We start from the raw sequence: 144179 nt of genomic DNA, 5'->3' as shown, positions 1-144179 counted from the left end.
AAGTATCTAAAAGTTTATCAGAATATTCTCTTGAGATGTGAGAGGCCCATTAAAAAGAGAAGCATACAGAAACTAGAAAAATGTAGAGAGGCACAAAATAAGTTTCTGGAAACAGGTCAGCAGGTGATAGACTAGATGATCTATTATGATTCATGGGACTTTCCTATTACTAATTTCTTCTCTTCAATTACTTAAGTCTATGACACGAAATTAGATTATCCAAAGGAGAATTTTTTTGCAAAACTTCCTTTAAGATATAAGGCAATTTTCAGACAATAAGTCTGTGTCTCATTTATTCAGGAAGGTGTGACACTAGAAACAAATAAGCAAAAGCTTCAGCAACTGGAAGCAGTGGAGATTAATGAGAAACAAAACAAAGCTTTCTGAAAATGCAAAAAGCATAAATTCTTACTTTCCTTTTTTGAACAAGAATAATGAATATAGGAAGAGGCAAAAACTAAGATTAGGTCACGGATGAGCTTTTAAACTGGGTAATACCTGTCGTTTTAAAAATCTCCTCTGTTGAGAAAACTCGCGATATCAGATGGAAATGCAAACCATGTCTCCCTTGTTAACTGCAATCAAGCATTTCAGAGCAATTCAATTAAACAAGGATTCCAGGTTCTACAGCATTTTAGAAATACACTAGGTTATCTGGTGTATGACAGTGATGAGCCAATGCCAAATTACAAAAAAAGTAACTCATGTTTGCCAAGATTCAGAAGGTAACAGAAAATAAATAGTATTATTACCAATCATTTACCAGTTTTGAGACATAATTCCCATTACAAAGATAATAATTTTTAAATGTGAGAATAAATATACAATTACAAAATTATTGCTTACAAAACAAAGCAGCAATCCAGTAGGTCCAAACAGGAATGTTATCTCTCCACTGAATGTAACATTTGTGCTTAAATATAGATTTCTGGCATGTAATCTCTATTTAATATTTACATCTCCTTATCCCAGGTTTTGCTAAAGGACTCACCACAAAAAGGACTCACCAGGAAAGCTGCAAGCTTTTTCAGTTAGCAGTAGCTAACGCCTCCTAACACGTTTTCACGCTTCTTAAATTCAGGACGTTGAAAAAAAAAACAGAAACTGAACTCAGCACTAACCTGGACGCCTCGCACACAGTAGTATTCACCTCATATATATCACAATGATAACCTTTTTAAGGTTTCTTGGTATCTGTGTGCAAAAGAAATAATTATTATCATTAATACAGATTTTAGGATTTTCATTTTCAAAACATTTATTTTTAAATATTTGTTTTCTAGCTGATAAGGACTGACAATGAATGGGAATTGCCACTGCTTTAAATTAATTTTAAATTAATCAACATGAAAAAGTTTAGCACTGGATGTTGCCTGGAGAAACTAAATAGCTAAGTACTGCATAGTCCAAGGGATTTAAACTTTAATGTAGGAATACTTCAGGTCAAAGATACATTGTTTAAATGTTCCTATTAGTTTCAGAGATCCTGGGAATAAAATTTAGTTTAGGGATTTTGAATGGAATTTGAAATTTGGTAAAGCTGTTACTGAACTTGGTAGAGGAGATACAAAGATTAATTCATGTTAGTAATATGAATATTATACAACCAATGACTAGGCATTTTTACACAAAAACATACAGACTTCATTGCAAATCTCACAGAGGTCAATGTTTTGGCTTTGAGCTTTAGGATAGGATAAGTTATATAGAAGATAATTAAAAAAAACTGTAGTCATTGGTTATCACGGTCAATGTGCAATTCCTTCTTGGCAGAAAGGTGGGTCTATCTTCATTTTCATAAAATTGATCAGCTTGACAGCACTGTTTGATCTCTCAGATGAATATGTTTTCATGAATTCCAGAATTTCAGAGAGATGTATTACTTACAAATGATACAATGCATGTATTAGTTGATTGGATATTTTAATTGTTCCTGGTCACTGCTGCAATTCATCCTGTATTTTCTTTCCAAGGCATCCACAGTGTGCAGCATGGCAGAAGACTGTAGCATAGTAGGAGAGCACAGATACTCTAAGTCCAATCGGTTGCAGCAAAGAACTGCATTACAGTCCCATGCTATACATTTCAAAGGACAAAATTAATCTTTTCCCGTCACATGTTTGTGAGTCTCCATCAGAGCTCTTCCAAGGGTTGGGCCATCTGGTAAAATCTGACAAACTTTATATGGGACTGTGTCACACTGGAGTCCTCTATTCTAAGAGTTATTTCTTCCTACAGTCAGTTCGGGTAGAGTCAAATACATACTCAAAACATATTTGTTTACTCTGCTTCTGATCTCAGAGACCACGAACAAAAAGCACACTGGTGAGACAAATCTTGTCAATGAACTAGTTGATAGACACAGATGAAGGCTGCCACTGTCAGTGTCAGCTATTCTGAGTTTCCATAACTCACCAAATATATATATTTATATGAAATATATAAATACATACTTACACATACACATTTACTAACAAATATACCATCAACTCAAATATCTGGAGAAGTAAGAGGTCAGAGGTACCCAGGAAACCCCAGACAATGGAAAGTCATGGTTCAAGGGCATAACAACAGGTTCTTAAGAAGGGTAATGAGTAACACCTTACTGTTTCCTCCTAGACATATCTAACTGTTAATAAGCTGAAATGAACTCAACTTAATCACATATAGACCCTGGGGTACTTCCACAGAGTGGTCCCTATGGAAATGCAGTTCAGAGCTCTCTGTGCTGGTTTTGTATGGAGCCTGTTATGCCTGACAGAACATGTTAGTGCACATGCCTCCCAGTAAAAAAACAGCTGGACCACTGCTGGAGCTGTGCGGTCTTGGATGTGGTATAGCATTGCTCCCAGGGTACTGCTCTTCAGACAGGGAACTGCCTTTGCAACCAGGCCATTGACCATAACTTAGATTAATTGACTACGGATAGCTGAAAGCTGACTGTACTTACTCTGGATCATAATATCTGGCCCTAGATTCTGCACATGAAGGTAAATATGAATACTTACGATGAAGGTAAACATGGATACTAAGGACCATAAAAACCTTTATGGATTTATGAAGATTTCTACTTCCCTTTCTGCTTGGGAAGGTTCTATTTATTTTTATGGTGCTGGGGAAAGGTACTGAATTATGAGAGAAATATTTAATCCATCAGTAGGATCAGACTTCCTCTTTTTCCTCAAGTATATTTTGGGCTTATTTATTCCTGCTCTATTCAATTAGCATTAGATGTAACAAGTTACCCAGTAGCTAGAAAACTAGTAATGTATTTTACATTTCTGTCTGAACTTTTAAATCCCAGGGGCTTTGCTCAAATATTTCTACCATGTGCTGAATCTTCCCATGTACTGCCATATGCTGTATATGATATCCCTGAAAAATGTTTAAAAGATGCATAATGTTTTACAGATCTCTTAAAATCCTCCCTATCTAGAACACATAGTTTTTATACTCCCCAAAGAGACCGGCTAATGGAAGTTGTTCATCTGTAAATATGGATTATATCATCCATGTAAAGAAAAAGGGCCAGGGAGTGACCTGCTTCATGAAGCACAGTCACCTATGAACATTCACTAAATTTCATTCTCTCTGGACAGTTATTTTTGAAAGCACTCATTAAGGGGAGGCAGAATTTGCTTATTACTTAGGTTTTAAAAGAGCTTCAGAAAGGAAATGAATTCATTAAATATGGTGTGTAATTCACCTGCTAGGCTTGCTTTAATTTAGTACAGCATACACCTGTGCTCTTGTGTAGTGGTTTATTGGTTGAGAAGCAATGGAAAAATGGTTATACAGTTTGAGAAAGATCTGCATTTGCCTCACAACTTAGATACACTTTGAGTTTTGACGGGCTTAGCTTGCCAGTCATTGTGTATTGTGACTCCCTGTATTGTATCATCTTAACACACCAGAACCTGCTGCAGGCCGTTTCCATCAAGGATTTTACATAAAACATTCAGGATGTGCAATAATGTAACAGTATCCTAATTTTTTATGCATTTCAGAAAATTTTATGCTAAAATATACATCCAATGTTCATACTATTTCCCCCCATCCCTTCGCTGCAGGCACAAGTTTTCTGTTTTTCAAACAATATCTGATTTAGTTCTTCTTGTTCCAGCTGTAATGGTCACATTGGTTCCTTTGTCAAGGAAGCTGTTTATATTTTTAACAAGAGCAGAAGTTTTGCCAGGTTGATAAACATGAGATCAGAGCATCATGCTCTATGGATCAGATCAATCTCCCAACAACATGTATAACTTAAAATGTAATTTCAGATTCACAAAGGTAAACATATTTGATAGTGCTCACAAATGACATTAAAGTTCATATTCTCCAAAGCTACTTACACAAAGAAAGCTGGATATATAAACAGTAGTTCTAAGAGGTGATAATCAAGTCCATGTATGATACTATAGATTTGTATGTATTGTAACTAAAATTGTTTTAGATAAATTTAATTTTATCTAATAATAAAAGTCTTTAGAACAAGATGCCTCCATACTAAATCTGTTTTAAATTAGGGCAGACTTACTGGCACTTTACTATCCTGGGCTGTGCTGGGTGCCCTCCAGACAGAGCTGAGACACCTTCATTAAATACCATGATATTTAAAGCTACTAGTGGAAAAAGAATAGATTGCTGACAGTGCAACATTCTGCTCTCCAAGAAGAAAGTTTCTATTTTGGGTGAATTTACCTAACATCAGTAAGTATCTGGTACTGATTTTGCAAACTGGTGCAACAACTGAAAAAGAAGAGCCCATGAGAGTTACACCTTTGACTGGTCTGGCATAGCCTCCCTAAAATCCTGTTGTGTCTCCAGGGTAGTACCTGTAACACAAGCTTCTTGCATTTTTTCAAGGAATGGGGAAGGAATAACTTTCAGGCTCCTTTGACTACTCCTCACAACTCACATCTAACCTTTTCCTTCAAGCGAGCAGATTTCCCCTGCCACCAGCAAATGCAGCTGCTCCTTACACAGGTTGACACAGTCATGAGGAACATGCAGATACCAGGCAATGCAGAAAGGATGGGGCAAATCATTCACCACAAAACTGTACACAGAAAATATTCTTTTTGTATGTTAGAAAATATCACAAGAAACAACTTACCTAAGCTGCGGCAGGAAGTTCTCAAAGGTCAAAATGAACTTTAATTTGGTTCCTTGTTTATGATGATACAACCCTTAATAAAATGATTGCTTTTTGGGGGGGGGGGCAGGAGGGAAATCTTGCAAATTCCATCTGCAAGACAGATTTAGTAGGGCAAAACTGAGATCATCTGGTAACTATAAAGCTGACACTTCCAAGCTTTAGGGGGTGTATTACTTTGCAACTTTAGTTCCCCTCTGTTGTCCCCTGCCCTTCCCCCCTTCCAGAAGTAGAGCAGAAGATACTTACAGAGTTCTTATTTTCATGGTATACCCACCAATAAATAAACAAATACTATTACTTATAAAGCAGTCACAGCTAGATATAAAGTCATTTAATTCCTTTTTTTAATATAGCTAAAGTCAGCTTTCATTTTCTTACAGATGACAGAAGAATATATTTATAGACTATAAATCCCATCTGGGGAAGGAGCCATCAAAATACTAGAGTTCTCCTCGTTCTCCTATAAGATCTAATTGCTGCCTCAACCCTGTGCCACCCCTCTTCCCCACGGGACTCAAACATCATTCTATATTATGGGACTCAGGGCAAAACAGGATTGCTACACATGAATTAATTTAGGAATGATTAACAGTTTGTGTGATCAAGCAAAAATCTTTTCTGTTTGCTGGGGAAAACGGTATGTGGAAGATAGTAAAAAGACCTTTTTGAGGAGTCCTGTTAGGCTTTCAAAATAATGAAATTTGTAACACACTAAGCAACTGAGGAATCTTCTTTGGAAGCAGCACATAATGAAATATACCCACCAGAGTATTTTATAATTTTTTTTTCAGCTGTATTTCCCTCCAAATTTGAGGTTCTACATTCCTCTACAGAGACCATTTCTCCCAATACTTTCTTTTTCATGGGTTAGTGATATAAAAGGTTTCGCAAAGGAAAAAACAAAAGATACATAAATATATCTGTGGAAGCTTCCCTTATCCCCTCATACCTGGCTATCTCCATTTCTGAAGTTTACGCCAGGTACTTTTCCCTTCTAATAACTGCGACTCTGAAGCACAGGAACTTGTGCTTAACTAAATCTGTTCACAGCACTTGAATTTGTTCTTATTTTAAACAGAAAGGCAGCACGAACAGAAAACGTGAAAGTGAAAACTGGCCATCATCTGAATTTGTCTGTTCTCAGTGTTCAGCTCCCCTTTTGGTTTACTCTAAGCATCACACATTGTAAACAAGTCATGTCTATCTGTCAGGTTTTCAGTAATATCTGCTCCCATAGACCTATTCCCCTTTGGTTGTCCTTTTTTTTCCTCCCCGCCAAAAGCAGGAACTATATGATTACATTATAATTAACTTCAAGTAGTATTTTGCAATTACCCAGGGTCTTATTGGAAATATTTTGTTCTACTACGTTAATTATCTTCGCTTCCAGACCCTGATGTTCTTCACTGCTCTTTCAACATTTCCAATAAAAGCTACACTGTGGTCATGAATCATTGCCTTAAGTACTTTAGCACCAGTAATCTGAGGTCATCTCTGGTAGTCTGAAGCAGAGCTGCCCTCATGTTTTTTATTATAATGACCTAATGCATTTATAATTAGAGGGCTACATTCTCACCAGTGTAAGGGTTTCTTTATTCTATCTAGACATATGATCTTTAATTCTATTGATAATGGAAAGTGGTCTGACTTGACTTGTGGTTTCCAATTACTCTTTAATACTCTAGCTTTTTGCTCACAGGTAAGAAAGTGTTTTACAGGGAAATGAATCGCATCTTGCCGAACAGTGAGAAGATTCCTTTAAAAGGAGTCCCCATGCCCCTGGGTTTAGGTTCTTATGTAAATGCTAGGATTTTTTACTTACAGTTTAGTTGTAAGAGTAAAAAAAATGAAAACATTTTTCCCCACAAGGAAAATGTAATCTGTGGAAGAAAGACCTGGTAATAGAGTCAGGGCATTCCTGAAGTATTCAGTGTCAGCCTAGGTCTTCCTCTGTTGAAATAAGTTGAACAACATTCATCGGCTTCAGTAAGTAGCTGTGTTCAATTTAAATGCCAGTTTATTTTTGCCCTAGCAGTTTATTTGGTTATTTATGAAGTAAAATAATCTAATTCAGCTTATTTACAGGATACATATTTGGAATATTCGCTGTAATTTCCACCACTGGGACACTGAGGTTTGTTTATGATTTTTAAGTATTATAGTAGGGAGGGGGAAAAAAGAGAAAGAAATTTGATTGCTTAATGGAGACAGCCCATTAGGTTTGGATGCAATAGCTACCACAATCCTGGTAGTATACTCTTTATGGCAATTAGTTATCAATTGCCATCTTTACAAACAATAACTTCACTTTTAATTATCGTTTTAGGGGTTTTCCTATTCATTCCAGCCTCTACTGTTTGCTTCCACCTAACTTACCACCATTACCATCTTTCACTTCATTTCTAACAAAAACTATATCAATTATATTCATAGCTGCTCTCTAAATATGAGTGCAAAAACCCAGTGGGGGTGAATAAGAATTTTAATTGTTGGGTGTTAAACACTTTTTTCCCCAAAAGCAGTTAATTTTGGCCACTAGGCAAAATAGACAACCTTATTCTGGACAGCTATCTACTCCCAAACTCTAATTCAATAAACCAGGGCAAGTATTTTAAAGAGAATTAGCAACTTTGTACAACTTAATTCTACCGTAAAGAAAAAAAAAAACAATAGCAGAAAAATTATTTATCTCTGCATTATAAAATTAAGTTTGTTTCAAACCAAATGTGCTTGTGTCACACTGTGCATCATTCTGGAGTTGCAACAGGTATTTTCGTTATCCTATGATTGTATGGACCAGTGCGCTCTCTTCTTCTTCTGGTAAGGTGGCAAAATTGCATATAATTATTTTTGAGTTTCATGAGAGACAAAGTTATGTATATAGCATGTCACAGAAAAAACGTATAGAACTCACAGCTGGTTTCAGGGAATTAATTGCCAGTATTATATCACAAACAAGCCAGCTAGGAAATCTTGGGATATATGGAATACATCAAATACTTCATCAGAGAATTCACAGAGGTTCTTATCCAACATAGCTTTCTCGAGCATTGCACCAAACACCTACCTGTGGTATTTAGAATACTCTCAAAATAATCTCAGGGGCCATAGAGCAACTTCCGAGCAACAGCAACTTTAGCACAACACACAAACCACGGGTGGTCTTACCGACACACAAACAAGATTTCCGCAGAGAGCAAAATGCATTGGAAAGGAAAACAAAATCAACGACTATCCTCATTCTTTTCCCCTTCCAAAATGCCACATCAGTCAAACAAGCAGAAAATCAGAACTCATTGCTCTCTTCATTAGAAAGAGGTTTCAGGGCATAACGTGAAATTAAGTGAATGATGACGCTATGCCAAAGAACAGCAAGTACCAAAGAGTTGTGACATACTTGGTCAAATGAATAGTTAATGCTAGGGATAAAAGATATGATAATTTTTCTTGACATACTGTAAAATGGAATGGGCTGAAGATTTGGAAAGCTAATACAGTAGATTTATTCACTTTCACTCTCCTTCTTCAATATTTGGATGTTTCAACCCAAGAAAAGCTGCCAAGGAAATTTCAAGGGGTGCACGTAATATTCTTTCAAAGGAAAGAGTAAGGGTAGAGACATCTAGTATATTTATTGAAGCAACAAATAAACTGTAAACAAAACAAACTGTGCCTGTATTAAGAGATTCCAGAAAACTTTTGGAGTCCTTATGGTTGTAAGCAGAGGTTATCTTTGATGGCTATAACTCAGCATATGTACTTGTTAAATAATAATTTCAAAAGAGCATGGAAGACACTTCCTAGTATTCAAGACTCCCATTGAAGTCCCAGTTATATGACTAACCATCAAGATATTTTACCGTGACTGATACTTTATTAACCATATCGACCAAGACAGTGAATGTTAAAGATAACTGAATCTGATATTATTGTTGCCTTAAATGTATTCAGATATCATTTCATCTAGTCAGTGAGAACAGTTGAAAACACCTTCTGTGGAAGTCAGAGCGGTGTAATCTATGATGCATTTTGCATATTCTGTATCAAGAATGCAGTTCAGATCTATAATATGGGTTTATCACGTGCTAAAACCTAAGCAGATAGCAATTTCCATCATGCTGAATGCATTTATGATCCCTTTAGTAATCTGGAAAAAAAAGCCAACAATCATTTCAACATTCATATGTCAAAGGTACATAAAATAGAAAATGTATGATGGAATATAGTGAGTGATCAGACATGTGTGACGGTGTGCTCCTTTCCCCCCAACTGATGTGCTCTCTCCCCCTCAACCTGACCTCCATGTAAACAGCATGTATGTAGGGGCTAGTTGAGCGTGCACCAACTAAGGTCCGTCTAGTATGCAAATATGACTGTGAGTCAGTCATCTCCCCCCCATAAACAGGGGGCAGCCCAGAGCCCCTTGAGCTCTCCTGCACGGCAGCGGGCTGCACCGCAGAACCTCCCCTTGAGCAGGGACACCTCTCAAGGTTACTCCTCGAGGTCGAGAGATTCCTTACCCGCGACAGATCCTCGGTAAGTGATTAATAGCATGCTGAACTTTTGCAAACTCTGCGGAACTTTGCTGAGTTATATCTCTGATTAATTGCACACATAATCCCTTAGACATAAACCATTGACCAAGTCTGAGACTAGGACTGGATCCAGCCACACCTAGGCTCCTCTCTGAAGGAGTTTAGAAAGCAAGGAGGTCCTTTCTGAACCTCGTGACTCAACAGGAGGGTCTCCGTTGCACACGCATCTGACCCTGTCTTTCATGCAGTAAATAACTGAGTGAACCTTGCCAATTGAACCTCATTAAATCATTCTTATTTACGATTGAACTTTGTTAAGTCGCTGTCTTACTGCGGTAAACGTAGTGCTGCTTCCCTCTTACAAGTGAAGTGCATCACTCCTTTCGCGACAACTTGAGCAAAGAAATAACTGACGTGGTCAAGTACCTGTGTCTAATGTATATAACTGTTAAACCTAAAAATGGAAACCTAAAGTTAGACCCATGCCAAATACTTTTATCCTAGAGAGCAGAGATCCCCTGATTGCCATGCACATGCTTTTAACCACTTAAGACTTGCCATAAGACATCATCAGTGATCAGCAGGATTAACACTATATTGCCTAAAAATGAATGAATGACAAAGTACAATCAGATAACACTGACAATGGATTGCCTCTCCACAGAAACAATTATTCTTGAAATACACATTGGAGAAAGACCAGTTAAAAGAGGAACTTGGTTATGTTAAGGATAAATATAACTCAAAAGGCTTTTTAGTGTGAGTGACAATGAACTCTGAAAAACAAAGAGAAAGCTACCTTAGAAACTACCATATAATAAACGTAATAATCAATACAGTTTAATTTTCCAAGATTAGATATTAAATAATCCAGTAACAAAATACATAATCATTAAGACTACAGGAGTTCAATAATACTTTTATGCACTGCCCATATTATTACTAGTATTTTAGTGCATTATTAAACCATTTCTAAAGTTAGTTTTTTTTAAAAGTGTCTTCTTTATACTCAGAAACACTAATGTCTATGGCTGACCAAATGAATAGGCTGAAAACCTGTGTTTAGCAAATGCCATTCCTTCATGCATGCCACAGCGGGGCAACTCTCCTCTCTACCATGTCTCATGCATGGTCCTAAACAGAGCACTAATTTATACAGATCCAGCAAGGGGAATAACTGAAGCATCAATTGACTAAGGATTCAGTTATGGCCTGTAGAAGTTATTAGACCAGACTGCAGCAAGAGCAGTTTTAATTAATTTTATTTCTTGTCTCTTGTAGAGTGAGAAAAATCATTTCCCCTGACACAGGTGTCTGACTAGTATGGACTGAGACAAATACAGTTGTTCAAGTTAATTAGTCCCGTTGCGTTTGACGCAAGTACACACTATCCTCACCCAAACTCATCAACAGGTTGGCTACTTGCCTTCTCGATGCTGAACCTGCTGTTTCCTGCCTTGGAGGATTCTTCTCCCCCGCCTTGGAGAATGCTACCCAAAATGCTACCCCCCCAAAAAAAAATATTCGAGGATGAGTTTTCCAGGCAGTTTTCTCTGCAACAGCATGGATGGAGACAAACTACAGGGTATATCTTTTCTAGGAATGCAAATTTTTAATAAAGCTTTTTTTAATTTTCATAAATATTATTATTCAGTCTGCTATGGGTTGGTTCATCTGTAAAATGAATTAATCCACTGAACTGATACAAAATTAAAACTCTGTATATAAAACTGATTCCAGTTTCTCAAGTTCTGACTAGCCTTCCTTGTGACAAGTTTTCTGCCACTGACATATATGAAATTTGCTTAATACAATCCACACATTTTTTAAAGCATTTTTTTCCATATTAATACTCTCTTTCCATCCCCAAGCAAATATTATCAATTATTCATGGAAAACAAAGCCTAGTGAGATCTTTTTTCCACGTTTCGGATGTGAGAGAAGCATATGGCAGCTCCTTCTGTACCACCTGAAGAAAAAGGGTCAAATTAAAAATTTAGGCTTTGGGAAATATAGTCCTGGCTGTACATTTTCAATACATTTCTAATACATTTATACTGTCTATATACTGCAAATGTGATTTTACTTATCAACTACCTATGAATCACTTTACCCTTGCATTGTTGCCTCACTGCTTTTACACTGTATTTATGAAAATATTTGTGAATGCCCATTATTACTGATTTTTTTCTTGCATTCCTTCTGCTTTCCCAAGATGTTTCATGATCACTAGCACCATTCTAACAAGATGACTGGTAGAACAGTCCTAATCTATATACACTGCCATTTTAGACTCTGAGTTCATAGGGATTTTTGATAAGTGTTTAAATATTTGACACTGAGGTTTCTTTAATGTACCACTTCTTCACTAACAAAACCTACTCCACCACTCCTTCCAAAATTTTTTTTATCTTCTACTACAGTGTTTCACCTATTTTTTTTTTCTAAATTGCTATTATGCCAATATCCTCGCATAAAGACCATTTTCATTCCGGTTTACTCATCTTATTTTTTTTTGGACTTTCAGAATTTGTATTAGAAACACATTCAGTTGGAATAAATGAAGGAGAAAGACAATACAGTATAAACCAGGATTATTGCTGGTTAAAGTAACTATGCACGAATACAACACATGGAATATTTTCTCTTCTATATATGCAATTCTCACTGGGAGAACTACCAGGTCCTGAACTTGAGACCCCAGATCCACCAGCTACCTTCACAAAAAGGGCATCATTTTTCCCTTACGCTTCCACCTCCACAGAGCCCGGCTGGCAGCACAGGTCTCAGACTCTGCAGCCTCCTAGGAAACATAGCAGAAGTTCATGAAAACCCAAACACTTCCCCAAAAGCCAACCACATCTCTATTCCTTAGGAGACAAGCTCCATTTTCATAAAAGTCCAAGTCATCAAAGATACCAAACTGAATTCATGCAATGTATCAAGGAGACAATTCAGTGGGAGTTCAACACCTGAAAACTACAAGAGATTATGGACTAAAGTTACAAGGCCTTAGTCTCTCCACTGCTCAAAGCAGAATTTAAGGCTAATAAATCATAGCTGCAAAGCTTTTCTGCTGTGTTTTTTCTGAGACATAATACTCAGCAGCCCTGGCTGGGGTATGTAGAGTACAGTCCCCACACAGGTCTTGTAGTGATGGTACACAAAGAATATGTGAAATATTGCCAGCGGGCTAATTCAAAAGCAATATAATACCCCAATCAAAAAACAGCGAGTTCTTTTCCTATTGTTATGATGCCATATCTATGAAAATTGTAGTTAAATCCTTCCAATTACCAGAAGACTAAAAATTTCATGAAGGGAAAGACAGTAAATAATCTTCCTTCCCAGTATTTGTATCTGCAGACAATGCTCTTTCTTGTTGCTATTAGCTCGTGGTATGGTTACTTACTGCAGGTAGAATGAAAGGTTGTAGCAGGTATCAAAGTGAGAAAACTTACTCTCCTACTTTTCTATTCTTTCCTTTGATCTTCCTAATACTGAAGGTAATGATCTTCCCTTGTCAGTACCTAAATGGAGTGCAAGTCACATAAACATAAAGCAAAATATATTTTTCTTCTCGCAGCTGATAATTGATAGCATGTGACATATTTGATAATTTGTCACAGTAGTTTCAAAACCCTTTAAGCAGCTGTAATTTCAAAGAAGAAAAAGAGCATTGTTCTCCTCCCCTCCCACACGTGTACACAACTAGGTATAAAATGTGGTAAGAAAAGGTCCATGCCCTTAATGGACAATGCTGTTAATGGGGTGATTCCTCTCTGTAAACCTCTCTGAACAACTGACATACACAAAATATTACCATTAAAACTGTGTCACAGGAGTGTATTGAAGCAGAGGGAAAATTTGGACCTGGCATTATACTGGTTAAGAAAGGTTGCTAAATGATTTTATAAATTAATAGGAGGAGAGGAAAGGTAGATATAGTTGATAAAGCTGTTAGTTACTGCCACTATATGCCTAAAACTAGCTTTCAAAATATCTAGATATTTTTCTGATTTTCTGATTAAGTATTTCATTTGTTGGTCAAAGTAGGGATAAAAGCAGTGAGCTGACAATCAGAAATGTTTGCTTCCTTCCTTTGCACAATATTTTTTTTAAAGCTTTGGTACCTTCACAAATTCAGAAACACAATGAGAATCCTCAGTACAAAGACTATTTTATTTTAATGGGTTATTTTAGTTACAATGAATGTAATCTGAAATGCTCCTTAAGAGAATAAGAAAGGAGAAAAGCATTCAAAATGAAAATCTTCTGAAATGGTCATAAAAGGTTTTTCAGAGGGAAAGAATACAAGTTTGAACTACACTCAAAATGTCGATTCTATTTTTATGCAGAATTTCATACATCATTTCTGTGTGGCACTGAAATATTTTTTTCTCTCTCTTCTTCTTTTTTGAAGAGTAGTTTGTAGCAAACTCGTACATTCAAACATCCAGGAGGACTAGATTCTGCCATTGAGCTCATACTAATTGGCAGCGTGATCCCTCAATCGTCCTGCATACTGGTCCTACTGGGCAAGCTGTCAGTAGCTTTTGACGCACTCTTGAAAATTTCATAAGGAAAGAACTGGGCAGTCAAGTGTTTCTTTGATCTGATTGTATGCTATCACTGCCCACAATGTTTTTTCTACTGCTTAATCACTGGTAGTTTTTAATGTAGCTAATACACATGAGCTTTCTCCTTTGCCACAGCAGTACAGACAATCCAGGAACAAGGTGAAGCAAATATGCTGTAACAGAGTTTTAATTTACTTCTGAAAAGGTTTTTAGTGTTTCCATGCTGCTTAGTCAAGAAGAAATTATTTTGCTGATTGTTTAAAATACAACTCCTGTATCTTCATCAGAGCATTAAACAATATTCAGAGTTGGGAGCAGATGGTGGAGTGTCAAGAATTCCAGCTCAGTGCTTCAGGAAAGGACTATGCTTGGGACATTGTAAAAGGAAAAAAAAAACCAAATGTTGTTTATGGTTACTCTGGGAGTCAGAGAGAGGAAACAAGGGAGCAGTCTTGACTATAACAGATCGGAATATAGATGCAGTGCACTTCCTCTGGAGAGCTGATGAAAGCACTTGGCTGATTCTTGCTTTGTGGGGATTGCCAACAATCTTCCTAAGATCCAATGCTTTTAAACAGTGGCAAATCAGTAATTCATACATTTTTGTTAACTAGCACTGCAAGTTCCAAAGACACATATGTGTGATGATTTTCATCATCTCCTCCAGCTCACATTAACAGAACATCCCACAGCTTTGCAAGGCATCAAGCGAGCTGCAGGGTTAATCTCACAAAGGCTGGGCCACCGGGAGCCAGTTGCACAAACGCTCTGGAAAGGACTGAACCAGAAGCCAGATGTAGCCGGAAACATTTTGACTCAAACTGCTGGTTGATGTGGCCCCTGAAGAGGTGGGATTCAAGAGCATCTGGCAGGAGGCGTGTCAGCAATGGGGGCACACTGCCACTGCAGGAGCAGGCACGCAGGCAGGGCAGCGACAGCACCACTCCTGGGGTAAAAAGCATGCTGTCACACATAAATAGCAACATTTTATTTTTATCGCTCTGGTAAAAATTATGAACAGATGAAACAACCATTTTGGCTTCTATTTCAAACAGACCCAAGCTGACAACCTTTAGTATTATTTCAGTCCGTGTAATTTAAAAGACAGTTATGAAGCCTGCAGGCAGCCCCATAATGGCACAGTTGGGTATTACTACAGGCTTTCTAAAAGGTAATAAATATCAAGAATAAGCTACATACATTCTTTTAAGGTTCAGTATCTGGGTCCAATTACTCCTCCCCACCCCCTCAAGAATGTTCTTCAAGAAGATCAGCAAAGGGTTTGTTTTGCCTTTTCTCTCCATTTATAAACAAAAATGATGATGAGGTAATTCCTTTCCCCAAGTTGCTTTGACAAGTGAGACTTTTATAACTGGGTATATGCAGAGGAGGGGGGCATTACAGGCAGTTGATTAATTATATTGGTAACTGGAGTCAAGTAATTAAGTGGGCATTAGAATCTCATTACTCTCCTTAATTAAGCTGGGAAAATTGAAATACCATACAATGCATAATGTGAAATAGATTGTAATAAAACTGCTAGGACTTGTTTTTCAGGTATTAATATGTAGTTTTGCAGAATAAATGGTGAACTTCTCTTTCCTGATTATTAAAATGTTATATGCTTTCTTAAAGACTGACAGACAGGATGTTTGTTTTATCCAACACAAAACTTAATTATGTGGAAAGGTCAATATTTTCCTAACAAAGAAAATTAAAATATAAATTGCCATGCATAAAAATAAGGATAACAAAATATTTATATTTACACAAACTAGTTTGCTTGGGGGTATTAGGGAAAGAAGGCTTTTAAAGGCTTCAAGAATGAATATTCAGAAATAACTAAGATCAGTATAAGAATACATCTATTTTGATTATGATCACCAAAGTCCAAAACAATATAAAAGAAGTTACTAATTGAAATACTATGAGTAGCTAAAGAAAGTCCACATGTTGCTTATAATTGTGTCTTGAAAAACAGATCTGTAAAGAGAATGCCTCAGATTTATATCATGTTTATAAAGATACATATATCTGCCACTTTTTTTTTCCCCTAATTGAAGTTCTTAGTCATTAATGTATTTTGGCTGTTCACTCCTTTTTATACAGCCACGGAGAAAGTGAGAACATCTGACAGAAATTAAAGCTGCCCAAATTCTAATTTGGAAGTAAAGGATCGAAAAACACTGCCTTCAGCTTGATGAGAATCTCACCCATTCAGTCAATTTTAGACACACTCTAATAGATTCCTTATTTTAAACTATTTATTTTCCTCGAGCTTTTAGAACCTTGAGAACTACTTCTTAATCGGAAGTTATTTCTGTTGGGTTCCACAGATGATATCATATGAATCCACCTACAACACTTGTAATAGCTTGTGCTTTAGATGAAATCTGAGCAAAAGTTTTCCTCATAATATTTTACAGTCATCCTCATAATCCATGATAACTGCTTCCTCTGATAGGGAAATGTAGTGGCTTGCAGATACATGTCTCAATACTAGTCAGAACAGCTTGCCTCATTTTCAGTGCGTGATTGAAAGAAACAAAGCTCTGTTAGTAAAAGAGCCTTATTTTCTCTGTAGTCTTAAGGATCATTGCATTCTCCTGTTAGATTATACTGAGAAATTTCAAAATATGAATAACGGTGTCTAAGGATTTCCAATAACTGAACAATGAGAAAATTACATATTTAAACAGCTCTGCTGATTATTATGTTGGTATTCTATTCAGTTGGTTAGTGTCCTATACATAAGAGGGCCGTATATACTCTGTTGATATCAAGATTTTTTTAATAGTTCAACTCACTCCATCCTACAATAGATCATTCAGATGGTTAAGACAAATCTCTCTCCAGAGAGATTTTCTCTCTCTCTGCCTTTCTCTTGTGCGACTATACAGAGTGCCTACAACAGTAGCTTAAATTACAGCCTACTTTGGATCTTAATGAGATTAGACTGAAGTCTTGGGCTTGACAATGTTAAGCAAAGTGAATTCCACCCTTGTGAACAAGGAACACAGGTGATATCTACTGTTGAAAGACCAAATCCAAGGAAGCAGCAATTCTGAAAAGATTTATAGATCACAGTGGACAAGCGACTCAACTCAGTACTGTGCTCTAGCAAAGTTGACTAAAGCATTCTCCAGCTACACAAACAGAGCAGGTTTCACATCTGTATATCACCTTGATAAGACAAATACTGGAAAACTGTCAATTCTGGTGTCCATGCTTTTAATAGAATGTTGAAGAATTGGAAAGGGTGTAAAAAGAGTTACAAAAATGATTTGTGGGCTGGGAAAATGCCCTATTGTGAAAATCTTTAAAGGCTTGATATATTAAGCTTATGAAAGAGAAGACTGAGAGATAACTTGGTAATAAATTTTGTCTTCAAGGACAGAAAATCTCTGATGCTTAATGGTATCTTCTCCACAAGAACTAATGGCTAGATATCAGAACCAGATACATTCATATCAGAAAAAAAATTATATCCTTTTTAGAAGCAAGGATCATTAACCCCTGGAAGAGTCTAGCAAAAGAAGCAATGGGTTGTTTTTTTCTAGACTTGCATTCTCCAGCTACAGTGGGCATTATTCTGTTGTTAGCGTTTTAGTTTCCTAGTACATTTAATAAAAAAGAACCATTCTCATAGTCCTTAATTCTTGTCACTTTTCCCCTGAGGTTTTTCTTTCCCTTTGTGACTTTTTCACACTTCTGCTTTATATCAATTATTATCCACTTCCTTCTTACTTCTTTTTATTCCTTTTATATTCTTAGTTGTTCCCTCTACTTCAGAACAGGTGTTTGGTCAAATTCATCCTCTTTTTGATTGCACCATTGAAGTCCCCACTGTATTTTCCCCCCCTTTCCCCATACTTATATTGACAAGTAAGTCCTTTCCCCAATTGCTGGATCCAGGAAGATCATTCAGACTTGCTTCTTTCATAGCTCTCATCCAAGATTCCTTGGAAACATGAGAGGTTTCACCCTATTTCCATACATTTACACATATACATTTTCACATGATCAGCAGTGAAGACTTATCAGATGACCTTAGAATTTCATCAACTGGCAGTAGAGAATGTGACCTGGTACAGGAAGGGCCCCTATGAAAGACTTCTAACTTTTCTTAGGCTAGCTGAAGTCATATGGGGGACCAATGTGTTTACAAGATGTTTGTCACAACAAAGTCTCATTCTCCCTCCATTAGACTCTAGCAATGATCCAATCTCCTGTTCTGTGCCCACCATTCCCTTTCTCCCCAGACCACGAAGCAGTTCTCACAAGCTCCGCTGCTACTGAGGTGGGGCCTGCTTTCTCTTCCCTAAGGTCTCCTATTGCCTAGCTCTTTCATCTGAATAAGCTGTTCCCCTATCACCTTCTTTGACTTATGTACGTTTACCCTAGCAAAGCCTGCCCACACAAGATGTTTTTGCCTCAACTCCCTGGAAATTTTCATTCATCTGACTTTCCCAAAACACAATACCTTCCTTCCATCCTTTCTCTCTCTTTATAAACCCTACTGCCCTCTCCAGATTTTCCTCACCTCATCCATGTCCCCACTTTCCAAAGAGGCCTCCTAGTTTCTTCTAGTAATTTGATGCACCTAAGTCTGAGAAAGGCGGCTGATAAAAAAACTTGGTAAAAACATATGTTCCAATACTAGATTTGGCAAATCGATGAGTTTTCATCAACAGGGGTTTCATCACCTTCCTCTGGGCTTTGAGAAACCGCAAGTGTCCTGGGCAATGATTTTAGTCCTGCACTGAATTATGGTTCATATCAGCAGCATATCACTGGACCTGATAAGGAGTGACAGTTACCTGAGATGTATTCAGGGAGAGCACAGATCCCAGCATCTGGTCCTCTCCCTTTTCCAGCAGTGCTTCAGATTTCTGTGACCATCCCCACGATCCTGATGACCGTTTAGAGGAAATAACTGGAAATGTTTTGGTCATGGCTGCAGCAGGTCTCTGAGCATCACGAACCATTCCTGTGAAAGAAGGAGACAGGGAAAGGCATGATCTATATTCAGAGTCATCTATATACTTTTATGATTCAGACCCTGAGTTTCTGTACAGCATGAGGATGCGAAAGAATGGGTTATTTACAGCAGATACGATACACCATTGTCATGTTTCTTTAACAGATACTGGTGGTACACAATGGTTGTAGTCAGTATGTGCTGTCTCCAGTGGCTTCAAAGTAATTGTTAATGCAGATCTACCCAAGAGCTCTCCTCCATGATCTCAATTTGCCAGCCTTTCACATAGACCTGGAAGGTCTTGAAAACATTGAGTTACAGTTTAAAATTCTGATCACCCCTTGTAGGTATACTTTTAATTAACTAATTAGTTATCTAATTAATTCATTTTATATATCATTCCCAACCTATTTGCTAAGCATCTTTATTTTCCATATTACCATTACTATATGTATTATTTTACTCCAATTTGCTGACAATTTCAACAAATACTACTGATGGAATTTCTGTATGGGTTTTCTCCAGTTTCTACTGTAATAGGAAGCATCATTATTTATTACCAAACAATGCCCCTGAGTTTAATTACCGTAGTGTGTCTACCTGTCTTCAATTATCTTGTTTTCTAATCTTTCCTTGAAACATTGTAAAATAACACAGTACTCACACATCTAATGGGTACAATCCATCAGAATACACATAATGGAAAATTAAATAAAGTGTACTCCTCAAACTCCTCTTTTTAAAGCCTGGTTACTTTCACAGCCTAACAAATTCCACAAAGAGAAATAAAAGTTGTGTTTCCTTTGAAACACCTCCTGGAAGGAGCCACTGCTGAATGCTAAATCTATTAGTAGAGGGCTAGATCTATGTTTACAGAAACTGCCTCATAACGTTTAGGAAAAATTAAGGAAATGGAGTTTTGCCTGGATATTAGTAAGTAAAGTAGAGAGAAGACCAGAAAAAAGTAAAGTGTGTTCTTTCTAGGCAATATCATGAAACAGTATTTTTACTGCATTGATATGAAGAAACCACTTTTCTTAGTGCTTACACATACAATAATTTTCAAACATTTGAACCAGTATCAGTAGTTTTTTGTTTCCTGTACAAATACAAGCTCTGGAAGAGATAAAGTTCAACTCTAAATTCAAGGCCAGAGCATGAAGTGCAGGGCTAAGCACACATTTCACTCCAATAAAAGCAGAAAAGGGAACACCTCTTTTCTCTAGTTTGATTGCTCCAGGCAGTGCTCCTCAAAGACTATCCTCACCCTCTTGCCATCTGCTCTACCTACCACTCCTAAGCCTTATATTAAACAAATGCCAGGACTGGATCCTCAGTTGATATAAACTGATTTATTAACTTCAGTGATTTTTATGGTACAAGAACCTGGCCCTACAGGTTGAATCATTCATAATGAAGACTAACCAATCTTTCCAAAAGAAGAAGGAAAAGCTGCAATGATATTGAACTTAAAAATATTCAACAAATCTGTACAGCTTTCACTTCGTATCTGTTCCAGACAGTATTTTTAATCCTCATCTTCCTCTAGATAACTACTGTAGGTATAGGACAATGGTGTAAAAGTTTAATACTAAGCTCTCTGGCATGAGACAGACTTTTCAGGGGACACTGTATGAGTAAGGGCTGTAGGGTTTGTCCCAAAATGTGAGATCTTTAGCATATTTATTATAAACAGGCTATCCTGATCAATACTCATCACTTTTTTTCATCTCTCTTCAAAGGGAAACAGATGCTTAACATTTGTTATTTCTTCCCCATGTATCTTCATAAGCATACCATCTGCGCAGTTCTCAGCCTTTATTGTTCATCTCTATAACACAGCTTTGGATGCTCGGAGCTCACTCCCTCCCCCTTACCTGCTCATCACCAAACAAATGCAGTAGGACACATCAAGTCAGGTTTCCGCACCTCTTTACAAATAAAGCATGGACTCTGCCTGATTCCTATCAGATTTCTCTGCATGCCACTGCAACAAGACCTGACTGAATGTGTCAGCTTTCCCCAATTCTCGCGGACAAAAATATAGCCATGAAACATTAATCACTGTGTTTCTCCTCCTAACCTTTTCGGGGTCTTTGCCAACATATGGGCTGCCATCTGCCGGCACAAGCGTGGATGTACACTTCAGAACAAAGTCCAGCTCTGAACAAAGCGGGCGGGAGAGCAAGAGCATCACATCACTCCAGCCTTATCAGCCACTGACTGCAGAAATGACCAGCAGCTGAGAGGCTGAATTTATAAGGAAATGAAAAAAAAAAAAGGAAAATGAAGTGGAAATTAAAATAAAAAAATACAATATCTCTCAGATTATATTGGAAGTATATCTTTAAATAGAATAATTCTGCTTTTCATCTTTTTTTCTATTCCCTTCTACTAACTGGGTAAATGTCTGCAAGCTTTGAATTTCACCCATCCTATTTTTACTTTATGGGTTTTCCTGTTCCAAAACTTTTATTTATGTCCCTCTTCACTCCTTTGAATATTTTCCTTCATATGTTTTCATTTTTAACCTTTAATTTTTCTCCAGGTTAGTGTCTTCTCCTCCCTCCACCCTTGTTTAACTTTATCCTGAGCTCATTCTGTCTTACTCCCTCTTCCCTGTTTGTTTGATGTCTGGCTTGTGTCTTAATGCCCTTATTGATCACTTGCTTCATCTTTTCCCCAGGACTGAAGAGACTTAGGGGTGTTGACCCTCACCTAATACTTTGTTGTCACTCTCCTTCACGTATTCCACAAATGTTGCTCACTGCTCCTCTCTGCTTTCAAGTTAAGGTCATCCCTTAATTTCACACCCTGTATCAGCCACACAGAAAATCCAGTTCTGATAAGGCTGACTCTCTTCGCCTCCCAGAACCTAATAAATGATTAGGAGAAGTGTTGGCAGCACCATCTTCACGAATGAGATAAGGACTTTTTGTGAACACTGACTTCTGTGTAGAAAATGAGGAGAAAACCCACCAAATCTATGACTGCACAGAGTTTTGGTAAATTGAAATTTCTGCCATAAATCTTCTGTCACTGCTCTTGTCTAGGCATTTTTTCATTCCTTAATGCAACCTTTACCTGCAGTAGAATATTATTAGAGTCAAGAAATCCAGCATTTACACTGCCACCATCATGACAGCTAAAATGTATTGTTTTTTCCTATGTCAACAGACATATCTATAAATGCTAATTTTGCTGATTTTCTGAAAAATACATCAATGTAGAACAAAATTTAACTGTCACCAGCTTACATTTTCTCATTCTTTCTCATTTTTTTCAGGTTAGCTGCTTGAGATCCAATGTAAACATCAAAACTGAGAAGAAAAAGCTAATCCTCATTTCTAGAATATTAAAATAATTAAAAAAGGGGTTAAGACAGAAAGTGAGACTTTATGGAATCATCATAAAAACAAAGTAAAAATCATATTCTCTGAACATGACATGTTTTGCTTTCAAATTTTTTCATATACCAAGTGACATTTTACCAACGTCTCCATTTGAAACTACTGGATGCTGATGAGTCAAACAACTGGTTTTGGCTCACAGAGCTCATCCATTGTGACGGATTATTCATATACTGTCATTTAGATTATGAAGTATGAAATATCTCCATGTGGCATGTACTAAGAATAATATAGCTTAGATGACATAGATTCGTCTTGCTCATTTGATAGAATTCTAAAAAGGTTGAATTTATGTCGTTTGTACTGAATTTCTTATGAACGCTCCCTTCTGTAGAATAATCTACAGTATCATCTGACATTTCAAACTCCTCTGACTGAAATACTTCAGATCCCTCCTTTCTCCTTAAAAATGAGATACATGATGAAAAACCTGGACAATAAAAGCCTTGAATTTTGCTCTTCTGTGGGGTCCTGGCTTTAGGGAAGCTTCTGGCTCTGTAGCTTTCTCTGTCCGCACCAGCTAGGGGACTCCTGCGGACAACCACATCTATCGTCTTTTTCCACTCATCGTGACTTCCCAAACACAGGTAACTCCCGCCTGGCTATCCCACTGCTTTAGGGATTGGGGTCCTGTGTGTTGCAGATCCCAGGTTGGCCTAAAAAAATAAACACGTGCCATTTAAGCAGTCAAAGCAACTAGCTCGAATAACCTACAGAAAAGCAAGAGTTCTAGAGTGGAAATCTTAACAGCGAAAATATCCTAGACCTGTGCCAAGGTCTTCCTAAAGGCAGAAAATGATGGGGAAACTGTTGAGAGGTTGATGACTGCCAAAAATGTTAGAATAATTTCAAAATTGCTTTATCTATTAGAGAAAAGTACTCCCTTATGTTACAAGAAATCCTCCAAGTCAAGCTCAAAGTTGAATCATGTAGCAATATTGTAGATGCAGTACAAGAGCTGCTAAAGAGAACACCCACATGGTAGCCAAGCAAGAGTCCTCCACCCTGACTAAGATGTTCAGAATTAAACATAAGCCAGGAAGCAAACAAAAATAATACAGAAACAAAAAGAAAGAAAGGGTGGTAAGATGCTGAAAAAAAAATCTATCTGTAGAAACTGTAATTTAAATCCACACTGTTTTTAAACCCCAAATACTCGTGCACAGTGGTTTCCCTTGAATGGAAATATCCATGAACGTTTTTAATTTCACCATTCCAGATAAGTTATTGAGTTAGGAGCAAAAATTTATTCAGTTCAAATTTTACCGGGATAGTTTGAAATATAAACAAACCACTACATAACTCTCCATTTTAATAAACAGCAGTGTATAGTTTGAGTTGTCTGAAGCGCTGTAGAAACAAGAACAATGTAATAAAATAAGCAGAAAAAAAGCAATGATGCAGTTTTACACAACAATACTCTAAAATCACTGTGCTTCTGTAAGCTGGAACACTTTCTTAATCACTTAAATAGGAATGTACCTATTTTTAGACATCTATATTTGATTTTTTTTGGTGAGACCATTTTCAAACTATCTATTTCAACAGACATATGCCCGAACAAAGACTTCATCAAGTGGTCTGTATAGAGTGTGTGTGTGTGTGTGTGTGTGTGTATATGTGTATATATATATGTGTGTGTGGGTATATATGTATATATACACACACACACACACATTTACGACAATGTTGCCATAGTGTGGTTGCAAACTGTTGGTCCCCCACTGGGTCAGCTGAAGAGTCCTAATGGAATGTACTCCGATGCCTTCTTTGGCTGCCCACTCTATTTTATTGTCAAAAGAAACCAGGGAAATGGGTAGAAGGTGCACATCTGGATCTCACCTTTCCAGCAGGAGAGCAGAGTACCCACCTGACAACCAGGACTGTGGGATCCACCACAACTTGCAGTGTAGATGCACCCAGGTAAAGCCATCATACCAAAATAAAATGTTAACTAAAGTGGAATTTCTTTCTTCAGAAAAAAACCCACCAGCATTAATTAGCGCAGCTAACAGAGGCAGCGAACAGACGCAGCAGTTTGCGCAGCAGTGGTTGGGCTCTGACTAGAACTTGAGGATCTTGTTGGAAGTTGTGGGCTTTCTGAGGACCCCCGAGGACCTAGAAGGTGATCGCTGTGAACAGGAAAGGGGAAGCTAGGCAAGGACAACTGCAGGAGGCCTTGACTTCTCCTGGGAAAAGCTCGTGGGAAAAGCTCCAGCTAGGAGTAGCTGCTGCTAACAAGCTCTCTGGGTTGCCCCTGACCAGAGGGAGTTGGGGCCTTTGATCCTGGTGGCCCTTGATTGGGCGGTCAAGCACCCTGTGAGTCAGTGCTAGGGAGAGGCCTATATAAGAGCCAGGCCTAGAGCGCAGCTAACAGAGGCAGCGAACAGACGCAGCAGTTTGCGCAGCAGTTTGCGCAGAAGGGCGCGCGAAGGGACGTGCGAAGGGACCTTCGTTTCTGTTCCCTGTGGTGTACGCTTCCTCAAGTATGGTCGTGACACGCCGCAGAGCGCGTTCCCCAGTGGCTGTTGGAGTTGCTGTGTCAGAGGCTGGGACCCAGACCGACCCTCTGACAGCAGATGCGGCTCTACAGGTCTCAGGCTGTAGGGAGTGCTTGGGGCCTCTCCGGGAGGCCTGGGCTGGCAGCCAGCTCTCCTGCAGGAGGTGTGCTGCTGCTGATGAGCTGTGTCGTCAGGTAAGGGAGTTACGGGAGGAGGTCAGTAGGCTGCGCAGCATCCGAGAAGATGAGCAGGAGATAGACAGGGTATTCTCGGAGACTGTGCAGCTTCGGGAGTCCCAGCCCCCCGCAGCAGTGGAGTTGCCAGAGGGCTCTGTGCCGTGTGACACGGTACATCATAACATCGTAGAAGAAGGCTGGAAACTGGTCACTGCTCGTGGGAGGAGAAAGGCTCCTACTCCTCCTGAAGACCTGAAGCTGAAGAACAGGTTTAGTGCCCTCCAGGATGAGGAGGAGATGGGCATGGCTGCCAGGGAAGTACCTGGGACAACAGACCCTGTGCCCTGCCGGAACGCCCGGAAGAAGCGGCGGGTGATTGTTGTGGGGGACTCCCTGCTGCAGGGGATGGAGGCACCTATCTGCCGACCAGACCTCATGTCTAGAGAGGTTTGTGGCCTGCCGGGGGCTCGTGTGAGAGATGTCATGCAAAGACTGCCTAGGCTCGTCCACGCTTCGGACTATTACCCACTGCTGCTCTTCCACGTGGGCGCCAATGACACCAAGGGCAAACTGGAGACCATCAAGCAGGATTTCAGAGCTCTGGGGATGGTGGTCAAGGGTCTGGGAGCCCAGGTCATCTTCTCCTCAATCCTGCCAGTGAGGGGGATGGATGAGAGGAGGAGGAGACGGACTTTCCAGCTTAACGACTGGCTGCGCCGCTGGTGTTGGCAACAGGGTTTTGGTTTCTACGACCATGGAACCCTGTTTGAAGATCGACAACTGATGGCGAGAGATGGGATCCACCTCACGAGGCGGGGCACGCTGGTCTTTGCCAACAGGTTGGCCAACCTGGTAAGGAGGGCTTTAAACTAGGAAAGATGGGGGAAGGGGAGAGTTATAGTGCCAGGGTAGCTGGCAAAAGACTGCTCAAGTCGGGATGCCTCCAGCAGGTGAATGCAGCCAGGGAAGTGCGCATGGGATGTGGCTATGGAGGACCCTCTTGTACCCCTCCTGGGAAACCTGCATGCTCGATCACCTCCCTGAAATGCCTGTACACCAACACACGCAGCTTGGGGAACAAACAGGAAGAACTAGAGATCTGTGTGCGGTCGCAGGGCCATGATCTCACTGCCATTACAGAGACATGGTGGGATAGCTCGCATGACTGGAGTGCTGTCATGGATGGCTACGTGCTTTTTAGGAAAGACAGGCCAGGAAAGCGAGGTGGCAGAGTTGCTCTTTATGTGAGAGAGCAACTGGAATGTATTGAGCTGTGCCTAGGGGTGGATGAAGAGCGAGTCGAGAGCTTATGGGTAAGGATCAAAGGGCAGGCTAGCATGGGTGACACTGTTGTGGGTGTTTACTACAGGCCACCTGATCAGGAAGAGGAAGTCGATGAGGCCTTCTACAGACAGCTGGAAGTAGCCTCACGATCCCAGGCCCTGGTTCTCATGGGGGACTTCAACCACCCCGATATCTGCTGGAAAGACAACACAGCTAGGCACAAACAGTCCTGGAGGTTCCTGCAGAGCATTGGTGACAACTTCTTGACACAGGTGGTGCAGGAGCCAACAAGGAGAGGTGTGCTGCTGGACCTCGTACTAACAAACAAAGAAGGACTGGTGGAAGATGTGAAGGTCGGGGGCTGCCTTGGCTGCAGTGACCATGAGATGGTGGAGTTCAGGATCCTGCGAGGAGGCAGCAGGGCACCAAGTAGGATCGCAACCCTGGACTTCAGGAGAGCAAACTTTGGCCTCTTCAGGGACCTACTTGGAGGAATCCCATGGGTGAGGGCCCTAGAAGGAAGGGGCGTTCAAGAGAGCTGGTTAATATTCAAACATCACTTCCTCCAGGCTCAAGAGTGGTGCATCCCTATGAGTAGGAAGTCAAGCAAAGGAGGTAGGAGACCTGCATGGATGAGCAAGGAGCTCCTGGCAAAACTCAACCAGAAGAAGGAAGTCTACAGAAAGTGGAAAGGGGGACAGGCCACTTGGGAGGAATATAGAAGTAGAGGAATAAGGAATAAGCATGTCAGAGTATGCAGGGATGCGACGAGGAAGGCTAAGGCCTGTTTGGAATTAAATCTGGCAAGAGATGTCAAGGACAACAAGAAGGGCTTCTTCAAAGACATCAGTAGCAAGAGGAAGACTAGGGAAAATGAGGGCCCTTTGCTGAATGGGGTGGGTGCCCTGGTGACGAAGGATGCAGAGAAGGCAGAGTTACTGAATGCCGCCTTTGCTTCAGTCCTTACTGCTCAGGCAGCCCTCAGGAACCCCAGACCCTAGAGACCACAGAGAAAGTCTGGAGAAAGGAAGACTTTCCCTTGGTGGAGGAGGAGTGGGTTAGAGATCATTTAAGCAAACTTGACACCCACAAATCCATGGGCCCCGATGGGGTGCACCCACGAGTGCTGAGGGAGCTGGCGGACATCATTGCTAGGCCACTCTCCATCATCTTTGAAAGGTCATGGAGGACAGGAGAGGTGCCTGAAGACTGGAAGAAAGCCAGTGTCACCCCAGTCTTCAAAAAGAGCAAGAAGGAGGACCCAGGGAACTACAGGCCAGTCAGCCTCACCTCAATCCCTGGAAAGGTGATGGAGCAGCTCATCCTGGAGGCCATCTCCAAGCATGTGGAGGAAAAGAAGGTGATCAGGAGTAGTCAGCATGGCTTCACCAAGGGGAAATCATGCTTAACCAATCTGATAGGCTCCTATGATGGAATGACTGGCTGGGTAGATGAGGGGAGAGCAGTGGATGTTGTCTACCTTGACTTCAGCAAGGCTTTTGACACTGTCTCCCATAGCATCCTCATAGACAAGCTCAGGAAGTGTGGGTTAGATGAGTGGACAGTGAGGTGGATTGAGAACTGGCTGAATGGCAGAGCTCAGAGGGTTGTGATCAGCGGCACAGAGTCTAGTTGGAGGCCTGTAGCCAGCGGTGTCCCCCAGGGGTCAGTACTGGGTCCAGTCTTGTTCAGCTTCTTCATCAATGACCTGGATGAAGGGACAGAGCGCACACTCAGCAAGTTTGCTGATGATACAAAACTGGGAGGAGTGGCCAACACACCAGAGGGCTGTGCTGCCATTCAGAGGGACCTGGACAGGCTGGAGAGGTGGGCAGAGAGGAACCTCATGAAGTTCAACAAAGGCAAGTGCAGGGTCCTGTGCCTAGGGAGGAATAACCCCATGCACCAGGACAGGTTGGAGGCTGACCTGCTGGAAAGCAGCTCTGTGGAGAAAGACCTGGGAGTGCTGGTGGACACCAAGTTAAGCATGAGGCAGCAGCGTGCCCTTGTGGCCAAGAAGGCCAATGGTATCCTGGGGTGCAGCAGGAAGAGTGTTGCCAGCAGGTGGAGGGAGGTGATCCTCCCCCTCTACTCAGCCCTGCTGAGGCCACATCTGGAGTACTGCGTCCAGTTCTGGGCTCCCCAGTACAAGAGGGAAGTGGCACTACTGGAGCAAGTCCAGCAAAGGGCCACAAAGATGATTAGGGGACTGGAGCATCTCTCTTATGAGGAAAGGCTGAGAGAGCTGGGCCTGTTTAGCCTGGAGAAGAGAAGGCTGAGAGGAGATCTTATCAATGTGTACAAGTATCTGAAGGGAGGGTGTCGAGAGGATGGGACCAGACTCTTTTCAGTGGTGCCCAGCGACAGGACGCGAGGCAACGGGCACAAACTGAAACACAGACAGTTCCATCTGAACATGAGGAAAAACTTTTTCACTGTGAGGGTGACAGAGCACTGGAACAGGTTGCCCCGAGAGGTGGTGGAGTCTCCTTCCTTGGAGATATTCATAAGCCGCCTGGACGCGATCCTGTGCAATGTGCTCTAGGTGCACGTCAATATTAACGTGCTTGAGCAGGGGGGTTGGACTAGATGATCTCCAGAGGTCCCTTCCAACCTCAACCATTCTGTGATTCTGTGATTGGAGCACAGCTAAAGGAGCTGCATCCAAACACCAGAGTCATGGACAATTGCCACATACTTGGTGCAGAATCAGGTGTGCCAGATCAGTATATCCCATGCCCATTCCAGGATAGCAAGCCAGAAGCACTATTCAATCACCCCTCATGTGATTCAATGCAAAGTCAGTCATATTAGGTTAAACAGCTGCTTAGCTGATACAGCTGAAATTGTTCTGTGCAGCTGACATGGTAGAAAGATCCTTGGCCATGCCAACATCCAGTATATGGAAACTGGGAGCTACAAGACAAGAAGTGAATGCAAGTCAGCACAGATATTCACCCGAAGACTTCGTGGAAGTGGAGTAAGGTTATTCAAAGCTCAGAACAACACTAGGTGTAGTGTTATGTGCTACATTATTTACTAGTTGTAAAAGCAGTGTGATTGCCTATATATTAACAATAGCAGCAACAGCAAGGATGTGTTTTTAGTAGCTCTTACCTGATAAAAAGTGCATTTCTAACAAGGGGAGTTCTGTTATGTCAAACCAATGCACACAACACCGAAAGCTTCTCCCTTAGCAGTAGAACCTTGTTAGCCAGCAGCATTACTATAAATGTCAGAAATGCAAACTGAAAATCACTTGGAGCACTGAAAGACACAGCTAAATGGTAAAAGTTGAGCTGGAGTATTTCAACTTTGAATGAAGATAATGCAGTGGATTCAGTTTATGCTTTCCAATATTTATTCTTTAATTCGGGTAAATATGTCTCTGATAAAAACGTATATGTAAACAAAGAGTTCAATTTCAAATTTTACTGCTTGCTTGACTTTGAAAATGTTGCTATGATCATGTATTCAAAAATTTCTGCTTGACTGATCTGAGAGCCTGCGACTTCTGAAACTTATTAAAGAAGAATTTCAGCAAATGGAAAAAATGGCAAAGTTAATTAGTATCTTTAAAATTATTAGCATCTTAATCAAATCTAGGATTAAACTTCAAGGAATCTTACTGTCAGTATCTAGCCTGTGATGCAGAGCTCTCACAGACATAATGGTTCATGTAATGTTTCATTAGTGATATTAAACTACCATCTTTCTCTGGTTTTTCCCCCTTTTTCTCTTGACCAGCAGCAACCCCTTCAAGATTTCTTGCAGCTTACAGATTCAAGTATCCATTTGTGTATCCTGCAGGGTCTAATGCTAAGTCTAGACTAACACTAGGGTAAACATCTCCTTAGATGCATTTCCTTTCAAATCAAAGTATGAGCATGCTTTCAGTCCTGGGAGAGTTGAGTGTACAAATGTTTAACACTGTAATGCAGATCTACTGGTAACATATTTGTCTTTTATGTATTGGGGTTTTTTTTTGATGTTAATCAAGATCAGGGCATGTCTGTATCTGTCCTAACTAGATATTCTTCTTATTGATGTCTGACTTTATTCCACCTTTTTTCTTTGAGCTGAATACTTCTAAAGAGAGCATTTACAAAGTTCAGTGTTTCATACAATCAGCTGTTCTCCACAGTTAATAATGGCACTTGTCACAGTTAAAACCCCACAGTTCTCTGAAATATTAGGAATAAGGCCAAGTTCTTTCCTTAGGCAATGAAAGCATCCCTAATCACACTTCTATCTCTGTTGCTCTGAACTCTTATTTGCCACATACAACACAAACGCTGAAGTCATTCTGTACCTCATTTACTCTTTAACCATAACATCTGCAATACCTTCCGCTTGTAAGCCTGTCTTCAAAATCTGTGTTCATCCTCTTTCTTTCCCTATTGGTTTTATTTGATTACTGTGAGACTCTGCTTGCAAGTCTAACAAGGTTTTAGACCCACAAAACTAAAGCTCACTTGGCTGCTGAAAAAGAGAAGTGTTTATGAAGTGGATGTCAAATAACAGATGGACATTTCTCAGCATTATTCACTTTGAACATTTAGAAACATGTAATTCCTTCTTTGCTCACAGTATTTGTGAAAGCAAATTTAGAGTTACATACAATTTTTCTATCTAAACTTTTGGCCTTCATTAATGTTATTAGGACTTTGAACTCCTCTGATGTGCTGTATATTACAGATTATCTATCCATTTACTGTGCTGATACCCTGAACCCCTTCAATTCACCAAAATGTACATTCCATTACTACACTTCTTTAGTGATCCATTGGCTACCGTCTCCTCTTATCTTAACCCCATCTGGAAGTTTAGTGTGTTATATAAAAAATAATGTATTAAAGAAGCAGGAATTCTAGTGAGCACCCAACTCCTGATGTCCTAACACAAACTGCTCATCCATCATGCTTCATGTATATTCAAAACTGATTTTACTGATGGGTGCTTGTATTTGTTATGGTGATCACGGTCGAGATGATTAAGAGATGTTAAAGTATTTCTGGTTTCCTATCCCTATCTCTGCATTGGAAACAATGTACAATCCATGAAGAAAAAAACTGATGCCATAAACTGTCCTGTCATACTGGCTGTTATCCTGGCCTTATTCCATAGTTGTTCTCCATCCTCTCTGAAGCTGTATGAACATATATTTGTTACTCTTCCAAGAATTTCTGAACAGTCTTCTTCAGTGCTTTTTATTTTAGGGTTAATCTCCTGACAATTGCTTGTAAATTTAATGCATTACTAGATGCTATAAAAACACTACAGATACCAGTAACATAGTACAGTTGAATATATCAGTAGAAAGCAAATGTGAAAGGTTGTAAGCAATGTACTTGTCAGCTGGATTTTTCAACAACTGATAATCTACTGATTGAAATTTTTATCAATTGACTATGAGACTTGTAAGAACTATTTATATTTATAAAATGTGATTATTTTCTACTTTCTTTGCTAGATAACAACTGGAAAAAGCACTTCCAAAAGGTGCAAGAAGAGGGGATAACTCTTTTTAGTTTGGTCAAAATTACAAAAAGTTGAAATTAAAAAAAGTGTCTTATCTGAAGTGCCCTGAGGAATCTGTTGCAGAGCCAAGAACCAGACTCAAATCTCCTGAGTTCACTCCACTTAAAAGTAGTTTATTCTATTTGCAAGTTTCTCTTGTCTGAATGCAGACTGAAAAATGAGCACTGCATTTAAGTGTCATTTCAAATCTACATTTTAGAAATTCATAAATTGTACATGAGTGCAGCATTCTAATACCTAAAAAATATTGCCAAAATTTGGTGAAAAATAATGCCCTTCCAGCTATAAGAATAAAAAAATAAGACTAAATATAGGATGGAATGAAGCTTATAGTTTATGTCACAAGCAGTGGCTGCAGTGATCCAGATACAGGGATCCTGTAATGGTAATTTGAAGCGTTGGCCTATGCAGGCTCTGCAAATTACATGAACTCACAAGATGCATATGCCACACTTTCAAAGAGACACAGTTTGCTGGGCATAGATATAGTAAATGAATTAAAATTACTATGCAATTACCATTACTGCATGAAAAAAATCATGTAATTGATGGTATCACAAAATGCTGTACAACATACATAAGGTATATTTTGGAAAAATCCTAGCCAGAAAATAAGTCAGGAAAAGATTCTTAACAGTAGCACAAGATTATGATTGCCTTCAAATTAGAACAGGCAGACGACCCATCTAGTCTCAAAATGAAGACTGAGATATTTATAAAAGATATTATTGTCTATGGTAAGTACAGACTAAATGGATAATATCTGAAAATCCTTTCTGCTTATGAAAAATGTCCTGAAAGTTTTACGTAAAGAAAAAAAACCAAACCACACTTTCTCTGGAACACCTCATATGTCAAAGGTCTTTTTAAATACCTCGGATAAATTTAGTTTTGTTAGTAGTCTGTCACTGAAAACTCAGATAACAGAAGTGTTGCAAAATTTTAACACCCAGAAAGTCTGCTTGAAGAACAAACTATTTGAAGCAGAAAACATTGATTGCTGATCTGTCATCTGAGTGTTTGCCTATACATACTCTAATTTTTGCATCGCCATTACGGGACCATATCTATTAGCAATGCACGGATAAGTAAAGTTATAGATGGGGAAGTCTAATCCACCCTACCTCAGCAAAACACCCTGCTATCTTGCATTCAACAATTTTCTAATGTTATGTGTTAAAAATAAATAAATAAAGCATATTTATTTCTCCTCTACTGGTGCTAATCTACATAAATCCATGCAAAATATTCATGAATACAGAACATGTTGTGGCATTTTAAAAATAGTCATTAAAATAAATGCAAGAAGATGCTGTAAATCATGGTTCCTCTATGAAATGAAGGTTCTATCACATCCAAATTGAGCCATAAAATGGTAGTATCAGGAAAAATGATGTGTTTACCCAAAGTACATTTTGAAAATTTAGCACAGAGATAAAACGTAGTTGCTGGGAAATCCGTATAAAATGTACTAAGTTTAACATTTGCCCACTAGATAGCAGAAAAGAAAACAGATGTGCTTGTACGCCTGGCTTCTTACAGACAGCAAGCTGAATTTCAAGATCAACAAAATATTTCTAACCAAGTGGGTCAGACTTTTTTTCTTTAAGCCTAATGTATTCATAACATAAAATGAAAAGTAACATGATTTGCTTTATGTCACTGTGTTGTATATTTGAATTAAATGATCATGATACTATTTAATAGCATAGAAAGCCCAAGCAGTAACTGATTACCAAATAAAAGCAGGGAAAATTAAAAAGAAAAGTTAGGATCATTCATCTGTTCAATTGTGAGTTGATTATACACAGACAGACAAATAATAGATAAGATGTAGATGAAATTCTCTTTCTTTATCTGTATTACAGACTAGCTTTTTGTTCATTACTTCCATGCTTTATCTGCACTGATGCATTAACATAAAGGCACAGAGATACCAGTTTTGTGCAAGGTCACTTCTAAAGGAGACATGCTCTGCACAGAACAGCCAAGCAGTTCTCTTGGACTGTCATGTGTATGCTTGCTGGCAAAAGCAACTAAGCCAACCTAACATAGCACACAAGAACCGCAAATGGGAAAGAACTGAAGAACTGAACCCTTTCTTTTTCCTTTTAAAGACAAGTTACAAAAAAAAAAAAGAAAGAAAAGAACACACACAAAAACCCACCCTTTTCATTTTAATCTCTATTGCCATATTTAACATTATTTCCTTCCCTTTAGTAGAGATGCTTGAAAGACTTGTCCTGGGCATCAGATATGAAAGCTATCCTGGTTAGCCTTGTACAAAAGCCGTAGAGATTATTTTGGGTTCCTGGAAGGGGAATGAACATCAAAATAACCATGGTACTTGGAAAAACAAAATGGTTTTCTCATTTTGAAGTAATTTTCTGTGTTTTGTTTTTTTTTTTAATTAATTCTAGTATTTTTCTAGTATCCAGACATTTTCAGGTCCAAAACATTGATTGTGAGAGAGATGTGATATTGCCAGAGGTATCACAAAGGACAAAACCTTTTTCTACCTTTGCAGGTTTCTACATAGTTATCAAATCCTGTATCTTTTCCTTATCCTATATCCATTGGAAGATGAATATATAATTCATATAACTTTGAGACAGAATAAGAAAATACTGCTGAGATTACTAGAGACCTCTTGCTTTTATCTTGGCTGAGAAAATGGCACTGTCTTTATTTCCAGATAACTGTGTAACTTTTGGATAGTGCTCATTTGTTCTGTCCCGGGCATAAGAAGATACTGGGGCTTAGACAGCAATAGGACAAAGACTTGTGTGGCCACAGATAAACTGCAAGGCGTATGCAGTAAGATAGTCAAGTAAAACAGCCTCTCCTGGACACAGGGAAAGTAGTCTTACTCACTTGTCCTTTTCCTCAGATTGATGGATTATTCCCATGCCTGAGAATTCCCATGTCATGAAAGTAAAATAGCATCAAGTACCTGCTAACCAAGACTTCTAAAAAACAACAAGGTAAAGATTTATGTGACCTTCATTCCCACCATAACACCTATGACTAGAACATCTATCAGTTTTTACTGATGTGAAATCTCATACAAATGCACAAACTAATGATCCTGATAGCCTGTTTCTAAAACTCCTCAGTGACTGGTTGGATGCTTTCAGTAAACATAAGCTTTGCAATAAGAAATCTAGTTATGTAACTCTGTGACCGAAAACAAAACCAACCCCCCTCCCCACCCCAGTCCTCCTGTGTATAGCCTTATCTTGTTCAGCCACGTCTCCCATTAACTTGTAACCTTTTTGCAGCAAGGAAAATATCTTCCTAGGTATTTGTATGGTGCCACAGAATGCTACAGACACTGAACACAAAAATAATACAGTACCTATTTTGAAATTAATCTTCTGGAAAATGAGGCACTGCCTGGAGATCAAACACAAAGTTGCTCTGTAATATTACAGACACTGAGCGCACAGGGAATTCAGCCTGCCATGTGTCTCATGGGTCTCATGTATCAGTGTTTCATTGTAGGCAGAACTTAAATTCTCCGTGGTTATAAAGTATGCAGAGTACTGAAAAATACAGAAAAATACTTAGTGCAGAGATATATGTACAGCTTGATTCTGTAGCAGTGACAAAAATTAGATGCTGCCATCAGATAACTACTAAGGATGATCACAGAATTACTTCCAGTATTTTCTTATTTCCCATAGGACTGTTTTGACAGTATCCACTTTGGTTCTGGGACTCAGACCAGCTGGATATACTATGACTACCAAATAAACTAAACTATACTAAATACACTATGCTTAACTACTGGATATACATAATCCATTTTTTGGTTGTAATTAAAAACTGGAAAAACTACATGCCCCTACCTTCCCCCATGAAATTCAAATTACTTCCACATCCTGACTCAGCTGACATTACAACACTGAAAGTATGTCAGTTAAGCTCAGCTGTGGGCAGATACAACTAATAAGGTCATAGTACACAGAAGGAGGAAATAGAAAAAAGAGCCAATTATACTCTCTCAAGAGTACAAGGCATGAATTTCATAAAATGGAAAAATTATTTTCTATTTTTGAACAGTTTCATGAAAAGAATAATGAATGAAATTTTGTTTTCTCATCTTATTGAACTATTGTGACAATGACGAAGTACAAGTTATAGTTCTTGATAATGCACAGCACTATGTCTTGCTCTGTCTTGTTATTTTAGAGTAGAATTGTTTACCTATCTTTTAGGTTTGTCTAATTTCAGACTCACTAAACCATTCGGAGAGTCAATCAGAGAAAATTCTGTAGCATTGCAACCTTCTCAGTGCTCTGTATGTGACTCTGCTCTGTTTGATAGCCGGCATTGCTTACTACTAGAATACTTTTGGGATCTTAGTTTTAACAAACAAATAAATCAGAATTCAGACAGACACACTCAGCTTTCCCTCACACTAACATTTAAATCAACAGAAGCCACGTTAAGGTATATTCAGCACACAACATGGTTCCTTTTTTCCCCAAAGATAATCATTTTCTTCTTGATAATTTGCTACTGCTATAACAGCTATAGCCCTTCAGGATGGCTGCATTAACAGCTTCTCCTGCTCCTCAACTCAGAGGTAAATGAGCCCATTCAATAGTCCCCAGAAAGGCAAAGCAGAAGTGTACTGAATAGTCCTAAGACTCTTCTTTTATATTGCTGTGTCAAATTTGGTCTCCATAAAATGCCAGAGAAACTGAAAATTGTAAGGCTAATAAGATGTTTGCACAGCAATTGTTTCTTATGTTATATGGCATACTACAACAAAGCAAAAGAGTTGTCTAGGCAAGAAAGAATAGGCTAATTAAAGAACACAATAGAAGTGAAAGCAGAGCAGCAATGCAGAGATATGAAACCTGCATTTCAAAGAGATTTTTTGCTGCCTTTTGTGTTGGACAAGACCAACAGTGCTTCACTCCCATCTTCACTGTATATGCAAGCGATACACAATGGTAGCAGTAAGTTGAACAGAAAGAAAAGAAAACAGGATGCCAGGTTCTTTGAGGAATTTTTTCTATTCATTTGTTACCCAATACAAGTAGATTATAATAAGAAGCCAAGCAGCATGTAATACTGCCAGTTTTACAAAACTTGGACAGTGGAGTGGCACTGGAACAGTCCCCTCAGCATTAATGGCTGACAGACGTCCTGAAGTGTTCCTAAACACAGCACTAAGTTCCTGGTAGATCTTAATGTTGGTTCTTAATAATGTATTTTGTTATATTCCCATTGTATTTCTTTATGTCTAAGTACTTTTCCTACATTTTATCAAGTTCACGTCCTAATCTTCTCTAGTCAGACTTAAAGATCTTAAAGGTACGTCTATAGTGACATTTATACTGCTAAATAAAATAAAGCCAGGCAGACAGCTCGAATAGTGCACCACAGATCATCCAGACTGCTTCTCAGTTTGCATGTTCCCTCATATTGCTGTGGTCTCTGGCTGCCAACATTCACTGGGGCAGTGTCCAGACTTGGTTTGGGGGACAGGATTTTCAAGGGACTGTCCCTAGTAGGAGGATGGACCTGACTGCACCATCACTACCACCACTCTAGATCTCCAACACCACCTCAAGTAGGTTTTGAAAGCTCTCTAACCTCTCCTCAAATTCTAATGCCTCTTCCCATCACATCCAGACTAGAATACCCTTAAAAACTAGAAAGCCTCTATTTTATGCTGTGAAAAAACCCTTACGATGGGCTGACACAGAACACATATTACTTTAGACACTCTGAACAGAAAAAACACACACAAATTTATGTCCTGACACCAGACACACTATGCTGGGCCCAGAGGAGACCACAACCTAAGTGCTAGGTGGTGTGGATGCAGCTAGTCCATGTTTCCCAGCATTAGAAGAGTATCAGTATAGACACAGCCCAAGCAATCTGAACAGCAGCCTGCACTCCTGTTTCTCAGGGAGTGGTGAATCAAGGATGTGAATGTTCATTTTCAAGTACCTCACACAAGATGTGTTTTAGAGCTTTCCCTGGCAAGCTCTGGGTGCCATTCCGGCAATCGGGGAAATCAAATTCCTGAGTCAGTGGAGTGCAATCTCCTTTACTGGAGGCAAATTAGGTCCCACAGTGCCAGCAGCAGATGGTGGGGGCATTCTAGGAAACCACACGCTCAGGAATGAAAGCATAGACCTACCTAGATAGGCATTGTCTTTGAATACAGCTAAGTGCCTATTTAATGATATATAATGAAGCACAGGTTTCCTTCAGCAAGTCAATATTCCACAGTAAAACTCCAAATAGCAGGGAGGAAAGAGGTGAAATAATTGAACAATGCAGATAGTCATCTTAAAAACCACAGTCACCCCAAGAGTGAAACTAATTGTTTTTTCATTGAAAACCATCTGCCTGGGGACTCTTCTACTGCAAATAAGAAGCCATCTCTAAATCAAAAGGTGCTAGTTAGGAGCATTCTCAGAAAAATAAGGATCAAAAGGACTGTGCTCCTGCACTGATTACCTAATTCAGACACTGATCTAGGAGTCCTGTAGATGAGATGAAGATTGGAGCCTCAAATGTCTCCTCAAAAAGCTAAATTCAAAAGTAACCAATGCACATAATCAGGGGCAAGAACAGCAGGTAACAGCCTTACAAGTCTCAATAGTAAAAACATTCATCAGGCATACAGCTGAGGCTGCCATAGGTCAATTAGGAAGAGTCTGACTTAAAATAGTCTCTCTGTATTCCCCTTCTTTCAAACAGTAGCTAAACATCCTCTCAGAAATGACTGTGCAATTTGTCATCTGGTGTTTGTGACTGTATAGGAAGCCTACTCTCACGTTTGTGAAATACACCTTGAAATGCTTAAAAAGTTAGAAGAAAAATGAAAGGAGAGGTATTATAATTATATTTAAAATGCCTCTGAACTCAATTCCAGTGGCTGGAGTTAGCAATAACCCCTAGAGGAGACTACTACTCTGGTTGGAAACGGGAGAGAAGAAACATAGCAGACAACTGATTGGCTGCAATGAAAAGAGGCCCGTCAGAGTTTTAAGTGTTGTATGCTGACAGTGGGCTTCTTCAGCTGGCTGCAGCATTGTCCATGGCAAGCTGTTAGGATACGTATCCCAGAAATTACCCACACTGACATTACTGAACCTAGGAAAGCAGTCTTGAGGGAAAGATGGTTCTGGATATCCTCTAATAAAACCTCAGGTAACAGCTGACTATCTCATCTAATGTAAGGCTGGGGGCAGATATCCCCGCTGAAGTGAACCTCTTAAACAGTCAAATTTAAGTTTCTGCTTTGTCCAGTCCACATATGACAGCAGATGCCTGAACACAGTGCTACAAAAAGTCTCACTCTAATCTGGCTCATTTGCCTAGCAGCTCTCATTTAGCAGTGGAGTAAACAATAAAACATTTCATAATTTAGAATTATGCATTCAAGCAGAAGAAAGTAATGTTAGTCGAAAGTAATTTACACTGTTAATTAGGCAAGGGTTCTAAATAATTACATGTATTTTCCTTCTGCTTATAGATCCTACTAACAAAAAAACCATCCAGAGCTTATTGGAGAGGGAGCCTAAATTCCAATTGCTGCATAGTAATTGTCCTTTAGCCTAAGTTTCATATTAACCTCTGGGATTAAAATATTAATGAGCTGCTTGACTCCAAATCACCAGTGTTCCAAAAACACTCTAATAATAGAAATTAATCCAGTAAATGAACATGGTATTTTCTCACAAAACTCTCTATATTTAGGCACGACCGACTGTAGATCCCATTTTTATAACAACTTCGTCATTGAAATATCTCAACTGAATGTGCTCCACTTTCATTTGATAGTCCAAGTCTGAATGGCAAAGGAACAGTGACGACAAGAGAATGGGCATAAGTACGTATCTTCAGGATATAGCCGTGATACACCTAGATGTAGTAATTATCGCACAGATGCTATTTTCTAGCCTTTGCAACAGCCTGTAGTAACAAAACACATGGAAATATTTTCATCAAATTTAGGAGAGTACCACATAAAGGTTACCGAAAGTTTTGCCTTAATGCACAAAACACAGGCAAAAGTCAGAAAGAAAGAAATTATTAGCTTTCACTAAATCCTCCCTTTTCAAAAGGCTAGTGGATGGACTAATCCAAAAAGATGCGTTCTGCAGCATTAATTGCAACATTCAGATTATAATTGCTTTAAGGAAGAGTAGCAGGGGGTCATGATGTTTCACTGTTCCTTAGTACTTCATGCCTTGAACAATCCTTCCTTTATGCTTCTTTGAGGAAGATTATATATAAAGAAATAAAAACCATTTAATTCTACCTTATTTATATTAGGAAACTTTTTTCACACTATATTCACATTATTTCATATAGTGAAACACAGAAACCCACAAAGGGTAATTATTATATCTTAACTCATGTTCCTTATCTTTTCTTCAAGAAAAATCAATAAACTGATTTGTTATGGAAAAAAGCTCCTATATTTTCCTCAAACTACCAGATTTACAAACATAATAAATTCAAAAGTTCTCCTCTCATCAGTTGCATACTATATGGAGGAATCTACATAAGTTTTAAAGTAGAAATTATTGTATTGTCAAGACAACAGGATAGAAATAGTTACTCCTCTTATGAAGATAGATCTAAAAAAATGCTTGTAAATTTGGAAGAGTTATAATGACTAAGGAATATCATTAGTTACGAAAAAACACAGGGTATCAAAAAGCATCCTCAGCTTGTAAATATTATTTGTACATTAGTAACAAAACCCTTTATTGCTCCATTTTCTTTCCAGAGAAAGCTTTTCATGGAAAATAGGTGCTTCATTCCTAAACTATGCCCAGATATATGGCAGAGAGAAAACAAGTATCAGATAGCTAAAGCTCTCTGAATACAAAATATCAGGGAAATATGCAAAGTTGCAAATATGCACCTCCTGTGGTACAGGCAGACTAACACTGTAAAGACATTGTCATAAGTTCGAAGAATCACAATCACCAGCATGTTGAAAGTTCTGATTAAATAAAAAACTTTAAAAAATGGCAATTTTATCTATTTTTATTTGCAATAGTTTTCAAATAAGTATTTTTTACTTAACCTAGAATCTGGCCCTAATGGCAATGTCCTCAAGTTACAGTAAGTAGCTATTTCATACGTGAAATACATGTAGAGCTTCAGCTAAATTTTTGTTGCAGATCTGAGATTCTCCAAACCTTCCTCCCCTCTGCCACACCAGTTTGTATCATCTGATAAGCTAGTCCTAGAAGCAACGGCCACTAAGGACAAAAGCCGTTTCACTCCTACCTCTGTAACTCAGTCTCAGCTCAGGCAAGTTATTTAATCTGTAGATAAACAGGTTTACTCATCTTTAAAAGACAAATTAGGAGTGTGCAAAGTGATTTGAGCTCTCAGACAAGAAGGCTATGCTGACAACATTTTTTTTTGCTCCCTGGTTTGATTGGTCATTCCACATTGTTCAGTTTTTGTTGTTCAGACCTGGTTGCAAAAGAAAACAGTTACTCTGAAGCTCCATTATCCTATTCCACTCACTGCTGCCACTCAGCAGAGGGAATCGAGCTTTTCTGCTCCAATGCGGGTCCACCTGTGTGAAGCAACTAAAAATTTCCTTCCTACAGGTGGTCTACCTGAATAACAATGGTATTCTTGTTCGTTCGTATGACACAAATAAGGGCTCTAAGGATTATGAAAGCTTTATTAGAAGGGGATTATGAACGTGCTCAATATGGAGATGAAAGCAGTTACATAAGTCAAAAGAAGATAAATTCAATGGGAAGCCAACTTAGAATTTCAAAAAAATGCACTATCAATATTCATTGCTGTTTTAACTCCCATCCCGCTGAGTTTCAGTAGCATAAAATATGTATTATCTTCTTTCAACCATTTTGGAGTTTAAAGTATAGCAAGAGTTTTATTTTGCTGTTCATCTCTATTCATAAATGCCACAAGCAACAGAAAATGCTTGTCTTTGACATTAAGAAAAGGAAATTTTCTGAGGGGAGCAAAGAAATGGGACATGGGCAAAGACATGCCTCATCTGGGTGCACTAGTACTGTAAAGGATATTCAATAACATAGTATACTCATAAATGGTAAATCAAAATTCACAATGAACCACTTGCTTGTACAACTTTTTTTTCCCCCATACAGTTTTGGCATGCACAGGAACATACAGAACTCAGAGTGTCTTATTTCAAAAATAGGAACCATAGGTTTTCAATTATGAGCATTAATCTTGTCTTGTAACTGCCTTCAAGTTAAACTTCATACCTAAGTCACATTGAGCAATTATTGTAAGAATATAGTTTTCCTTTCTCCTTTCAATGATTTTCAGTCAGGTGATATGAAAAAGACTGTAATACAATAAGCTTCTAATACTCTCAACCAGGAACATAATAAACAAACATATTACTCTGTAAACATATAAACACACATCATAAGCATGTCACATATGTTAAATAGGAAGATATTTCTCTTCTATGCAGCCTCTACTGGCTTCACGGAAATGAAGAAAAATGCATACTAGAAGTAAAGTAACATTCACTTGAACAGTAGTTGAATAAACAGCTATTGGCCAAAGAATGAGTTTTACAGAGGAATTAAATATGAAAGAAAAATTCAATTCAAAAATTATCCTAAAATATGTAATCAAGATTCTAGAGTTGTGTATCAGTTCTAAAGGATCACAGGGGGTATCACTTCTGACATCTGGAAAAACAGTATGTCCATTTAGTTTTGTTACAAGCTTGAATCTCTCATCTTTTCCAGGCAAGAAGAGAAGAAATAAGAGATGGAAGTTTATCGATAGCTGGACAACAATGCAAGGCTGTATGCTGAAAGGGGTTACTAGACATGCAAAATTGAACACTGCCCTCACAGTTACTGAGCTGTGGAACTTGGATAACTAGAAAAATAAGATCTAATTTAAAAAAAAAGTGCAAATGCAAAATATTTTCAGTAGCCATCCTGAGAATCTCTGCTCCTACACCAGTATAGAAAAGTTTAACCAATGAGTAATTAGAAACACTTCCAAAGTCTGTTGGGGGAAAAAGCAGTATCGCCAGCACCTTCTGCTATGGTGTTTGGAAGCTGTAACCTCAGGTTTCTCAGTAGTGAGCCACGCATGTGTCTATCAGCATACGGTAAATCATTCCTGGATTTATTAAATCAGACTGTGTTCAAAAGGCTACTTATGCTAACAGATAACACCAAATGCTTTCCTCTCCTGTGATGAAGGACCCTCTTACAGCACTTTGCATTACTGATCCACCTGGAAATCACCCTTTGCCAAAAGCAACAACCACAGAGAATCTCCAAAACTGGTTTGTTATTCACACTCACGGTTCCCCTTCTTCCAGGGCCGATTCTTGCATTTAATGCTGCTGCATTAATACATTTAATTCAATAGCAAGCTTCTAATCAGTATAAAGACAAATTCAAAAAAAGACATACCTCCCACTTCTGAAATCAAGTTCTTCCCAGCAGAAGCTCATGTTCTGTACTGAAGCCTATGTTATTCTGCTACGAAGGACATTCCTGTTTTCCAACCTGATGAGAGCAGGTAAGAGTCAGGTTGTATGGTATTTCCTTCCTGTTTTACAATACCTGAAGATTTGACAGCAGCCAGCCATTTCACAGTAACCCTTCTCCAGAATGGGGAAGGAATTATAAAATGAGCACGGTAATAGTTAGGATAAATAAGCTGAAGGATATTCTTTCTTGAATGAATAGCTTCCTTAAAATTTTATACTAGCTCATATAAAGCTACAGATATATGAATAAATGCTTGCAGAAATAGAGTGACAACGAAGGCTACCTGATAAGAAATAATATAATTAAATCCTGCAGGCTGCCTCTTTATATATGTGATGTTAACAAGTTTCACATATAAAGGCTGTGTTTCTGGAGGTATTAACTGTCCCTTTTCATGGTTCACATTGCCTAGACTGAGAAATGACAGACAGTAAATGAATGTCCACAATCTTCCGCCCTGTAAAACGCCAATCAACTTCTGTCAGCAAGGATTAAATGAGATAAAGTCACACTGAAACTAATGGACTGTGCATAGAGTAAAATATTTGATTCTGAAAAGCTGGATTAAAAAATAAAATGTTATCATTCAAAAAGAAAGAAAGAAATTCTTGTTATACCAGAGGAAGTACACAGTCAATGAGCCACCCACAGTTCTGTCCTTTTAAAACCAGACACAAATTATTGATTGATTCCATTCAGTTGAAAGTGAATGATTCAAACTGATAAGAAAAAGTAATAATGGTGATTCTCCAGTACCTGATGACTGTCTGCCAGAGTTGTAGTCTATACAGTCTTGATTACGAAAGGAAGCTGTAAGACAGTGAATCAAAAGTTACAGCTAACATTCCAACCTCAGAGATACAAACTCCATAGAAACACAAAGCTGACAAAAACTTGACAAAGAAGCCACATGTGATAAAAATATCTTCTGCCAACCAAAGACTTCCATGAAGATTTAAACTGCCTTGCCTGATTTTTAATTACCACGGTACCTATTGGCCCCTCTAGCGAGCACGTAGTTATAGTTTGCTGCTAAATGTCCTATATATTAGCAACCATTGTCTTTTATAGTATAACAGCAGTAACATTCCATCTGATTCAGTGTGCTCATAACGTATGACTTCAAATTAAAAACTGAGCCTCGGAGACAAGAACTTCTGTGTTTAGACAATACAGGGGAAGGTCTTCTTGCTTACATAGTTCCTCTGCTAAAACTAACAGCCTAAAACAATACTTCTGTTGCTTGATGTCTGTCATTTTAATACATGGCGTTTCTGCGGTTGAAGGGATTTAAAGAAAAGCTCCTAATGAGAATATCTTTAACTACCCCACTGTGTTTATACAGACAGGAGGTACAAACATTAAACAATACAAAATTAAATGCTGTCCCTTTTCTATGTGAACTGCAGTTTCCTTATGTCTTTCTTAATATTCCAAGCTTTATCAGCAAATTCTTGGCAAGCAACAGTGCATCTGAGCATTTGTGCTTTCGCAGAGAGAGCTGTTAGGACTGTGGAGGGAACTGATTATAAAGATGGCTGGAAAGGGGAGGCTCAGTCAAGGCGTGGGGGGACTGAACTGGACTCAAGAGACATCCTGGACTGTAAAAATGGAAGACAAGAAGAGTTGTGAACTATAGCTTGAGTCCAGTCTCAAACTAATCTGTATAAAATTGCTGGCTTTCTTCAATTTTTTTTCAACTTATTTGAAAAGTTTCTTCCTGAGACATTTTCTTAAACACCCTCATTAAAAATGACTCAGTTGCATTAAGACTAACACGCTACTGTTTTTTAAACTGATTTGACTCTCTACCCCCATGTAAAATACAGATGAATAGTCTTAGCTGAACTTAAGAAAGGGGGTTAGAAATCATGGTCTAAGTTTAGACTGATTACTAAGTCTGTTTGATAAGAAGGGAAACAAATTTTTTCTTAGTGTAGGAAATGGCAACAAAAGTGATGAGTTAAACTGTTTAAAAAAAACACAAGATAACCATGGAAATGGCATATGCTAGAAAACAGGCTTGGTGTGTCCTACAATACATTGCAAGCAAAAGCAAGAGAAACATCTCATTCTTAGAGATGTTCTGAAAAGGAAACACAGTTTAAAACACTCAGAGACCTGGAGAAGGGAAAAATTATCTAGTCTACTGGCAGCAGCGTGACCGGACCACTGGGAGAACGGGGGAAGCAACAGCCAGAAATGCAAGCTGAACTGCGGTGGCTTTACTGGGAAAATTCACGGCAAACAATCAAGTTTTGGAGCATTGCTGGGGAGGATATTAAGTCAGGCACTGTGATGGCCCATATGCAGGAGGAATGGAGGTTTTCAGTCCAAAGGATCATCCACGTTCACCAACAGAAAGATGCCGATGTTATCACCACTGACAGCCAGAGAGCACAAAAAGGAAGATGAGAAAAGAATGGAACTAAAGTTCTTGCTTGATTTTGTTGTAAGTGGGATGACCAAAATAGGAGGAAAAAGAGAAATAAAGGCAGAACCCTTGGCATGCTCTAGCTTTCCTGAGAGCAATGCCAAAAGCATAGAACCTTTCCAACATTTTTCTTATTTCTGCTCCACAGTGGCATGTAAAGAGATTCAGATATTCTTACAATCTAAAGTACCCCGGGTGCTAATCCATCATCACACTCACTTCACCCAAAGTGCATGAGAATGAAATGAGCAGAAACTATTCAATGCTTCACTGAATTATTGCATGTCACTGTTATCAAAAAGTCCATTACATGAAATGAATGTTTTTATTTAATTTTATTTGCCTACTGGAGCCTCTCAGCAAGTCAAAACTTAGAGTTAACATCAGGTTATCTGCTCATATAAAACTCCTCATAGCTTTTCAAATGTCAGACATGCGAATCTTGTCTTCTGCACTGTCAACTGAATTAGAATTAGACTAAACTAGTCTTAAAAAATTAGCAATAACTCTGGATATATCACAGCCATACAGAAATAAAGCTGTATAAATATTAGTCTTTCAGATTTGCTATATAGACAATAAAACAGGTACTGTGGCAGTTATTAATGAATGCTGATATTATACTGGCCATCTCTACATCTTCAACAAATGTGCTCATGAGTAATAAAAGGTCTATTCTAGGCCTTCTATTTGATGCAATAAAAATAACTTACAGGTAGGTATATAATAATTCACTGCCTGAGCCCACACATGAAGCTTTTTTGCAAATATGCCTGAATCCACACACATACTAAACCTATAGGTATGATGTTCCTCTATATTATCCATTCCCATAAGTTGCAGACGTACGTGATTTATCTCATTAGACCTGTCTCTTTCACCATCTCAGCTGCTTAACTTTTTTACATTTAAACTTACTCTAAATTTTGAACCTTTATGGAATCTCAAAACATTGCTACTAAAGAAAAAAAAAACTATTTTTTTAATACGAGGTAAAGATTTTTCTTCCCCAAAACTGCACTATAATAAGACCCTGCAGGTATTATGAGGACAAATGACAGATTTAATACCTGATGCATTGTTTTCTAAGTCTAAAATCTGATAGATGTAATCTTGTGCCTATGCATCTATACACACATGTACACACACCTCTTCCCCAAACACAAATTATATATATTTACATATATATGTTTACACAGGTCAATGTTTTAACATATACATCTCCCTTATTCACAGGATGTTGATCAAAGGAAAAAAAAAATTCAGTTAGTCAAAAGTAAATCTGATCTCTGTGATAGCAGCTTTACAGTGCAGGAAGGTGGGAACATGTTAGCACTGACTTTTGGTCCCAAAAGGTCCAAGAGCTTCTTTCACAAAAGTTTAGTCACTGTGTACACACAGGATTTCAGTTCACTGTACCGATTTTTTTTTTTTTCCTTGTGAAAGGGTTAGGTTTGTAATTGTTTAAACAGCACTTCAAAACATTTTGATTTTTTTCCTCTCCAGCTTATATGAACTACACACACTGCATGATCTGGCAGAAGAAAAAGCAAACTCAAAAAAGTGGAGAAGTCTGCAGTCAACTCAGCAGAAGTATAAGAGTGAGAAAAGAAACAATGCTCTTCTAAACTCCCACCTACATCCCGGCTACAAGAATATGATTCCTCCAACAGTGGAACGATGAGGGGAGGTTCAAGAGACAAGCAAATCTCCTCTGGCCTTCCCTTTAGCCTCTACAGGGGCAGCTCTGGATGGCTAAATTATACTTCAGCTCTTATTTGCTATCTGGATAACCCTGCTTTTGTCTCTGACTGTGGTGATTGAGGCTGCCTACTGCACTTCATACTCATTTTTTTCTGCTGCTTTCAAAGGATAGTTACTGAGATAGCTGAATTCCTCTGAGAAGGCTTTGTGAAAGACTGTCTTTCACAGGGAAGCAGCAGAGAACACTACAGGACAAGTTCGAAGACAAAAGGAGATTGTTTTTCATTCAGTTTGTAATTAATCTGTGAAAGTTCTTTCCACAAGGTGTTATGAGTGCTAAACTTACATGTGAGGTCAAGAGGAGACAAAAGTCCATAAAAGAGAAATCTATTGTGGATTATTACCTATAAAAAGCATCTCTGACTAGCAAAAAAAATTGCCGTTTGGGAGAGTGTTTGAGAAGTGCTTCACTATAAGCTTGTTGTGGTCCTATACTCTTCTCTATTTTGGTCCTGGTTGGAGGAGGTAGGACAGTGGGTTATTCTTATGTTCTAATGTTCTGCTCAGTGAAGAGACTCTTCAAAGAGCAAATCTGAGAATAAGCGTAGGAAGGAAATGCAGGGGAGGGCTGAGCTGCTCTCCAAAGCTCCAGCACAGACCGTCAAAGAGAAGCCTGCAGGGACTAAGACGCAGCAAGAAAAAACAAGCTTAGTAGGATTTGTATGAAAAATCACCTCATTAAGAGTGTGGCAAGAATGAAGAAGACTGCATGAAAGATTTTAAGTCAGTTTTAATAGCTTCCCCATTCACTGGGGTTTAGGTTATCAAGGTGTTTGCAGTGTGAAATCTGACCAGCTTGGGGGGTTTAGAAGAACAGAAGCTGCAGTGCTTACACTCAAAAGGGAGGAATGTTCTCTCTACTGCACAGAAACACTGCCCATTAATATCAATGACACCCAAAAAGTTGGAAAAGCAAACAGGGATGGATAGTAACAGAACAAAAGCCTTGAAACCAGGCTTTTATATACTTGCTTACCTTTTTTAAAATACCTTCTTAGAAAAAAGATTCTGCTGTTCATAGAAAAATGCTCAACCACTTATATTTTTCTTCATATTGTATGTACTGTAGTTATATCAACTCTCTTACTACGTTTGTGCATGTCCAAATACACTGCCAGCACATAATAAGTAATAGATATAATAAGCAGTAATGAGTTCTTCTCCCTCTTCTTGGTCCCACAGTGCAGCTGTAATCACTTTGGTAATAACTTGCATCATCAGCTCACCATTGCCATTTTATGTTTCAGGGAGGAAAAAGAGATGGACTCCAATTAAAAGACATGAATGTGATAATTAGGGAAATGTAAATTTGAAAATTGCAAAAACATATGAACATTGAATATAATGTGAGTCATCTTGTTTGGCCACTACGTTAGTTGGGTGTTAATTTTGTTATATAAAGCTAAACTCCAGAGCGCAAATCGATTCATTCATTTGACTCACTACATGTCAAAATTAACTCCTGTGTGAAAGTCTCTCTTTAAACATATTATCTGTTTGGAACACACCTGAAAGGCTTGCATCAGCCTGCCTGCACCGGCTAATCAAACAACAGAAAAGCAAAACGTACTGGTCCACAGCAATAAGCTGCACTGCCAGACATAAACAGTATCTGGAGATTTTTTTTAAACTCAAAGGAAAAAGTTAGAGGTGACTATCACAATAAGCAGCTCTCTTTAAAAGGTAGCTTCAAACTGAGAAAGAATTAAACAGAGACAGAACAAAGACTTCACAGATCTCACAAGCATATAGAAGTCAAGACAGGTCAGTCTGGGCATAGCTGCTATAGAGGGATCGTAGAGATAAAAGTATAAAATTGACCAGCCTCAGATCTTAAGGCAGTCACACTGGCAGCTGAAAATATCAGCTCATCTGGAAGATTTGCTTTCTTTTAGGTACAGCAGCAAGCCTCAGATAAAAAGTCAAGGCTGTTGACCCACATTAAAAGCTAACTTCAGGAGATACTAGCATGAGTCAGATCTAGGCTACAAGTAAAAGTGAAAGAATGGAATTTTTACAGACTTTACATTTTTAAAGAGGAAAGAAATGAAAGTCACTTCAATAAGCACTTAAGAACTTCTCTGCTACAAAGATGAAAACTATTGCCAGCTGAGGATAAAGAATAAAATTAAGAAGACTGGCTAAGTATGAAGGAAAAACACGACTGAATATCACCAAATTAGAAAAAACCCTCACTATCTTTCTAAATGCAGATTAGAGCAATTCCGTTGTTTGCACTGCCAGGAGTCCATTGTCTGAACTGTTGAAGTGAACCAGTCTGATGCCACGTAAGCACTTTTATTCCTGGCAAACACAAATTGGAACTGCATGTCTTTGCTATCTTGACAGGTGTGATTGGGACATATGGTAAGTATGTACAAGCTGGATTTGAAATAAGTTCATTTGGGCACCAAAGGATAGATGTATTGAGCCAGCTGCAAATCCAAACAAGCTCACCTCAGAAAATACTTAAGCAACTAAAGTACAATGAGCTTCACATATGCCAAGGAAGACTAAAAACCCTCCAGGGATTTGTGAGTTCGTTTTAAAAAGAAAATATTACTTTTTTAGGTAGAATCATGCAGCTCGTCAGCTCTGCGAACCATGAAAACACAGATCAATTGCAGAAAAGGAGGTATATTTGCTGTAGAGCAAAGTGCCTGATGAAAATTTCAGTTGTGAGTATATGGCAATAGCTAACCACCTCCTCCAAACCCACCGTTAGCTCTCCAGCTGAAGCACAAAGATGGAGAAGTTCCATTTTTAGGGGCACAAACTCTTTCCATACAGTGACAGACTAAATAAACCAAGCCAATGCCTACTGAAATCATATGAAAGATTTTACTGGGTCAGGACTATTGAACTTTGAATTCAAAAAAAAGCCAACTGACATTCCTATAAACTTTCAAATGTTTTGAACACATCTGTATGAAACAAGAGAAAAGCCTTCTTTGCTCTACAAAGGGATATTAATTTTATTGAGCGAATTAAAATTGTTTATTATAATATCCAAAAATGTATGAAATTAACACAATATTAGCAAAGCTAAGAGTAACTTAACAATAAATTATGACTAGCAATTTGGAATTTTAATACCAACCAATTGTAAATGAGTTTTAGAAAGAAGTACACAACTACCTGAAAGGAAAAGTGTGTCTAGTTATCCCTATTGTCTACTTTGACATTCTTCTAAAGGGCTGATCTTCATAAATCAAAAGATAAAAAGGCAGTTGTGAGACATGCTTTCCCAGGTGTAGTAGTAATATGGTTCATTACTTTTCCTTTACATTATATTAATGCCATGGTTGCTATTTATTATCTGTGAAGGCCTGATGGTAAAAAGCTATAGAGAAAAAGGCCTCCAAACATCCCAAGAGAGAAGGTAATAGAAGCAAAACTTTGCTTCTAAAAGAGTAGAATTAGAATCCCATTTTGTTCTGAGGCATTACAAGATTTAAATTTTTGTTCAAGTATAATAAATCCACCCCTGCTCTGTCTTCAGTTAAAAAGAAAAAAGAATGACTTGTCAGTACTAAATAATAACAATGCATACCCAAACTGCCCAAAGGTGACATTTCAGCTGTATTCTGTTACATACAACCACGCAAGCTCTTAATTCTGTTTTGGCTGTTTATCAGCCTCATGTCAATGAGCTGGTTAAGAATCTCTAAATTTGCTCTGCTGTGACTGGAACTCTTTAGGGACTTGGCTGTCAGAATGACAGGCAATACACTGTATGTAAAACAAGGCCAATTACTCCAGGAAAAGGCATGTCCAACCTAGCAGTTGCCTCATGTTCTATTACTTAGCCTTGTCAACTAGTACCTGCAGGAGACTAATGCCTACAGCTTCGGGTAGAAACACAGCTCTGCAGAAGACTGCTGATTTGTCACTGTAGAAATGTTTGATGAAGGACATTTGATTTTGATACATGACAGTTTTTTGGCAGCCCACCTGGCATGCTGCTGAGGCCCCCAGCCAGGTAAGCTGTTTGGAAGGTGACAATCCAAGGCCTTCAGCTTCCAGCATCCCAAATTCCCAGCTTCCTCTGGGCATTTTACAGTATGTCTTGTTGGCTGCTGAGGAAGAACATTCCCTGGGTTTCTAAGCACTGAAAAAGTGCCCAAACATTATGCTGATAAAAGCCCAAGGACCCCTAAGACCAGACCAAATCCTCCAAGCTCCAGTGCTTACAGACTAGCCATGGTTCCCAGGCTTGCAGTGTTATGTCAGTCAGCCAGCTGACAGTGAGCAACCCCAAACAGGGGGCTAGGAGCGCCAGCTCTCCATTTTTGAGATTGAATCTACCTGATAAACTGGGTAACACTCCCAGAGCTGGACTGTCCCATAGCCAGAACTCCATTCCCTGTCAAAGGCATCTCAAAATGTTTGGCTGCTAGTCAACATTCTAGGGAAAATTATATTACATTTTTCCTCCATGTATATCTTTAACAGAGTTCAGAAAAAACAAACAACTGATCAATCCCTTTTTCAAACCAGAGTCTGTACCCCAATTTCACATATCCCTTTGCTGAATCTGTTACACTGGAGACCTTCTACTCTGCTTCTGTGTGCTCATGTTTTCTAATGATACTGAGATTTGAAAGTGCTTGTCTCTTTCAAAAAGTATCCTGCCCTTCCCGAGATGGCTGTTTACTCTTCAGACTGATAAGTTTGCTAAAAGAAATTCCAGAAGTCATCGAAAGTGTATTAAGTTCTTGACCCTAACAGACTACTTCTCACTTTGAAAAATAAACAAAGTACAGTGTTTTCAGTTTCAGTTTCTCAGAGATGGATGGCATCAGCCACATGTGATTAAAGTCTGCTCCAGGAGATGGGATGTTTTATCTCCGGTGACATATTTCTGTGATAAATACTGTAATGCTTCCTTTGAGTTCACTGTCATCTTGATGCTATTAATCATAGCCTGGACGGGCCCTGGTATTGGTGTTCTGAGTGACACCTGCAATTGCTCAGGAGGAGAACGCCCTTACCAGCTATGTTGTTAAAGCCCCTGGACAGGTTTATAAAACTTATTGAGATAACTCACAGCTGTGAATAAACTAGAAAATTCAAGCAGAATATAGCTGAACAGTACCAGTATAAGTTTGTTGCTGCTGAAGATCAAAATATACCTTTACAAATAAATAATGTAATTGATTATTTATTGAATAATACATTCAGGACCTGTAAGTCACATCTCCATGTAAGACCCATCTCATTTTATTTATCTGTCCAGGTTATTTGGTTGTCACCTTTAGCATTGTACTTATGTACCTTCACACACTTCTAGGGTTCCTCTAAATACTACCAAGGAAGCAATGGGTGCTGCAGAGTATCAGTGCTCATCCTCCACATGATGGGAGACAAAGCAAAAGAGGGTGGTGGAGGGAGAAGGGACAATAAGGTAGCAGAATCTGACAATGACGTCAAATAGTTCTGATTAATCAATCTCAGGAAGTTTTGTGAGGAACTCCATGAGGATTTAAAAGTAGGTTGCAAAGCATCATATTGCCAGGGGAAATGCAACGTAAAGGAATGCAAAGTACTGCACAGAGGAGGAAGAGTTTAAACTATTTGTATACACCAGTGGGATCTAAGTAATATCCTCCGAGGAAAATCAGCTAGGAATCACTTTGGAGAGCTCTATGAAGATGTCGGGCTCAACACACATATGACTTCTAAAAGCAATAAAAGACTACAATGCATAAAAACAAAACTTTTGTGATAAGTTATAATACCTTAAAAAATATTTACATAATTACCTTATCTAATTAAGACTACACCAAAATCCCTAAATCCTTACTGAAAGAAAACTCCTGTAAACTTAAAGAGATTCTTCTATTTAAACCATTTCCAGTTGTGACCTTAAATCTTGTCAGGTTCCTTACATAATTAAAAATACTTTTATTTATTCCTTAGGATGCCAGTGTATTAAAAACTCGCAAGTCATGGCTTACACAGGTAAATATATCTGCATACATTGAAGAACCTAGTAGACTCACCGGTACTAAGCAATAGCATAGAGAAACTGCCTTTCTGCCATATAAAACATATTTTAATCACAACATCTGGTCATGGTTTTATTCAGGTGATCATTGTTAAGAAATTTGCAAATTCCATTTTTGTTTGATAAAATTACCTACATTCTTGAATCATTGCCAAGAATGTCATTCTTGCAAGTACCAATCTAAGGAGCGAAACACACCCTAAGAGTGATAAATGTATACAGCAACCATCATTTTCAGGATGCTAGCTGAAAAACATTTAACTATGTTTCAGTATCTTCACTCAAAGAAAGAACTAATTATCACAAGAAGAAATAAGATTTTTCAAAGCTAACATGAAATAAAGTTCAGAGTGCTATTCCTACGAACCCCAACACTCAAGTCTGAGTTGATGCCCTGCCCTCAAAAATTCATAAATTTTAGAACTATTTACTTTAACAATACATTAAGTAACTGATCTCTTAATTTAAAGAAAGCTTCAATATTAATCTAACTGAATCTCTGCAGTAAGGGCTTTAAAACAAAATACTGTAAGACCTATGTGAAATTATACATTCACCATTAACAACACTTAAAACAAATGAACAATTCCAGAACAAATTCTAAGATTCAAACACATTAAAGCTAGACTATTTCCAACACATTTATCCTTTGTTTTGAGAAACTAAGTGAAAAAATAAATATTTGTCTTGAAGTTCAAGAGTCCTGCTCCCTGACTGGTATTACTTAATTACATGCCAGAACTAATATATTCCTTTTCTTCATGTAAGATATAACAATCAGATTTTACAGTTTTATTTACAGAAAACATATGAAATAATACAGAAACTTTTAAATAGCACAACTGTAGCTTAAATATTTGAGAAAAGGGATAAACTCATCAGCACAAAATAAAGAAAAAAAAAAAAGAACAAGCCAGAAAGAGATAAAAATCACCAATGCCTTTAGGTGTGAAATGAGGTTCACAGAGACAGTGGGTGAGCTTCCTCAAAAGGAAGCTTTTAAACTATAACAAACCATTTTTCATTACAGAAAGCCAACACTGAGAACTGTTACATAAATCATGGACAATATATATGTGACAAAAAGCTACAAGCTACTGTGCAGATGAGCATGCAGTGTGTCCTTAGAGACTTACCAATCAGAAGTCCTTGTTCACATGGCTTTCACAGGTGATAGGTGTAATGTCTAAAAATCTATCTTACAATTTTGTAAGATCTTTCAAAAGCAAAAAACATACACAAAACAACTGCATGTGTCTGTGTTAGACAAAAAGAAGATGTAGAATGCTATACTTTAAGATAATCTGTTTACATTAATCAATCCAGGAATGCCCTTGTAATACAAAAGGAAGCTTTCTTCCAGCCTAAATTATTATAACAAAGGCATCAATTGAAGAACACAATACAGGGAAAAAAAAGTGTAAAAACTTCCAATAGCAATGCCACTAACCCATAAGGCCTGCGAGGGAAGTGCTGCAAGCTCTCTGCATGTTTGCAAATCATCCCAAGATAGGAAAACAGTTTGACCTTCCATTTACCTTGGTCCCCAATACAAAAAAAAAAAAATGCTAAAAACTTGAACAACAGCAAATTTAGGGTCTATTTTTTTATTAACAACGGCAAGGAATGCACTCACTTTTAAGAGCACAATACAATTGATGAAGAATGCTGCTCCACAGCTGTGTCTAGGCACATATGTCCTGTAAATATTTGATTTTTCACAGAAGTGGGTGAAAATTAGAACCAGATCTGCAGTTTTCACTATCAAAGATAAAACTATGAAAGAATCCAATTCTATGCTAAGACACATAAAATAGCTGTCTGAAGCTTCTTCTAGTATTTCCTGCTGACGTTGTAAAGTAACCAGATAAGTAACAGCTTATCACAGAAACAAAACCCTGTCTTCCAAGTGTTCACACCTGACACAACAGAAAGCTACGTACTGTAAGTGTGTGTACATATATACACACACACACACGCACGCATTTGCTTTTTCTTACTGCAGTTCTCTGCTTTCTTTTCTCTTTCCTGCTATGGAGACAGTGATTAGCGCCCTTGAGAGAACGCTTGTTGCTATGCAAGCTTGCCTTTTCAGTCCCGTTCGCAGGCCTGCCCTTTTACAGAGCAGCTAAGACTTGTTGCTGCAGTTCATTAACCAGGTCCTTGCTGCTGATATTCTCAAATAGTGAGGTTAAATCTGAAAAGTCCTTCCCTCCTCCTTCCATGCAATCTCTGCATCACATAGGAGACAGATTACTGTCTGCTGCCACTTTATAGGCTTGGAATTTGCCTTTCAGCTGCAGATCATTACGTAGCCAAACTCTTTATTTTCATTAACATTGTTCCTTTATTAACCTTTCTTCTGCTTAATGTGTCCACCTTTTCAGATGCTGATCCAACAATTATTCTCTGTATTTTATTTTAATCTCACATTTTTCTGCTCCACCTAACTTGCTTCATTTTTTTTTCCAAAAAGGTCATTTTAATTCCAGGTCACCTGCCAATTATGCAAAGAAATAAAAAATTACCTAAGATTTAAATCACTATGAAATCATCCTTTTTCATACCACAGTACTGAAGATATACAGTATATCTCAGGTAGTGGGGAATATGTTGACACATACCAAGTTATCGTATCATGGGTTAATATTCTATTCAGTAGACTTTTTTTGTTTGTTTTAAGCTTTACAGCCAAGGCTCTGTAAACCAGATAAATCTAGACATTCAGATGCTCATGTCCATGGACAGTCTCTTTACAAGTCTATCGGTTCAGGCACCCAAATCTCCTGATTGAATGATTATGTTACATACACAAATCCACTACTTTGATGTATTATTTTTACTCAAATCTGACTGCAGTATAGGAACATTTTTCTCTCAGTTGTGAAGGGGTCCCTTATACTGAATTCAAAGGGAGTTATGGTCCATGTAATCAAGTCAAAATGTTTCAGTGACAAAAACAAGGAAAACCACAGTCAACAGCAAATGGTTCATAAAACAATGCTCTTTTTCTCCCATTCTCCAAATTCCTGAGTTACATGTTTTTTGTGATTTGAGGTCAGTTTGGCTAAAAGCTTGGTCTGGAATTTTTTATGAGACTAGTATCACCATGATGGTGATAATTCACCTTTAATTCAGAACATTTACATAAGGTGTTTGAATTCACTTATGTGACAAAGGTAAATTTAAACATGCATCTTACAATATATAGCACAAAGGCCTTCAGAACTGTACTGTTAGCTGCTCCAAAAGGAGCACGTTCTAAATTAATCATTGACAATACCGCCTGTACATAAAATACTTAAGTACAAATAGAGACAGAAGATCAAAAAAATAATTCTCTACTTTATTAATAAGACTTTCATAAAGGAGTTGGTATGCCTGAATTCTATTATCAGGTCCACTGAACATTTATTTATTAAAAATAACTTAGGAATTGTAAGATCCAGCTACTGAAATACAGCCTAAATTATCCCACAGTTTGCAGTAAAGGAATTTTTATGGGAGATTCCAATCAATCTCCTCAGGGTAAATTTTTGACATCTAAGGCGACTGTCATCACCACTGAGGTAGTGACATGAATCGCACCATTTACACCTCTCCCCTTTCATTTCACTCAACTGGAAGCAAACATTTTGGGTTTTACAGTTTAATGAGAAAAAGGAAATAACCACATTTTGGGTCAAACCAGACCATCAAAAAAATTTGCTATGCTTTGTCAATAAAATAGCAACTACTTGTATTGCCCTACTCTTATCCCTTTTAAACTATCAAAATTGACATTTAATTGACAAATGAAGCATTTCACAAATACTTGTGGGATGAATGTCAGCCTTCTATTTAACTATGTAATTAAAAAAACCCAACACTATAGATACACTCCTAGTGCAATGTTACAGTTTGGGGATTTTGGCAGAGGGGGAGGGAAAAGGGGTCACTTTTCATTAATAAGGCAGAGACAAGATGCCTGCACGAACAATTAGAGACTTCAAGGAAGAAAATTTCAAGGAGTGAAAATTTAAAATTCTTCATTAAGATTAAATTCAAAGTCAAAGATTAAGACCATTCCTACAATACTTCAAATGAAAGGATTTTTGGTGAGCAACAAATCCAGTTTGAAATGAAAGCAGGAATTATTAAGGAAATAAAAACATTAAATAGATTTAGAGAAAAAAATTTTCACTGCAACTGAAAATGAGTTCAAGATCAAGTTAGCAGAAATTAATTAAATTTAATTTGCTTCAGAGAGAGCATATTTTCTGGAAGAAATGAAAGAAACATCTCTTGTTTGATCAACATATAATATTTATTATGGTAGCTTTTTTTATCTAGTGTTGTTACAAAAGATCATGTTTTTGATCAATATTGGATGTGCTCTTAAAAATAATTAATTAGATCCAATAACTTCGTTTTCATAAACTACAGATTTTAATATGTGTGTCTGATAAGAAAAAAACCCCTATCTACAGATCACATTTTTATCACACCCAAAAGTACTATACAATAATTTCTTGGATACATAAAATAGTTCATATCTGAAAATACACACAGCAAAATAATTATATTTTTGTGCTTAAAATCCCAAATGTTAATTGCTTCACTTCTTTCTCAGCTGTATTTATCTTAAATATTTTCACACAAAACTGTTCACCAAATAACTGGTGACTATTCCCCACTCTGTAATGTGTACTCTGAGAGAGCACTACATTTAAAAGACTAATGATTATTTTGGAATTGGATAGACATAGGAAAGCAGTGCTACTTAGCTAGAGGAAGCAACAAGGTAGATACAGATACTACAAATATTAACTAAGTAAATAGCCCAGCTCTCTGAAAGCAACTTGTATCCATTTGTCGCCACAAGCAGCTGGTCAGGTAAAGGACATGGCACTTGTATCACACTGCTACTTCAGGAACCTCTTCCGTGTTATGCTTCCATTCGCTCCCATTCGCTCTGTCTTTTTTTTTTTTTTTTTGAACTTTGTTGAACAACTGTCATGAACTCTTACCTTTTCCTGACTTCTAGTCATTCAGTAATTTTAATACTATCTTTATTATTCTTGCTGATTTCACAGGATTTCATTGGATACACTTATGATCCAACAACATGTCTAGCTCAATAGATAGATAAAGAAAAAACATGCATTCCTCTTTTTAACAACACTATTAAAACATGCTACAACTGAATTCTTACCCCCGCCCCCTTCCTTTCTAACTAGGATGTTTTTGTATTTTATTTTTGGATGTGGGATAGGTGAAAAGGTGCAAATTTTGTAGCATCTGTATGCTCTATTCATTGCACATGCCCAAAGGCTCCTCACATGCCTTCATCAGTAATCACATTTTGTGTCATCTTTGAAAACTTCTGTTTCCCATCAGCTTCATTTCCTCCACACAAAAGACTCTATATTTAATCATTTCATTATATTCCTTGCTTATATCAGGATGAGAGATTCCTCCTGTTTTCCCATGTCACAAGCCTTCTAAGACCAATCCTAGGTACTTCAGTGTTTTGGACAAAACACATTTTTTAGCTCATTCTCAACATTAACATAGTTATCTTTGCCATTCAACAAGAAACCGCAGGACAGAGAAAGCTACTCCTGAGTTCCACTAACCCATGCCGCTGCTAAATTAGTCCACAGCACTTTTAGTCTTTTCATTATTACTGTTCTACTTGTGTCTGAGCTAACCTACAGATACCAAAAATTCAGAGCTCCCATGGTCCTCACTTTTTTTTTACCCTTCTGAGCTTCTGTTTTCCCCTATAATAGTGTTGTCAGAGTTTTGCCTACCACTTCTAAGTATTTTCCTGGAGGCTCAGAATTTTCAGAATGCCCATTCAATCTTTAGTGTTTATCACTCAACGGCAGACCAAGAAAAAGGAAGTCCACTCAAATTCCCATAAGCTCCTCCAGCCTTAACATCTTGCATAGACACAGCATCTGACAGGAACACGTAAAGATAATTAAGCGATAGTTTGAATACTAAAACCTCATTAATCATAATATTCTTATGCAACTAGGAATAATTTCATTTAAATGCAGCTACAATTAATGCATTTAAAGTAGCCACAATTTGCAAATGAATACCTGTAAGTCTTGCTTTTATTTCTGTAAATTCATTTGTGTTCACAAATGGAGAAATTGAGAATGTAAGAGCTTGACTTGTTCAGCTTAGCAAAGCCAATATGATGCCCATCTACAAGGCAGGATTACAGGACTGAAAGGGACCTCAGAAGGTCATTTAATTCATCCTTAAGCCCAACGGTAGAACCAGTGTTTTCTTTGTCATTCTTGGACAAAAATTTCTCTTAATGACTCACAGGGATGAAATTTTCTAGCCAATCCCTTGCAGTGTTTCATGATCTTTCTTACTAGTAAAGAAACATTTTGAATTCAGATTGTCCTTGCTGCAACCATTACTTCTTGACTACACACCATGGATATGACGGCCAAATATCTCCATGCATTCCCATCATACCCTCACATGAAGAGTGACTCCAAGTACTGTCCGACTATTCATAACCATGGACTTCAATGGCTGAAGCTATGACTGTTTCAGCATTAATTTCAAAACAGCTTAATTTTGATCAAATTCATAAAGGTCCAACAAAAGGTGTCCAAGCGTCTAAAACTGATGCAGAGTTGATGTAAACAACTGTAGAACCTTTGTATTGAACTCAGTCTCTACAATGATCCAAATTAAGTGCACAAATTTGATTATCCCTGAAGCTACGCTATGGATTTTGGTATTGATCTAAATCTGGAGCTAACTACCATTGTCTTATTTTGTGCTCTCCTCCCCAGAGGAGAGCTCCTTGTCTTCATCTCAATTTAATCCTTTACAAGACCTCTTGAGGAACCTGCGGTGTTTGGGTAAAAAAAATAAATGGTTATATATGCTTTTATTTTAACCCATTTCACTGTTTTCAGTCTCATTCTCTCTTCCTTTTCTTTCACTCCCTTCAGGAATTTCCCTCTCTTTCTTATTCTCAGTATTATCCACCACAAAAAGAGACAGGCAAGACACTAATATATTCCTTCTTCCTCCTTCTCATATTGCCATATCCTATTGTCACAGGATAGTCAGCAGTATGTTTCTCTCCTCTTTCCTAATAAGGGCCCCAAAGTTCATACTGGAATTGGGCCTTTATACTTAAAAATGGATCCTGCTGTGTCCAAATACCTACGTCAGAAATCATGAGTTGTCCATATGTAATCAGGACATAGATCCCATTTTTAACTGGGGAAGATAGAAGCACTGTAGTTTGTGACCTTCCATCACTCCATCCCAAACACACTCACTCTGAAGAAGGTATCTGCTGTTGGGAGGCATCATTAGAGTGGAGAGAAGAGACAGAGCAGAGGCAAGGATTTGAACTGTAACCTATTTCTAGACAAAAAGAAAATACTTATTCTGAAGGTGCATCAACTGATGTTTTGGGATACTGCAGTTCTGTTAAACATGAAATTTCCAGGATCTTCAAAGGGAGCTTCAAGAATGCTGGGGTTGCAGGATAGGCATATTAATCTGGCTATAAATAGTCGTTCTCAAAATATCCTAACATTCTTGTATATAAACAGCAGAAGAAGAAGATAATTTTTAAACTAAAAGAAGTTAGACCTTATCTTGTCTACACATTTTCATAGGAAGAATATGTGTCACCAGATTTTTTAAATTAAGTTGCTGGGTTTTCCGTTAGATTATTAGAAATGCCAATTTTTATTATTCATCTAATTAATGAATTGTGTAATTCACAGACAGATCAAAGTTGTGTTTGGACACCTTAGGTACAGGTAAGAGCTTCACTGTGTTTAGGCAGTGTTCAGACACATCAAAAAAATTGTTCAAAGGAATTAATGCAGCTGTACCTTAAAAAAAAAAAAAAAGGATGAAAAGCCCAGTTGTTTTGTTATATTCCCTGATATATTTGCTTTTACAGACCCGCAATAATGCTCCTTGGCTGTTCAAAAAAATTCATTCACCTATCCTACATTCAAGAAAGAAAAAAAAGTTATAGTTCTCCATATTAACTTACACTAGGGACACAATACTGAGGGAATACAGATCCTAATGTATTTTATTTTTATTTTACATGTATATTTCCACTTTTCCATAACAGATTAACTGCTCTATACAGAAAAATTATTTGTCAAAGATATACTGGGTCCTATTGTTATTCTAAATACTTATAAAATCATTCTCTTACAAAAGCTGAAGCTAATTCTAAAATAAACAACCATACAAAAAAATGAATATATAAAACACACATGGTGTCTAGAGATCTCATACTGCTTCTCTTTTTCATTGGCTAATTAAAATTTCTCCCATGTTCTGCAGGAAAGTGTAGTAGTAAACTCGCTGAACAGGAAAATCACCTTACTTTAGTTTCCATTCTTGGAATCCCTGCACAGACTTCTTTTGCCTCTTCTTCAAACGAATGGTCTAGGTCCAGATCAATGAGGCAATAAAATACTTCCAAATTTAAAACTGAGTTGAGATTTAAACCTAAGCTCCCTTGTTTGTATAAAGAATACACATTCTTTAAAGTTTTAGATGTTGCACTGGGTACCAAATGAATTTTCTGACAGTTTACAAGTGCATCAAACTAATTGGTTTACAGTTAACAATTATTTTTAAATTGGCCTGCCAATTGGCCTTTTTTAGAAAAAGCTTTCTAATGCTCTTAATAACAAATGCCTGTTCCTAGCACTTTGTAGCTTACATATAATTCAATCTCAATAAAATTATAGCCTGTCAAAAAAAATAAAAAAAGAATTTTCACAGATAATATCACAGAAGAAAAATGCTCTTTCTAAATTTGTCAACTCAAATTCAGTTTTCCATGGGGCATTTGTTCAAGAAAAAAAAACATTTATTTGAAATTCTCATGTCTTACTGAAACAAAAAGAAGAAAGGTGTTTCACTTCAAAACGGTGATAGGAAAGGAAATTTTTCCTTGCAGTTTATTGAAATGGTTTAAAAGAAAGAATGGAGGGAGAGATGATACACTGTGACTTCTCCATAAATTAGCTGATCTTCTGTCATGAACACACACACAAAAGCTCTCGAAGGAAGATTTCAGACCTCATGTCTATGGCACAGTAGAGCAGTAATCCAGATTTATAGCCCAAATTTATAAAGGCACTCTTGCTACAGCTTTCATCACTAATGTCTTTGTGGGAATTCTGGGAAAGTTGGGCTATTTTGTGTTCTGTATCCTTCCAGTCCAGAAATCTGACAGGAGACAGCTGGTACAGGGCCCTGCAAATTAGTCATATTGCTGAGACCCCGCATCCAGGACTTCAGAGATCAGTATGGAAAAAAAGTGTAAGGAGGAACAGATGTATACTAATTTAGGTTAAAAACATTTATTTTAAATTGATTTTGAAAAGAGTTAACTGAATAAGGGTGTGACGTTCAGAGGAAGGTAGCGGAAAAATATTTCTAGGAAGAAAAGAAGGTAACAAGCATATGGGACAGAAACTACAATAGAGCTGGATCAAAGAAGCAAACAGTAGTGTAGAAAATGAAATCAATGTCCAATAGACATAAGGAAAATCAGGAGAAAAATAGGTTGCAATGGTTCTCTACAACTCAGTGTCTCAAGCAATTCCCACTAGAATTTGTGGATTGAGAAGAAGGGAAATTATAATTTGCAATTACTTCCTGGGCAAAAACCTTTGCCAATTGCTCTGGAGAAGAAACAGAGTCTGGAAATATTCAAAAGTTTCCCCCTCAACTTCAGTCTGTCAGGGGAGAAAGGAAAAGTGCTGAGGGGGGCAAAAATGCTCAGTGGGGACACGAGAAGCTAGCAGCCGCGGCTGGAGTCTCATCTTGGATTCACTCTTTTGGGAAAGATGCTGAACGGGAATTATTCAATTAGTCAAATTCTTAACCTTATTCTACACGGCACTTTGAGATGCATTTTCTTTCTGATAGGCAATTCTGAGCATCGCAAATGCAGCCTCCTTTCCAAAGAGCTGGTTCCTGAAAACAAACTCACTGGTCTAATTCCGTACTTTACACTCACATGAAGACCACATTTGAACATAAATTAAGTACCTTTGACCTTCATAGCCTCACAAAGTGGTTAGTTAGGACAAGCTAATTCATGAAGTGAATGTTCTCTTTCCTTGTTCTGCTCTGGTTTGTGGTTTACTGTTTCTACAATCAACATAACACTTGAGCGTGGATGTGGAAATAGACTGCAGGCTAACATCTTAGCTTTGGGTATAAGAATGATCATCTTGTCATCAAGATCCAGGAATATGTGAAGGGATCATTTTATTCTCCTATTCCCTCTGCCTGCAGGGGTTGTGTGTGTATTCATCTGTGTGTGTTTGGATAACACTCATACAACACAAACATGTATCCATTTATTTTTGAGGTTCTGCCCTTTTTCTGAATATCATGCTTTCTTTCTATTTTTCTTCCACCTCAGCACAAGTAGACTGAAGGTCATAATTTAACCCAATACCTCAAGTGTCCCTCACAACAAAAATTCCAGTAATTCTTACTGAGACAAAAACATGCCTTTAAAACTCATTATTCAATTCTATGTCTCATCTAAACTTGGAGAAAATTCTTGTTGCAGTAAAACTTCATCTTTCTTTTAGGAATGAATTTTATACAAAGAATACAGTTTGACAGAAAGCATAATTCCACCTGTTTCTAGGCACAAAGAATGTTATCTTTTTGAAAAAACTGAGCCATTTCCAACTCTGCCAACAATACCCAGGCAGGTCTAGTTCACCCAGACAGTCTAGCCCTTATATTTGGCACCAGTTAGTTTGTTAAAAACACAGTAGTAATTTCAGCAACTATCTAACATTTGATTATGAGAACAATGAATAAGAAGTGCAATGAACATTTATAAGCACTAAAGCTGAAACTTAGATGCAAATTAGCATCTTATGTAAAAGGATAAAAACACACATCAAGTTAAAAGCAATTTTCTAGAATCCAAAGAGATCAAGAGAACTATAAGAAACACTGCTTATTAATTTGCTGCAGAGGGATACAGTGTGCTGAATTGCCTTTAAATAAAAGAAAAAGCATGACATAAGTAGTAGTTTTCATGGCATTTAAACAGCTACATCAAAGCAGGGCAAAACAACTTATAAAAATGTTGCAACGTGAGTAGATACTTCTGAATAAGGGAAGAGAAAGTATAATTTTATAGATCAGTTGCATATTGATATTATAATTATTGTGCTTGAATACTCTTTCCTTTCAAATGCCACAATAGGTTTCCTCTGTTAATAAAGTAGGCTGCAAATTTGTGGCATTCATATCAAGGCTGCAATGAAATCCAATAGTTCCTCCTTCCTTTGGCCCAAAGCATGCCACTGAAAAATGCCATCTCTTTTGGAACAGAGTGGATACATACACCTAATCATTACAGCAAGAGTCTGCCTGAAGGAGACTACAGGCAATACTGGAGATGACACATTTAACTAATGATGAAGACAGTAGTTCTTTAGACTGACTTAAAAAGGATAATGTCACTTCTAAAACCTGATATAGACTGTATGAGAGAAGCCTAAAGTTAGTCAGTATCTATTTGGTACTGAAGAACCTCAAGTGTTTCAGCAGTGTCACTGCCCAGAAGGGTGATGAGCACTCTTACTGCTCACTTACCACCTTAACTTTGAGAAAGATAAGGGGAAGGTTGGTCCCTAAGAATCATTATCCTTTCAAGCCTGTTTTCTCCTTACAGGTAAATATTTGCCAGTACTCCCTTGGGCAAAGATAATTATATATAAAGGGATTATTTTAATAAATAATGACACTTAAGTTTTACGCCTTTAGTTCATTTTATGCACAATGTTCCCCAGAGTTGCAGGACTGAGGCAAGTACATAGGTAAATGTCACTAAAATCAGGTATACCAATGAGAATCATCACTTCTTTCAATTTCACCTAAGGCAGCCTTGGCTAGACTCAGTGTGGTAACACTACTTTTATTTCCTGGAAAAGGTCTTAATAATTATTCTTACTGCAATCAAGGGGACAAAGCCAGTTGTATTGCACTATTCAGCACGTTTATGCGTATTTTAGTTCAGGTCTTATTGACAGAGAAGGCAGTAATTAGGTCAAGGAGCTAGATTTTCCTTCCATACTCTACATGTGACTCAGCACACTCAAGCTCTACAAAGTTTTACCAACTCACAATCAAGAGCTTAGAAATTAAAAGGTAAGATGTCAAATCCTCTGTACTCAATGCAGTACTATCCTGTGCGGAACAGGAGGGATGGGGCACAGCTGGTTTTATTTTTGAGACTGGAAATTGAGTTTTAAGTGAAATTATAGATACAGTTTAAAAAAGATATCTTTCACATCTACTTTCTAAGAAAAGGAGTAACATTTAACCTGAAGTGCACCTTGAAGTAGTTTTTTAAGTTCTTCTCCATTACTGACTGATGGGTCTATATACAATCAGCAGCTGATAAGACACTGACGGCATTCTTTCAAGATTAGTGTGCTTTATGTTATCTTGAAGTGCAGAGCTAATTACCGAAAGGAGAATGCTGCATCGCCCGTACTCTTTGGCAAAGCATTACTTGGTGAAGTCTGTATTTAGTATCTGCCTTGTCACAGTTCATTTAATCCAGGAAATGTGGACAGAGAAACATGCAATACACTTTAAAGCTTAATTTCTGAAGAATCTCAGCTGCTGTCTTCATATAATGGAATCATTTCTGACAGGAAATAGGGATGAGTTTTATCTGAAGTCTTGCTCATTTCTCATTTTTACACTGGAGTCTTGAAATGGCAATTGCTATTATACCTTGTCTACATTTGTGAAAATGCTTCATTCTTAAAAATGTGAAAAATCTGAAGTACCACTGATGTTAGCACCCCTTAAACAGTGCAGTAAGTCAAACTTGCGCAAACTTTCCTACCTCATGAGATCCCCCAACTCTGTAGTTCAGTCTAAGTGACAACCGCTTTTGGCTTCTCACTGGAAATTAGGTCACTATAGAACAAACAAACCAGTTTTTTACTGATTCTACACAAGCGGGATTATTTTAGGAAAGTAAGCTCTTCAGTTACAAGCTTCTTTGGACAGATGTTATGCTTCTACAACATCAAAGCCTTAGGGAGCTACCTATGTGTAACTATTTATAGAAATAGTAAGACTTATAATACGATAGACAGCAGCAATAATGACTAGACATGAGATGGAATGGAAAAGTCAGTACAGAAGGAAGTATATCAAACTAGTCACTTTCTGTATAAATCCAGAGGATGAGAAGGATCTGGAATCCCTTGATAAATGCTGAATTATCAGGCAGAGTAATTAACAATAGAAACACTAGATTGAAAAGAGGCATTGGAATAATTTCATCCAATTTATATTTAATACCACATAAGGGATTAGTAAGGCTAACTTAGAATAATGTATGCCATTCTGGTCACCTTATTATAGAAGAACACACAGTTCAGAGTAACCAAAATGACAGTAATATTAAGCAATTCAAAGTGGCTGCAGAAAACTTACCAGCTTTATAAAAAGAAAGGCAGAGCTCCTCAACCAGAAGACAAACATTTTCAAGTGAACAGAAAGGACTGGTGCTATACAGGTATTTTTAAAGGAAAAACGTGACTGCAAGGGGCAGGAAAGTAAGGAATAGGCCAGTCACCACGAAATTTGGGTTGACTTTTTATGACAGGAAGTGGAACAGACATTCAGGGACAGAGAAGGCAACAATCAGTCCAGTTAGAAACAGTCCCTCACTTTGGAATTGCATCTGCAATTTAACAACACCTGAAAATGGTTATGAGATTACAGTTAAATATTAAGTAAGAGTAGTAGCATGACAGGATGACATAATACTTCATATCTGTATAGTGTGTTGGGTTATGTTTTTCTGAAGAATACGTGTTCCACAGACTATGCTTCTGCACTGCTTTTGTTTCAGGTTAAGTTACTTCACTATCACTGTGCTGCTGCATTGTTTTGAAACGTATTCTGCATATGTGACTACATGGTGCAAATATCCTACCATTAGTCTCTCTATGCACCTTGCTCTAAACATTTCTTCTCATCTAGAATAACTGATTTCTGGAACTTCTAGTTAAAATCTTCCATTATTGCTAGTTTTTCATTCCATCATCATTCTGACTATGCTCAAAGTAAAACCTTCAAGTTGCCATAGATAAATGGGGAGAGTCTATGATATTTAACATTCCCAAAACTTTTACGGATAGATACCTGAAGTTAACATGACAAGTTAATTAATTCCCTTTCTGCATTCAAAAGGAATGCTAAGAACACATAAAATGAAGTTAATCTGAAAACGTATAGTTCCTTCTTTCATATAAAGCAAGAGGTTCACTTCATCTGCTTCTTATAGAAGGTACTGGAAGTTAATATAAACTTCTATTCCTGTGAATGCACAGGCTTATTCTGCCCCCCCACCCCAAAAAAAAAAAGTAGTAATAATGTCCAGTGTGTATACTTTCACTGTTTTATAAGTTTTCAGAAAACACTAAGAGAAGTAGTAGAATAACCTGAAGACCCGTTGACAGGAAGAGACAAGTGAATGCTTGCATTACTTTGGATCATTCCAGATAAAAAGTAGCTTTCAGGTCTTTTTTAGTCCACAGTTCTGAAGGAAGAGGGCAAGCTGTTACGGATTGCAATGTTTCAGGTCCTTTATCAAAAATATTTAAAGTTACACAGAAACTGTAGCAGTTTCCTAAGGATTAGACTGACTGGCAAGACCTTAGACCAGAGAAATGTAAGACTGCTTCACTAGAGGAGAAAATATCAGAAGTACCAGCCAGCAATATGATTGAGGGGCATTTAGTGAGGTGTAGTTTCATTAAAGACAGTTACAGCATGGACTCAGAAAAGAAAAAGCCTGCGTAATAAATCTCATAGAATCTTTTGAAGAGCTAATACAAAGAGTTGGCGGAAGAAAAGCTGAGGACATAATTTACCACCACTTCAAGAAAGCTTTCAGTGCAGTACAACACACAAAAGACTAGCCTACAAGGTTAGCAGATCTGGTATCAAGAAGCAAAGCTGTCTGAGTGCAAAACTGATTCAGGATGGAAACCAAATGGTTCTGAAGAGTAAAAACACTTGAGAAGAGATAGATGTGGGTTACAAGTGGGCTGCCACAAAGACGAGGGCTGAATTTTATTAGATTTATCTCCACTGACTCAGAAAAAAAGAACATGCAGCAAAGTAACAGAAAGTGCACATGACAGGAAACTGCAAGGAAGGATGAAAGAACTCTAAAGACTAGAATAGAGCAAGGGTCTAGGCAAAAGCAACAGATTATGCCTAACACAATTCTATCTGAGCAGCAATGCAAATTCACCATGTCAAATATATGTGTGTGAGTGTAAAAATGCATACAAATACATACAAATTTGTCTTGCATGTGTTACATTCCCTTAGCATGTGCTCTTTCCATCATTAGCTTATTTGAAGCGACAGTTTTCAGAATCCACCATTTCGTATGGCTAAGTCTATTCACAAAGATGGCAAAGAATATCTCCCTGTTCCTCCCTGCCACGGCACTGTGCATTCCACAGAATTATCATTAGCTTTCAAGTTCTGTATCAATCAAAGATCTTCCCTGCTCCGTCAACATCAGTGATCTCCGTTCTTTTTGAGATTCTGGGTCATAGAGTAGATTTTAGCACTGGGCAAGCAAAGTCATTCCCCTGAATTCATTCAGGCCTTCTGACTGCCTCAGATCTCTGTGGGAACCTGGCTCAAATCAATTCTATGGCAGAAGTCCTAGGGACGCCATTTCAATTATGGAGGATAACTCTGTTACCAGAAATATTTCCTGCAGTTCAAAATGTTGTCACCTGAGACATCACAGCCATAAACAACCACCATTGTCCCTTATCTAAAGAATTATGATACAATTTGGTCTTTCTTTTCCTGATAAAAATGTAAGCCCAGAATAGGCTCATCCCCTAATTGGCCAAGGAACAAGCATCACACATCCTTGTTTGCAAGGAAGCAAGAACTGTGCATGAAATAAAAAAGTATTCTTGATTAGGCATTATCTTGCCATTAAACCTCAAATGGTTATCCTTTACATACTTGAATTCAAGCTGTGCATGTATCACAGCAAAGTTCCTGCTATGCTTTCAATAATTCATCCCCACATTATCCTTATAGTGGTGCCAGTATGGACTATTGAGTTGTATTGCATTCTTTCAAGAAAAGCACCAATCAGAGATTCAGTTGTAGCTCACATGTATGTGTGTGCATATGTATTTCCCCCTTTTGAAACAAATATGAGATTCACTAGATTTGCTTCCTGCATTATTATATTTTTCCCCTCAAGCACATACTGTAGTTGGTAAACACTCTGGGAAAATTCCCTCTGCAACTCAAAAACAAGATCTGCTGCACATTTAAAAACGACTATGCTTTTCTTCCTACACTAAGTACTCTGATTTTCTTTTGTGCTTTCACCATATTTCAACAACACAGCCCAGATCTGTCACACAGTTATCCAGCCTCTCTTACCTTTTTTTCCTGCAAACTGGTTGCCTTTGCTTTTCTTTCTCATCTCATAAATAACCTCATATGCCGCCACAGGAGGTAAAGCTATTAGCCTAAATCAGTCCTCGCCAATTAATCTGTTAAGTCTTCCTCAGCAACTTATACAAACAAACAAAACCTCTAAATCAGTGAGTTAATGCATTAGATTATTAATTAAGATACTTACATTCAAATGCCTTTTTCAACTATGCAATTCCTGGACTGCAAGGATGTAGACAATGCAAAGAGGAACATTAGTCTCACTGGACAAAGAGGAAGAAGAATCGATTTAGGAAGCTTACCAATTATGGTAACATTGCAGCAACTGTTTCAAAATTCAGATCTGGTTCTATTTCAGTTTATTATTAATATGAATCTGCACTTTAGCATCCAAGAGAGCCTTGAGAGCATGCCTGCCCACTTACCTGACAGATAACTACTGGATCTAATAAGAGGAGAAACTCTCTTCTTCCTACTTGATGCATCTTTCAGTGTAAGGTGTCTCCAGTTACCGAACCATTTATTTTATGCCAACATACATACATTAACAAAGAGACTTTATACGAACATCAGTTTGGGATAAATGCTGTAAGTTTATTACTAGCTTTTCATTGCAGTTAGACATGCCAAGAGACACCCTAAGAGTGAACATCTTTCTTCTAGAGATATCAGAAAATCCAAAGTAAAGTTGCAATCCAGGTTTTATCTTCTGGTGTACAAAAATCTGTACCTTAGGTTCAGACTGATCTCTGGTTTACATTTGCAAAGTGTACAGAGTTGGTACAGACAGTGCCAAGGTTATTACTAATGCACCAAATCACCACTCTGTAAGTGTACGGCTCCACGGTGAAGCTAACAAGATAGTTCAAAGATACTTTTAAGTGAAATGAAACATCTCCAAAAGATCCCTCCCTTCTTTCCCAAGGTATGAGGTCACATACAGTGACTCAGTGGTCTTCCTAAGGTATAGAAACATCCTAGAATTTTAGAACATAGATCAAGAAAGGGAATATATGTGCTTGTTTGCATTCTAAATCAAATTGTCAGGGCCCTGAGAGCACCCCCTAGTTGCAGCTTGGCTGCCAGGGCTGAGGACAACAGCAGAGCCAGAGCAGCTGGGGCTGCCCCCTGCCCGCTGGTGACCTGGGAGTGAGGCTCCCGGCAGCACTGTGGGGAGGCTACAGCCAGGGCTGCCCCATCCCGCGGGAGCTGCTCCCTGCTGTGGCGCTAGTGCCAGGCCTCCGCCTGAGCTCCAGCTCCTGCTGCATCGCGGCCCTGCCTGAGCCTGGCCATGGGTCCCCTTGATCTGCAGCTGGACCGCGACTTGTGGGCTGACTTCACAGCTTGACCCAGACCTGCCTTGTACCCACGGCCCTGCCGGCTGATCATGGGGTTGTGTCTGACCCCAGTTACCATCACCAGGCCTGATTCGGACTCGGACTCTGATCCGTGGGCCAACTGCCAGGCCTGGCCTCAGCTCATCTCCGCAGCAGTGCCTGATGCCCGGGGATGCAGCTGTCCTGGCAGCCCTGCTCCTTTGCGGGGTGGTGGCAAGGACCATGGCTGCCAGGCACTGCCCCGTGGGGAGTCCCCGCATATACCGGCTCCTAGCAGCCACGTAGCACCCTGACACAAACGCAATCATTAACACAACAAATATGTTCGCTGCTTATGTGCTGATGCTTCATTTCCTTATAAGCCTTTTTAAAAGTGCTCACCAACACTACTTACTAAATCCTCCTACATATTAATTCATTCATCCTCTTCATAGGGAAGGATACGACATGCCTATTTTTACAGATGCAGGATAGAGAAACCAGACAAAATCAGCCTAGGTCCACAAAGAGCTAAGTGCTTATATTTCAAAGCCATGTCCTCAAAACTCAGGCACTGCTACTCTATCCCTTTGAAAGTCCAAAACTTTCTCACTCTATTTTCACCCACTAACATTCACCTAAATGTTTACATCTAGCCAGTTTAATCCTTGACTGTGCCAGGGAGTTCTGTGCCTAAATCCTACCAGAAAACCAGTTTGTGTCATTTTTTCAGGTTCCTTTACCTGCAAGGCCAATCTTATCATCCCAGACTCCCCAAAATACGTCTGGAAGATCTGCACAGCTCAAGTCTGCATGGCTGTCAGTCAGCCAGGGTGGTGATGGTGTCATATTTAACATTATTCATCCAGGACTGAAGGTGACCACCGTATAAATTCCAGCTACCCCTACAGAAACCTGAATGAACGTCTCCCAGCTCCCAAGGTAATGCCCTACTTACCAAGTTATAAGGGTTTTTTTAGTTGGTCTTTCTCAAATCTCTCCGCTTTTGGCTAATCCCCATGTCTGAATAAAAACTAAGCAATCTTTGGGCCATGAAGAGTAGAAGAATTTGAGAATAAAGAAATCAACAAATTCCCTTTTGGGAATTCACACTAAGTGATTTGTCAACAGTCACAGTAATTTTTTGGAAATAAAAAAGATCTTCTGAATATCAGAGCAGAGGAAGATTCTTTCTCTGGACTTCATTGCTAGCTGCACGTAGGAACAATCATCTCATATATATGAAACTATTCATGGGTGCTCTCATTCACGGTAGCCTTCATCTTTCATTTGCTTAAATGCCTTTTCTCACCTGCTATGAAAGAGATGAAGCTAATCTCTCTTCTTCCATTCCATCTTATTTCATGGCAAGTAATTCTTCAGTCTTCCAGATCACCTCCAAAAAGCAATTCCCATGGTAGCAAATGACACTTGTGAAATCAAGGTCATTTGCCTGTGTGTGGTTTATTTGGAGATGTTTCCTCTAAGGTAATGCACTGTCTTTAATGATTTTCATGAGTAAAATGGATTTCTTCCTTATTAGGCCCTTAATTCCAGATACTGTACACCTCACACACTTCATGGGAAATAGTTTCCATAAAGAGATCTTACATGTATTTTGCCTCACTGAGCCCCTTTCTTCACACCATTGGTTTTATGGATAGTGACAAAAACTTTTGAATTGCTGGAGCACTGCAAAACAGCTTTTTTTTTTTTTTTAATAAAGAACATGAATAATTCCTCTTCCTCTCTCCACCCCCAGTTTTGTTCTGTCTTCACCTTGTGATTTGATGTTGACCCTACTGAAGTGTTTCAGCTCCCTTGAAACACAAGCTGGGAAAATTAAAGCCTTAGAGATGTGCTTGACAGAAGCAAATTGCTTGCAGATTGAAATACAGAAGCTACTTTGTTACCCAGGACATTATGGTGTCTTCATCTGTTAGTGAAAAAGTAATAAAGACAAGGTATTTTTGGTTAAGATAGAATGTTTGTGTTATTAGCTAGCATTGCTTTCTGGCTAGCATTAAGCATAAGATTATATTGTATATATAATGTTATATGTATTGTGTATATAGTGTATACATTATATTGTATATATATAAAATTAAAGTAATAGGCTGAGATAAAACTGGTGAAAGTGATTTGTACAGCCACTGAGAGATTACTGTGTTAACCTACATTGTTATACATTGTTCAAAAATGAACATATAAATTCAGAAAAGGCACGCTGAAGCTCTCCTCAGAGCGTAGTCTTCTGGACTCTATAGCACCTCATGTTGGTCCAGTTCATGTAGAGGCAAATCATTTCAATTTTACCAATAATAAGAAAATAATTACACTTCTTGATTTCTTCATACATAAGCTGTTGATTTACTAAATTCCTCATAGTATTATTGATTGGAGACTAACCTAGCAAAGTTAGTAAGTATTAATTGGTCCCCAGTTAATCTTCATCTAATCTGACTGTCAACAGACTCAAGATTTCCAGTTTCCATCAGTGCACTGCAGGAAAGAGGCTACTTCAGGCACAGTAGCCTCCTATATGGATGTGTTCATCAGGGCACTTAGTAGTTTTTAATCTGAAAAATGTTCTAGTTCTTTAAACAGATCTGAGGATCTATGAGCTGTATATAAATTCCTACTTAGTTATGAAAGAATGAACTAGATTTATTTATCTCAATTGATTTTTAAATTCATTTTTATATGTATCTATCTCTAGATAAATTAGGCAGAGTGACTAATCTAACACATCAATATAACAGTATTTCAAATTTACTTAATCCAAACCTGACAGAAAACAAATCCTTCAAAACTGGTCACTTTTCAAGCTATCTGCAACTTACTCAAACTTTTTGCTAGATTGAAAGAAGTGCTTATGGAACAATAAAATCAGATGTAAAAACATGAAAGCTTGGTGTCAAACCACCTATCAGCCCAAGCATTCTCCTATTCAAGTACTATGTGACCAAAGAATTTTTACTCCTCCTCTAATTTAAGATTCTACATCAGCTTTGATTGTCATCTTTATTTCTATACTTGAAATATTAATTAACAATAAAGGGAAAAGTTTTGTTAGAGACCTTGCCTTGCCATCACATTGCTGAAAGCAGCAGGCTCCCCACCCTCACCAGCCCCCAGTCTTTGGTATTTCAGGTTTTTGATGGGAATTTCTCACTAGCACTGACCAAGTTACCACAAATATTTTACCTTTTTGACAAAATAAATGCATATCTACCCCTTGTCATTATTATTTTATGTGCACATATGTATAAAATGCTCACTCATCAAAATTATTATTTCTCTTGTAGTGAGCTTTTTACACAGCTTAGCATTACTTTCTATTGCTTTGCAGTAATGCAGGGATCAAAATCTATTTTAAATGACATTTCCTCTACATGATCTGTGTTGCTAAATCAAAATGCTTAGGTCACTGAGCCCTCTTCACACAGTGCAAAATAGCTAAAATATGGACATACAAGGTGTTTATAAGCAGACTTTCTTCTGTGGATGCACTGGATGTGAAGTCTACAGAAAGTACCTAGTACATTTAGCTCTAATGGTACTCAGTGGAATTTTTGACCAGCTCATGACTGAATAATGACTTCCAAGTTAATACGGCTTCATGTCATTTCATAATTGCATCATTACAGTACAATTTGCCTCTTCTCTACATGCAAGAAAGAAATGTGCAGTAACAAAATTAAGCAGCTCAGTAGTACTTTGCAGAGGGTATTATACACTTCTAATGTCCATGTGCTAAATTCCCATTACCCTGCCAGCTTGGTCCATTGATCAACTATGTGATTATTTTTTACACTAGTTTACAAAGGCCACCTTTGTAGGCTTATGCCATTTCAGTCAATCTCCCCTCACTTATCAACAGAGTTAGCTTCAAAAGCACAGAAAAAGCTATCAAGTATGCTACAGAACATAGCACATTACAATAACGCATTCCTATATGAAGATGGTTGATTTATAGTACGTTTTCCGGTAAGGCCACAATATGTTTGCTGTCTTTGGAAAACATAGACATTCCTGCAAACAATCCTGAAAATTTAGCTGATGTCTGGATTTGGTTCAGCTGCACAATGAAAAGCATATATCAAAGAAATGCAGAGCCATAACTTAGTTCTAGATACTTGATAGTCCTTTCCCTCACTTCTTGTTGCCATACCAAGGAAAGAGTCACTGTTTAATAGATTCTACCATTGCACAGTTAATTTTTATTTAAGATCTAGGGAAATACTATGGTACCAACTCAGATATAAAAAGCAAGTGAAGCATGGTAAATAGTAAGTCTTTCTAAAGACAACCACTTAAAAAAATAAAAGGTATACAGGGAACTAAGTTAAATATTTATAAAAGGTACATTGGCTTTTCTAGCTGATTTAAAAAATACACTTTCCAGCCTAGACTACAGACTCATTCTGAGGAATAATGTTAAAATTTGATATCTGACTTAGATAGCTAAGTCTAGCTTGTAGTGTATGATAACTTTAGACTTCAAAATCTATAGATGAGACAAACTACCTAATAACCTGTACGAGAAAAAAACCTGAAGGAAACGCTGTTGTAGAGCCCCCAAATCACTTGCTTGAAACTTAGCACAAACTTTGAAAGTGCTCTTATTTCTACAGTCTACTCAGCACATCTGTAAATCAAAACTTCAAGTTAAAGTTCACCACAGACATTTTTCATGTGCTTGAAGAGACAAAGGTTTGTGCACATACAGCTGCATGTCTTCATCTTCATAATGGCTCTCAGCTCAGTAAAATAGAGTCTTACAGCAAGATCACCATGTAGACAATACATGGAAATCAGGTTTATTTAATTTTACATTTATTCTTTGGGATTATTAATTGCAAAAGTGAAATAGTTTTGGCCCTTCTATGACTTTGAAATCCTCCATAATCCACTGGAAGACTTTCATGCTTTGACCTCAGTTCTGCTTCCTACTTCTAGTTGCTCTGACTTCATTTGTGCATAAAAGCAAAACTCCTGTTTCTTGGAGAACTCCACCTTTAATCATTCCTTCTTTTTTTCTTTAAATCATGAAATTAAATCTCTTCTTCCAAACTACAGCAATAGTTTGTTTTCTATGGAATGGAAATCACAAACACACAAAAGCTTTGATCCAGAATGAATGTGTTTGGATTTCAATTTAGATAAACTGTTAATATCTCAACAAAGCACAAATACTGAATTTAATTACTTCTGAGTTTGGCTGAAATTGAATGCATCCCATAAAATATTTGGATTTAGATCAAACTATGTTTTTCTCTGACAATTTTATTCCATCAAAAAAGTTTCAGTCAGCTCTATATTCTGCCTATGCAAATAGATGTATTATATGAATATCCCATCATTCACATTACAGGTTCTGAAAGTTTACTACAAAATACCTTAATACTATGGGCATTGGTTAGAGCTTAAAAATAAGTAATGCTAAATAACGGGCACTACTATTTAGTGTTTTCTATTTACATTTACTTCCCATGTCCAGTAATCATTTTGTTTTATTTGAATTATACCCAAATATGTGAACTGAAAAGAATCCCACTGTGAAGATTTCAAATAGTATATGCTATATTTAACAGAAATTCCTTGAGTTCAGATCTGTCTTCAAGCTTTTAGTCCAGACTTTTTCTCAGTCCCATTTTTTATGTGGGCCACTTTGGTCAAATTGTAACTTGACTGAAATTCTGGTGATACAGAGCAGAGCTGTCTGTGATCTGAATCCTCAGCAAAACACAGAAGGTCAAAACTGTCCTCTGCTGTTCCATAAATCTAGGGAAAAAAACACCCTAAAAACTATTTTCTGACTTAAAGACATAGTCAGAACACTATTCCATTTGAGGACTTAGTCTAGGGTTTGGGTGAAACAGTCTCAGAGGATATTTAGCTTTTAAAATGAAAGCTGAAATTGGCCTTAAGACTATTAGTTTAAAGAGATTAGAAAAACCAGACTGTCTGCAAACACTTAAAATCCTGTCTTAGAAGTTACCAGCAACAGCTGTTAAGATGAGAGCGTGTCTAAGAAAAAAGTGAGTTTGATTGTTTGGGATGATTGACAAGTTTGTCATAGCATATGCTTTTAGCATTTGTGATGCAGATAGTCCAGCCCCACACGTAAACACCTAGATTTATAAAGAGTTTTCTTTTATGCTTTTGCAAACAGATCCTGCAGCTCTTTTCTCCATTTCTCATATTACTGAATGAGAAACAGAAGCTTACAAAAGCGATTTTTTCATCCCTAGCTGCTTTACATTCCTCAAGAGTAACAAAATATTTGCAACACAGAATTGCCTCATCTGGGCTTTGCAACAGTAGGCCTTATTAGTTTTAACTCTCAAAAGTGACCTCCACTTAACAGCCGTTCCCCATGGACTGCATAATACCACTGGTCCTGCAGCAATATGGAGAAACACAGCAATTCCTCATTACCTGCTTTTCACTGCTCTCTGTAGTCAGAGAATTTGCAATATCTCTGTCCAGCTCTTAAGGTTTTGTGTCTCAGAGGTTCTTCTGGGGGTTTTCTTGCTGTTCTTTAAAAACACAAGAAAGTGATTTACAGTTATTTTTATTCAACTGTCAGTGACTGTATCTAAAAGGAAATATTTTTAAAGCACTTGATTTTGCAGGGCATTCATTATATAAGCATCGGATAACACAGCTGTAGAGAAACTACACTTGCCTCCCCTTCAACTATGAAGCCCCACAAGAACACCAGATGACCTATTTACAAGATTAATTGATGTATTTTCATGAATAGATGTTAATGGTAATTATAATGCTGCCTGCATAATAAAGATATTTTTTAAAAGATATTTCATGCCAAATTAATTGGGATTTAATCAGATATTATAAACAAACCATTTGACATACCATATATTAGTTACAATATTCTGTAAAAAGGTATTTGGTGCTTTAGCAAACATAAAAAAGCACATTTAGTAAAGAATAACTTCATTAAAATATCAATAGATGTAGCATTTAATGTCAAGAGAAGTTAACTTTCAGACCAACGTCCACTATAAGCAGATAAGCTGGGGACTGGGTGCAAGAACAGCCCTGACTAATAAAAATCCCTCTCTTCTGTCAAGGACCTAACAAATATTTCTGCTGCAGCTCCTCTCTTCACACTCTCATGATAAGGAGAAGGTAATGAAAAATGAGTCTTCAGGGAAATCTCTATACTGCTCTATGGTAAACAAAGAATTTCCTCTATATGGTGTGTACAGGACAGATTTTTCAGGGAAAATAATCTAAATTTCTGCTGTCTGTATTCCTTGGTTTCCACAATAAGGTCATACCTGTTCTATTCCTGGCTACCTGTGAATGCATGCCATATGGTTCCTAACTCCTGAAACAAGGATCATGCCTAGAAGATGATGCCTGAATGATATATACAGAGATACAACTACAACCTACCCACCCAATGGACAGGCATTTTTATTTGTATTTTTTCTACTACTCTTTGGTTCAGAATTCCACTGGTTCTTTTTCACGTAAACATACAGCAGTTGGAATAATCACACTGGTAAAATTGTAATGCTAGATCATCTGTAAATTTTAAAAATTCTCTTGATCAAGCGGTGTAGTGTCTGGGGAAACTGTATGGGTTAGTTTAAGAAAGGGTTAAATCTATGCTAAGTCTTTATGCACTCTTCAATGTATCTACAGCAGAGAGATAAATAGAAAGAAGCTGGAGAAGCCTCAACTCACAAATTCTGCATGAAGAAAGATGGGGGTGTTGCTCACATGTATGCCTCGGCATCATTTGAAAATAACAGTTTCTCTTATTTGACAATACTTTAGCATTATCATATGAAAATCTTTTTTAATTCTGAAATATTAGAAGTGCTAGCTGATGCTTTTAAGGCCAGGAGCAATAAACTGCCATAAATTCGGATTTGTCTCAGAAACACCAATTCCTTATGAGCTTCCTAATGCATACTCATACTTCACTTCACCCTCAGTTTCACGCAGCCAGCTCCCACCACTCTGCAAGTGCTGCCAGCTACGGAGGGGACCTGTAATTGCAGCTGCCTCAAAGCAATTTGTGCCGAGGCAGAAAACATACAGCCTTCCTCTTCGCAGTCATAATCCAGGCCCATGATCTGCCAGGAAAATTTACACCTTTCCCCTTACTGTAGATGCAATGCTTTTCACTAAATTTTCACAAATGCAAATCCAAGTTAGGACAGAGCTTGGTGCGGAGGTGCAGCCACTCTTTGGCTGAATCCATGGCTGAATCCAAGGGCATTTCTTCCCGAGAAGTATAGGAAATTGTCACTCAGTAGGCAGCAGGCTACCATCTTCAAACGGCAATTTCTTCCCCTCTTTGTATCCCTCACAGTTGCCAGGGAGGGAAAGCTGTGAAACACAGAGGCGGGTGCTCGGCAGTGCAACCGCTGCTGCCCTGCTGAGCAGGGCAGCTGCCGCGGAGGCGGCACATGGCACCAGGCCGCTGCTGCGCTCTCCTGCCCTCAGGAAGATGCCTGACTGCCACAACGAGCCCCTAAACTAAGAGTGCTCCTCTTGGTGTGGATGTTTGCACAGAAATGTGTGTAAAGACAGCAATACATGAAAGAGAAGAGTTGGTCTCTATTTTTTGATGCTTTTAGAAAATGACTCACAAGAAGAAATCCAGGTGTCCCTCTTATCTAAACAGGCAAAAAAAGGCCAGTAGATAGAAAACACAATGCAGCAGTGAATTTCTGTAACATTTTAGCTGTTGTCTTTCTGAAATAGTGAATGAATGAAAGGGCAGTGAGGAGGAGAAAGAACTTTCTTCAGACCCTCATTTGATTTAAAAAAAAAAAAAAGTATTTTCATGCGTGCAGTTTACCACACCTTACCTAGGGGAATTCAGAAATCAAAGTCTGAATTAACATTAGTATAAAGAAACAGGAGAACTGCAGAACAGCAGTGACTATTACTCTTTCAGTAAGTTATTGTACCTGCCATTTCAAAGAGAATTTGGTGAAAACAGATGTGAAAGTGGCATTTGGTTTGTAACAGAGCAGCGTTATTTACTACAGGAAAAAACAACAACCCACAGAACAGGTTAATGTGTCTCTGCAAACAGGCTTAACAAATATATCAATAGCTATTCTAGCTTATTCCTCAAATGCTAGCAGGCAATAAAAAGTTCAAAATCTGTAGCTTCAGTTTTATATTCTATTCATGCTTTACTCCAGTTGCTACAGAGCCAGATTTAACTGGAATTGTGAACAGAAATAGCCATTATCTAAGACTGGTCCACTCCTAAACTGAAAAGTGAGATCCAAAATTTGAAAAGAGATCATAGCAACCAACCTTAAGAAAATGGACACAAGTACAGATCAGGCAGCAGTAAGTTTACCAAATTTAAAATGCGGAGTTGTTGCTTTTTTCAAAATACTTCCAGTTTTTCCAGAAGAAACGTAGTAATAGAAACAAACATATTCACTTGTTTCCTTGTTTTGACAAGCTTATAAAGAGTCACTTTTGCAGAAACCTCTGAAACTGCCCTAACAGGTGTTCAGAATAAGTCTGGGAATAAATGTTAGATTGTACTGGTATATGAATTCCCTTTTTCTTTTATAGTCGTTTCCCAGGTTCTTATAGTGTACCCAGCTAGGGATATTCATGAATTCTCATACTTTCAACTGCCACCATTTATCCTAAAAGAAAGTTTTTCCTTATCATTCTCATCTTCAGCAGGAGGATGACAAGAGACCTTTTACTAATCTTGAGCCAAATGTTAAAGGATGGAGAGAGTTTTGGCTACTGCTGTGGCCAAAGACTGATGATAGAGCAAAACATCTCAAGCTAAGGGGAGAAACTAGTGCAGCTTGAGCTGTGTCATCCAGCCTCTGCAGCTGGAAAGCAATCACATCTGTGGTGAACTGAGCACAGGTAAAGGACTTGAAACATATTTACCAGTGTGTTACAGCTACATATGTACTGTACTGTGCTAGAGAGAGAACAAGCTTGGAGAAAAATGAGGAAATGTTTTCAAGAGGAAATGGGTCATTTTCTGAAAAGAATATATGCATTCCCACATGACTCAACTAATACCTTTTCTTTTTATCTGCTTCTGTTTGCTAAGTGTTGTGCAAAGCATTTTAAGAGCAATAGCGTGGAGGGGGCTGTAGACTGCAAAGAAAGAACTTTACTGCGAGGGAAGGTTTTCAGCCATCAGTATGAAACAAATCTCAGTTCTGTAAGATGCAACCCACCCTAAATTTACAGGTATTTCAGGGGCAGCTGATTACAGCACCCTGAAAAAAGTGTATATGGAAACAGAATATAATAGGAGCAGGACAATATTAGATAAGGTGTTTTTTAACTCACTAAATTTTCTATTCTAATAATAACACAGCTCACAGAGAAGCTTCAGCCCTAACTTATTTACACAAGTTAAATTACATTAGACTTAAAGGGAGTTAGCTGCTTGGGACTTGACCCTCTGTCATATGGTGCCCTTTGTATCCTAGGGGAAAACGCCTCCGGTAATCTGAAAAAGGCGGAGTTGGGTCAGGAATACCTCCATCTAGTGTTGAAACGGTAACCTAACTGGAAATGCAGTTTTCGGGGGCTGAATGAATGCCTGCCTGAAAGAGAATCAGGAGCACCTTCTATTCTGCGACAGGGGTAACAACAGTTTATTTAACATGGGTAGTCTGCAAATATAAAGTGCACAGGCTGTAATGTGAGCAAGAAATGGAGGGCTATATTTGTTTGTAAGAGGTCCTGCATTACAAGGAGACCTTTCATGCTGGCAATAACTCCCGTTACCCTGTTATTCTCTATGAGCAGTAAGACTGCCTGAACTCCTGCGCTCCTGAAGGAGGGTGTTAGCTTTGTTCTGCGAGGCTCTGAAGTACACTGTTTCACTTGGCTAAAATTCATGGCCATGCATTTAGCAAAACTCAGGTATTATGATTCTAAGCAGGAAGTTGCCAAAATATGCCAAAAAGTTGAGAAGTTGTAAGTGTCGTGCTTTAAATATACCCCACAGAGAAACATTAGGTAATCTCAGAATAGATATGCAATAAGGTTCCAGGATAACACTCCTGTTTTATTGCACTGCCCTAGCTTACAGTACCAGGCCCCCAAGCAATATTGTATCGCTGTTGCAGAACAATTGTAAAAATCACTTCTGCATCTTAACTCAGAACTTTTCAACTTCTTTAAACCCACTGGTTTTGAATACGTACCATACCACTGATGATTTAGTACTAACACAGTATTTAGCAAAATAAAGAATTTCCAACTTTCAGGTTTCTATCAAGTTTGTTTACTTAACAAATAATGCAGACATGGTCAATGCAAAGGAAAAATTATATGTTATTGATATTGATCCATGAAAAGAAGATCCAATTTAACCAGAATATTTTTTTTTCCAAAATGTTATCCTAAATTTCTATTAGCATATCAGAATTGAATCTGCTTTGGAATACTGAATTTGACATTTCCCAGATTTTAATTCCCTGACTTCTTGAGGCTTTCTCCTTTAACCAAGCCTACACAGAGCCAAAGCACGCACTTAGCTGCAGCCAGATTATGACCTACACGAAACCTGGAAAACTATTTCTGTTTAGATTGATTCAATGCTGCACTATGAAACCACATTTACCTCTTTTGTGAAATCTGGTTTTAGGGCTTCCTTCTTGTTCTTATTCTCAAGGAATCCCATTTTTACAGCTAGGACGGATACAAGAGCTATTCATATCCAGCTCATTTTTCTGAAATCTATTGTCCTGGAGGGACAACTGGAAGGAAATATACATTGTAAAAATGAGATACCAAACACAAATGTGCTTTTAGTGGTTGAAACTGGATATAGTTTAATCAATTCCAGTCATCCACATATCTCTATTCTAATAGGTGAGGAACTTGAAGTTCAGATGACTGCATTTCTGAGAACAGTGAACTGCAGAGTAGAATAAGCATTATTCCATAATACTGACTAGTACTTACTTTGCAAGTTGTCAGTAGACTAGTACATAAGCAAATAAAGAAAGATCAGTAATACTGCACTGAAAATAATAGTTTTGACAAATGTGATTTAGCCTGAATCATTTTAACATTACAGTGAATTATGAAATATATTTTATTAATGCTTTGTAGAATTAATACATTGCTTGCTACATTTTGCTAATCTTTATTCCAAGGCAAGGCTAGAGCTAAGACAATAGGCTAGAAGAACAAAGAAGTCTTTAATGGCTTACCAACTTTCCAGCTAGCAAGTAGCAAAGTTCTGTTGTTGAGGTCTGATTATATTTATTGCTACTTGAAACTTTAAAAGAATTAATCAGACAATGAAGGTATTTAAGATCTCAAGTGAATTTCAATTTCTTCCACAAATTTCAGGGATTAATATACTTTCTCCAGCCCCTGCCTTTATTCATCTCCAAAAAATGTATTAAACATCTGTTGCAGCCTGCCCAGAAAGTTGCCAGATTCAGACCATTTTGAACTGAGGATGAGAGAGAAAAGAAAAAAAAGACAAACCCACTTTCGTGTGTAATGCCCTGCCAACCACCACACCTCTTACATAGCAGTTGGTAGCAATTGTTGCAGAAAAGCATGAGGAGAGACTTAATTCCTGATGGGCCATTTAAGACTTTATGGGACATAACCAATATCTTAAACTCTATCTGGAGACCGCAAGGCAGTCACTGTAAATACCATAGCAGTACATCAATGTTCCCAGTAAAATACCCTCTTCAATAGATAACTATTATGTAACGCATCAGGTCAGTTCCTATAAGATTCAAAGATATAACACCATGAAAAGTATATTTTAGTAGTCTAATAAAACCAACCCCCACCTTCCCCCAAGGAAATAGAACATGAAGTAGCATAAATCTGGCTCAAAAAGTCATAAACTGACAGAGAAACTGTAGTGGTTAAAAAGCTGACTTCTATAAATAGTAAAGTAATCTTCAAATAGTAATGGAGAATCTACACTGCAACTGCCAAATATTAATGAGGGCTGATAAGTGCCTCCACAATCTTCACTAACTGCATCCGCACCCACCGTTGTCCAAGGCTCATCTAAGATGTTTTTTTTCCCATCTTAAGCAGCTTTCATCTGAATCATTGAATTGTGTCACGTTAAAACAAACAAAATCAAGGCAGATAGTTCAGCATGACTGGAACAAGGAAAACATCTTTCCATTGGCTGTTGTGAGACACCTTGTAGCTGCTGATATGGATAGAGGCTTGTTATTCCAATCTTACGGTTGGATGCTGCCATCTAAAAACTACTAGATGGCTACCTATGTTGGATGTTAAAAAATGTTTTTTTGTTGTTTCTTTATTCCAAAAATCTCCAATTTAAGCCATGAGTCAGGACTGTCATGACTGTTCTGCTCCCATTCTAAGAAAAATGTAGTTGCCTTATTTCAGGTCTTTATGACAACCGTAATCCAACTATACCAGCAGGTGCCCTATTGATCAGCTGCAGTCTGTATGAACAGATACAGATGGGAGGTAAAATCTTTGGATAAAGAAGTTTGCAACGTTAGTTCTGTTTGGTGACTGACTGATGTCAAAATACTTATTTAGCAAGTTTAGCTAGATTTAATTTGTTTTTTTTTTAAACTTTTCAAACACAGGTTACCCATGATTTCAGCACCTTCATCAGGCTTTTTATTTTTTAATGCTTAAGGGCAAGCAAAAAACAATCATTTTTTTCCCCCTCCCTGCAGCTGTATCCTTCACTATTGTCACTACACCATTGGAAGTGCTTTTTCAGCACATATGGTTCAGAACATCTTCCAACTGTTTTGAGACTCTTGAAATACCTCAGCACCTGCCATTGCAACCTAAATTCTGCTCCCTCCTGTGTACACATAAATATCGAGGCACATATGGTACTTTGTCAAAGTCCTGAACATCTACTCTGTATTATGGTATGCACTATCATTTGTAGAGTGATAATTTGCTTTCAGAAAGTCCTAACATTCATCAGATCATAAATTCACATACACGTATCTCCTCTTGAGACCTCCAGAACTAGTACTATGCTTCATTAACTGGATCTAAAAAAAAGGTTGCATCAAAGGGATAAAGAAGGGACTTTGCTCTTATTGGAGAAAAGATTCTCAGAGCCTGGTTAACAGGTATGATATATTCCAGTTCTGATTTTAATAATGCAGTACAGATGCTGTTCTGCCTTTTTTTTTTTACTTTTGTTTAAAAGCTTGAAACATAGACTGTTCTAATTTGCAACATTTGCGATACAGAGGCAAAACCATCTTCGTTTATTCAGTTTCACAATCCTCATAAACTTCAGTCTGTCAGGATCCCAAAGTCAACACGGTAACACCCTGGATTCTCAAACGCTCTACTATAAACCAAATGCAAAATGCGGACCCAGATCTTCAATACCTCTCAGAATTAGGGCAGCAGTATTGAAAAATACTGATATGCTTAAAACAAGGAGTAAATACGGTTTCCTGTAAAGTTCATAGACAAGGTCTACAAGATAAAAACTGACAGGCAAAACAAAGAACACGAAAAAAAAAGAATTAAACTTTATATTTGGTGTTTGAATATGTAACTGAATATAACTGGGCTCACAGTACTATACACCTCTAGCAAGAAAATGTATCAGCAAAAGTGACTCCCCTGGTTGGTTGTTACTTGTGACACAGGCACATGCAAGTATCATCCTAACCACAATGAAAGATCACCAGACATCAATGTCACAGAATATACATGTTATAACACACTATCCATCATATTTTCACTACTGACATCTTCATGTCATTTAGTGTACATCAGTGCTGGGGTTTGTTCTTTGTTTTTTTTAAAACAGAAGTGAGCATAAACACACCAATTTCTGAATAGTCCATTTATAACATGCAAGAGCTTAACCTTTTTCTCAGTTAGAATCTCATTTTAATAAGGAGAATATTAAACACCTTTCCACATTAACATTTGAACAGAACTACCCCTTTACCGTTTATGGTATCCTAGCATTTTATCCAATCACTTGTATGACCACCTCTTCTTAAGAAGCAAATTTACTTTAACATTGCATACCTCAATTTTCATTTGAGCTATACAGGGGAAAATTACACCTTGCAAAGGATTTAAAATCTAAAATTTGAAAAGTCTCTTTCCCCTGAGAAATTCTGGCAAGACTCAGTATCTTGGAACAAAAAGTTTTGATTCTGATGTTTTTTGGATTCTAAAAAGATTTATCTCATCAATTCCACTCTTTATAAAAGGAAAATTATACAAATAAGTAGCATTACATGTGACCTGAACTGAATGGTCTGTGGATAGTCCAGTTTCAAAACAAAAAAGTTTCCAGTTACTGTCCTTTTCTGAGTATATGATTAACAAAAGGAATCATTGTAATGAGATTTTTTAGAAGGAAAAACCCTTTCCCTCCTCTACCAAGCTCCTTCTCAGAGCCAGGATGCAACTAAACATAAAATGTCTGTTTCTTAAACTTGAAATAAGGTTGTTAGTGAACACTGATGTTCTAGAGACAAATCAGTATCATTTGTCCATCTTCTTCCCTCAAGAATGCTACATACTGGGCAGAGATAGCAGTATTTTTTAAAATGGAATTTGAGAGCACAGTCTTATTCTTCTGTTATCTTGTGTCCTAAATGCTCTTAAGTTGATTAGAGAAGCAACGTGTTCATTGGAAAAGGAAATTGAGAAATGCAGCATATGAGTAGGGAATACTTAGGACTACACACAGTTAGGAATAAGTTCACAATACTCTTCAGAGTCACTTACCTTCTCTTCTGCAAACATAATTACACCCTGATGCTGTTTGGCATGAGGCTCATGCCTGGGCTCTATACTCTTCTGCTGGTAATAACTGCTTAAAGTAAATATGTATGAAATGAAACTCAACCTAAGAATTGTCCTTTGGTCCCACTCCAAGCCAGCATGAAATGACTGGCCAGATTTTTTATGATTTAAGATTTTAATTTAAGATTTATTGAGCATGAAAGGTACATTATTTTGCTAGGCAAGGACAGAAAGAGCATTAGGCTTGTATACTGAAAAACAACCACTGAGCTACTGGCCGTGTTAATAGGAACTTCCTTTCCTATTCAAGCAATAGCTTCATACAGTGCCATATGCAACTAGATCACAGACTTTCCTGAGTAAATGGCTACACATCACAGATACATTGCTCAAGGCCCAACTGCAACTGCCTCTCCATTCAACTCCTATATGCATTCTGCAGTGAAGAATACATGGTTTCCCTCCTAAGGCACAGCTTAGTTTCTGCTTTATACTTAAATTGAAGCTTCCCCTTCTTTCCTATGGGGGAGTTCCATCCCAAATCTGCACTTCTGAATTCTTGACATTTACACTGAAAAACCGCTGCTCATGTCAACCCGTGAACTGGGTTACGGCCTGCTGGGCCTCGCCGTGTGGGAAGGCAAAGGAAGAAGAACCTGAGAACAAGGAGGCAAGGGGGAAGAGTTGAGCACAGCCATGCCGCGAGGTAATCTACAGTTATCTAATGTCCCTAGTCCATCAATGAGACAACTTTACTACAGCGGCTTGTCATTGTGGGCCTGCTCGAAAAGTCTAACAAAAGCCAGGAGAACATAGTGTCAACACTCAAAATCTACTTCCCAAGCCGCTCCTTGCTGTAACACTAAGGTAAACTCACAGTGCAGTGCTATACAGAAGTCTTCTGCTCTACTTACCAATTAAGCAACAAAAGTTTTCAAAGACAAAAAGGTAGCTAAATACTCAGCACTGCTGCTGAGTCAGCTTAAGTCTTCCCTCCATAGCTTTGAGAGTGTCTCACTAACAATAGCCCAGATTTTTCCGCTATTTTACTCCTTTGAATAGTATCTTCTTACCTTTTTAAAGGGGAAGAATAATGCAATTGTCCTCCCTAGCCATCTGTGACTGGTCTTGTTGAGCTGTTCCTCTCACTTTTATAATGAATTATTTATTTTCACCTTAATTAGTTAAACATGCATGTGTTGTGTTATTTTAGAAACACAGTAAATCAATTTAATACTTAGTAAATGCATTTAGTTTGCAACCCTTTTCAACAAGGATTGATGACGGCATTTGTATGTTGTTGTCAATGAGTTAAATGGGGTTCACTGTTCTGTTTGTTGCTTAGGATAAAGAGTCAGAAATAAGAAAGACATTAGATCATTAGTATCAGTTGCATCACAAGAGCAGAATAATCCTCTGACAAGGAAGACGTGAGCCGTTAAACTGAGGCAGTAACTAAGCTTTGTCAAAAGGTCAGAATAATCACACTAAATCATTTTTATAATGATAATCACACATATTCATTCTTATTTAAACTCAAAATGATTTTGCTCTGTCACAGAAAAGAAGCTTATTGAACTGCAGTATATTATGGAAAGGGTTGTATTACTGACAGTCTTTTTCACCTTTTTTATTTATTTATATTACAATAGGTTTGCTGTTTTACCAAATTGACAGACTTGTGTAGAGCAAGCAGAAGTGTGAAGAGGTTATGAAATTCTATTATAATGGGATCAGCAGCAGTGGGAGGTGCTGGTGGAGGCAGCTATAACTTAAAGGTGGCAGGAATTGGAAAGGGTTGGAAAGGGTTAAAAATTTTCACTTCTTCCACACTACTAGCTGATAACCCACATTTAACTGATGAATAACTACCAGTCCCAATTCCCTCTGTAAAGTTTTCATACCAATTCTGCTGTCATAATCTCTGTGCTTTTTGGACAACTGCATAGCTACTGCATGTCCTCCTTCAAACCCTGCTTAGACTGCAGACGGGCTGAGACCAAAATCCATCATGCCGACCTATGCTAAGCTACCGCTGCTTTCTCGAGGTGCACATTGCATCTACGTACCTTTGGATCTGGTCTTTTGGTTTAGAACAAGGCCCGTCTTTCTCTGTGGTTGTTCAGCAACTAACACGACATGACCCTGGCCCCTCAAAGGCAGTGTAAATAGATATTCAGTGATAATAAAATAATTCTGATACAATCCAGGAGGTACTAGAATAAATTAAAATGACACTTTATTTCTGGACTGTTTCTCAGGCCACAAAACACTGACTTTCATTAATGTTTTCCCGATAAAGCTGTTTCTTTGAATGAAGAAAAACAATTGTTCTTATTTCACTCTTAAAGCTGATCTTTAGCCAAGAGAGTATCATATTTGGATTCTTTTTTTTTTCCTAAGGTACAGCTCTGGCTATGAGGAAGAGGATGAAGGCCCCCCAAAATCACTGTAATTCCCTTAAAATGAAATGCTATTTGAATGAAATAGCAAATGAAACAGCATTTTGCTCTTTACATGAGAACTGCCTAGATAGTAACAAACTTCTAAAAGTAAGCCATGATGAAAATGTTTTTCCCTATGATCCATGGATTTGTCAGATTTTTAGCATGCTATCTGAACTTCACCAACATTTACAAGGCACAACTGGAAATCTGGTTGATACAGTCCCAAAAATTTAAAAATTGTCACATTGTTTATTTCTGTTATTTGGAAGCATCCGAAACTCATTACAAGTCAAAGTTAGCCAGAGGTTTGAATTAAAGACCAAATATCCTAATGTCAGGTCAGTTCCTTCCAAAAATGCACAAGCAAAGGGTTTTGACTCTGGGGTCTACACTCACAAGATGTCCGTGTGTGCTCGGCACAACAGCAAACAGTTGGGCTCTTCACGGCCTCATGACTGCAGTATTCACCTGCAATGGGGGAGCGCTAAGCACAGAAGCCCTTTCGGACTGAGAGCAGATATTTCACCTTTCAAAAGAGCAGATGGTAATCACCGTGCACTAGCACTGTATTTTGGGTATCCTAAAGTTGGTATGCAGCAGTCTTTCTTGCTACCACCATTCTATATTTCAAAATACTGAAACAGCACTGGTGCAGAAACTGACCTGTGGTAGTGCCATTACAGGGCAGTGGCTAAAACAGACATGTTGACATTGGACTCAGTGTCTCTCCTTACAATTATTTCATTATTTACACCCACGCAGAGTCTGAGCGTTCTCACCTGTGACCCAGAACTCTGCCCTTAGCTCAGAACAGCAGCCGGCGCTTCTTTTTTCACAGAGAAATTCATCACATTTGTTAGCAACGGTGTTAGCCACATGCAAGGCTGCACAATTTTGCCACGCTAGCCCAACAGTCTATCAGGATTCAAGTGGTTCATTTGCTAAAAATGTTACCAAATCATCTGGTATTCTAACCTGCTAATAATGGCAAACAGGAGCAACTGTTGTGTCAACACAGGAGTTTAACCTTAAATGTGAGATTCCATTAACTTCCCTGGCCTATTTAGATGCCTGGTGTGAGCCTGTGGTTTTCCAGTCAAACATCCAAAAGCACCTTTAGTTGCCAGATATTTTGTCAATCTGTGATATTGGTACACAGAATTGGTAAGCAGACACTCAGCTCTGCACATGACGTTGACAACTGATTTTAAGTGTGAAACACGAGGACGGTGTGGTTATCTGTGGAAGAGCAGCAGTTCCCAGAGAAATCTTACACAGAAAGACTTTTTTTAAAAAACATATTAACTCATTTTAGCTTCTCTAATTATATTCTCTCCAGACACTGCTTAACAAAGCTTAAAAGCTTTGTTTGTTTTTTGAATGCTTCATCAATAGGCAGGGCGTTACGTTGCCAATAAGAGGGTCACTATGTCAGTCCTGAGCACCGTCCTTTATTTAATTGCAATAGCATGTAGCTGACAGACTATAAAAAGAATTACAGGACATCCATAGATCCTAATTGCAAACCATCATTTCTGATGATGTAAAAAATGTCTTTTTTATAACTTCCTTGGAAAATGAAAGGAGACATTTCTTCAAGGTCCATTTCATGGTAACTTAGTGACCTAAAAAGATTCGCATATTATTTTGCTCTTCTGAAGCAAGAATTTCCATTTGCTTAAATATATGTAAAGAACATAAAGTACATTAAATTCAAATTTTATTTAAAATTATTACAAGTATGATAATAATGTATAAACAGTTGTTGTCCAAAAAATCTCCATGAAATTAATGAAATTTAAGGAAAAGCTCTAGGAGGCACTCTGTATTGACATAGGTGCTTTGGTTGTGAGCTGATAGCAGAGTAATGGGATTTCCTTGGGGTTATTTAATATAATTACAAGACCCAGCACACTTTCAAACAGCATCTTACAAAATGTCTACTGTTTGAAATACAGCAGCATGGCATTCTTTCAGGGGTCACTTATCTGCCGCTCCAACTTTTAGATTTTAGCTTTTCCAATGATACATAAGTTTTCTAATTATTAAAAACTGCACATTTCTGGTCATTGCAATTTCTAATCAGAGCTAGCTATTAAAGGCCAGATTTTTCCCCTCAATAAAACAGGGCCTCTACAGCGTAAGTGGCATATTCAGGTTCTCTACTGTATCAGCACAGAATGGTATTTCTTTTCAACAAGGATTCATTTTTATTTTAGTCCAATTTTCTGTTCAGCAAATAGACATACTGAGATTGTTTGGCTTTTTTATTAACCAAATCAAAATTTCTAGCAACTCCCTTTTTTCCTGTTTAGTAACACAACAGAGAAAGGGCGCAGTTCAAATCTGTAAAACGGGAGGAAAAAAAAAACAGTGATCACTTCACAAAGAGGAAAGGAAAGAGAGGGAAGGACTTTTGTTGTTCTTTATAACCACAGCCATTTCAATGGTCCAGCTTCCAGTGAGATTTGCAAACAGTTCAATCAGGACAGCTGAGGGGGGAATAAACAACAGCTGGAGGTTTTGGCAGAAGAAGAAACCCTTACGGCTTTGTTAAAAAATAAAAAGTAACATGGCACTCCAGATGCTAAGACCAGGACTGTAAATATTTGCCTCTCTCCATACCTTGCACCCATTGGTTAAGGCTGAATAAGATATTTTATTTTCCCATTTCTCTGAATACATTTGTACACAAAATATTTACTCTCCCCACACTAACCTAATGTTTCCAGCAAATAGAGATATAAATACCAGCATCTACTCTCATTGTAAATATAAGCAATATTTTCCTTCCAGTGGGGGTTTTGCCCAAGAAATAACTCATTTAAACAATGTACTGAGACTCTCTACAACTCTGAAACAGTTGAAGAACTGTTTCCCTTCTGTACCAGTGACAATTAAGACACAGACTGATGTCACCAGAGCGCAGTGCTTTAAATTATAGGGTTATCATAATTGTGGCTAAGGTTCTTCAGCTTGGTAAAAACTGAGACTTGCACAGATCTCAACCTTCCATACTGCTTCAAAACCTCCAGACATGGACGTAGTTTGTGACTGCAAGTAATCTGCACTCGATATTTTGATAAGAAGCATGGATTTAATGGAAATGTGTGTTCTATTCCATGGTGCATTCCATTTCTACATAGTCTATGAATTTTATCAATTTAGAAAAATGAAAAGCAGAAAAGAATTAGAAAAATACAGTTTTAACTTCTGTAGAACTTAGGCCTTGGAGTCCCACCAATTTCACTGAGGCATGAAGAAAATGATTTCAAGCTGAGATAGAAATTTCTTTCACCAAGACCACTAATCTTAGTTTGAAAAAAAATCCAGTCTTAATTTAAGATTACTTCAAGTGGTGGGTTATATTAGTCCTACAATACTCCTTCCACATTCATGAAGCCAATTCAAAGAGAACTAACAATCTGTTTTTAAAATTCACTGTGCTGCAGGCGTCCTGATTAAAGGTGAATAACATCTCTACCACATTCTGCAAACTGAGCAAGAAGTCTGCCTTAATGGAAACAAGCTAAAGAAACAGCCACAAATATGCCACCAGGTCATATGGCAGATTTTAGCATAGAAATTACAATAGAGACAAATTTACTACTTTTATACTACCCAAGAACATCCCTCTAATCTTCTCACTTTCTCTGGAAAACTAGTTAGTTTGCTTTGAGAATGGTGTATTTTCATTAGAATAAAAAGCTTCCAAAATCTAATCATTGCTCATTACACTTGTTCTCCCTCTCTGTAGTTACTTCTGGAAAATGCCATAATGATTTGGAAATTAAAGACATACAGCACATGCAAACTGACAGTGCTTTACACCATGTTCTTCCAAAGGTTTTTCTTACCACTGCACACCTGTGAATACTGATCTACCAGGCAGATAGGCCAGTAGGCCTGTTTCACAATTTCTCATTTTCCCACAGCAGCAGAGGAAAGCATATAAAGGAAGAAGATTCAGCTTCCAGTGTGTTTTCCATTTCAGTAGCTATCACTGAGGACAGCTAACATTGCATAAATGTTTGCATACTATAGGTACTTTTGATGTTTAAAACAGATTTCAAACGACCTCAGAGACCCCATCTTTCTCTGAATCGTCACTAAAACATTGAACACAAATCTTCTGAGAGGAGCTTGTCTCAAGAGAAGGGTGTTCAAACATTCGAGGGTTTTCAAACATTTTTCAGATATTGACACCAATACTATATATTGGTGTGTACATATATACACACACATATATATGTATATACACACATATGTACACACACGTGTATATACATGTGTGTATATATATATACATATATATACACTATATATGTGAAATACAGAATACTATATCTATGAAATACTATACTGAATATGACAATTTTCTCATCCTTTTTGTAATAGTGTAACTGGAGTGTTTACCCATATCTAACAAGAATGGAATTATCTTGCTTGGAAAGTCTAAGAAATAGCTACTTTTACCATTCTCAGGAACACTAAAACCTCAAGTGCTAATGAAAGGCTCTAAAAGGGTGGTGTACTGTTCTAACTGCAGAACATGCACAGAACAGGAAGCAGGAAAATTTCCTTGCAAGCCTCAGCTATAATGAACAACTTCAAGTGGTGAAGAACTACTCTTTTTATGCCCACTTGGTTCTTGGCTCTGACTGTTAACAAAGCTGCCAGCAGTACCTGTGCTTTTGCAATGAGGACAGCTGTCCTCTAAGAAACAGAGAGATCACCCTTTCCTGTCTCTTAGAAGAGGGTTGTTGGGATAGTCACTCAGTTAGAGCCAATAAGCTGTCAGTCACAAAATACACTTTTGCCCTGAGTGTTTGCCCAACCTAAGAAGCATATGCACATATTTTATACACCTTCACTAGTAAAGAAAATTAAGTAAAACAAACAGAACAGGCTACCTCTGAGTATAGCTCTGAATGATTTGAAATGGTTCATTTGACTCAATCTTAGCTCATTCTTCTGGTGCTAAGAAAGTTGACCTAATCACATCTAATTAAAGGCCCTTCATTAAGAGATCACCCTGTTTAGCCCTGCTTCAGTGGTCCTCTTCCATAAGCAAACACTTATTACTTACAATATGTCACTACACCAAACCATCTGCCTGGTTTCCAGGGTTACATTTATAATAAGGGTGAGATTGCACTGACATTGTTTTAGTGAACGTGGTTTCCACTGAAAATTATTATTTAGTTTGCTCAGAGAAACTATTTCCACATTATTCAAAGGACTTTTGAAATATTTTAACAGAATTAAACCAAAGCCACACACTGAAAATTTTCATTCATCTTAAAAAATGGATATTTACAGCAATTATCAAAGAAGAATATGGAAGGATATGAAGTTCAAGGTGAAAGCCTAACAAAGGCCTGACAGTATAGCAGCACTTTAAACAGCACTAACCTCCATCTTGGAGCCTGTGCAAGAAAGCAGAATCTGACCTGCAAATAGTAAAATGCAAGTATAGCAATAGCACAGAAAAAACTGAGGAGAAAAAACAGTAACCATTCTTATTTTCATATGTAAGTTATTTAAAATAAAATAATGATACAAACGGATGGAAAGGCAGGGAAGGGAAAACAAGGCAGCAGTGTAAAACATTTGCTGTAGGTTTTAACAAAGTTATATCATCCCCTCATCTAGTCTTAAAACCTATGGCTTATATCAACACCAGGCAGAATCATTCAACACTTTCTAAATACCTATCTTTTTTCTATATAACCTCAAACTCTACAGCATCCGAGTATGCTGTCAGAATTACCATGGTATTAGTTGTGCTTACACCACAAGGCTTTGATGAGGAGCAGCAACTATGAAAGGCAGTGCATTTTAATACCAAATTATATGCATCTTGCATTTGAGTGCTCTCTGTTAAATATGTGTCTGAAAGCACATTTTAATGGTCCGTCTTGGAACACAGAGTCCTGGGTCCTCTGAGGGCCTTAACAACAGTTCTGTGGAATTTTATGGGGCTTTTATGGGGCTAGGCTTTCACTCCCAGTATTTCAGTATTCCCCCAAAACAACAAGGCTATATCACTGGGCCTTATTTCACCACAGAGGGCCAGAATTTTCCAGAAGAAAGATCTACCAAGAGAAGAAACAGATGGCCCTATCTGTGGAAAAGAATGATAATAGCAGGCCAGTTCAGCACTTCTGATGAGGTCTCTGACATTCACTGAAGCACAACAATACCTGAAGACACGAACGAAGAGAACACTCTTTTTTTGAATGTTAGGACGCTTCAGTGGAGGAACACTAAAGAAATTGCAAAGCCTGGTCCCAGTAGAGAAACTGGTCCTCAGAAACAAAAGCATATGCTCTTCTGTACTACTGCACAGCAGAACTAAAATGACTCCCCAAGCTCTTTGAAAACAAATTAGATATGGGATGCTCGACAGTGATGAGTAAAGTGTGTCCAGCTCTCTGACAAGCGCTGCCATGGAGAGCTTGATGAACCATTTGTGCAATGTTCATAATTTTAGAAGAAAGGGACCCGATTAGTCACAGACTGAACTCCTTGAGTTCCCCTGCACTAGGCCCCTTCCTTGCAAGGCTCAGCCAGACTTTCCTCTAGCCAAACTACAGTGACGAGAGTGCTACAGAATAAGAAGCAAAGTCCATTAGACTGATGGGAGATGAGTGCATCTGAAAGCAGATGAGTGGATAATGAAATAAATAAAAACACCGTAAGGAACAGCTAGCCAGATCTAAGCAATTCCATAAGGCTCCCAAGCAGATAATATAATAATAGGAGAATAAATAAACGTGAACACTAACGTCACTATTACCACCTAGATCTCACATCTGACTTCATGTGGCCCCTACAGGAAACTTGCAGGAAACCAACCAGAAGGAGCGAGCCCTGCGAGACTGAACACCTCAGGCGTTAGCCCATCTCCCCGTGATTTCATTTCTTTTCTGAAAAATGGGAAGCATTTGTCAAACCTCTCAACAACATCATGAGCATATACCTGTAAATGCAGGAAGATGCTGTGGAGATGAGTAGGCACACCAGGGTTAGGCGTTTAGCACATTTTGAAATTCGTATTTTTTCAAATCACATGAACTTTTGCTCCTGCAAAACATCTAGAAACATTAAAAATGCCATATAAAAATGAAAGAGAGCATAAGCATTAGGAATAAATAACTGCATTGTAATTCCTTTCTTTCATATCTTCTAAACGTTGAGAGATGCTCTTAACTTTAATAGCTAACTTTTGGGGAAAAGTAAAACATAAGTTTCTTTTCCTTCACACAATAGAAATTAAATACCTTTTGCTGACAATATAACTCCCAAAGTGCAACCGCTTGTCCTAGATTTTTGAAGGAGTATTTATTTATGTAGAATGGACTGCTGAACTTCCAGAAGATACAAGAAATTCACTTAAACACATTTATTTTTAAATTCTGCGTGGGGCACTTCTACACAGTGGCCAGACTCTCTTACATACTCTGCATCCATCAAACTCCACAGAATATTAATGGTGGGTTCTGATCAATTTAAAAAAAAAAAGGCTTTTACTTTTTATACAGCTGTTTCTAAATTCTTAATACACTGATGCACACAGGTAATCACTGCAACAGCTACTTATCAAACTAGCATTAACTTTTGTGTTAGACATATTTGTCCGACCAGACCAAAGCAATAAAAATACTGAAACTTCCCCTAGAATTTCAGTACACTTATTCAAAGTACTGTGGTCTAGGAGAAAATGTTACCTGCTAAGCACCACATGTACTTTACATGGCATTAAATGAAACAGTTAGGTTTGGTCACTCAAGTTTTCTATATTTAAGCTGTTTCATTCATTCTTTAATGGGATAAAGTAAACACATTTACTTAAAACCTTTAAACCTGTCCCTGAGCTAGTTAAAACTAATTAAAAATTGAACATAAATTTTATTCTACAGAATTATTAAGGATTTCTGTCTTGAAAATCCATCCCCCATTTATCCCTGACACAGAGTGGTTCTAATCACCAAGTGCAGATGCTTTTGATGACTGCAAACTGCTCTGAATTTCAATAGAATAAATAATAGTTATGTCAACAGAAAATACTATATTCAGTAGGACAAACTGTGCTTCCAGTCACAATCCAGTGACTGTAGTCACACACCAGATTCATATGTTAACTTAAAAGTAATTCTTAGATCAGATTCTTTCTTAAACATTTAACTGCTGTTTAGGAAGGTGTATTAAAAATAATGCTCCTTTGAGTCTAAATACCTATATTTTTATCATTGAATAAACTTCCTGTAGTGTTCCCCTGCATTTAGGGTTATGGTTGACCACAACACTTGCAGCCTATAGTTGCATAAAAACATTACTGCCTGTTTCATTCACTATAGCCAGACAGCCCATTAAATTGGGATTATTAATTGCTTTGCTGACGCTATGCAGCATGATGATTTGCACGTTATCTTTTAAAAAGAGAAGCAATACCCTGCAATTCAGTCCAAGTGATAGCTTTTGTTCATGAAAACCATATGGATTTCTACTCAGAAAAAGAGTCAAACATCATCTGTAAAAATCTTTTCTGGGTGGCTAAACAGTTCTTTCAAATTTGCACAGCCAAGAGGGTTAAAAATCATGAATGAAATCATTGCCTTTGTCGACAGAGGATTCCTGTAACAGAGGGAGGCATGCTGAGGCAGTACTAGGGTAGATTATTAGGTGATTTTCTCATCTTATCCTGCATAGAACTGCTATGCTCTCCACAATTTTGAACTAGTCTTACTTCCTCGCTCACTAGCTGAGCAGGACAAGCTCTATAAAAACTTTACTTCTATAACTAGTAAAAATCCATATTTATTTTAATCAAGATGACTTGTGTTAAGTATTTCGATACACCTTTTTGTCTATAAATGGCAGGATGAAGAAAAACAGAACATGCCTCTCCCAAGCAAGCAAATCTTGTACAGACACACCAAGCACATGTATGTTCAGCACACAGTCATTCATGGCCACATAGTGTATTAAAGAAGGCAGACGTCCCCCAGCACGGAAAACTACAGTTTTCATCACATTATAATCTATCCCTGGAAGTATCCATTCACTGCCCGCTGGCTACTTGTGACTGAGGATGAAGAGGAGTCTGTAACAGGGCCCACCAAACTAAGCTAGGCTTTGTCACACCTGGTCATATTTGCTCACAGTCTATCCCTCCACATGGATATCCAAAAGGAACAATCTTAGTTCCCTAAACAACCTGAGGATACACCCGGATTATGGAGTTCTGTGTCAAGCACTGCATGTAGACAGGCAAACTACAAAGGGGTTGAAGAAGATCAAAAAATTGGGTGACTCAGGGGTATTTGCTGCAGAATGAGCAGTTAGCAAATGGAAGAGGTCAAACAGTAACAATGAGGGACACAGCTACTTCTAATGGAAACAGCAATGTTACAAGGAGGACAGAAAAGATACAAAGAGAAGCACTTAGCATCACACAAAAGGCTAGCCATTAGGAAAATGAAATTTCTCCTCCATTTTGGGGGAAAACTAATGTTAAATTACAGTGTTAGGCCACAGCATAAGGAGCAGCAAGGGCCAGCTGCTCCGCAAGGGCAGGCGAGCTGGGAGTGGAGTGAGGTAACAAGGCAGGCGTGAGCAGTGACTCCCCCAGCACTGAGCCAGCGTGCAGAGAGGCACATCCAGGTCAGGGTCAGGGCCAGAGGCAGTGGTCAGGGTCAGACACAGTCCAGCAACAAGGCAGATCTGAGGTCAAGCTGGAAAGCCCAGCCAGCGAGTCTGAGTCACGGCCAGACTCAGGGAGGTCTGCACCTGGGCAGGGCTGCGACACAGCGGGAGCTGGAGCTCAGGCAGGTGCCCGGCACTAGCGCCACAGCAGGGAGCAGCTCCCGCGGGATGGGGCAGCCCTGGCTGTAGTCTCCCCGCAGCGCTGCTGGGAGTCTCGCTCCCAGGTCACCAGTGGGCAGGGGGCAGCTCCAGATGCACCAGCCCTGCTGTGGTCCTCAGCCCCGGCAGCCAAACTGCCACAAAGGGGATGCTCTCAGGACCCTGACACAGTTTCTGTGAAACTCACAGGTTGAGAGCTCCGACACTGGTTTGGAAATGGTGGCATTTTCAGTCACCACTTCAGACAGTTTCCAACCCTGCACTACAGGGTACCCAGTACGAAGAAAGAATCAGAACTGCCACAGACTTAGAATTTGTCCCTGTACGCTTCAATTATCAGCTAATGTTTCTTGTTCATGATCACAGAACTAGGTTCTGCCTTTTACATAGGAGCTGGTGGACATCAGTTGTAACACATGCTATTTCTTTACAAGAAGAAAAAGAAAAGTCTTTAAGCTAAAAAACCTTTATTCACAGAAGTGCGGAACAGGGATGGTTTAGGCCTTGACCCACTACAGACGGATAACAGAAGGAAAACCTTGGCTGGCCTACTTTGAATCAGTTATATCATGATTTTCAGATGCTACAGTAAATTGCCTTTGGGCTTGTGGATGCAAGTTTCCACCTATTCATTTCCAGATGTCATTAGCCTCCATGATGCCAGAGGAAGGTTGTTGAGGGTAATATTTATTCAACACATTTTTTCTATGCAAAATATGCACAGAAGCAGAGATATCTTTTCAATATTTTTATGTATATACACATACGGAAAAGGTTTTCACTTTGCCTAGTGCTTCCTTCCCTTTCTCCACAGTTCCAAGCTTGGTAAATAATAGCACAAGTTGATTAATTGCTTGTTATTTCTGAACAGGCATCCTGAGTGGTTACAATGTGCAAACATATGCAAAATGTGTAGCATTTTTACCTTGTGTATTGTCATTGCAACACTCAAACTTTCAGAGTACTTTAATTCTTTCAATATTGATAGCTCATCTTATAAATTGTGCCCTGACTGTGGACCTGGCTCAATGAAGGCTTGGTTTGGTAACCTCTTTGAGAAGCCTCCTTCCTCTGATGGACTAAAATGTGCCTTTATTCAAATCTGAATACTGTAGCTGCTGAACAAAGGTTGAAAGTGTGGAAAGTAGTTAAAACACTGAAATCTGCTGGAATTTCCAGATCTAAGAAAGCTAATCTCAGATGCCCGGTGAAACAATTTTAAATGCCACCATTTCCAACTGCTTTAGTGCTCAATACATTTTGGAAAGGAGAGCAACAACATAACTGAGATTTGTGATCATCTCTGGTTATATTTCAGAAAGCACAACTTTTCCCCCACCCGTTATTAAAGAATGAAGTCTGGGAATCAGACTCAGACTAGTGAGACACTGAAGGATAGGTCTACACCGAGTAATGGAGCTGTAGAGGCCCTAATTGGAAGACTGTGGTACATTGAGGAGTTAGTGATCCACATAGCAGTTACCCTGAGCTGGCGCAGGCCTGTGCTGAGCAGTGCTGCGCTGCGCTGCCATACAGCCGGGCTTCCAGGCCTGTGCTGGGCTGCCCGTCGCAGGAAAACTGAGCCAGATAATTGTCACGGAGGAGCCTGGAGGCAACTCCTGCTCAGCACTGGCAATCACACCCCTGCGTGTCCCCGTCTCTATCTAAAAGTGCAGCGACAAGCTCTCATGTGAACACCCTTTTACTTGACAGTAGAAATGATGAATGAAATTGTTTCTTCTAAGAAAATCCTCTAAAAGCTCTGAAGACCATAATGCCAGCGAACCTCTCCACAGATGGGATCTGCATGGCATGCCGTGTCCTGTTCGAGAGGTCCATCTGGTGCTGCACAGCTCAGTGTTCCCAGCATCTGAAGAGACACAAGATTATCTATCCTCTTTTTTCTTGTTATGTTAGCTTAATAAATGGTATTTTAATTAATACCTTACAGAGTCTGAGTGCCTTTCTTACCAGGATCATTATAAACCCTTGCCCCTGTGTCTTTTAGAGCAGGGTACACAGATACACAGTGCTAGCCCAAGCCAGTATATCCATGGGCTCAGGCCTGTAGAAACATTTCAGCTTGGACTTGGAAGCTGGATGGCTTTTCCTGAGGCATAAGTTGTTAGGCTGGATATAAGGGTACAAAACCATATGACCGTGGTTATATATTATTCCAAAAGCAGTCTGAATGCTACTGCACTCTGGTCCCCAACACTTCTCCTTCCAAGATGATTCTCATGGAGCCAGTTCAGATGTCTTTGCACACATTCTGCAGATGTACCCTGCTTTCCCTAATGCACCCCAAGAGGTACAAAACCTATGGCAAGTCAAGTATTGGAAGTCTATTAAAAGAAATCAAAAGAAATCAGCACCATAGTAGCTAGACAGATGTATTCAACATGTCTTAGCTTTTTTCTTGGAAAACATTTCATCAAGGAAAACCTGTTCCTAAAAGTCTAAGCTCATTCGTATTAAAAAAAACTACCATCAGCTTAGGAACTAAGACTATAATAGCAGGGCCTGCAGTGTCCCAGCAGCCTCCTCCCCTCCCCAAGAGTTTGGCTATGGGGGCCAAGGCCAGCCCCGGCACTGTGCTGCCAGGCACCCAGCCCAGGCCGCCGGGATGGAGTCACGCAAGCAGGAGCCACAGGAGTGGGAGCCACAAGGAGCCTTACTGGGGACAGCCCCTGCCCTGTGCAGCTCCCCCTCACCCTGGCAACTCCAGCCCCGGCCCCTGCCCGTGGCCCAGCTCTCACCCCGGGGCCACCTCGTCCCTGCGGCCCTGCCTGGAGGTGTTGGGCCCAGCAGCCGTCCCTGGCAATGGTGGCTGCTCGCTGCTCTCCTCGCTGGGGCCCTGCCGCCCCGCTCCTGCCTACAGCCCTCTGTCCCGGCCCATGCAGAGCAGCACAAGGTGTCTTCTCCCAACACATTTATGCTGTTTTCATGCTCTAAAAAATCTTGATGATATTAAAGAGAGTCCTTCCTGTCTGTGGTCTTCTCCATAATACAAACCACTGGGGACCTTATGAAGCAGAATATTCTTCAGGGACACCCCCTAGCATCCTTTCCATTAAGGAGTGCGGCATCATTCAATATCTAGGTCAATGTAGTCCAGCATCTACACTGGCTCTGTCTGGTTTTGTTTGTTTGTTTTTACTTAAGGTTTGATTTGTTTTGTCCTTTTTCTGAAAAGCTAATTTTCCCTTCAGCCTAGCAAGAAGATCTTTCATTCTGTTCTGAATTATTAAGTCACTTTGAGTTATAACCAAAAAAGCTAAGAAGGCAACACACACATTCTGGGTGCAATGATTTTTACTCCAAAATTGTTGTTCCCTGGAGTGCTATTATTTACTTCTGCTGCTATGGCAGCCACTTGCTAATATAATTCCATGCTGCCATGCACAATGTAAAATGCATGCCTTCAGCTTTGCACAGTCCAGTTCACCAGCAATTCACCACCCAGAACCAAATGATCAAATGAATATTTATGTTTTATACATAAGTCACTAATGTCAAGTACCTTCCCATTATTCCTGAACTGCAGCATCAGGACTGAAGTGCTAAAACGACTGGGAATTGATTGGCTTGTTTGTTTGCGGATTAGAAAGCATCATGGTGCAGTTTACGCCTCAGCAAAAGGAGTAAACAAAAAGCAAAAGCAAGTTGCTCACCTCCTTTATTTTTCATGCAACTTATTCCCGTAAGTGACGTAAAGCAGTAACATAATAAATCAGGGTCTGGTCCAACGCTATATCGAGAATAACTGTTATTGTAAAGGATTTACTAAAGATAATGTCTAGAAACAGCAGTTACTCCTGCCAACCATATCTTGTTGGAGCCTGAGAAAGTATTAAAAAGCAGAAAGAATATGTTGTAAAGGACAAGCGAAATCTAAACCATTTAAAAAACTCAGCTGAAGATAACATCTAGGCTTTCTCTAACAGTCCTCAGTAAAGGAAGATTGTGCTTTAATAATGCAAAGATGCCAGCAGTTAGGAATCTACTGTCAGGCTGAGTTGAAAAAATATTGTACTCTTTTTTTTTTTTTTTATCCCTCATGGTTAAGCGGTCTGAAGGAAGGAGTGCGAAGCTGAAGGTCAGGAGGGTCAACCTCAACATGCTGCTTTGGCTGGCTGGATATCCCCTGTGCACAACAACTTGTAAGACATCTGTCTTTTTGCCCACTGCTTCACTAGATGGCCAAGCTGCTGGATAGACAAGATGCCTTCCTGTTCACACTCAGTTTTCCCTCTTAAACATATGCACAATTTACACAGCACACAGGGAGATTAATTAGCTAGCATTAATACTGCAAATAATTAACTGCTGTACCACAAAGAGTTATAAATAAAAACAGGCATCAGACCCAACTATAGTTGGTGCTTTTTATAAATGCCATTTTATAAAAAATATAAATTTCAGTTGTGCTTTGACAGGGAGATTCTTGAATTTTCTCCACAGTAAGAATGATCCAAGTGAGAAAAAAATTGTCACAAATTTCCACATTTTTGAATGTGGAAAAAAATGTTTTGACAAAATTTCACTTTCTAAAAATATTTGAAGAGCACCTCTTCAGTTTAAGTGGAGAGCAAAAAATACCCATTAATTGCTTGGAAACTGTCAAGAAATGTAATTACCCTCCTCAACCAACTCTATTTATAGTTGTCATGTTAACTCCTATCCCATTCTTACAAAATGTTACAGTTTTCTTCCAACACTTTTCCAAATGTCTGGATGTTTGCAAATAGGGGATGATTCCAGGGATGAAAGTTTCCTCTTTGAAATGGAAGATTAATTCGCCATAAAGGATGAAAGTTTATTACCCAGTATAACCCAACGGCACTAGTCAATGGAAGTCTTTCTGGCCACATATTTAATTTGGATAGACCATATAAAAACAAATGTTACAGATAATAAATCTGGTCTGGCCAGGTACATTAGATTTAACTGCATCTCTTCTTCCCTGAAGAATAAGACAGTTACTGGTTTTGGTGCAGAGCTTTGTAGGAGAAGTGCTCTGCCTTTTTCAACACTCTTGGCAGATAGATAATTTCTCATCTGAAATAAGAACCCATCAAGCTGCTCAGAAAACTCACTCCATGTCTCTGCAGAGTACACACAAAGTCAGTAGGTTTCTAAACAAATGCAGTTGCCTGCCCTACCAAGTGGCAATTCTTTAAGTAACAGGTTGGATAGCCTCCGCTGCAGCAAAGCATATCCCTCTGTATATTATATAAAAGGTTTTTCATCTTTATGAAGCTAAGTAACAAACTAAAAGTTTATTTGTACACAGTACCTCCTGACAGGCTTTGTCAGCACCAGGCATTAACTGCAGTAAAGCAGGGGTGTCGGTGGATATGCAGGGGGTTCCAGTCGAGGTGCAGCACCCTCGCAGTGTGCATCTTACCCGCACCCCTCAGTGCTGCGGGAAGAGAGCCTTTCCGCAGCCTGTCAGGGATTGGAATCAGGCTTCATCTGCACAGTCTCCTGCAGAAAAGATGTTCCTTAGAAGCTACTTACTGAGCAAAAGTAATGCTGGCTGTTGTTCTCCTACATCCAAGTTAATCACTGGTCGCATTTTCTGCTGGAGAAAGTCTATTACATATTACATTTTATACTAAAGAAATTATAACATTTTAAACATAAGGTCATCACTTTCACTATTTTTTGCCACACAGAATGGAAATGCCACTTCAAAATGTAAAAGATCTATTCTGCAAAAACAGCTTAAAAAAATCACACAATGGGAAAGCTATGGTTCCAAATGCCATATTAAAAGTTATGACCTGATTCCATCCAGGTAATTAGCCTTCTAAGATTGTAATATTAGGTACCTTATTCTTATATTGCTGATTTAGCTTCAAATAATAATTTAATGGACTGAATAACCTAGCTACAGATTTGATACCAGACATTACGAATAATTCCAACAACTTGAGGTGCTCGTTCTGCATGCACATTCCTTTTGTCTTCTTTTACTATCGTATGTCTGAAAGCACTGAATAACTGTGGTATGCTTTGGCCAAAGTAATGCATGAGAGCTGTATTTTTAATTGCAGAATTAAGATATTTATCATTTTAGTTATGTAGCTAACTACTTTCAAGTATGAGAAAGAGGAATAACTGAAGGTGTCTTAAGGTGATGCAAAACCACTAGATTTCAGATAATTCTTCACAGAATCACAGAATCGCTGAGGTTGGAAGGGACCTCTGGAGACTGTCTCGTCCAAACCCCCTGCTCAAACAGGGTCACCTAGAGCACATTGCACAGGATTGCATCCAGGCGGGTTTTGAATATCTCCAGAGAAGGAGACTCCACAACCTCGCTGGGCAACCTGTTCCAGTGCTCTGTCACCCTCACAGTGAAAAAGTTTTTCCTCATGTTCAGATGGAAGCGTCTGTGTTTCAGTTTGTGCCCCTTGCCTCGCGTCCTCTCGCTGGGCACCACTGAAAAGAGTCTGGTCCCATCCTCTCGACACCCTCCCTTCAGATACTTGCACACATTGATAAGATCTCCTCTCAGCCTTCTCTTCTCCAGGCTAAACAGGCCCAGCTCTCTCAGCCTTTCCTCATAAGAGAGATGCTCCAGTCCCCTAATCATCTTTGTGGCCCTTCGCTGGACTTGCTCCAGTAGTGCCACATCCCTCTTGTACTGGGGAGCCCAGAACTGGACGCAGTACTCCAGATGTGGCCTCACGAGGGCTGAGTAGAGGGGGAGAATCACCTCCCTTGACCTGCTGGCAACACTCTTCCTGATGCAGCCCAGGATACCATTGGCCTTCTTGGCCACAAGGGCACACTGCTGCCTCATGCTTAACTTGGTGTCCACCAGCACTCCCAGGTCCTTCTCCGCAGAGCTGCTTTCCAGCAGGTCAGCCTCCAACCTGTCCTGGTGCATGGGGTTATTCCTCCCCAGGTGCAGGACCCTGCACTTGCCTTTGTTGAACTTCAGGAGGTTCCTCTCTGCCCACCTCTCCAGCCTGTCCAAGTCTCTCTGAATGGCAGCACAGCCCTCTGGCGTATCCGCCACTCCTCCCAGTTTTGTATCGTCAGCAAACTTGCTGAGGGTGCACTCTGTGCCTTCATCCAGGTCATTGATGAAGAAGTTGAACAAGACTGGACCCAGTACTGACCCCTGGGGGACACCGCTAGCTACAGGCCTCCAACTAGACTCTGTGCCGCTGATCACAACCCTCTGAGCTCTGCCATTCAGCCAGTTCTCAATCCACCTCACTGTCCACTCATCTAGCCCGCACTTCCTGAGCTTGTCTATGAGGATGTTATGGGAGACAGTGTCAAAAGCCTTGCTGAAGTCAAGGTAGACAACATCCACTGCTCTCTCCTCATCTACCCAGCCAGTCATTCCATCATAGGAGCCTATCAGATTGGTTAAGCATGATTTCCCCTTGGTGAAGCCATGCTGACTACTCCTGATCACCTTCTTTTCCTCCACATGCTTGCAGATAGCTTCCAGGATGAGCTGCTCCATCACCTTTCCAGGGATTGAGGTGAGGCTGACTGGCCTGTAGTTCCCTGGGTCCTCCTTCTTGCCCTTTTTGAAGACTGGGGTGACACTGGCTTTGTTCCAGTCCTCAGGCACCTCTCCTGTCCTCCATGACCTTTCAAAGATCATGGAGAGTGGAGAGTGAGATAATCAATAGGAAATTTTTCTGACAATGCAACTATTCTGGTGTGTTAGACTGGACTTCTGACGCACAGGTTGTACACACATTATCAAAGTCCAACAATGACAAGATTTTCCTTACTATCTTTCCTTGAGTAATGCCATATTAGTCTAGCAGCCACTTATGGCATTTTCCTGCTGTTCATACATGATTGCGAAGAAGCATGCATGGCCTCAAAGACAGCTAATGGATCATTAGCATCTACTACAGTAACATCATCTTCCCCTCTGAGAATTGCACTTAGAGACACTAGATTGAAATGAAAAAGATATGCAGCATCTTACACCCTGTTTCACAGTCTATACCTGGTTTTAATCATATTATGTATTATCATCCATAAGATAACACCAACTGGTAAATCAAAGCCAGAATTAATCATGAAAATTTGATGCAGAAGTAAACAATACTACTAAATGACATTAGTTTCTTCACATTTAAAAACTAAAAAATAAGCAGTTTCATCGTTTATTGTAAATGAATCAGAAAGGAAAAGAAAATGTTAGCTACTTTTGCAAACTGAATTTCACCTACAAAAGAAATTTTAACAAAACTAAAATTTACCAAGGTAAATGGTCTATCATGGCATTCTGTATCTTGTATGAAACCTGGCTGCAATTTCATGCCTTCTCCAGCAATTTCAAAGTTAGAACGACGAAGGTTTTGACCATATATAATCCTATCCCAACCACAGCTTAAATCCTCCAATCTTTTGAAGGGTTTGGAGGATCCTGACAGAGAATCTCTTTATCTAAAAAATCTGACATAAAATAATAACTTACAGTCCCTCCCTATGTTTATCAAGGAATGAGATTATCCTCGTTAAGCGAAATAGCTTCAAATTCCTTAAGAAACTTGGGCTGTCCCCAACATCCAGACCGAATGACTCACCAGCTGGATGTCCTTAGGAAGCCACTGAAGTCTGGGAACCTTGTCAAAGAAATACAGGAACAAATAATAATTTCTGTACCCAGAACTTAGAAAGGAAATAATATAGCCTTTCCCAAGCAAATACAGCAGCAGTCAAAGTTACTTCCATTCCAACAATCAGAAGAAGTCAAAGAAACTGCAAGGGAAGTGGGTCTAGCTTTTCATAAATGTTTGTAGTCTGTAAAAGAGAGAATGTTCTTCAGAAACGTTGAAAGAGCAAGAGTCTCTGTCTAGAGTTTTGAAGTTTTTTTTAGCATAACAGAAAAGATAGATAAGAAATTGCATCCCTTGCATCTGACAGAGATTATCTCAGATGTAGTAGGATGAACTTGTTGAATACCTGTTACTTGGCATCAGTTTTGTCTCATCCAACATAGCACACTATAAATCTTTCTCTATTGAATACAAACAAATCAGCTGGATTATTTGTCTCAGATAATGTGTTTATACATAATTTTGTGTGTTCATACACTTTTTCATAGCGACTTTTAAATGTTTCACTGTTACAAACAAGAAAAATCAGTGAAATAGTCATCAAAAATATCACAAACAAAAAGCGGAGATAACAGCAGATGGAAAAATAACAGCTTTTTAGAAATGCAAAGCATACTTCAAAAGGACAACTACTAGAGTTCTTTCATATTTGCTTGTTGTAAAATTCTTCACAATAACTCTTTTCTGGCAGTTAAGATCAAAACAGTTCATTTAGTCTCCTTCTTGAACAGGAAAAGAGAAAAGAGCACTTCTTGTGAATATGACTAAATGTTGAGAATGCTTTTATTTTGCAGCTTCAAAACCAAAAATGCTTCTACCAGTTTGATGGACTTGGACTATTCTAGGTATAACTAAACCTAGCTTGGGGTAGAAGAAGCCACTCTACTGAAGCTTCTCTTCTTCATCTCTGTTTCCTATTATTCTGTCTCTTTACTGGTTACTAATCCAAAACAGAAGAAGTTAGAGAGAAAAAACACAATTTTTGCCACTCACTTTTGAGCATAGTACACAAGGTTAAGTAAATTAATGTGGAGGCAGGAAGATTCAGTGGCAAATATGTCAGTCTAGATAACAGAAAGCTCAGACAAGCCAGCATTCAAAAATATGCTGTGCATTCAAACTCGTGACTTATGACTCCCATGCTAATCACACAGTAGGCAATTTATTAAAAAGGAAGCTTTTCCAATAATCTTATTTTGATTTAAATAAACCTATAACATCTTAGCTCATTTCATTTGAGTTTTTCCCTCTAAAGCCAAGTATTTTTGTACTTGTCATTATTGAATTTGTTTTCACTGATCCCAGTAAAGTTCTCCAAGTGCATCAAAATCAGTTTGAATTCTAATCCTCTTTTTCAAACCATTTTCAAACCTTGCTGTCCTACTGTTATCCACCAAGAAATTACAAGTATATTCCCTATCCATTCATTCAAATCATTAATGAATATATATTATTATGGAACAACACCCTGAAACCTATTCCAAACAGGCACAACCATCCAGCTAGACAGAAAACCATCAGCGACTACACCCAGAGTATGGTCTTTGAACAAGGTGTGGGCTCACACAACAGTAATTTCAGCTCTATCTTCGGTTCTTAGATTGCATGGGAGAATGCAGAAGAGCGAAAAAAGCTTACTGACGCTTATGATTGCTTCTCCCTTGTTCATAAGTCCCCACATCCCATCCAAGAAAAAGTTGAACTCAGCTTACATAATAACAGAACCAGTATGCACTTCTCAGTCACCAGGAATTTACATACCTACCATTTCATAGCTTGTTCTAATACCTTTCTAGGAAGTGACCACTTTTCTATTACTGCACACATCACCCTTCATCCTTTTAAAGCTATAGTCTGTGCTTTCCCTTCTCCAGTCTCTGGGCATCACTCACACTCCACAAATTCTCAGACACAACAGCTCACGGCTGTAGAAAATTCTGTAAGCACTTAAGGTTAAATTCCATCTATCACAATCAACTGAAATACATTTAGCTAAGTTAAGCAAGTTCAGCCTGTTCTCTACTCAGGCCCATGTCTTCTATTCCTTCATGACTGAAATTAAGATTCTTGTGTTAAGAATCCAGTCAAGACAAATCTTCCCTTTCCTACGTCTACTCCCCAGAAAAATGAAGCAAAAATCTGCTTACTCTATTATATGATATTTACTCATACTTCTTGTTAAGCTTTGAGCCATACTTTCTTCTTACTTCACACTTTTTTCTAACATTTATAACAATTTTTCTTATTTGTGTGACACCTTACTGGTTATATTTTTAATTTTCTGATTTACTCTGCACATGCTTGTGCTATTATTTTGCACTTACTCCTAGCACAAAATACTCATTTCTTGGCATCCTTGTTTCCCTCCTTCTCTCTGAGTTACACCATCATCTTGGCTACATATATGTCATGATTTTCTGCTGAATTAGGATAATTTGCTGTTGAGCCTGTATCATCCTCTCTTTTACAGGTGTGCAAGATACACTGCAGCAGGTTTAGCTGTGCCAACTTAAGATCTTCCAGCTCCAAAACGCCCTGTCGTTCTGCAAAGACGAAACAAAACTGGAACGTGTCTGCACTTCAACAGCCCCCATTTACCATCTCCACTCAAACTACCAGTAAAACCGGCTGAAGCTGAAACATAAACATGTCCCATTTTTATCAGCCCTGGTCTGAGAGCTCTAGAAAAAAGACAGAGTTGACATCTGAGAATGTCAAACCTTTGCGGTTTGTCAGAGCCTTTAAGACCTGTTATCCTCCCGCAGGCTTCTCCTCCGCTCAGAATTGCTCCCCATCATCTCTGGGCCTACTTCAGTTGACTTCTAGTTTGGAAGTTTTGTTTAGTTTTTCAGTTTTGCATCTCTCAGTGTCTCCATTTTATGAAGATACATCTACAGTATCTCCATCTTCTGATGCCCATGCAATTCCTCCCAAAAGTCTGTGCTAAGCCTATGTAAGCTGCATTTCTCTACTGACTTCCTTCACATTCTGAAACAAGTTTGTTCCTAACATATTCCAGAAAGTTATTAGAGAGCATACATTTTCCCTGCCCTTTTCCAAAATACCCATTTTACTTCAATTTCCACATTATCAGGTCATGCCACTTTTGCTAATTGTTCAGAAAAAAAGAAAATCTCCTCCATCTCCTCCTGAATAGATGCTCTTTAAAAAATTGTCACAATAATTTCACCTCTATGCTTCTATCATTTTCTCTTTATCCAGACACATTTAAAAGGCCTGATTTCCATCTCTGCTGGGTACTCAGGCAAATCTATATTTTGTTGATGTATAACATAATATTTCCTTATCTCTTTCTCAGTCTTCATATCCTTTCTGAAAATGAGGTGCATTGCTATTTTCTTGCAAAACACTCAGAGTGATTAGTGTGGCAGAAGGACCTGCAGACACTAAAATGGAATGCACTTAGGGCTAATCTTCATCTGTCAAAGAGTGATGATTGCTTATCTAGGCAGCCCAAAGGTGGTTTGCCCATTTGAAGCAATATATTTCCACTCCATTAAAGCATATCCATACAGGTTACCCAATCTAAGCATAAACCTGGACCCACTGCAGCAGCTTGTGTGATTTCTCACACGACAGAGTCATACATCCCCTTTTCTCTTAGGCCCCAATTAAATCAAAATTGAAAATCATGATTATGGATCCTACAGCAAATCCATAAACACACCATCCAGCCATACCTTACTGATGTTTGTGAAAACTGGGGTTTTATTATACTTTGTATGCATCCTTGCCTTTTGGATTCTCTCCACACTGCACTAATTTAGGATCCATCTCTTTCATCCTTATTCATGCTGAGTAATACTTCACCATGGAAATTATCCTATTGCTATACTACTCAGTGTCAGGGAAGAAAATTAGACTTATATAGATTGGCATGAATCTACAAAAAACATTTTAATTCTTCAAGTGGAATTGCTGATTTTCAACCTCATAAAGATTCTGCCTCATCAAGAGATGTGCGCTGTTAGTGAACATAAGCAAACAAAGGCATTTTAACAAATGTGTGATAATAGACTGTAAGAGTATCAATTCTCACTTGGAACAGAATGAATTCTTAGCTTTGTTTCATTCAGCTTAATGTTTACTAAAAAGCAAGTAAGCATTCACTGTGGAAATGTCTTCAGTAATATTACTAATCCAACAAAATGGTTTTTCCACTGCCAGAGACAGACATGTCTTCACACATCAGGAAGATAATAAATAAAATGGATGTATACATAAGAGGGATGAGAAGATCATCTCTTCTATGTTTTTTGCTGTTGTTATTGTCTATAGTTTAAACCCTGCCACTCATCACATGGAATTTTATTAATATTATAATGGCTATGTAACTATTATTTCTTTAGTTCTAACTTTATACTTAAAGCTGAAGACTACCTCATTTTCACAGTTATTAAAATGCATGAGGAGTTGTTTGAGATGCAAGGTGAATAACACTAATTACAATAACTTTTTGCTGACTCTGGGTTACACAGCAGAGTTTCACAGCTCAGTTTATTGCGCGTCCTTGGACTCCTTTCATACAGCAACAGACATGGGCCTGATCAATCACCTCCTTCTGGAGTGTTCCTACATTTACCCCTTTCACATGTTACTTCAAAGCATATCTTGGGCCATCCCCTTGAGCAATGGATATCATCGGTGAATTAACATCATTTCAGACAGACCACAGGTTGTATAAACCTTGAAAAATATTCCTACAGTTCTGCGAGAGTTGCAAAAATGAAAATCACCATGCTTCTCCCACTAGCAAATTGAGTATTTTAACCACCAAAGCATCCTTCAGTTTTTAATTTAAAAAAAATGCATCCAGGACTCTTCACTTCCTAGATTACAACAGTTTTGTACATACACAATATCACAGACCTTGGAGTTGCTCTGAATTTGCATTAGTACCAACAAAAGACAAGTCAGACTCTCACACAGAGATCTTCATCCCTTTCTCTTGACTTTTGCTCTGAATTTCAGTGAGAATTTCAGAACCTCAACACAGGATAAAAATGCTCTAAAACACATCTTTGTTACATGAAGTGTTTATCTCTACACAGCACCTCCAGCAAAACGAAGAATCCTAAATGCCATGTTCTCAGCCAAAAGTTTATTACAAATCCAAAGGTGAAAGAACAGAGAAAACTATTCACCACACAGGAGACAAGTCTTTCAATGAGTTAAGAATAAAGCATTAATGTATTTTATACGTTTTCTCTTCTTGTTTTGATTTATTTAATGAAAATAACTCTCACTCTTATTAGGAGCAGTCTCTGCAGGTTTCCCTCACTCAACATCTCATTCATTTCTCCCCACTGCTGAGGACACACCTAAGAGAAAATACTTCAATACTGGGACCAAGACAAGAAATACAATTAAAAATTATTTACAAGTTATCACCATCTCAGTAGATAGTTCCATCAGATGGAACAATTTCACTTAGAAAACAGCAGAAAGTAGATTTGTATAACAGAAAGTGCCAGGCCAAATCAAGGGAAGGCATCAGGATCACACAATTTTTATTTCATTACTGCCCTTCTAGAATGCGATACTCTACATGGCGGTCTCCAATACAGGCTCAGTTAAGCCCACAGAAATCAGCCACGAATCTCATTAGACGCTCATCAGTAGTTTTTACAAATGTCTTTTGCCTAATACAATTAAGCCAATTAAAACTGTCAGCAGGACAGGGTGGGGAGGGAACAATTTAGAAAGACAAAACTGAACTCAATGAAGATTATGAATAATCAAACCATAGTTTATTTATAAGAGTGCAGTCTCACAAATATTACTTAATTGTAAAATGAGCACAGACTAACAAGATATTATTATTCAATTTTCATACTGAATTAAAATGAAGGAAGTAGCATTCCTGAGAGCATAAATTCCCAGTCAATAACTGAACAGTTATTCTTTTCAACAGCATAGCCACGTAACACCATGAAAGTGTAGCATTTGTTTTCCCCAGCAAAGTGGTGGCAAGTACATCATTATAAACAAATAAGAGAAGAGAGTTTTTCAGATCTGCCAGGATACTGACAACTAACAAATGGATGACCTAACTCTCACTGATAATCAGACATTGTTGGCAGCTGAAATCCTACAGCTCTGTGTTTTTATGTTCACATCAGCATCAAGACTAGGCACGGAAACTTAACAAGGAAACACTATCAACAATACATGCGTAAGACGTATAAAAAAGATTATCAAGCCCGATCTTGCACTTTTTGTGTTTTGTTTCAGACAGTGATGAGAAATTAGACAAGTTTATTAAGTGCAGTCAGTCAGATTGCACGGAGGCGGGAGAGATTACATTGCTTTAAAATTGCTTCAGTGTAGGACTGCTATGCAGGAAATTCGTCACCTGAATACAGTACAGGCTCTTTCACCCAGCTGGGCTAGATCAAATTCAGTCCAACCTAGTGCAACTCTTTTGATAAAGGTTCATTTTCTCACTGAATGCCTCATTTGTTACCTTCTCAACAGAAAGCCAGGGCACATTCTGGAGCATCCCTATGCTATTTCTTAACCTGCAATGACACACACACACACACACACCCCCCACAGATTCCAGGCAAAACAGGCTGATGGTAGCCATGTGGTACACACATTAAATTTCATCAGCGTGGAACTGGGCGGTTATATTTCTCTACAACAGAGTTCCAACCTTCCATGCTCCATCCAGAGTTCCCAAAGCTCCTAACTGAATCTGGGCTTCCCATTAACTGCTGTCATGGCCCACACAGAATGATTTTGAATCCAGTACCATTTTTGCAATGAATAGGTTAAAAATAATGGAGAATTCACTACTGTACTTCACATTGTTTGGCACATTTGATAGTCACTTTACTAAATGGACTTGCAGGATGAATGAACATGCCAGATGTAAAGAAAAAAAAAATGTATCAGAAGATCAGCTAGGAAAGGCTATTCTGCAAGAGAAATCCCTTTCTCAATCACTTAAAAAAACCTTGTTAGCTTTGGCATTCCCTTTCTTGGTTGAAAAAGGCCTGACTCAAAAATAAGCAAATAAAGGATAAAATAGGAAGGAATTGGAGACAAAAGCAAGTAGCTGAGCTCCTGGACACAATACCATAGAACAAAGAAAACAACAACTGAGAGAATATAAGGTATGTTAAGGTACAGGCCCTTGGTAATATGTTTTTAAAATGAAAAGACTTTCCAGAAATGCCCTGCTGAAGCACGGAGGCTGAACAGAGACAGACACTAACAGAATTCACAAAGGTAATCACCGCATTTGGTGCACTCGCTGTTTAGACACCTCCTACAGTGGAGAGTGGATATCTTTCCTGGTAGATACATAAATAATAATGAAAAAGTTAGCAGAATCATCCCTGCAATTAGAACGGATGATAATGGCACATTTGCGCCAGGTTTAACACAATTTTTATGTTACCACTGAGTCAGTACAGATATTATGAATAGCATAATTTCCAAAAGCGTCTTTTTGAAGATGTCTTTTTAAAGGTTAAAAAGGTAGTGTAGCTGCAGCTAATTAGGTGTAGCCACTGCTTACAAGGCACAGAATGATTTGGGTTTTTGTTACTAATTCTCCTCATAAATTGCATTTTCAGTACAGAGCAATCACTTATTTTACCTAGCTTGTAGTCTGGGGATACAGTATAAAATGGGGAATTTTCCTTTGTTTCATTTCATTACTCCTATACCTAGAGCAGGTGTCTGAGCCATTCCGCGATTCCCAGATGTGAAATCAGAGGCACAGGGAGCAAAATGGCTAAGAAAGTAATGGAACAGAATATTCCCAAGCTCCTCACACAAGTGAATCAGCAGTAGGAAAACATATTTTATTTGGTTTCCCGTAACTTCATTATTACCTGATCCTCTCCCCTGCCCAGTAAATAAATGTGTAATGTCTTGATTGATGAGGGCAATACATCCAAGAAGCTATGAGTGCTTTTAAGGTTAATATTATGTAGCCACACATACAAAAAAGAAAGAAGAAAATATGTGATAAAATACAGTGCATTGGTTAAAAACAAATCAAAAACCCTTAGCCATCACCACTAATTGCACCACACACATAGTACATGGAAAATACATATCAATTAATAATTAAAATTTATCCCCTCCTCTATAGTTCTATAATAGAGCTGAATATGCAGTTCAGTGGAGCGGAGAAACCATTACCTTTGTAATGCCATCTTAGGGGACTGAGGTAATGTAATAAAGAAAGGCAGGATATATTTAAAGGCAGATGCATAAAAGCAGTCTCATTCAACTATACACATCTTTCAAAGAGCATGATTATTAGAAACTCAGCTGCTTGCTTCATCAATAGAGTCAAATTTCATTTGGCCTCAATGGTACATTTACATGCACAAAACAAGTAATTATGCATTTAACTGCCTGTCTCTCACATGCAATTACACGTTCCTCGTGCAAATGTGTCATTTTCACAGATCTATTGAAAACTTCATCAACATTAATTAGGCAAACGTTTCTCTTCAGGTAATCAGACTGTTAAAGAAAGGAAGAGCCATGGTTTTAATCAGTCCTCCTATTCACTCGAAGTCAGCATTAGATTTTCCTCACAGACTAGTGTATTTCTTATTTTTTGTTTGTCTGTATCTCCTCTTGCAGAAGAGCTGCTGCATCCTCCCTGCGCCCCCACTCCACACACACACCCTATTTTGATTGTATATTTAACTAAGAAGCCAGTAAATACAAAGCACAGATGCCTGTGACAGATGGTACACCAGATACTGAGAAACCATATTTTCTGTAAATTATCACTATTGAAAATGACTAAAAATACTCCACTACAATACTTTGTGCAGGTATTCCAAAGCAATGGTTGAGAGCAAGTGGTGTGTTACCTAGAAAATGAAACCGAGTATGCACAGACACATCAGGGCTCGGGGTCAACAGGAGAATGTCACCTAGTTTGAAAGGCTGAAGAACTGCAGGCAGAACAGGAGCCAGAAAAGGACACACGTCCAATATGAGAGAACAGGCTGTGCACACAGCACTACAGAAATGGCCCAGAAATATTGGTGGGGAAAAAAAAAAGGAAGCAATTAAACTACTGTTGAGATATTCCATCTATTTATTAGCATGTTTATGCATCTAATCCCCTATTCAGCTGGTGACCGGCAGCTCACACCCAGCTACTCTAACGACACCTTAGAATACAACTGCCAGGCTCAAGTGCACAACACGGAGGAAGGAAGATGAAGATGGAGCAACTGCTTTATGGCTATGCACCAACAGCAGGCCCTGAAGTTTGGGTCCCCTCTGGGGAACGATACAACAGCTGCACGAGCAGCATTCTTTTTTTCTGATTTTGTGTACAAGAATCCAGGAATTTCTATAATGCTGTGAAGCGGTATGTCACGCTAGGGAGTCTTAACTTGTCACTGTCAAAACTAAGGGGGTGGGAAGAGAAGAATCAAAATGAAAGCAAGCATCCAACTTTTCCCAAAGAAGCCCATTTCCTTTGAGGTGCTTTACTCCCGTTAGCTGTACTACACTACGAAAACCATGCCCTCACTTATTGAGAAGTGGTGCAAATGAGAATTTATTTGACCTGGGGCATCTGGCCAGAAGTACCCCTTAAGACATAAACCACAGTTGTCAAAGTGCACACTGGAAGTTTGAGGTTCATAAGATGCCACCAGAATAAAGTAGCTGCAGCGTTAAACGCTCAGTAATACCACTCCAGAAAAAGCAGTTATTTGGGTTAGCATGGAAACTTCTCCTCAAATACAAGAGCTTACTTTGATTCTTCTCCTATTGCAGCAGGAAGGAAATGATTTCATAGACCAGAGCATTGCAAAAAATTTAGTGGTTGGATACAGGAAAGCCTTACTTCCAATTTTTTCCAAGTCTCATTTTCTTCCCATGTCCCCCAAAAAACCCATTCATGACTGGTGTTCCAAAATGCATACATATCCATAGCCAGCTTTAGTTCAGCCCAGACTGACATACTGCTCTAGCTGCTCTTGTTCAAAGTCTTATGTTCAGATGATTCACATGACCTTGTGCACCTTTGCAGGGGCACAAAGGGCTGCAGATGTCTGCCCCCTTAAGAGGACAAGGGGAAGAAACAGACTCCTAGGCCTTTGCACAATACCATCTAGGAATCTAAAGATTTGTGGTCACAACCCACAGAGAAAATCATAATCATGTATTAAATATTTAAGAGTTGGTTTTGTTTTAAAATCACCTCAGTCAGTGTGTGTTTAAGCCAATCTTAATAGTAAATAGGCAAAAAAACTTAGAATTGAATGTGATTTATTCAAAGTCAACAGCTGGCACTAAAAATGCTCTGAAATATCCTTTTTTACCTAAAACTCTAGAAGGAACATTTGTTAGTTTAGGAGCAGGTGCTTTATAGAAACTGCCAAATATTGCTAGTAGTGGGGGTTCTTAACCAAATTTCATCTCCTCACAAAATACACCCACACGAGCATGTAAGATCACACACACATCAGATCATTTACTCTGTGTTATGATCCTACAATTCATTACTCTAATGAAACTGTGGAATAACTGCTAGGTATATATAGATTCTCATACTGTACATAGACAGAACGGCTTTTCTCAACATCTGAGTGTTCCCTGAGCACTAAAGATTAACATCTCCAATTATTCAGGGGCACTACACGGCAGCAGAGCTCCGCAGAGGTCTGATTAGGCAAGGGAAAGAGTTTGCCATATCCAAACTTCATCTGTCCCTGCTATAGGACATCCTTGACATAGGAGTGTACTCAAGCAGGTAACCTTCATAGTTGTTTTCTAGCCGTGGGTTCTGCCCAGCCCTTTCTTTTTGTAGTTGGAGAATACCAAAAGGTGTTTTCAGGAACACTATGGGTCTGTCAAAATCTCTTTTTTTTTTTTTTGGTGTAATCAAAGGGATTATTTTCCTCATACTACTGGACAAGACTGGCAGATTTCCGAAACACTGCATCATATTGGAAAAGTAACAGTGAAGGTACGTTCATTGTACCTGAACTGCATTGAAGGAGAAGTATTTTAAAGCTACACCTGCAAATTGGATGAGCCTGCACTCTGTCACCTCCTCCAGGTCATCAATAAAGATGTTAAACAGCACAGGTCCCAGGACAGACCCCTGAGGTACTCCAGTTGTTTCCAGCCTCAGGGTACAGTACGACCCACTAACCACTATGGTCAAAGGCTGACCACCTCAAAGGCTGACCAGCCAAACAGTGTTTTTTACTCATCTAGTGGTACACCCGTCCAGACAACAAGAGCAATCTCCAAGGATATTGAGGGAGAAAGCATCAAAAGCCTTCCTAAGGTTGAGGTAAATGACATCCACTGTCTTCCCCTTATCCATAAAACCAGTCATGTCATCACGGAAGGCAAACAGGTTGGTTCAGCATGATTTACTCTGTGCTGAATGTTGACTGTTGAGGACATCCCCTGATCTCCACAACCTTTCAAAGATGATAAGAAGTGGCCTCGCTAGGACATCAGCCAGCTCTCTCAGCAGCCTCTGATGCAGCCCATCTGGTCCCAGATGGACACTTGCATGCATCAAGTACTCACAAGTAATCCCTGATGTGATGCTGTTGTCAGTTTTGGTTCCCATAAATATCAGTACAAAATAGTTTTTATTCAACCAAAACTGACAACAGTATCACATTCCTACTCAATATAGCAGCTTCAGAAGTACTTCTTCTAAAAAGAAGTTAGAAAGGCCACTATCCCACAGACTTCACAAAACAATTTCTTGTTTGTGTCATATCAAGTACAGAGAGAAAGAAGACACAGACTGATCTTACAAACTCCTTACCTAAAATGACTCCATAAATTAGAAGGCCACTACTGCAAAACAAGAGGGGAACGTCTAAAAAGAAATTAAACACACGCAAAAACCTACCCCATTGCACACCACAAGAACTCCCAAATTAAGCTGAATATCGATTATTTCTATTCAGGATTATATTCAGGTTAACTTAAACTAGAACAGTAAAAGATACTCTGTAGAGAGGTATCTCTTTATTAGTATGAGATGGATTACATTACTTTCCTGTTTCACCTGTTAGGAATCTGTACTAATGGCAGATAGCAGGCTTTGCTTAATGATTTCTATGCAAGTCTCACTTGGAAGAAGGATTATTAGTTATTATTAACAATAATTGAAGTTGACTTCTCTAACTGCCAGCAGAAGTATTCCATGATGTTTTTTCCATTAAATAGGATTTGCAGTTTGACTCACCTGAGCTGAAAATTAGGTCACTGTAACACAGGCCTTTAAATATATATATATATATATTTCACATTCCATCAACATCCATCCACTAGAAAATCAGAGTTTGTTTTAAAATTCTGTTTAATATTTAACCACAGCTTTTATCATGCATGATCAATGACATTGGTTTTGCAGCTAAAGGACACTAAATTTCAATTGACATTACACAGGAAAGGATTTTATGTCAATTTTTAGCAAAGTAACAAATTTCAGATAGGACATTTTTTCCTTGCTTAGAATTGAGCAAGCTTACCACATAAATTTGGTGGGGCACACATTTAAAAATTCACAATACTAAAATCTGAACTGGTCCACTGAAAACATTTCCAGGTAAGATAGATTTTCCTTCCAACTCACATGGCAAGTGCTATCTCCCACTTCTTCTGCAAAGTTGAATTAGATCAGCTTTGAATGAAAGGTCACCAAGATCATCTTTTTAGGGAAGAACAGAGACTTTTACAAACCAGGGCAAAGGCATGAAGACACTTTACTGTTGAGCCACAGTAATGAGTAAGGGTCCTGCACTCACAAAACTAAGGCTATGGATTTGCAGTCACTAGTCCTCTTGAAATGTTCCAGCCTCTCCTCCAAAGTCTTACAGCCTGTCACAGAAAGCTCATCAAGAAAAGAAAGATAGAGAGCATAGGACCTCAATTCTACCTCTAAATAATTACCATTAACCTCAGTGAACTTGTAGCCAGACAGCCTGATTCTGGAACATTTTATTACAGACTTAGCTGAACAGGTAACATGAAGAAAAGTGGAACAATTTAGGGGTATCGGTACCACACTATGACATTTTGAGATTGTTTTCAGGCTGAGAGCACATCTCAGTGCAGGGAAACTCATAATCGAATCTATACAGGGACCCACAAATTCCAGAAAGAGCCTAACATCTTTGTACTTTATTTCCATCCAAGAAACTTGGTACACAGCTTTATATTCTGCACATTGCTAACCTTAATACATATAAAGAACATTTTAAAAAAAGGAAAGAATTTTATTCTTGAATGAGAGTGAATGGATTATAACACTGTGAAATGGAATATAATATATAAAAAAGTATAGACTATAGTAGGTTAGTCGCTCAGTTACAAACAAACACAGAAGAGCTAGCTTTACAGGCACCATATACTGTTAGCCCATCCTTTGAACTTAAAGCTTCAGAATCAGGCTTCCTGACAATTTTTATCCTAGCATTGAAGTCTTGTTATCCTGCATGAGATCTCCCTATTTCTCCAAAACAACTCTTCAATTTACTACAGCTATCTAATACATTCCCAGTTCCCTAATCAACTTACAGTTAGATTTAAATGAATAATTTCTAGGTAGACATCAGTCTATGTTCATCAGACTTCTTCTGGTTTACCAGAAGCTAGAACAGACAGCTAGAATTAACATTCCAGTTATTTCATTTAAGTAAGAAACTAAAAAGCCCTCATCAGATTAACATATTATTCTCTCTTAAAACACGTTATTAGACAAAGCCATGCTAGACCATTTTGTAGTCAAATTTCATATACTTTGAGACAGGGTTGTGTTTTTGCCTGAGTAAGGCCTGCAGGGCTAGGTGCTTCAAAAGAACACTTGAGCTGCAAGCTCTAGCTGGCATATTATATAAATCTTCAGATATAATTTCATTTTAACCAGAAAGTGTTTAGAACAACTCCCTGTAACTTTAGGGATGGTGCCTAGCTCTGATTAACAACCTTCTTGCTCAGATTCTTTGCTGGAGTGAGGAAATTGTGCAGTTTCATCTTGCCCTCTTACACTGATGTTTATTATGTTAGATGATTCTTCTTTTCCCAAGCAGCCACTGTGTTATTGCTCCTTTCATCTTGAATTCATTTTCCATTGCCACTGTGTTAATCTTCTGGCTTAGTGTTTCAAACATCAGAGTAGTTTTCTTTTTTTGGTTTCTTTCTCTGTTAAAAAATGGAAGCTCTCTCTAAGGCAAATCCTTGTCCTTTTTCCCAGCTGAATAGCTGAGGAAGCATCCAGATGCCATCGAAGTGGTTTGGGGGACCAGGACACAGGTAACGGACAGACACTCCCTCCATGCCACAGAGCAGTCTTCCAAAGCTCTGACCTCATGGTCTTAGAGAAAAGAGCCCGAATTCAGAAAAGGCTGTAGGTTCACAGATGTGAATGCTGATGAGCAGCTTTGGTGGGGCGGAGGGGCACTGTGAAGGCAACTGTGCTGCAGCTTTGTAGACTACAGAAAAGGATGTTCTCCCCTTCCCAGAAGTCACCTGTTGCTTCTTCAAGACTTTCCTAGCATATATTTCTTCATTTGCACTTCAAAAATGGAACTGGTTTTGATTTTTGTGTTCTTCCTTGCATTTCCATTTCAGTAAAACTAGTAATGGCCTAAGCAGGCTGCAAATATCTTTTTAGTATTCTATTTCCTTTGTTCATAACTGATATTTTTAATACCTCAATAGGGCAGCTGGACATTCTGCTGCTATTAAAAGGCACAATTCTGATTATAAATGTCAGAAAGGAAGGTATGGAAATCAGTTACAATCTAATAAAGTGGACAGAAACATTGAGGCATAAAGCTCTCTCCCCAAACACCCTGTACTTGCCCCTCCAATCCCTAATCCCCTGCAGTCAGCCAAATAGAAATCTCATCCCTTTCAGAATAAAATGTAAGAAAAGAGAGTATAAAAGCCTTATTTTAGAGAGCTATAGCTCCACAATTCAAATTTGCATTGGACTGAAATTTTATACATCAGAGATGGATTTATGAAAATTTACTTTTATTCATAGCGTTATACGTAAAATTGAGCACCACCTTGTGAAAGGACAAGTTCCCTGTTTATTAGTGCAATTTTAATCCTTTTAGCCATGGGGGAAGACAGATTATCACACTGAAGCTGAAGGTTAAGGGGTAACTTCTTCTGCAGTGCATTTCATTTCATAAAGAGCAAACCAGATTCATAATGGGAAAAGGTTTGGAGGAAGCACAGGCCAGGGGCAAGGGCAAACCTTTCCACGCAGAGTTTCACGTCCCACCACAGAAATGCTAGCCATTGCTGTCGTTCTGCAAAAATGCACTTTGCAGCCTGGCAGTGGGGCTTCCATGTTTCAGAGGGTGAGTACAACTATAATCTGTGCCTCATTTCTCTCCCGACTTCTGCACCGTTAGCAGAGTAAAAACCTACCATTCACTCTACCACAGACTGGATGAGCAGGCTGCAGTTCTGCTCAGCGACAGCGCTTTGTGCGGGCAGCAGCACGAGCAGTGCCACAGGCCTGCCTGCGCCCCGGCGCACCCCCGGCTGACAGATCCCACCTGGCCCCCCTCCAGGCGGGGCGGTCAGGGCCCAGGGCGCACCTACGGGCCTGCGGCCTCCTCCCTTCCCCGGGGGCTCGGGTGCCCCAGGCAGCCCCGTCACGGTGCTGCCGGGCACCTGGTCCAGCCACCGGGCCTGAGCAGCGCCAGCAGGAGCGGCAAGGAGCCTTGCTGGGGGCTGCCCCTGCTTCCTCAAGGGCCACTGGGGGCTCCAGCCCTGGCCCCCTGTGCTCCTGGGCCAAGCCCTCCAAGCTGCTCCCTGGCAGCAACTCTCCCAGTCTCCACAACTGAGGCTGCACCCCTTGACAACATTTCTATTGCCTCACATAATCAACCAAAATATTAAGTACATAAGTTGAAATTCATTGCTTTCGGGCAAAATAATTAAAAATTTCCTCACTTTCCACAATCAAACTTCTACTAGAAGTTTGCAAAAGTGTAGTGAAAGATGATGCAAGTCCTATTCTTTTGGCTAAAATCCAAAGCTCATTAGTTAAATATATCCCTTTCTCTCTCAAGAACATAACAATTACTGTTTTGCCAGATGCACCATGCTCTATTATTTATTCTTCCCCACACAGTTAGACTAGCATCTAAAATTCCTACTCAGTCAAAAGAAAACTCAATCAAAATGTCAGTAGACGACCTTCTGGGAACATCCCATAAGCTCTCCTGTTCCCCTTGGAAGGTACAGATTGCAACCCACTGTCAAGATACCTGCTATCTGTGTACTAGGTTTAGGGGGGGAAAAAAGGAAAAAAACATATCACATGCATATCCTGGCATGTATTATAAACTCCTCTGTAATCTGTCCTCCCCTTTCCCCTTCAGAGCCCAACACAAGATTCACAACGGAGTTAAGGAATTTCCGGGAGTCATGGAGTCTATTGGAGTCTGTTCTGGAGAAAAGTTATTCAAAATAAATAAAACCATATTTGCAAAATTCTTCAAATTTGATCTCATCATACATGAAAGATACAGTATCCTGAAGGTAAATAAAACCAATGTAAAATGCATTTTTTAGAGGGGGCAAGATGGAGAAGAAAGAAGGGCAGAAAAAAGGGAGAAATGTTATCATCAAGGTCTATAAACTTCTTATAGGAATTGGCCAGATACCACAATTTTCCAACAAGATTCCTCTTGTGAATATATTTACTTGCACAAGTGTTCAAAGAATAAGGTCACGTGTTTTAAAAGACAGTTTTCAAACAGTTTGTTTAGTGCTGTGGACCTGAGCATTCATCGGGAGGAATCAGAACATTTTAGTCAAAACTGTCCTTAAGAAAATGATGGGGAATAATTTAATCACAACTTTATTTTACTTTTCTAAGTCCTCACCCCAATGAAAGACAAAAGTATCTTTCATCCAGTGAAAATTTGCTAATACACAGACTACTTTTGATGCTTAATACATTTATTCATGCACTGTGTATTTTATTTCCTAGCTCTTTCCTTTTCCCCCTTCTTATCTCCCATAATTTACCTAAAATAGAAATGGTGGAAACAATTCAATTCTTAATCTAAGTGACATTTAAATGGGATAGAGATATACTACATATATTATGTGCCTTAAACTATGAATTTGCCGCTCTCTATATCTGCCTTTCTTGTCGTCTTTTACAATTTTGCTGTAGATTTAAGATTAAATTTTATTTAGTCTCTCTATTGAATAATTTGAGCAGCCAGAAGAAAAGTACCTGCGTTAACTGTGAAGCGTAAGGTACGCTACAACTGTTGCCAGTGACGGAATGCTTGTCAGTAAAACTAAGCTTATCCTTTCAATTATATCATCTAAGTCCATACTAAGTAAATGTTAAAGAACACTAGGGCCATCTGTAAGCAAATGTCAGATGGATTGACACATTCAAACCCCCAAACCACATAGAATAAACAACCCCCCCCGCCAAACTCCTTTTCCTCTATTCGTTGATTTGAAGGCCAAAGAGAAAGAATCAACTCAGACCTGCTGTCACCGAATCCTGCATTTCATGTGGTCTTCCCTGTGCAAAGGTAGCCTTCACAGGACACAATAATATTGTTTCTTCCTCTGGCCCATATTATACTCATATATACTTCTTCATATCTATAGTCTCCTTCAGTCTCAACCCTCACCCATCCGCAGCAAGACAGTGACTGAGCTTAAATTTCAGTAGCCAGTAGAAAGAACAACTGCAATATCTTCAGAAGAAACTTTAGCAGAGCTGGAGACTATATTTTTTCTGTGGAAGATGCAGAGTTTTGAGGCTTTTTACTGCAAATAGAGACAATTGCATTTATGCTCTGCCTTCTCTGACTCCTCATATGGTCAGTTGTACGGGGCCCATGACATTCAACATAATTATTTGCAACTGAATCAGTTCAAGCATTTAGATGATAAAGACCATGTAGTCTAAGCCTCACCCTGGCAGCCAAAGAGCTACTTCAGTGTGATGTTTCACCAAGGTTGTTCTGCAGCACAACTAATTAGGCTAAATAGAACATAACACTAGAGTATGAAGACTTTTTCAGGGACGGTTTAGATATTTCTCCGTGGCACTGAGCAACACTCTGCAGACCTGGGCTAGTGTGCAAGACAAAACTTACTTCTTTACACGACATGTTTGTTAGAAAGAAGCAGACTATTCTTACAAAATAATTTGCCCGAGAATAAGGAAAACATATATCACCAAAATATTAGGGCTTTTTGCCCAACCGAACTATCTTAGCTTTGTTGCTTTACAAACGTATATATGCTTAGGTACTCCTTAGAGCATCCAAGACTTTTCCATCAATGCTTATAAATCATCCACCTGCATGATAATTCACATGTAAACTGCACAGGTAGAACTGACTCCTCAGCATAGCTTTCGGTATGACTGGGGCAGAGGAAAACAAGAAGAGATTCACAAGGAAAGAAGAAATGAAGCGGGCAGCTGGGATCACTTTCTAGTGGCATTTTGTAGGGCTTAGATGCAAAGAAATTGGCAGCAGTTTGAAAGCTGGCCACTCACAAGAACCATTGTATTTGACCAAAATTTCAGGTTTGATTTAGACAAAGGATTGAAATTGAGACTATGACTTGTATGACCATGCTATTGCTAAAGTAGCACACTATGATCGATTTTCTCACAAAAGCTAGTATCCACACAACACCACAAATAAATATGTCTGGGATCAGTCACTGTTATAATCTTGCAATAAAAATAATAAATAAATAATATTAAAATTATTTATAAGAAATATAAATAATTCATAAATAAAATGCTAAGTACTACTAGTGTGGACAGGACATAGGAGATGTGATTCCTTAATAAATTAGGAAAGAGAAGGGTCATAGATAAATAGGAGGGGGTTGGAATACTTCACCTAAAAGATCTGAAAATCAGGTTACTTGAATAACTGCAGACACACAATGGATCTGAAAGGAGAAAGATAATGAAACAGAAGGACCAAAATGGAGAATTGGAAGCTGCTTGAAACACATGAGAGTTCTGAGGACGTGCTAGCTCATTAGCCTTATTATCAGCGAGGAAAGGCTAGGCGTAATGGAAACAGCTGACAGATACTGCAGCCATCTGGATTTACTGGGGAAATGAAAGAGGAACTCTAAAAACCCACTGAGTAAGCATTAAGTTCAAAGCATAATTGGCAACAGAGAAAGAAAGAGATGACAACTTGCAAGCAAGAGGCTGAGTCTTCTATTCCCCTCATTTTAAGTCCCTGATGAGATAAAGTAACAGCAATACCACTTCTTCTCTCAGACTAGCTATAATCTCACCTTCGCAAAGAAAGTGCCATTCACTGACTACTGGTTTTGTGTGCTAGTGCCACTTTCACTGTCTGAAAGCATTGTAGCTAGTTTGAAAAAACAGCCCAAAATTCTGACTGTTCCTTTTCACTATGAAACTAGTTACCCTAAAGTTTCATGAACTTTTTGTATTTGCTTTCACTGGACACTTCAGCTTTCAAAATGTACTTGAACAAATCTATGAAGAAACAAAATTTTAAACTTTCCACTACTGAGTCCTTGGCACTATACTCGCACATTTTAGATGAGGTAGTGCATTGCTTATGAGAGCAGAGCAACAGCATCTTTCAGACACTGCAGAGGGAGGTCCTTACAAAACTTTCTATAAACAGGACTACACATAACATTTCGGTCTTAGAACTGGAATTTTCTTGATAAAAAAGTAGGAACGTGTTCTTTTGTGCCATAAAGCTAATCAATCAGGATGATGCCCAATACTGAAGTGGAAATAGGTTCATCAAGGAAGCATCTTTTGCCCAGGTATTTCTCAGGGCAGAGTGGCAATTATAGTAAACAATCAAATAGAATTGAAAGAATCCATTTAACAGCAGTATCTGAACGGACACTTGGGAAAAGAAGACACAGGTTGCAATAATGGAAGATAAAATAACAAAAATGGGAATGAAAGAGCGCAAGGAATACAAACTGCTCTAAAGAGCTCTCAATCTTCTATCCAATATTTACTTATTGAACAGGTTTGGTAAACAAAGGTCCAACAAAGGACTGCAGAAACCAGGACTGCTAATTTACTTATAGGACAGGGCGTGAATAAGCATAAGCCTGGACATTTCTAAACCCCAAAGCAGTCATCACAACTTTCATATTGATTCAGTTCCTGCCTTCTTACTAAACCCTATTCTGTAACGGGGAGAGAGGAAGAAGAGCAAAAAGTGAATGTGTAATTTTTGTGGAAAGTGCAAGAGGGTATTAGGCATGAACCAATACCATCTACTCAGCAGCAGAACTATACTATATTTGGTTTAGGAGTCTGACATTAGCTACTGCATACAACATTATTTGAGAGAAAAGAATTAAAATACAACTGGCCCAACCCTATATATACTGTTGTGGCTTCTGCTTTAATTTTAACATGTCAGTCTAACAAATTCAACAGGTAAATGTCTGCCTTACAAAGCTAATTTTTCCTTGCATATTTGTAGAACAGATTTTATAGAGAGCTTTCTCAGTTTACAGAATGAGGATAAATAACATTGAAATTTCATGTTAAATAAATACATTGGGAAAATGCAGCTACAAGGGACAAACATTTCATGCCATCTTTCTCCAGCGTTTACTAAGTAATCTTAATTTCTCTTTCCCCCATTGCCACTGTCATAAAATTAATCAATACAAGATTGGTACATATTACTCTTCTAAAACTATGACATAATAGCAGCATCTATAAATATTCCCTCTGGAATTCTGTCAGAAATAACTGGTGGCAAATATCTTGATTTTAGAAGACTCCTTTATATGCCACTTATGGTAATTTTTTCACTCTAATAAATCTATTCCTCAAGCGACAGCCAATTAATTCATCCTCCAAACACCCGAGGCAAAGAATCTTGCATTGCTGCCATCAAGACATTACGTGATTTCCTGCTAGTGCATGTGGTACTTATTCTACACCGCCTAAAATCACAGGGGAGAATTCATTTACACGTAGGAAAATGCAGCAAACTATCTTAGCCCTTGGTAGATTTACAGAGCTTTTCCATGTAAAAGTCTAGAGTTACTTTTCATTTCATCTGTAGGCCTTTGGAAGTGGTACTGTTAGAAAAGAACCAGCCACATATATAGACAAATATCTACAAGGGCCCTCTGAGACTACAGCCCTCTTGAGGCAAAGCCTCAAAAGAGGGGCTAATCTCTCAAGGTCATGGTCACATCTCAGTTAAAGGCATTACTGCTTATTACAGGAACAGATAACTTCACCTGTCCCAATAGGATGATAATATTTGCTTCTGTAGGTCCTATATAGGCTGACAAACATTACATATACACAGGAAGTAAAAATATAATTTGACTTGGAAATACACACTGCTGCATGCACGCACCATGGCTAAACCCCTCCACAAAACATAAATACCAGCTTTTCTCACATCAGCTTGCAACAGAGAAATGCATTTCTTATATAAATATTATAGCAAGCAGATGACACAATGTCAAATTTCCTTTATACACATCACAGCATGGTTTCTATACCTCCCTCTCTCTTCCCACGGCTGGCACCTGGGCAGAAATGCCTGCAACTGAGAGTGTAGGAGAAACAGGAAGAGAAAAAACTATAAAAAGATTCAAAAAAAAAGGAAGCGTTTTTCTTTTCTGGATGGGGAGGATGAGTATTCTTAATTGGGAGAGATAAAATTTACTGAATTCATTTCTTTCACTTCCCCCTTCTCTCTATGCTCAGTGCTTTGCACTTGCTCAGGCTGCAGCCAATGCACAGTATAGAACATCAACTACTGTATCCTCCTGGTAAGGATTTTCTATTTCAGTAATTATTCACCAAGTCACAGCAGAGCAAATTTAAATCACAGATCTGTATCCCTCAAAATCTCCATTATGTTCTCAAGTAAGCACAGATATGGGCCAAAATTGTGGTCCTTGTTACTTGGGCAAAACCCTCATCCACTGGCCCTTCTTCCTCATAAATGCTTTAGCATCTGGCTTTTTATGTAAAACAAACTAGAAGAGTGGACACTGGCTTGCACCCTGATGTAATTATTTACTCTGTGAAAAGTGCTATAAATTAGCATTCACCATTCATATCATCAATATCACACCAACGTTTCTGCTAGGTATAAGCGAAGCATTTGACTCGAAAAGGTTGTGAGGCAGACAACGAACAAAGCTCTCAGCTCAGTAAGGGCACACGTTCTCGGGCATGATGAAGCAGTACATTACTCAAGGAAGGGTTTCTATTTTACCACAGCACATCACATTGCTGTATTAGTATTTTGGACATTTATTCTTTTCTATTTGATTTAGGCTTCTTCTCTTAAGCTATGAGTCGAGCTCCTAAGTCACATTAAAATTCAATTTCACAAAAAGGAAGTATGGAACAGAGGAAAGCACAACCTTTCTAATTTTTTTCTTTAGAAGCAGCATGTTCTTCATTCCTCTTTTTGCTCCCCTTCATACCACACAACTGTGCCCAGAGAGCACAATTTTCTCTCCAGTTCCCACTCCTCTCCATGCTATTGCTGCAGCCTTATGGGAAATGTCATCTGATTCTCTCCAGCTGAACAGGATTAGAAAAAGCAGCCTGGTGCTGCATCTGCTTGGTAAGGAGAATAAACAGATGGTACAAGTGTTTAATTGAAAATGCACTCCACTACAGTGAAACAGGAAAGAAATGTTACACATAAGAGCATAGACTTTGAAAACCTACATTCATGGGAGAGGAAGGCAGATTTCGGACCAAATTTCTCCTGTTTTCCCGGTTGGTATTCATTTACCTACAAAAAACAAGTTCCAGTCTTTGCACACAGGAAATGTATTAGTTTGTATGTACATGATTAGACTAGTTTATTTATCAGTACAATGATTAAACTACTGTATTGAATATGGCATAGGAACTAGGCTTCTGTCTAAAACTTCTGTCTAAACCATTCCTTTTCTTAGATGCCAACATCAAAACCTTCCTACAGTTCTGAAAGACTTTTTCTGTTTCAATTCTCAGTTTTCACACAGGACTGAAAGCAAAGAAAAAACAAGCAAGAAACACACTTTTGGCTATTCCTAGGTTGGATATACCATGGAGAAGTGAAGCTCAGATTATTTCTCAAGTCTTGTGTGTTTGAGTAACCATATTTTAAGTTCTGTCCTAAAAATAGATACACCTAGACTAATTTATACTGTGTGATTAAAACACTTCAGACAAAAGGAAACCATATCCTTAATATTTGATGGAGGAAGGAAATACAATTTTCTTTAGCATTTACTTGAATTTTAATAAGGAACTGTCTGATCCTAATGTCATTTATTCAGATTTTATACAGCTACGCTTTCCATTATTCTTGTTCATCTGCTTCTATGCACATTTGTGCAGGTAATGCAAATGAGCAGTAAAGATTCCATGTCCTAGAAACAGGGAAAAAACAAAACCAAACACAAAAACATCCAAACCCCACAGATTTCTCCCTCCCATGGTCATGCACATGCAAATGAGTTAGTCACTAATAGGAATCTAAGCCAAAAGACAGTTTTATCGCAACACTAACAGACAAATTGGTCATCATATCAGTCAGTTTGGAAATTAAAAGAAAGACTGAACAGCCTGTGTGTTTTTAACACAAGCAAGAAATTCAATTTAAATTGCAATTTAATACAATTTTGAAGGTGTTGATCTGTGGTATTAGGGGACTGGTCCCCTTCAGTCCTTTGGTGCAGAGCCACAAAGACAAAGTATCGGGTCAAACTCCATGGGCATTTACGTAAATTCTAAGAAACAAACTTGCTCAGAGAGTGGTAATGTGAGCATTTCTCTAAACAGTATTTGACACATTATACAGCCTTGAAAGAACTAGAATGTTAAAACCAATATCCTCATTCCAACCATCAAGTGCCTTATTAATAAGGTAGGGCTTCTTCTCCAATTATTTCATTTTTACAAGCTCTAAGGTGCTGATGGAAGAAAGGCTTCTTCAAAGACATCAGTAGCAAGAGGAAGACTAGGGAAAATGTGGGCTCTTTGCTGAATGGGGTGGGTGCCCTGGTGACGAAGGATGCAGAGAAGGCAGAGTTACTGAATGCCGCCTTTGCTTCAGTCCTTACTGCTCAGGCCAGCCCTCAGGAACCCCAGACCCTAGAGACCACAGAGAAAGTCCGGAGAAAGAAAGACTTTCCCTTGGTGGAGGAGGATCGGGTTAGAGATCATTTAAGCAAACTTGACACCCACAAATCCATGGGCCCCGATGGGATGCACCCACGAGTGCTGAGGGAGCTGGCGGACATCATTGCTAGGCCACTCTCCATCATCTTTGAAAGGTCATGGAGGACAGGAGAGGTGCCTGAGGACTGGAAGAAAGCCAATGTCACCCCAGTCTTCAAAAAGGGCAAGAAGGAGGACCCAGGGAACTACAGGCCAGTCAGCCTCACCTCAATCCCTGGAAAGGTGATGGAGCAGCTCATCCTGGAGGCCATCTCCAAGCATGTGGAGGACAAGAAGGTGATCAGGAGTAGTCAGCATGGCTTCACCAAGGGGAAATCATGCTTAACCAATCTGATTGATAGCCTTCTGTGATGGAATGACTCCCTGGGTAGATGAGGGGAGAGCAGTGGATGTTGTCTACCTTGACTTCAGCAAGGCTTTTGACACTGTCTCCCATAGCATCCTCATAGACAAGCTCAGGAAGTGCGGGCTAGATGAGTGGACAGTGAGGTGGATTGAGAACTGGCTGAATGGCAGAGCTCAGAGGGTTGTGATCAGCGGCACAGAGTCTAGTTGGAGGCCTGTAGCTAGCGGTGTCCCCCAGGGGTCAGTACTGGGTCCAGTCTTGTTCAGCTTCTTCATCAATGACCTGGATGAAGGAACAGAGCGCACCCTCAGCATGTTTGCTGACAATACAAAACTGGGAGGAGTGGCAGATACGCCAGAAGGCTGTGCTGCCATTCAGAGAGACCTGGACAGGCTGGAGAGGTGGACAGAGAGGAACCTCATGAAGTTCAACAAAGGCAAGTGCAGGGTCCTGCACCTAGGGAGGAATAACCCCAGTCACCAGGTGTTACAGGCTGGTGGTTGACCTGCTGGAAAGCAGCTCTGCGGAGAAGGACCTGGGAGTGCTGGTGGACACCAAGTTAAGCATGAGGCAGCAGTGTGCCCTTGTGGCCAAGAAGGCCAATGGTATCCTGGGCTGCATCAGGAAGAATGTTGCCAGCAGGTCAAGGGAGGTGATTCTCCCCCTCTACTCAGCCCTCGTGAGGCCACATCTGGAGTACTGCGTCCAGTTCTGGGCTCCCCAGTACAAGAGGGATGTGGCACTACTGGAGCAAGTCCAGCGAAGGGCTACAAAGATGATGAGGGGACTGGAGCATCTCTCTTATGAGGAAAGGCTGAGAGAGCTGGGCCTGTTTAGCCTGGAGAAGAGAAGGCTGAGAGGAGATCTTATTAACGTGTACAAGTATCTTAAGGGAGGGTGTCGAGAGGATGGAGCCAGACTCTTTTCAGTGGTGCCCAGCGAGAGGACGTGAGGCAACGGGCACAAACTGAAACACAGACAGTTCCATCTGAACATGAGGAAAAACTTTTTCACTGTGAGGGTGACCGAGCGCTGGAACAGGTTGCCCGGAGAGGTTGTGGAGTCTCCTTCTCTGGAGATATTCAAAAGCCGCCTGGACGCGATCCTGTGCAACGTGCTCTAGGTGACCCTGCTTGAGCAGGGGGGGTGGACGAGACAGTCTCCAGAGGTCCCTTCCAACCTCAACCATTCTGTGATTCTATAATGTCTGTTGCTTGGTAGAGGCTTGGAAGGTTGTTTTCTTTAGATAAGCCTAAGCAGACAAAATTCTCTCTCTAACACTGTTTTATGTTATTATTCTCTAGCATTAATAGATAGCATGTAGGACAAACCAAAACGAATAAAGTCTCAGCTAAGGCTGTAATAATGAGGCAAACCAAAAAGAAATACACAAGGCTCCATCTGCCAGCTATTATAAGATTGGCCATCCCTATATGCACAGTTCAGCAAGTAACATGCAATTCTGGGCTGACATTCCTAAAACCACTAATTTTTGGGAAAAAAAACAAACAAAACAAAAGTCTTCTATAACACTTACTTAGAAACACATGGCACATATTTGTAATCTGCGTGCGTTTAAAATGCTTTGTCATGTTGAGACAGTGGCTCATTATGAAACTGGTAACTCATATGTATAGTCATTTCATTTCACTTAAGTTACAAGACACTTGATACAGAAATTGCATTACGATTTCTGAACCCAATATTTAAAAGATACAACCTGTGGCCCAGAATACCTGACTGAATAACAGAATAAACTGTAGTGTAGTCATTACACAGAGAAAGAAGCTGAATTTTGTCCAAGTACATTTTAAAGGATGCTACGAATATTTTTTCATTGTTCCAAAATATAAACAATATACAAAGAAGTCTTTATTTATATTATTAAAAATATGGAATATTCTCTTTATCGCTTTTTCATTTCGTTGCAATTACTGCTTGGAACACTACTGGGAGAACACAGGTGTGTTGAATTATCACAGATACTGTTTAGTAATTGTCATCTAAGAAATTGTATACCACTCACTAAGGAGCCAAACACTGAATAGCTCACACTGAATATCATTTAGCCATTCTGGGAAGCCTGTAGTTTCCTGTGAATATAGTAAAGTATTTTTTCTTCCTTAATATTAAAATTTAAATTGCCCCCAGAATCAGAAGAACCAATTCTTATAAAGACAACATTCAAAAGCATGCAGATTTTAGACTGCAGTGATGTGAAAATGAGGTTAGAAATAGAGGTATGATTTCTAAGGATTAAGAGCAGTATTGATTATAGCTGAGCAAATAACAAGAAAATTCTCTTAAAAGGAACTTAACAGATGTAAAAATGTTTAGCAACATTGATTGCTGAAATCACAGGACTACATTCAGATACTTGTGCCATTACTAAGTCTGGTCTACAGACTATAACCACAACAGCACTGATGTGTTCAACAGATCAATAAATAAAGTGCATGGATGGTTTGTCTAGCAGAGCTCCAAATCAGAAGACAAACCCTGAACAGCTTATTAGAGCAAGTAAAACACGGGAAAAGAACGCTGCAAAAAGGGAGGGCTGTTATGAGTAAGTTAAGACAAATCCCCATTTAACAGACAAAGAAGATCCTTCTGTCATAAGTATATCTACAAATTATTTTTTGCAGCTGGCTGTGTTAAGGAAGAAATGTGAAACTATATAGAAAATGAAGCATAAGTTTTAGAATTTTAATGGCTTTTCAACTTCCAAATTACAGAGGATGAAGGAATGTAGTCATACAAATCATTTTAAGAGTTTCTGAGAGTGTATTTTCTCCCTCTGTCAATTTTGCCAAATATGCCAGAGGGCTCACCCTAGTACCCTTCCCATGAATGTGTTGTGCTGCAAAGCCAAAGCAATGAAAGGGTTAATTGTATTTCAGTTCATTGCCTACCAGGGAGGAGATAAAAATGGAAATTTTCTAAATGTAATTCTTCTGCTCTCTCTACTGAGACTATGTACTGTATGTTGAGGACATCCAAGGACAGATATGATTGCTTCATTGAAGCAGAGTTTTCTAGCTATAACCCTCAACCAAAAATATTTCATTAAAGAATTCCCCACTTATTGTGCATCTTTATTCCTGTCAATGCACTCCCAGGGATGAAAGATGACAGTCATTCAGAGTGATATTGAGTCCAATGACTTCCTAAATTGGTGATGAGACACTGTGAGGTTATGGTGGAGAATTCAACAGTTTCGTCATAACGTTCCTACTGCACAGAAATGTCAGATCAGGCGTTATAGTGCAGGAAAACCTGTTCTGTCAGGCTAGTTTTATGGCCAATACCTTTCTTTCCTTTAACAATTTGCTGCTAGAATGCCGCAAAAATAGATACAGTCACCCAGAGTCTGCTCACACAAACTCTAAGAAAGTCAATAACATTTTCATAAGCATATCAAGAGAAGAATGGAGATTACAACAGCAGCCAGGAAAAAGTCGACCTTTATGTAGAGATAACACACAACAGAAACTGAGATATTACCATTAAAGCCTGATTATAATGCAGTTTACTACTAACTCTACTCTATAACTTCTGTGGGGGGAGTGCATTGGTATTGATTCCTCCAGTACTGAGGATACTATCAAATTTTAATACAGAACAAGGATAACCACAAAAGTCCTCCTGGCCCCTAGTCAATTGTTGATTTATCTGAGTCCTGATTAACTCCCTGCTTTAAAAAACATGGACAAGCACCTTCCTTTTTTAAGTAAAAAGAAGAATATATAAAATCTTTTGTAACACTCCGTGGTAACTGTGGGAAAACATTAACTGTTGTTTTTCACAAGTCCCCAAATGTAGTGTTTGAGTGTTAGGAGTTTATTAATGAGTTTAATTATTGTGCTACACATCTGGCTTTCATTCTGATAAAACCGCACTCTTTATTCAACATTCTTCAACAAAATACTCAGGTGCTATTTTCCTGTGCAGCAAATATGGCGAATAAGATGATCATTTGCAGCATATGTAGGAAAGAAAAGATAATACCCCAAGAAGACTAATACAAAAAGAAGATTGCTGTATGATTTCTTGAGGTGCTTTTTATGATGAAGCATTTTCAGTGAATCGTCAGAAAATATAAATAATCTCATGGCCAGAGCCCAGAAATATCTATAGAGATGTAGAAAAACACAGGTAAACATAATTTGCATAATAGCCTCTCTTTCAAGTTTTCAGAACCTTTAGAAATTTTGGTAGTTTAATCCAAAACCTTGTTTCACATCCCAGATGCAAGAGATTTAAAGCAGAAAACAGACTGCATACCTAACACATTAGCCCTTCCCCGTCCCCCCCCCCCCCCCGCCCCCCAATGGCACTACAATGTCACTGAATGCCTGCACCGACTTAGGAGAAAACAAGCCAAGAGGTCATGATATTTAGCTTCCAAGCTAATAAAAGGAAATGACTTCTCCTCACACAGGTATAGTAGCTGCTCAGTCTTAGAGACTGCAAATGGGAATCTTCTCCATTAAAACCATCCAAGCAGGGCTCCATTTATGGAGGTGGTTTTCTGCTAACGTCCACCTCGCTTCTTAAGACTATTAAACAGCTGTCTTATAACTGCTATTCATAGCTACTTCTACCAAAGGATGCTCGCTTTGACTAATAGTAACAAAGAAGTTAATCCTCACAGTGAAAAACTGACCTGTCAATTAGCCAATTAGGTTGGGCGTATTTCTGGGTTTACCAGAGAAGAGGGGTTTTTTTTATTTCAAGCAAAAATAGCGATTCCAAGCAATATTTTATATTGGTGAGCTGGCCTTGTGCTTTTAACTGCCTTTAACTGCCTGCTATTTCTGCAGAATCATTCTTATTGTTTCTTAGAGAGAATTATTCCTGTCTGACATCACTATTGTTCTTTGTTCTATTCCCAGCTCTAATGTACGGCTGTCCTTTCAGAGTGACCTAGCTCTGTCATCTTGGAGATTATAATTTTCCCCTTGACTCAACTAAATATGAAAATGTAGTGGAAATTTACTGCAAATGACATCAGCAGGCACACATGCAGAAACAATCCATCCCAAGATTCCTCCTACTATTTAGAATTTATTGGGGTTTTAAAATCTCAGAATTTCTATTAATGCTTCACTATCATGCTTAACATGATCAGTAATAGGTTTAGTCTAAGAGAAAAAAAAGCTAGAACCCCATAAGACAAGGCTATCATCCCTGACATTTTATAGTGAATTCATATTTAATATAGGCAAGTGAGCAAATGAAACCCAGGACTGCATTACAGGTTTTTCATTTCACACAGTAACTGATGTGGATGCCTTTACCAGAAAAAAAGGAGAAACAGCTTTTTACAGCAGTTTTAATCATATTCTGCTGATTGTGAGCCACCTGCATTTGCAGTTGGAGTTTGCAGAGGCTGTTCTGCACTGAAGTCCTGAATAGGTCAGAAGTTGCTGAATATATTTATACTGTTAGCTCTTTCACCTTGCAGCCTTTGTAGAAGAAGTGATTTGGAAGTGTTCACAGGAGCTCCTTATTAAAAGTCTTCTGCCAGACACAGTAGAGCTGGGATCTTTCTATTTCCAGTGAACTTATATTTGTCCTCTCACATCATCCTTTCTAGAGGTGACTTATCCAGGGGCTCAGGAAAACACATACATTTCAGAGCAGCAAGTCTTCTGCTACAAGACTATGCCAAACATGAATTTCAGTTTCTCACCCAAAATTACCTTCGGTTATTCTGCAAGATTTGGTATTACCCAACCAACTGGAGCTTCTTAAAATGACTCAAAAGAAAATCTACATACCTGCCGGTATACTGCAGATTGTAATACTTCTAGTTTACTCAAGTTTTCAGCAACAGGCACTTTCCTTCTGTTACACAACAAGTGTAATAACAAACCAGGATTTAAAGTTCACTCACTACCATGTGGAGAAAAACATGATTCAGCATTGTGACTCCTTATAGCCTCTAAAAGATTATCTTTGAAAATTTTCTTAAGTCCAGCTGTGATCCATGAACAGATGAAGTCAACAGGATTTAACTCACTCATTTGGAGTTACACACATGCCTTCATACTTAACTAAATCACAGCCAAAATGTAGAGCATTTGAGCAAACGACTGAATATTCCAGGATGGGATGATATCAATCTCTGCATTAGTTAAAAACTCCAAATAAATGCAACATTCCATCTGGGCAAATATATGTAATTTTGCTAGACAGAGATTTTTCTTTTCCCCCTTGTGGATCTCTGGGTCATGCAGGTGACTGAAGAGAAGGTTTCCATCAGGTATCTAGAAAGAAATGATGCTTTTCTAGACATTAGAGCACAAAATCCATTTGTTTACAGATGTTTATCACCTCATCATCTGAGAACACAGCATTTAACACAGTCAGTTTTTTCTGCTCATGATATGTTATTAGCCCATTTGGTCTGCAAACTGGATGCAGCCTTCACAGTTGAGGGGAAGAGTGAAACATAAGGACTTCAAAGAGCGCATCAGAGAACTCAGAAAGTTCAAAACTCACATGTCCAAACACACCAAACAGTTAATAGGAAATTAATTTATAAACTGAATATATTGAACTAGATCACCTCTCTGAAATGCCTGTACACCAATGCACGCAGCTTGGGGAACAAACAGGAAGAACTAGAGATCTGTGTGCGGTCGCAGGGCCATGATCTCATTGCCATTACAGAGACATGGTGGGATAGCTCGCATGACTGGAGTGCTGTCATGGATGGCCACGTGATTCTTAAGAAAGACAGGCCAGGAAAGCGAGGTGGTGGAGTTGCTCTTTATGTGAGAGAGCAACTGGAATGTATTGAGCTGTGCCTAGGGGTGGATGAAGAGCAAGTCGAGAGCTTATGGGTAAGGATCAAAGGGCAGGCTAGCATGGGTGACACTGTTGTGGGTGTTTACTACAGGCCACCTGATCAGGAAGAGGAAGTCGATGAGGCCTTCTACAGACAGCTGGAAGTAGCCTCACAATCCCAGGCCCTGGTTCTCATGGGGGACTTCAACCACCCCGATATCTGCTGGAAAGACAACACAGCTAGGCACAAACAGTCCTGGAGGTTCCTGCAGAGCATTGGTGACAACTTCTTGACACAGGTGGTGGAGGAGCCAACAAGGAGAGGTGTGCTGCTGGACCTCGTACTAACAAACAAAGAAGGACTGGCGGAAGATGTGAAGGTCGGGGGCTGCCTTGGCTGCAGTGACCATGAGATGGTGGAGTTCAGGATCCTGCGAGGAGGCAGCAGGGCACCAAGTAGGATCGCAACCCTGGACTTCAGGAGAGCAAACTTTGGCCTCTTCAGGGACCTACTTGGAGGAATCCCATGGGTGAGGGCCCTAGAAGGAAGGGGCGTTCAAGAGAGCTGGTTAATATTCAAACATCACTTCCTCCAGGCTCAAGAGTGGTGCATCCCTATGAGTAGGAAGTCAAGCAAAGGAGGTAGGAGACCTGCATGGATGAGCAAGGAGCTCCTGGCAAAACTCAACCAGAAGAAGGAAGTCTACAGAAAGTGGAAAGGGGGACAGGCCACTTGGGAGGAATATAGAAGTAGAGGAATAAGGAATAAGCATGTCAGAGTATGCAGGGATGCGACGAGGAAGGCTAAGGCCCGTTTGGAATTAAATCTGGCAAGAGATGTCAAGGACAACAAGAAGGGCTTCTTCAAAGACATCAGTAGCAAGAGGAAGACTAGGGAAAATGTGGGCTCTTTGCTGAATGGGGTGGGTGCCCTGGTGACGAAGGATGCAGAGAAGGCAGAGTTACTGAATGCCGCCTTTGCTTCAGTCCTTACTGCTCAGGCCAGCCCTCAGGAACCCCAGACCCTAGAGACCACAGAGAAAGTCCGGAGAAAGAAAGACTTTCCCTTGGTGGAGGAGGATCGGGTTAGAGATCATTTAAGCAAACTTGACACCCACAAATCCATGGGCCCCGATGGGATGCACCCACGAGTGCTGAGGGAGCTGGCGGACATCATTGCTAGGCCACTCTCCATCATCTTTGAAAGGTCATGGAGGACAGGAGAGGTGCCTGAGGACTGGAAGAAAGCCAGTGTCACCCCAGTCTTCAAAAAGGGCAAGAAGGAGGACCCAGGGAACTACAGGCCAGTCAGCCTCACCTCAATCCCTGGAAAGGTGATGGAGCAGCTCATCCTGGAGGCCATCTCCAAGCATGTGGAGGACAAGAAGGTGATCAGGAGTAGTCAGCATGGCTTCACCAAGGGGAAATCATGCTTAACCAATCTGATTGATAGCCTTCTGTGATGGAATGACTCCCTGGGTAGATGAGGGGAGAGCAGTGGATGTTGTCTACCTTGACTTCAGCAAGGCTTTTGACACTGTCTCCCATAACATCCTCATAGACAAGCTCAGGAAGTGCGGGCTAGATGAGTGGACAGTGAGGTGGATTGAGAACTGGCTGAATGGCAGAGCTCAGAGGGTTGTGATCAGCGGCACAGAGTCTAGTTGGAGGCCTGTAGCCAGCGGTGTCCCCCAGGGGTCAGTACTGGGTCCAGTCTTGTTCAGCTTCTTCATCAATGACCTGGATGAAGGCACAGAGCGCACCCTCAGCAAGTTTGCCGACGATACAAAACTGGGAGGAGTGGCCAACACACCAGAGGGCTGTGCTGCCATTCAGAGGGACCTGGACAGGCTGGAGAGGTGGGCGGAGAGGAACCTCCTGAAGTTCAACAAAGGCAAGTGCAGGGTCCTGCACCTGGGGAGGAATAACCCCATGCACCAGGACAGGTTGGAGGCTGACCTGCTGGAAAGCAGCTCTGCGGAGAAGGACCTGGGAGTGCTGGTGGACACCAAGTTAAGCATGAGGCAGCAGTGTGCCCTTGTGGCCAAGAAGGCCAATGGTATCCTGGGCTGCATCAGGAAGAATGTTGCCAGCAGGTCAAGGGAGGTGATTCTCCCCCTCTACTCAGCCCTCGTGAGGCCACATCTGGAGTACTGCGTCCAGTTCTGGGCTCCCCAGTACAAGAGGGATGTGGCACTACTGGAGCAAGTCCAGCGAAGGGCCACAAAGATGATTAGGGGACTGGAGCATCTCTCTTATGAGGAAAGGCTGAGAGAGCTGGGCCTGTTTAGCCTGGAGAAGAGAAGGCTGAGAGGAGATCTTATTAACGTGTACAAGTATCTTAAGGGAGGGTGTCGAGAGGATGGAGCCAGACTCTTTTCAGTGGTGCCCAGCGACAGGATGCGAGGCAACGGGCACAAACTGAAACACAGACAGTTCCATCTGAACATGAGGAAAAACTTTTTCACTGTGAGGGTGACAGAGCACTGGAACAGGTTGCTCGGAGAGGTTGTGGAGTCTCCTTCTCTGGAGATATTCAAAACCCGCCTGGACGCGATCCTGTGCAACGTGCTCTAGGTGACCCTGCTTGAGCAGGGGGGGTGGACGAGACAGTCTCCAGAGGTCCCTTCCAACCTCAACCATTCTGTGATTCTGTGAACCGAATTTCCAGCCTTTCTTGGGAATGCCACATTTCAACTTTGCCCATTTATTAAGAGATAAAACTACACTACGAGAACTGTAAATAAAAGGATACAAATATACATAACCTGTAAGCAAGATGAACTGAGAGATGCAAGAACTTCGATGTTGTTTAGAAGATATTTAAAGTTTTTATTTTTAGGAGAGATCACACAATTGTATCCTATAAGACACAGATGTTTCCTTCCAAAGCATGCTACCATTGAACCATCATAAAATAACAACCACAACTACAGCAAAGAACTGACATTTTAATTACTCCAGCTCTCATAGAATTTGCTCCTTCTATTCTAAACATTTTTCAAAGGTACTGAATTGCTTTATTAATACTTCTGTATACTTAATACACAAGAGGGCTAGTTTTGTTCATTTTAATTATCCATTAATACTCTTTGACTTGGAGGAAGCAGACAGCTAAAACTAAATAATAGGTGAAATAAAGTAAGACAATCAAGATACAATTGAAGAAATGAAACTGAAAATCACAGAACAGATTTTTCATTCCATATGGTGACCCTAGGTATTTGCTAGCACCATGAAATCATTGAATGCAGAAGAGCCTTTTAATTATCTCATGCTCCCCTCACAATTTTATGACTATCATATTAATGAAATGTTTTCAGTATTTGTCTATCCTCTTATTGTTTTGCACCACTGGGGTTTTCCAGGAAAGTCTTCAGGTTCTTGTCTGCAGGAACGTAAATGCTGTAAATTCTTATGCACCAATTTGTTCAGGATAAAAAGAACTATTGACTGAGATTTTTCATTTTCTTATAACTTACCAGAGGAGAGAAATGGGTTTAATATCAACAAATCGGGTTCTTTCATGACTTTATTTATTGCCCATAAATAGAGTAAACAACTAGAAATACATTTCAGCCATCCCTTGAGTAGACAAGTCATCAAATATGTGCTCTTTTAAAAGCAGCAGTTCTTGATACATTTAAAAAAAAGAACACGGGACAGTTTGTGCCTTTAACTAAAGTTTTACTGTTGTTTAACTGCTGAACAAGCTAACTCAAAATGAGCTGCAGTCTTCACCTTCACCCAAGTGAAAAAGAAATCCACCCAGTTTATTCCCGGGAACATAAGATCAAATTACATATTCTCATCATGCAGTTCCATAGAGACTGATTCTGCAGTTCTTTAGTTTCAGCTGAAGTGAAAACTCATCCTTTTTAAAGTTGCCAAGGTCAGCCACACAAGAAGAACAAGTTTAAATAAAATATAAATAAGTATATTATATACGTATGTACATATGTATGTATTGTAGCCTGCACTTTTGAATTAGCTATTTTTATTTTCATTCTGCTCTCTAGTTGCTTTGAACACCACAGAACTGCATTAGTCAACACTGAAAGAGCAATCCAGTGCTTTTGGGGCCCTTTCAACCACCGAGAGGCCTGTGGTAGGCAGCTGTACTTCCAAAAGGGAACTGCAGAAAGAAATCTGTCCTTGAGACAACCTGGCCTAATGCACTTGTTGAACTACCTTAGTGTGGTGTTCACCTGTCAGAAATCGGTACAATCGAGGACACCATCTTACCCTTGCTTGACTGTAAGACTATGGACACATACCCTTTTACTGCCACTAGTCCATCTTTGATTGCACATCCTGATCACCCACCAAAAGAGGCCATC

The sequence above is a fragment of the Apteryx mantelli genome, chromosome Z, assembly GCF_036417845.1.
Source record: "Apteryx mantelli isolate bAptMan1 chromosome Z, bAptMan1.hap1, whole genome shotgun sequence".
NCBI classification, from domain to species: domain Eukaryota; kingdom Metazoa; phylum Chordata; class Aves; order Apterygiformes; family Apterygidae; genus Apteryx; species Apteryx mantelli.
The sequence above is the reverse complement of the archived record's forward strand: the minus strand, read 5'-3'. Positions refer to the sequence as shown.